Below are 101,958 nucleotides of genomic sequence, written 5' to 3'. Positions count from 1 at the left end.
AGGAGCCTCTCTTCTCCCTGGGTTCCAGGGTCAGGGCTGCTGCCTGACCGGACCGCTGGGGGCTGCTGACTGTCTCTCCGGGCAGCTGGCCCAGGTGGGTGCCACTGCTGGAGGAGGTGGCAGACTGGCTCCCAGGGGGTGCTCCACCCCAACACTGCAGCCAGGTTTCTGGAAAGGCTGGGGCAGGCCCCGCCCTCGGGTGGGGGTGGTGGCTCTCCTCAACAGCTGGGCTCGGAGGCAGGCCCGAGGGCCAGGGTCTCTGACTGGCCCAGGCAGGGGGTGGGGGCTGGCTGGAAGCGCAGGGCAGACCAGGCCGGAGTCCACATCCCTGCAGAGTGGCCGTGAGCACTGGCCCCTTGAGACTTGGTTTCCCCCTGGAAGTCCAGCCTGCCAGTCAGCCCTTCAAGGAGGAAGGCAGAGTGGGAACTGGCAGAAAACGCTGCCGATCAGGGTGAACTCGCTGCTCCTCCTTCGCGACGTGCCCCTGCGTCCCCCTCTCTGGCCCCCGTGGCAGGCCCTGTGCTGGCTGCTTTCCCAGGTTCTCTCGGGCCAACCACCCGCAGACCCCAGCTCACGTCCCCATGTTGCAGATGAGGAAACTGAGGTTCTAAGGTTTGAGCAACGTGCCGAGGGCCTTTCATTAGTAAGTGGGGAAGCATGGATTCGAGCCCAGGTCTCTGATGCCAGAGTGAGGACTCTTTCCAGCACGAGGGACTTGTTGATTGAGGAGCACCCAAATCTCCCAAACTGCGGTGCGGCCGGAGGTGGGCCCGGGGCTCAGGGTGCAAGGCGCGATTTCAGGGGATCAGCTCTGCTCCCTCCCGCCCCCTGTGTACCCCGGGGACAGGGCAGCCCCTCCCAGCAGGCTCTCTGCCCTGTGCCCTTCAGCCCGAGAGGCTGGCCTTCCTGACCACCAGGATGCCCCGTGGCCTTAGAGGGGATGGGCCAAGTCCAGCATGGGGAGGCCAGCCTGGAGGTGGCTCTGGAAGGGACAGCAGACGGGGCTTTTCAAGGGGGCCTCGCCCAGAGTGGGAGCACAGTCAGGCAGCCCCCTCCTTCTCCGGGGTGGTTATAGCCCATTCTCATGACCAAGGTGTGGGGGCGCCCTGTGGATCACAGAAGCCCCTGTCCTTGCTTTGCCAGTGGGTCACTCCCGACTCTGCAGAGAGTGAACCCCAGGTGGGCAGGGGCTCGGCCGCAGTGCCAGCAGTGTGGCTGACCTGGCTGTGGCTGAGAGGCAGGATGCTCCAGGGGCCCGGCACAGTCCACCTGCAATCTTTCTGTCCCACAGGTGAGCTGGCTGGTTTTGTTTCCCAAAAATAAATCTTCCACTCTGTACCGCTCTGTGCCTTCCTTGGTCAAAGCCCCCCATGCTGCCTGGAGACCCCCACCCTGAAGGCCCATCCACTCGGGGCTTGGGATTCACAGAAACCAGGTCTGGGTGTCCAGCCCTGCCCTCCCTCCCTCCCTTGCACGGTCACCGAGCCTCAGGCCCGCCCTCCTGCTCAGCCCTGGTTCTCAGCCCCCGCCCCAACAGCTACAGGACTTCAAATTGCTCCAATTGAAGACTCAGGAGAAAAACGTTTCCACACCTGTGCTAAGCTCGCAGGCCCCTGGAGCGAGCCCCGCCCTGCAGCCCTGCACTGGCGCCTGCCCCGGCCACACCAGCTGCCCCGTCAGCACACCCCAATCCCAGAGCAGTTTCCCAGGAAAGTCAGGCCTGGGCTCTGCAGACTGGAGGGAGGCGGGCAGGCGGGGCTGGGGCTGCTCTTCAGGAAAGAGGAGGGCCGGGCGGGGAGGTGGTGCAGTTCCCAGGCCGCTCAGGCTGCGATCCTGCTGAGGTCGCGCTGGCCTTGCAGACGGGGCCAGGCAGACCTGTTCAGCATGGGCTGCCTCACCTCTCTCCTCTCCCCACCCGCCCCACCCTGCCAATTCCCCCGAAGGAGGCGGCTGCCTGGGGTGGGCGGGGCAGCCTGGTGGTGAGGATAAAGTGCGGAGGTCACTCATGTCTGCTTGTGGGTAGTGGACAAGCAGTTTTTCCCTCTGAACTAGACACGGAGACCCCTCTGGCCTCATCTCCCACCTCCTAGGGCCCAGGTGAGTGGGGAGCAGTAGACTCTGCTGCAGAGACTGGGCATAACTTAGTAACTTACAAGCCAGCTGTATGGTAATACTAATAGACGGTACTAGCCTGCACATATTAGGCACCTACTGTATGCTGTGCAATTTACACACAGTCTAATTACAGTGCCATGTAAAGGTAGGGCCTACTTAAATAAATCCGTTTTATACTCGAGGAAACTGAGGCTCAGAGAGGTCAGGAGGCTCATCCGAGGTCACACAGGGCAGAACCCTGGTTATTCTGATTCCGATTCTGATTTTTTTTTTTTTACTATTTGTGCAGCACGTTTTCTACCAAATTAAATTGGATATCTGATAGAAACAAAGAAAAGCATGTTTTAAAGAAATTGCTTCTGCATTTTAGCCAACAAGTATTTGAATAATTTCTGCCTGTCTAACGCGAAGCGTGCGTGCGTCAACCCTTGTCGTAGAAGAGCTTGTATGAAGTGACGTTCAGGGCTGTCTGTGGCAAACCTGTGGTCCCTCAGCGGGGCAGCCCAGGGTGAGGAGGGTAGGATCTCGGGCGGCTCCTGGCTCAGATGAGATGACGGGCTGGTTAGCCTGGGCCTCACCCACTCAGATGCGGGGATCTCCTGGTCTTTCCCATCTAGACTGGGTGCTCCCGGGACTGAGCCTGGCTGCTCATCCCCGTGCCCCAGGGCCCTCCATGCACGCTGAAAGAGAGAAGGAGGGAAGCGTTCTCATTGGCTGGAGCTGGTACGTATGGGATTTGATCACTTGGGTATCAAATATTGACAAAGCCCCGTCAACCAAAACAGAACAATGGAAACTAGACAAAGATCCCCTTTGATCTTGAAAGACTCCGCTATTTGCCGCACTCCCGTGACATCAGTGCAAGCAGTGAGCCCGCTTGATCACCAATGCTTTCGTGCAAGGGCTCATCCATATACCCAACACTCATCTCTTGGGCGCACACGCTATGGGGGGTCTCATGGGTTATCTGCGTTATAACTGGCACAGATGGAGACAGCTCCCCACGCTCACAGACTGGGGGAGCGAGACAGTAGACAGACATTAAGCTGATGGGTAGATAGACAGCTATAGATACAGGTAGATACGTGCATATGCAGGTACACACGCAGACATGTGTGTTTCAGGTTGTAAGAGAAATTCCAAGGAGAAGAGCAGCTTGCAGTGAGAGAGAATAAGGGGGTGGACACAATTTAAGTGGGGGGGTGGGTGAGGGACTGCTTCCGTGGGGGAGCCATCACTGAGCTGACACCTACGGAATTAGCAGGGTCAGGCCAGGGAAGACAGGCAAGAGGTTGGGAGCAGAGGGGAGCTCGGGGTGACCCGGGACTGAAAGAGTGGGGCAGGGGGAGGTGGCAGATGAGCCAGGGAGGTGTGCTGGCTGAGTCCGCAGCTGAGGCTTAATGGGCCCCCGTCCTAAAGGCCCGCTGGCTTGTCTCTGGCTGCTTCCCTCCCCTGGGACAGGAGTCTGCAGGCCCAAGGGCCATGCGCTCCCAGACCCCGCCCGCTCTAAACCAGACCCTCACAGTGAGATGAGGCATTTGCACAGGAGATGAGTCTATGCCCTGCTTCCTCCATCAGGAAAGTCTTTCTACGAAAAAAGCCCTCAAAACCAGCGGACTCTGCAGTCACTTGGTGATGGAGCCGGTCCGCATTCTCCAAACTCCTCACATCATCCTGGGCTGGAAGCAGCGCCTCGGCTCTCAACAGTGCTGCTCTAGGCCACACTCAGGGCACCTGCGACCCCCGATTCCTGCCACATGGCTCCCGAGGCATAATCCAGGGCCCATGAGGCCTCTACCCAGGGCATCCTCCAGAGGGGAGACCACATCACCTGTGTGTGTGCTCCCACACCCCAGGGGCATCTGGGGGTGACTGCTTCTGGGTTGTGGGGGGGCCGACGGAGCTTGGCGGTGGGGCTGGGGTGGGGCTCAAGGCCCTCCTGGCGCCCCAGCAAACGTGGGGCAGGAAGAAATGGGGGCGGGCTGCTGACCAGAGCCTCGGCCGCCAAGGTTAGGGGAGGCCTGGCTTTTCCCGGAGGTGACAGAATAGGGACGGGGTTACTGTAAGTCCTGGAAAGGCTCAGAGTAACTGCCCCTCCCCTTGGGGCAGGAGGAGGCAGCTTGGGGGGCTTCACCGTGGAGATCTATAAGAGGGGCCTGGGTGTACGACGTGGGCCCTCTGGGGACAGTTTAGTGCCCTCAAGAGAGGTGGGCGCGTCACATCTGCAGGTCTGGTGAGCCTGGATGGAGACCACCGGTGCCAGAGTCTGCTCTTTGGGACTGTCCCCTCCCCGCAGGCCTCCTGAGGCCTCCTCTGACGGCCTCAGAGCTGACAGAGGGGCCTCTTCACAGGGGATGGGACACCTAGAGGAGCCTCGTGGAAAAGGGGCCTGAGAAGGGAGCCCCCCACCATCCAGGTGGAGCCCGCTGGGCACAAGGAGGGAGGGAACTGCGATCTGAAGGTGAGGCTGGAAGTTGAAGTGGACTAGATAGAGGTTTAATAACTAGAACGTGACTGCTGAAAGAAGCAAAAATGTCCGAAAATTTGGGAAGCTTTAGCAGAACCCCTGTCTAGCCGGGAAGGGCTTCCCCAGAGCAAATGAGAACGTCACTGTCCAACCTGCCCTCCGCAGGTCCTTCCTCCACCCCCTGCAGGGTGCCCTCCCCTCTCCCTGCACTTCTGGCCCCTCGGCTCCTTTATTTTTCTCCATTAGTGTTTTCACTGTCTTTTATGTTTTTATCTATCTTGTTTTTTTCTGTCTCTTTCCGCTTCACTGCAAGCTCCAGGAGGTCCAGGATCTGTCTGCTTCGTTCCCTGCTGAACCCCCAGCACCCAGAGAGGGACCGGCACACGGGGGCGCTGAATGAATGAATGAATAAATGAACGGCGTTTATCCCCAGGGAGTGGCAGTTGTGCTGGACAGTTTCTGAAAGGGCTGGAGATAATCTTGCCTCTTGGAAAGGCGAGCAGAGGGTGTGGGGGATGCTGGGCCAAGTGACTGTGCCTCAGTTTCTTCATCTGGAAAATGGGGATGATGCTCCCCTCGTTGGGCTGTGGTGAGATGAAATGGGCTTGTATAAATGCAAGTGCTCAGAACACTGGCTGCCACGCCGTGGGGTGTGTGTTTGCTGGTGTCTCCGGGATAGAGAGCTGATAGAAAGGCTCCCCTCCCAGTCTGGTCCCCTCGACCTTTTCCCTCCCCGTGATGCCGCCCTCCTCCTGCGTCCCCTCAGATTCCTTCAGTTTAGGTCCCTCTCCTCCCACGCCCGGGGCATAGGGCTGGCCCTGGCCGGGCCCCTCCTTCCCTGAGCCGAGCCTGGGACCACTGCTCATGCGAAGATGGGCCCGGCCCAGTGAGTCAGCCCACCCCGCCTCGCCCTGCAGCCGCCGGCGAGGGGAGGCCAGGGGAAAGCGCCGACGACACCCTACTCCTTCCAGGACGTCGAGGTTTCCTCTGGAGAGTGGAGCGACAAGGAGCCCCAGGTTGCCACACCACTCTTCTTCAGAACTAGGGCTCGCCCTGGGTGTGGTCCCCGGGGCCTCACCAGATTATTGTCAACCTCGCTTGTGCAGCCCGTGGGAGACTCTGCCAGCCCTCCACCTTGACGACGTCTTCCAGCTCTTCTCTGCACCTCCCATCCCGTTCCTCGTACCTGACCTTGAAATCTGGGCCCCTGACCACGCTGGCTTCCTCGTTCCCACCATCCCCCAATACCGCCTCCCCTTCCTAGTCTCTCCCCACTTTCTTATTCTTCTGCAGCCCCAGCTTGGCTCTCTCGTATCTCTTCCCTTCAGTCTCTTCTCTCTCTTGTAGGTCTGCTCTTCCAGGAAGCCTTCCCGGATTGGTGGGACCTCACTATTTGGAGAGTGTTCCACAAGTGGCAGCAACGGCACGACCTGGGAGCTTGTGGAAATGCAGGATCTTAACAAGGGGGTCCCCAGGGGTCCACACGGACACGGCACCTGAGAATTATCACGTTAGGTTACCCTTGTCATCCAGAGCCTCAAAAGATGGAGATTCTGGGTCAGCTGGTAACAGGCTGACGGGGCGCAGCAGAGAGAGCATTTCAAATTCTGTGGGTGATGAAGCAGACCCCGCTCCCGTCTTCCAACCTGATCCCCACATTCGTAACAGCCTCTCCAGCTGACGGGAGCTGGACAAGCGAGAACTCCCCCTGGAAGGCCTCACTGTGCGACTTGGTCAGCAGAGACAGTGGGCTGTCCCAGGCCACGCCGTTCTGGTCTGCCTTGTTCCAGGAGGGTCCCTGCCTGGGATTCCAGAATCTGCCTTCGAAACTAAGCTTCAACACCTGAGTGTTGCCCAGACGGGCTCTCTGCAACGCTGGGGTTCTGTGTTGGGGGGGTCTTCATGTCACCCCTCTCCCCTCTCTTCCTCTCTCTGCTGCAATGCACGTTAGCACGTTAAAGCTTCGGGAATCACGAGTCAAGAAAACCAGCTGTTTGAGATCGGCCTAGTGGCCCAGTGGTTAAGTTTGCACATTCTACTTCAGCGGCCTGGGGTTCGCTGGTTGGGATCCCGGGCGTGGACCTACACACCACTCATCAAGCCATGCTGTGGCAGGCGTCCCACATATAAAGTAGAGGAAGATGGGCATGGATGTTAGCTCAGGGCCAATCTTCCTCAAAAAAGAAAAAAAAAAAAAAAGAAAAAAGAAAACCAGCTGTTCAACCTCATTTAGCCCAGAGTTTCCAAAACTTAGACATCCTTTGTCACTTAGCACCTGTGAACATCCTGTGGGGATAACTGGGAAATGCTCATCTGATTCCCTTCTGCTGACACACTCACACACACACAGATACGTCAGCTGCTAAGACTTTTATGTGTGGCTCCCTGGTGCTAAGGAGCCCTCTTCTGAGGGGAGAAGCTGAGTGTGGTGGTGTTGGAGGGGAGGCTGCTGGAGCTGCTCTTCTCAAGCCCTTCTGGACAGTGGCTGTGTGGGGTGCCCAGCGTCACCTCACCCAGGGTCTGTGGGCAGGTGGGCCTCAGCAGCTTCCATTTTGAACCTCCAAATGGAGTCCCAGAGCTAGTGTCCCTGTGTCCTGATGGCCTTTGTAAAACAGGGTGTGATCCCCACCCGGAAAGGGATGGGTGGGGGAGAGGCACCCCAGCAGATCCAGCAGCTGTCCCGGGCGTCTGCAGGAAACCCCGTGCCTTGTCCACCTGCAGGGAGTGTGGCAGCCGCTGGAGGAGGTTTCCAGCCAAACCCTAGCCTGGGCTTGTGCTGACTCTGTGGTTAGATGGAAGGTGGAACTGGCAGGGCCGGTTCTGACAGCCTGACTCACCAGCTTCTTCAGCCCCCTGCCTCTCGCCACGGGCACAGTGTGGTGTGGGAATGCATGCAGGAATGCCAGACTGTGGGCTCCCAGCCCTGGCCGGGGTGCTGGGCGGGCTGGGGCTGAGGCTGGAGCTAATGGAGATCCGGAGAGCCTGTGGGCTTGGGAAAAGGAGACTCTGAGAGTCCTGCTGCTCGGAGAATCATCAGATGTCAGCACGGAGTGGCCGGACTCGACGGGACCCCAACACCCCATGTTAGCAGAAAGGAAACTGGTGGGAAGCCTTTCCCAAGACCAGACATCGACTCCTGGCAGAGCTGGGATTTCCTGACAATGATATTGAGACGTCATTTTTTATGGCTTCTGAGCTGCTTCCCCAGCCAAAAATGACTTACCTGAGAATGGATTCATTCCACATCTGGGTCCATCCACAGTGGAGAATTCCATTTCCAAATAACCACGCGCGTGCTCTGTTTCCTTGCTCCTACGAGACCTAGCTCCCTGAGGAGGTCGCAGAGTAGGACCCGCCACACGTCTGGGGCCCCACCCAGTCAAAAAAGACCTTTGCATAAGTTTCAAAGGAACGGGAGCTCGGAGATGCCAGAAACCCAGAGATTTCCAGGCCTGGAGGACAGGGCAGGCGAGCAAAGGATGGCCCAAGTTTGCGAGGTTCCAGTCCTTCTGTACTCGGTGCCACTCAGCCACGTCTGGTGTGAGGCCCCATTCAGAGCTCCGTTCTTAAGAGGGACGATGACAGCCTGAGACGTGGTTGCAGAAGGGTGGCCAAGGCAGTGGGAGGGGCATTGCAGCCTGCGCTGTAAGGAAAGGGAAAGACACTGAGAAGGTCTCGCCTGGATCTGAGGACACTCGGGGCCACGGGATGGCTGTGGTCAGTCCTTGGAAGGACTGTCCTGGGGAAAAGAGATTGGCCTGTTCTCCACGGCCCCAGATGGCAAAGACGAGGGCCGGGGAGTGGAGCTATAGGGACCCAGAGGTTGGAGCAGGTCAGAGATGTTAGACGTGTCTAACAGCCAGGATGGCTTCAAGTTGTCCTTCCCTGGAGGGGCTCCGAGGGCCTGCTTGGCTGGCCTGGAGGCTGTGGTCACTGGCCTTCAGAGTCAGCTGGTGGGGAGGGAGGCAGGGAAGTCTCTTAAGATTAGCTCAACACGAGATTCTGTGACTCTAGACCCAGAGTCACCTTGAATCCCACGTACACGAGTGTTGAGCACACGCTCTGTGCTGGACCCCCTGTTGGGTGTTGAGAAGGGACAGGAGAACGAGTAAGTCGCTGTTCCCGCCCACAAGGAACCCCACATCCCACAGGCGTGAGGTAGACACGCCCGCAGGTCAGGACCCGATCGTGGCCTCTGTGCGGGTGTAAGCGTGCGGGTCTCTCAGAGGGAAGGACGGATGGGGTTTGGACGGGCAGAGCTGGGGAAGGACACACCAGGCAGAGGGAACGCTGTGACACACCAGTCACAGCCGGGTTAAACGGGCACTGCGTGTTGGGGAGACGCCTAGCATGGGTGGGGTGCGCAGGAAGGGGACAGAGGGTGGACTGGGCCAGCCCGGGAGAGCCTTGGGTGACCCCTAAGGATTCTAGCTCCAGGAAATTGGGAGCCGGCAGATGGTTTAGGCCGAGGAAGGCTGCGATCAGCATTGTTTTCAGACGGCTCAGGTGGTGGCAAGCTCGGGAGGCTGGGAGGTGGCTGGGGAACAGGAGGAGGAGGGGCCAGCTGGAGACGCCTGCATCCTGCCGTGGCCGAGGCCAGGCTGGAAGGTGGCCCAGGTTAAGACAGTGAGGATGGAGGTGAGGTGACATTGCAGAGCAGTCCGCCGTGGCGCCTGGGGGGGACAGGAGGTTTTAAAGGGGAGGCCAGAGTTTCTTGCTTGGGTGACTGGCTGGGTGGCGATTTCAATAACCTTTGTTTTTTGTTTCTCAAAAGCAAACAAACCACCCTCTGTGTGGCTCAGGCTTGTTTTAAACATCACGGAGCCCTGAGCAGAAGGGAAGGCCCAGGGCCATGCTAGGAAGCCGGCGAGAAGCTCCGAGGGCAGCCACAAGAGGTCTGACGCTTGCTACGTGAGTTCTCCCCTCTTGGTGCCTCAGTTTCCCCTGAATGAGCAGCAGAGGCGCACACAAGGACCCAGACCCTCTCCTCAGCCTCCCTCTCTCACTCCCGCATCTCTCGCTCCACCCCCGACGTCTCTACCAACCTTTGCAGCTCCCCTCTCAAGATAACCCGGCGGGCCGATGGTGAGGCATGTGTGCGGGGCTGCCCGCACCGGCCTCCGCCCACAGTTCAGCCTCGCTGTGAGTCTGTGTGACCACCAGCCGGACACGTGGGTCCACAGGGCTCAGACCCCTGGACGCCAAGTGTGGAGCCCCTCTCGCTCTGATCTCCAGCAGCGGCTGGCTCTTGGGCCACATTTGGGAAATGGAGCGGAGCTTGTCCCCGTCCCCAGCAGGTGCTTGGGGCCTGCAGGAAACTACTGCAGGGGGAGGCTGGGGCTTGGGTGGGGGGTTGCGGGAAGAAAGCTTAGTGCTGCCCGGGAGCCTTACTGCAGTTCAGCTGAAGAAATGTCCCGTGTCATCACACTACGCCGTCGCCATCACTGCCCCCCAGTTGCTGCCACTTCTAGATCCCCAGGCCACCCCCTCTTTCCCGGAAGAACTTCGGCTCCAGTCTGCCGTCACCTTCTCAACGTTACTTCTGTTTTCATTCTCGGTGATTTCAACGCCCACGAGCACGATCCTTCCAATATCCTGGCCTCTTGGTTCCTTGATCTCCTCTCCTCCAACAATTTTGTCTTCTATCCTGTCTCAGCCATTCACGCCCACGGTCAGCTAAGCTTCTTGTTACCAAGAATGATATTTTCTCCGTAGTTTCAGTTTCAAACCACACACTCTCTGTGACCTCTTCCTAACTTACAGCTCAGCCCTTCAAGTGTCCTGACTCTAATAATTCAGATCCTGCAGCCCGTTCATTCCACCACCTCCATTTTAATCAGCTCTCCAGCCTCTCACCTCCTCTCTCTCCTCACCCGGGTTAAAGCCCGCGGTCCCCCTGTGATCCCTCCCTCACATGCATCCTTAACTCCCTGACTCCTCTCTGGCCTCGTTGGACCTGCCTGCACAAACCGCTGGTCACGTCCTCGTCACCTACGCTATACCTGCACCTGTGTGCCAGCGAAACCTGGGTGGAGAAGATCGTGCCCCTGCTGACTGGCTTCCCTTTACGTTCACGACCACCAACCTCAAGGGGGCCCTCAGTGCTGCCCGCACTCCTGCATCCCTAGTTCTTTAGTTTTCTTACTTTTCCTAGAAAACGACTTCACGCCTTCTCCCCTCTTCCAAGCATCTAACACGCCCTCCTCTATCCTCATTCTCGGGTGATAACTGGGCTTCCCATCTCACTGAGAATGTGGAGGAAAACAAAGGTGACCCCGACAAGCTCGCTTCACCGTGCCTGCCCACCCACCTGCCTCTGGGGCCGGAGACGAAATGTTCACACCCACCAATGCTGACATCTCCGCTTAGGCACATTCTGTCCTCTCTCATCGACGCAAGAACACCACTCCAGCAATTCTCCCCAGATCATCAGTGTCTGCTTCTCTGCTGGATTATTCTCGTCAGCATATAAAACATGCTTTCACCCTCTCCCAGTGCTACATCCACCTCCGGAAACCGCCCCATTTCTCTCTTTCCCTTTACACTAGAACTTCTCAGAAAACTGTCACTACTCACTCTCTATAATTCCATTGCTCCCATTTTCTCTTGAGCCCACTCTAGCCAAGTTTCTGCTTCTTTCTTTTTTTTAAAGATTTTATTTTTTTCCTTTTTCTCCCCAAAGCCCCCAGGTACATAGTTGTATATTCTTTGTTGTGGGTCCTTCTAGTTGTGGCATGTGGGACGCTGCCTCAGCATGGCTTGATGAGCAGTGCCATGTCCACGCCCAGGATTCGAACCAGCGAAACACTGGGCTGCCTGCAGCGGAGCGCACAAACTTAACCACTCGGCCACGGGGCCAGCCCCCAAGTTTCTGCTTCTACCGCTTCACCAAAATTACTCTTGTCAAGGCACCAATGACTTCGATGTCGCTAAATTTGATGGTCAGGAGGTTCCATTTCCAGTAGTGGTGGAATTACCCCTATCAGATCATCTTTCCTGCAGGTAATAACTATAAAGTGTCCACAAAATATGGACAGTGACCGCTTCCTGAAGGGATTGAAGAGTGGCTAAAAGCAGTCAGAAGCTGAGGGAGTTGACACTCAGAAGAATAAAACTGCATTGAGTTGGTTTTCTATTTTTATAGCTTTCCACCCGAGGGCAGGCTGCAGTTGGCTCCACGCAGACCGCCTAAGCCTCAGACAGAAACTCACAGCCTCACTGAGTTGAAGGGTCAGAGGTGAGAGGTTGAGGCAGCTGGAAAGTGCAGGAGGGGAATTTTAGAAAAGAGAGGGAGTTCTTCTAATTCTGCGTATAAGCTTTGCCCATATCTCTGACTGACTCTTGAACTGTTATGCATGGAGAAAAATTCAAGCAGACCAACTAAAACTAAATGGACTGAACAGAGATTTCACTGCTGCTCACCAAAAAGGAAGTTTGAGTTCAGCCAGCTAACTGCCTGCTCAAAAAACAAAGAAACAAACAATATTCTTCAGAGGAATGTAACAGAATCCAGAAGCTACACAATGTACATAATGTCCAGGATGCAAGCCAGATTTACCAACAAAATAGGAAATAAGAAAATGTGACCCATACTTGCAAGAAAAGGCAATAAATGGAGACTGATCATGAAATGACTTAGATGCTGCAGTTAGCAGACAAAGATTTTAAAGTGGAGATTATAACTTTGAGCAGAGATGTAAAGAAAACTATATTTATAATGAATGAATAAATGGGAAATCTTATGAAAGAAATACAGAACATTAAGTAGAACCAAATGGAAATTCTGAAACCAAAGCATACAGTATGTAAAATAAAAATTCACTGGATGAGTTCAACAGCACATTTATAACAACAGAACAAAGTGTCATGGACTGAAGACCAATCCACAGAAACGAACTAATCTGAAAAAAAGGAATAAAAATAAGCAGACACTCGATGGTCTGTGGGAAACTATCAAAATGTCTAACAAATGTGTAATTGGAGTCCCACCATGAGAGGAGACAGAAAATGCAAACATAAAAATAATTGAAGAAATAATGGCCCAAATTTCCCCAAACATGGTGAAAGATGTAATGTATAGATCCAAGAGGCTCAGCAAACACCAAGCAAGATATACACGAAGAAAATCACATTATAGTCAAACTGTCAAAGGCCAAAGATGAGAGAAAACCTGGAAAGCAGGCAGAGAAAAATGACACAAAGCACACAGGGGAACAAAGACATGAGCAACTGCTAAATTCTTATCAGACCTGATGGAGGCCAGAAGACAGTGGAACAGCATCCTTAAAGCGAAGAAAGAAAAAGACACATCGAGTAGAATTCTATATCCAGAGAAATAATCCTTGAAGAATGAAGGTGAAGACATTTAAAGATAACTGTAAAATGAGAGAATTCCTCACCATCAGACCTGCCCAAGGAGACACACTAAAGGAAGTTCTTCAGATGAAAGGGAATAATATTAGATAGAAACTTGAATCTTTGGAAGAAATGAAAAGCACCAGAAATGGTAAATATTAATGACTATTTTCCTCTTAATTTCTTCCAAATACATATGGCATTTAAAGCAAAGATCATAACATTTTATTGTGGGTTTTATAATATATAGGTATAACACATATACCAAATATAGCATAAAGGGAAGGGGCTGGCAAATGAGCCTATATGGTTGCAAGATTCTCGCATTTTACCTGAATGGCCCCATATGAACTCTAAGCAGACTGACTATTTAAGGACGTATCCCATAATCTCTAGAGCAATCACAAAAAGATGTGAAAAGGAATAGCTGAAAGCTAATTGATAAATTAAAATGGAATTCTGAGAAATATTTAATTAACCCAAAAGAAGGAAGGAAAGGAGAAACAGAGGACCAAAAAGAGATCAGCAATCAGAAAACAATAGTAAAATGGTAGATTTAAATTCAAGCCAACAATAATACCTTAAACATAAATTCATTAAACACTCCATTTAAAATGCACAGATTGCCAGAATAAATCAGAGTGAGTCCTACTTGCTATCTACAAGAGGCACGTGTTAAATATAAAGACACAGACAGGTTGAAAGCAGTAAGATGGAAAAAGATACGGAATGCAAACACGAACCATAAGAAGAGAGCTGAGCCTATGTGAATACCAAATAAAGTAGACTTTGAAGCAAAGAATATTAACAGAAACAGAGAAGGACATGTCCAAGTGACAAAAGGGTCCATTTGTCAGGAAGATATAATGAAAAATGTCTATGTACATTCAACAAATGCAGAATATACGTATTTTTCAAGTGCACATGGTAAGTCACTAAGACTGTGTGCTGGGCCATGAAACAAATTGCAATAAATTTAAAGGGATTGAAATTATACAGATATGTTCTCTGAGTGGAATGGAATTGTTAGAAATTAAAAAAAAAAAAAGAAGTATCTGGAAACTCCAAAATGTTTGAAATTAAGTAACACATGACTCAAAAGAAAATCAAGAGGGGCTGGCCCGGTGGTGTTGTGGTTAAGTTTGCACGCTCTGCTTCAGCGGCCCAGGGTTCACAGGTTAGTATCCTGGGTGCTTGTCAGCCATGCTGTGGTGTCATCCCACATACAAAATAGAGGAACATTGGCACAGATGTTAGCTCAGGGCCAATCTTCCTCACCAAAACAAACAAATAAACAAACAAACGAACGAACAAAAAATACAACAAATCACAAGAGAATATAGAAAATATTTTTAACTAGCTGATAATGAAAAGAGAGTATGTCAAAACTTAGGCAGCTGAAACAGCTCTTAACGGGAGCCTTAAATGCTTGAAAATTCTGAAACCCATGACCTAAATTTCCACTTCATGAATCTCGAAAAAAGAAAAGCAAAATAGACCCAAAGTAAGTGGAAGAAAGGAAATCAGAAGGAGCAGAGACTAACGAAATAGAAAACAAACACTAGGGAAAGTTCAAAAGGTCAAAAGTTGGTTTTCTGAACATAAACTCCTTGCTAGTCTGTTCAAGAAAACAAGAGAGAACACGGGTTATCAATCCCAGGAAGGAAAGAGGCATCTCCTTGCGGCAGCTGCCTCTCAGGGGAAGGGAGGTTGGGAAAAGCGGCGGGGGAGCATCTGCAGTGATGGTGGCCTTCTATATTTTGATGGCGGTTTGGCTCGCACAGGTGCGTGCATTTGTCAAAATGCATTCAATAGTCCACGTAAGATTTGTGCTTTTCACTGTATCTAAATTTTACTTAAAAGGAGGAGACGAAGGAGGAGGGAAGAAAAGAGCCAAGCATCCGGCCTCCAAGCCTCATTCCTCGTCCCCTGTGGCCCCATCAGCATCATTTCACACAGCGGGTCCCTCCCCGCATCCAGCCACACTTCCCTCACTTGCTTCCGGATGCCACCGTCTCCTGGGTGCCCCCCCACCCCGTTCACTGGCCGCTCTCGTTCCCTTTGGCTGATTCTCCACCGTCTTTGAGCCTCTTCTCTCTCCATCTGTGCTCACTCCCTTGGTCACCTCACCTAGTCTTACGGCTTAAAAGCTCTCCGATCTTTCCTCAAAGATGGCTGGGGTCGGGCCCCAATTAGTCTAGACTCTTTAGAATGCGGGCACTTGGCAGCAGTTTGTCCCTGCTGCGTCCTGATTGCCAATGCTGGGGCTACAAGGAGCGTCCCACGTAGTCACACAGGGACACTGACCTTTCCTGAGGCTCTGGTCTGCCCCCACGGTGCCCTGTGCTGTCACAGATCCTCCCTGTGGCCATGTGTGCACGCGTGTAGGGCTCGATCATGTGTGTGTGTGTGTCTCCCTACCTTAGAGTCTCATGTTTTGTCAAATCTTGGAAACCAATAACACAATATTCCAGACGAGAAAATATTTCCCTGTCCTCTTACTCGTTTCCCTGCCTCCCTTCTTTCCGTCCTCGTTCACTTTACAAAATCAATCTGCAGCCCCTTCTCCGGGCCTGGCACTGCCGGATCCCCGCCCTCCAGGGGCCCAGCTAGTGCAGACGGAGACGAAAGGCCCAACAGTTTCCTGGGTGGGCGAGCGTTACGTGAGGCTCCGGCGTGCGCCACGGGACACCAGAAGGCACACTCAGTCCCCTGTGGAGGGGACAGGAGCAGCTAGAAGGCCAGGGCGGAGCTGGAGAAAGGCCCGCCTGCCGTTCAGGAGGCTGAAGTCCTAGATCTGCCTTTGCCACTGGAACTGCCTGGTGACCCCGAGCAAGTGTCTTCCCCTCTCTGGGCCTTGGTTTCCTCACCTGCAAAACGAGGAGAGGGACTTGCCCAGAGGTTTTCCGCCAGCTCCTTGGAGCCTGGGGTTCTGAGAACGCGCCCCCCGCCCGGGGAGGAAGTCTCCCTCACTGGGGCTGCCTCGGTGTTACCATTGGTGTTTCAGCCTTCCGCGTTAGATGTCGTCCCTAAGGGACTCTGTGGCTGAAAAACGTGTGAAAATCACCCAACGAGGAGAATTTTGCAGACGCTCCCAACCCTGACGTCTGTGACCCTGCCGTGGGCCAGCTCCAGGGGGTGGGTCCCAGATGCTGGATGGTGAGTCCCGTTCCCTGCCAGCCCGCCTTCCAGCCCCTGGGACCACAACCCCTCTTCCCCCCGGTCCTGCCAGTCATCCCAGCCTTAAGGGAGCTCTGGTTTGTTGGGGCCGAGAATAGAGGCTGTGCCCCCAGGAGGGCCCCCGACCAGACAGACGTGGGGCCCAGCCGGGGTCAGCTCTGTGCTGGGCGGAGAGAAAGAGGGAGAGTGGGAAGAAACGACCTCTTTCAAATTCGGGACTGGCCAGGTGTCTGGAAAATCTCTCATCAGCTCAGAGGAGCCGGTGAGAGTTGGGGGTTGACCTCTATTCTTGTCTCTTGAGAGACTTCCTGGAGGACGAGAACTTTTTTTATCCAGATATTTCTTGAATTAAAAAAAAAAATGAGCAAGGGGCTGGCCCGATGGTGTAGTGGTTAGGTTTGTGCACTCCGCTTTAGTGGCTTGGGGTTCATGTGTTCGGATCCTGGGTGCGGACGTACACACAACATCAAGCCTTATTGTGGCAGCGTCCCACATACAAAACATAGAGGAAGGTGGGCATGGATTTTAGCTCAGGGCCAATCTTCCTCACCAAAAAGAAAAAAAAAAAAGTAAGCAGTACAGGACCAGGGCCCAGGGGCTGGTCCCAGTCTCAGAACCAGGTGACAGAGGGCTCAGAGGGGGCATCACCATCTGAAGATGGAGTCACTAGCAAGCAGTTTAGGAGTCAACCTAACTGTTGGCAGCTGCTGTCCAGATGGCAGCTGTAGTGAATGGGGAAGAGTAGGGCTTTGGCCTCAGACCTGGTTCAGATTCCAGGTCTGTTGCCTACCAGCTGTGTGACCCTGAACAAGTTACTCAACCTCTCTGAACCACAGTTTCCTTATCTGTGAGATGGGAGTGGTCGTACCTACTTTGTGGCATCGATATAGAGATTAAAGGTAACGAATATGCAGTCACGTCACAGGTGATGGCTCTTCTCTAAGTCTCTACCTGCGCCCCGCAGCCCAGCTGTCCTTCGGGAAAACTCTGGGCCCCAGAAAGCAGGAATGTGAGCCTGAGAGGATCCAGAATGACACACGTGGGCTCAGTGTAGACCCCTTGGCCTTGGAGACCAGCTCAAGTTTTCTTTCTGAGATGTGTGGAGAGCGGGATTGTAACAGCTTTGTGCAGAGGGGGCGGCCTTCAGGGCCAGAGATTTAGAACCACTTGACAAATGCTGAAGTGCGTTTTTTTTTTTTTTTTTTTTGCTGAGGAAGATGGGCCCTGAGCTAACATCTGTGCCAATCTTCCTCTATTTTGTATGTGGGATGCCACCATACCATGGCTGATGAGCGGTATATAGGTCCACATCCAGGATCTGAACCTGCAAACCCCGGGCTGTCTATGCAGAACGTGTGAACTTAACCACTACACCACCAGGCCGGCCCCTGAAGTGCTTTTTGACTAACTCACCAGTCGTGAAACGTCTTAGTGGTTGACTAACGGGTTTGGGACTTCGGGAGCATGAAGTCCTATGGTATATGGGCTGTCTCTACCGATCCACTGTCATGGGGGCTCGTCAGCTTGGACCCCCTTCCCCGAGAGGCTGACGCGCTCCTCGGTAACATTTGTATTCTGCTGAACTGGCAGCAGGTGTCTGCAGGGTGACCAGTTAGGGGGTGTGTGTGGGTGTCTGTGGGGTCATTGAGGCACTTTTTTGCCCTGTGACCCTGGTCTCTTTAGCCCCATATTCTAACCGACCAAACGGGTTGGCCCCACACTAGCCAATCCTCATGGCAGCTCTATGGGGTCTGATGCACATGAACCAGAACTTCCCAGTTGTGCTTGTCTGCACAGCAGCCCCGCTCACAAGATGTGTAACTTCAGGAGGTCTCAGGGTGGCACGAGCTTCTGGGTCACTAGAGATGGAGCTCTGCGCAGTGCCACCTTGGGGTCAGGCCTCTCTAACTGTGCTCTGAGGCTGGGATGTCTGAGACACTCACGGGAGTGGATCGGGGTCCCCGAGGCTGGCACAGAGGAGGCCTGGGTCCCAGTATCGGTTCTGTCACAAAGTCACTAGTGACTCTGGGCGGGTCCCTTTCTCTCTTTGCATCTCCCTTTCCTTGTCTAGAAATTGCAAGTTGATGCTCTGCCCTCTGCTGTGTCCCCAGGACAAGTAAAGATCAAATCAGAAGCTGAACGCCCTGAGGCTTTGAAAGATAGAGAGTGATTTGTAGCCCCTCCAGTGAAAAGGCTGCTGCCATTGTTAACAACCTCTGTTCCCGCTTTCTCCGCCATGCTGGGCGCCGGAGCGCACTGTGTTCCAAGAAGTGATGCCCGACCATCTCCAGAGCAGCGTGGACTCCAGGGCGGGCAATGGGCCTCTGCCACGTCACCTGCAGAGCCGACGGGAGGAAACGGCTCCGAGGCCCAGGGCAGGTAGACTCGGGCAGCCTGGGCCTGGGGTCTGGAAGACTCGGCCTCCAGGACGTGAGTCGTTGCTCTGGCCGCGGCTTCCGGCTGCTCCTGGTGCCCCCAGTTTGGCCTCACCCTCTGCTCCTGGGCCCCAGGCCCTCCCACTCTCACTGGCCCATCCTCGGAGGGGCCAGAAGGGCCTGCCGCCCTCTCGGCCAGGGATAGCTGAGCGCAGGCCTTCGTAGCCCTTTGGCAGGCCTGCACATTGAATGCACTCACATCCCAAAGAGAATCGAATTTCTTTACCATTCCTTGTAATTTCCCGGTAACCACATCACACGGGGGAACTTCCAGGAAGTGGACGACTAAGATAAACATGGTTTCCAAATGTTGTAAACACAATGTTGTAAAAGATGCAACGATGATAGGGGATGTAACAGCGTGTTCTGCCCTGCACACAGTCACTTGACGGACAGACACCCGGCAGTGACCCGGACACACAGTGGTCACGGACAAATCTCATAGACACGAGCTCAGGAAGCCAGACACAAAACAGACGCACTGACTCCACTGATAGAAAGCGCAAACCAGGCGGAATCACCCTGTGGTGTCAGAGGTCAGGATAGCGTTCCCCTGGGGAGTGGGGTGGTTACGGGCAGGTCTTCGGGGAGCTGTGGGGGCTGGCAACACTCCATTCTTGATCCGGGTCCTGGTGGCGCGACGCGTTCGGTTCGCGAAGACTCGTGGAGCTGCGTGCATTTAAGCGGTGCCGTGTGCTTTCTACACTCCGTTTTAGTGAAAGTCGAACCATGAAACCTTCACTGGTTTTGAATTCGTAATCTGATCTCACGTTTTGGAGCCAATCCATGCGTTCAGGTCTCATTCATCTTCGGAGGCCCCAGACCTGGTGTATTAACAATTTGGGCCACAGACGGCCACCTCCCTCCCCTTGGGCTGAGGCCTCCCGTCCTGCCTGCTCCCCAAGCATCACCCAGCGGAGGGAGGGCCCAGGAGGTCAGGGCGTTGGGCTCTACAGAGAGACGCCAGTCACCACCTCCCAGGCTGGGGAGAGCTCAGCTCCAGCTCCCTCCCCGAGCGTTCCCAACCTTCCCTCACCCCCAGGGAGAACACATCCTGACATCCCGATGTCCCCGTGGGCACCCTGCCTTGGGGCGTTCACGCTTGGGGTGGCTTTTCCCTCTACAAGCTGTGTGACAGTGGGCGTAGCTGCCCCCTCCCTGGGCCTCACTTATCTGTAAGATTGGGGGAGCAATGCCAGCGTCATGGAGCTACCATGAGGATCAGGGGCTTGGACGCGGAGCAGGTGTCTGCGTGGCGGCGTCTCTCTCCCGTCAGGGGGCTCCCAGTGCTTGCCTGGCACGGGGTCAGGAAGAGGGGACCCTGGAGGGAAGCAGGCAGCCCTTTGTGCCCCCAAAATAATCCACTGCTTGAAAAGGTTCAAAGAAACGCCAGCAATTTATTGATTTCCTCTATTTCCAACAAAGCGAATACACAGTGCATCACACAGGGAGACAGGCCTGGCCAGCACGTGGCTCTTACACGAACACGGCGCAGGGGGGCGGTGGGTCCGGGGCACCTCCCTGCCCATCCCATAGTCCCGATCTTGCTCATCCCAGCCACCCTATCTCTCAGCCAGGCTCCATGGTGGACAAGAGAGCATCATGGCCTCCCATGTCCCGGGAGGAAGTGTGGGGTCTGCATTGCTGGTCTGGCCCCCTCTGCCCTGGACAGGCTGCTGCTGGCCACTGATGGGATCTGCCTTAACACGGGAGATCCCGGGGTCAGGGCAGGGATGGGGAAAGACTGGGTGGTCCGTGTCCTTCCTCCTTTGGCCCCTGATTGGAGCGTATTGCTTTGGGTGTGGACTGCGGTAGTGAGAGGCCCACGTGGAAGTGAAATACTGAGACATGCCCGGACACACAGCCTGGCAAACCCCATACCCCCTTTTCTAGCGACACTCTCAGGGTCGCATCTTCCGAAGGACGGGGAACGAAAGACATTACCAAAATCAGGCCCAGCCTCACTGTCCACCTCGGACCCCCGGGGTCTGGAAAGCTGCCCGTCCCCAGGCAGAGGGCCGGGCCCTGGGTTCTGCAACCCTGCGGGGAGGGAAAGTGGGCAGAGCTGCTGTGGGACGTCAGGGCAGAGCCACTGCGGCTGGGGCCCCTCGCGGGCCGTCGCCGACTCGCTTGGAGCAGCTACGTCTCTCTCACCCTGACTGGGCTGGACAGTCCTCTCACACTGGGGAGCCCTAAAGCCAAGGACCCCCATCTTTCCTTTCCTCCAAGAAAATGTGGGCTACGTGAGGACAGTGACAGGTGCCGGCCCATCTTGGTGCTCCAGACACGTGTTTTAAAGAAATGAGTTCCTCTGCCCCGATGACCAGCAGAGGGGTCATTCTGATGCCTGCACCCAAGACAGTCTCGGGGACCAGGCTCCCTCACGGGCTGAGAGGGAGAGAGGGAGGGGTGAGCCAGGAGCAGAAGGAGGGAGCATGGCAGAGACCCACAGACACCTGGTTAAACAGTCTGTCGTCACGTCTGGCCTCCCCCAGCCTCAGCTGTTGCATCTCCTAACAGCACACTCTGAGCCCAGAGAGGTGCCTTGGGGTTCTGACGGCTGGGTAAGAAGTGGGGCCCCATTGAGGGGCGGGGCAGCGGGGGAAGGAGGCCTGGGAGGAGGACGAGGGGCCGTGCCCATGAGGAGCGAGCAGCACCGTCCATCTTCCAGAGGAGGGTATGGACCAGGCAGCTAAATCCTATCTGATACCAACAGCGTGGGCACGGCGGTGGAGGCTGAGGCCGGGGGAGCCCGGCACCCTCTGTCCTGCTCGGTCCCTCGGGACACGCGGAGGGCCCTTTAAGCCAGCTTTGCTCATGAGGCCCTTCCACTACTTCTCATCTGAAATGCACACGACTCTGGGGTCTGGGTTGCGGCTGGTGCCCCCGGCGGGGCCGGGCCTCTGTTATGGCATCCCCTGCAGCTGGGGCTCAGGGGAAGGTGGGGGCAGCCACCTGCTGGTGCCCTGACATGACAGTCCCTCTCCTGGTCTCTCCAAATCCCCTTGCTCCACGTTTCCGGGGACCCCCAGCACTCCCCAGGTGAGTCTCCCCTGACAGGCAGGGAAGCATCCTCCTGCTAACCTTGAAAAGGCGCCTGTGCCCCTGGAGGCTGGAGTGGGTCCCTGCTCAGCCCCAGCCGTCCCCCTCCAGCAGGACGATGAAGACCAGACAGCCAGGCCCTGAACAGCTCTCTCGCTCCGAGCATCATCCGCTTTCTTTCCCAAGGATGACCAGCCCCTTTGCAGGCTGAAGCTGCTCTGACGGGGACGCGGCCCGAGAGAATGGTGAGCCCCCTCTTCCGCTCCCAGCCCCCCGGGACAGACTTCCTACAGCAAAGCAAGTGTGACTGTCCCTGCCCGTCTGCAGGGCCCACACCCCGCCCGCCCCAGGCCTCACGGTGCTGGGGGAAGGGGGGCGTTCCGGGACAACCCGATTTTCCCAGGAGATACACTGCACCCCAACACCCTTGCCACCTCTCCCTTGCCACCTCGCCCCCTGGGAGACGGTCCCCCTGCAGCCTCCTTGGGGCCTGACCCCGGTGAGGGCCCTGCCCCGGGCACAATGCATTTTGGGAACTACGCACAGAGAAACAAGAAGCACGCGTCGTCCTTGCCCACGAGTGAGAAACACGAGGAGTCCTTGTCACCGCTCGTGAGCTGCAGTCGGACAGCTCACCCCGCTGTTTGCAGTTTGCGGTCACGCGTTCACACACCTGCGCACACGCACGTGCGCGCACACTCACACATTATACACATGTATATACCAGTTCTCAGCGAAAGAAGTATCAACATCAGAGACAAGCCCCTTTAACTCAAGAAAGGCCCCCCCCCACCCTCCCAACCCCCATTTTCTGCCAGTTCCCCTAAGGAAAAAAAAAAATCTAAAAATATCTCCATCATCTGCAGTGTCCAGGTTTGTTCTCCTTGCGTTTGAACTTGTCCAAACACTGCATGGTGTGGACAGAATGACCCCTCCAGCGAGGCCTGTGGTCTTCTCAGCTGGGTCATTTCATCTCTGGAAGAGGAGAAATCCCATAATCAGCACCCCCAGAAGTCTCCATCCCGCACCTGCCACCCGTCCCCCGATGTGTACGCACGGATGGGCGCTGGCCTGAGACTGGGCTCGATGCCTGGTTTGAGCGCTAAGTGTGGCCGCTGGCTTACCTGCCCCCAAAGTCACTTGGAGAGCTTGTTTATAAATGCCTTTTCCTGGACCACGCTCCAGGGCCACTGAGTCAGCACTGCTGGGGTTGGGGCCAGGAGCGTGCATTTCCGTAAGCATCCCAGGTGATTATCACGAAAGCTCAGGCCTGTGGGCCTCTGTCGTAGATGTTGGTTCTGACCTTTTGGTCCCTAGAATCATCAGCTAGAAATAAGCTTGTCTACACTAGGCATGTGCAGAAACCGGAAAGTGGATTACAAAAAGGATAAGAAGGTGAGCTGTGGATCCCAAACCCACAATGACATATGGGATAACTCTAGGGTGGCTAGTCACACCGTAGTCCATGTGAATGGCACCACCTGGGTTGTGCAGTGCACAACCCACACACATGTACCCAGCAGTTCTGCCCAGACCTCTGGCCTGCTGATGCTACCAGGATATCACATATGTCCAATGTCCTGTGGTGGGACAGCCCATGGCATGCTGGCCAAGCAGTCTACACTGCTTCCCTCACAGGCTTTGTGTTGGCCAGAGCCAGGCTGTCTGCCAGGCTGAAGGATGCTTCTGAGTCCTTGGGGCGCACGGGCCTGGCCTCTCTCCCTGAGACTGGCTGAGGCTGCTGCAGGGGCTCTGGAGGTGCCCCCACCCTGGGGGAGGGCCATTCTTACCTGCAAGCTGACTTACTTGGGCAGCCTCTCCTTAGAATCGGGAGGTGAAGTTCCTGAGGCTGTTGGCCCCAGCTAAGGCTCCCAGCATGTTTCTGTCAAAACCTTGCTGCAAGAGGAGAAACCGCAGCTGTACGAAATATCCCGGGATGGAGCAGGGTCCTGGGGCCTCCCACGGGGTCGGAAACCGTCCTCCCAGAGCATCCCCAGCTTGAACCACAGCCCTGTGGACACGCTTCGTGTGTGCGTCAGGGCTAAAGCTGGCCTGACGAAGTGGGCAGCCAGACCAAGGCCATCGGCAGCCACGCGTCAGTGAAACGTCTGCACCCCGCCCAACACATCGGAGTTTCCTTCTTGCATTTGCAGAAATCCCAATCAAGGCGCAAGGATTTAAGTATCACTCTTTAAACAGAAGCACCACCAAAATCAGACTAGAAGGGTCATTGGGAGTTCTTCCCTTTGACTCTCTGTTTTTTTTTAAATCCAGAGACGAGCTCTGGGCGGGGAGGGCTCGCCCAGCATTTCTCAAACGCCGGAGCAGGGGCTGCCACTGGTAATGAGAAGCCCCCGTGCAGGAGGCTGTCTTTTCGTCTGTTGTCCCACCTCCGGCCCCACCAGCCCCTGAGCTCCTGCGGGGTGGACATGGGTCTTGTCCCTGTTGCTTGTCCTAGCACACAGCAGGCGCTCAATGAACGCCTGGCGCAAATGAGGATAGCAGCAGGGGCCTAGCAGCTTAAGAAGAGGCCGCTGGTGTGGCCCCGAGCTCTGAGAGCCTGTCAGCTCGCACTGACCTCCGGGGATAGGAGGCACCAAGACTGTGGTGTGCGGAGCCCCCGTCCCACCCGGCCTGGGTGTGCCTCACGTGAGGTCGTTTTGCCCCGGCAGCTCTGCCTGCTCCTGCTGAGTGTGGCTACACTTGGTGGAAACAGCCTGGCCCACTCCCTTCCCCTTGGCCGCCCTGGCAGCTGCCATGTGCCCACACCTGCCCCCACCGTGGTGCTGTCAGAAAAGAGTGCTGGATGGTCTAACGGAGGAGACAGGCTGCTACTGACCTCAGCCTCAGACTTTTCCAGTCATCTCTCACCCCTCCCTCCTGGCCCTCCCTCCCGTCTCCCTGCTGGGCTGGAGGAAGAGGCGTTCCCCCTGCCCCACGTGATTGGCTTCCGTCCCCTCTTCTGCCTGACCAGGCTGCTCCTGATCCTCTGAGACCCTCGGTTCTCCGTTCCTCACACCCTTCCACCCCTTCACTTTCCCCTTCTCTCCCTCTCCTTCCCACCTGGCGACAGAGATGCCGGGATCCCCTCTGTCATTAAACAGGTGTCTTTTTACCCATCTTTCATCCCCCTCCTTTCAGGGCCAAACCCAGGTGAGCAGGGTCCCCCCTTGGCCCCATGCCCCCTTCCCCATTCACGCCCCACCCTGCTCCCCTCCACCCTTTGCTTTGCCAGCGGTGCTCTGAGAGGTGAGGGGACTTCCAAACCCCTGGACCCAGGGCCTCCTGGGTCTCTGTCCTCCTCAGCCACTCTGCAGCCCTGGGAACTGCTGCCCCCCTCCCTTAGCAAATGCTCTTCCCACGAGTCTCAGCCCCTTCCTGGGCACCCTGCACAGCTCCTCCCGATTCCCTGAGCCCCCAGGAGAGCGTCTCTCCATGCCTCCCCATCCTCCACGACTTTTCTGCAGACACGCGCCCTACGATGGCCCTGCCTGTTCTCGTGGCTTCTCCTCTCCCAACAATCTGATCAATGCTCCAGTCTATGTGGCGGCCTGGCCTCTCTCCCCGGGTCCCACACCTGGGCCCCCAGCCCGTTCCTTCAGACTCGACCTCCCCAGATCAGTTCTCCTCCCTCACGACCTCTGCCAGCCGCTGCGTCTGTTAATGGAGCCGCAGCGTCTCGGCTGGCAGCTCGAGCATCGCTGGTCCCCCTAGTCCACCTCCTGTGGTCCTGTCCTTTACTCCCAGCCTCACCGCTGCCTACACCTCAGTCTAGAACAACCGCCCAGGACGGCGGAGAAGGACTGACCTGCACTACGACTTCGTGGGGATGGGGACAGAGAGGACCCAAGGTCCCCAGTGGACACACGCAGCAGCCCAGGGTCTCTCGGTCTACACTGCCCTGCAGGCTGCTGGGAAGGGGTCTTCCTAGTGTTGCTTTCATCACGAAACCCTCCACTCAGACCCCCGCTGGATCCCCAGGGCTGGAGGCAAACTCTCAACTCTTCAGTCTGAAATGCAAGGGGCTTTGAAATCTGGCCAAACCTCCCTCTCCAGCCGGGGGGCACGTCCCGCCCTCAGACGAATTAGTGCCTTTCGTCCACTCTGCTTCTCAGTTTGCTCCTAAGGGATCCCACCCCCTGCCTCTGACTCGTCTCCTTGATTTCCCCTCCCTCCGTGCGCTCAGCACCTGCTTAGATCTCTGAGCCCAGGGATGTGTTCCGGGCCTGGATCACCTTCATGGTCACGCACGCTTGTCTCTCACGTCTGCCTCTGTCTCCAGTGGGGTTCAGGTTCCCCAGGTGAGCAGGGTAGGCCCACCAGCCTCTCTCTCCATTTTTTTTTTTTTGGTGAAGAAGATTCTCCCAGAGCTAACATCTGTTGCCAATCTTCCTCTTTTTTTGCTTGAGGAAGATGAGCCCTGAGCTAACATCTGTGCCCGTCTTCCTCCACTTTGCATATGGGACGCCTCCACAGCATGGCTGATGAGTAGAGGATGTCTGCACTGGGGATCCGGACCGGCAAACCTGTGCCACTGAAGCCGAGCGTGTGGAACTTTAACCACTGGGCCACACGGCCAGCCCCCTGCCTCGCTCTTCTTATCTGCCTGGACTTGACTCAGTACAGGGGGGATGTGGAGGGAGGGCCCTGCCAGCAGGGTCAGCAGTGGGCGCTTACCTGTCGGAGGACGCCCTGCAGCTCCTTGCTGGACCACATGTCAGACAGGAGGAGCCGGGCAGCTTCTGCAGCCTTGGGCGAGGCACTGGTGGGCGGGAAGTCCATTTGTGGGGTGAGACTCTGGGAGGCCCGAATGAGCACCCTCCTCCCCCCACCCCTCCCCTCCAGATCTTGGAGACGTGGGGCGGCCCCAGAGTGGGTGCGAGGAGCCCCCTGGGCTGGCTCCACACAGTGGGCACAACCCCACACTCTGCCCTCCTAGAGGGTTCTCTGGGCCATGACGGGGAGATGCTCTGCCCCGGGCCTTGGCCTCAGAGGACAGAATGGAATAAAGATGGAGCGGAATAAAGTCCCCACACCATTGGGCCTGTGGCCTCGTGCCTCCTGCTGGCCCTCCAAGGACTCAGTGTCCCCTGCTGACTCCCAGCCGAGGCGCGTGCTGCCTTGAGGCCTGGCTGCTGGACCCTGAGCTCATGGTGCTCCAGGCTTCTGGAACTTCTCTCCATTCAGGCCCTCCCCCCACCTCAACTCCCCTTCTGGGGTCCCTGTCCCCCCCTCCCCCTGCCCTGGCCACTGCGCCTTCTCGGGTCCCCGTCCCCTCCCGCCCACCTGCTGCGGCACAGGTTGATGACGTTGTTAATCATGCTGCTGGAGAAGTGCTGCTTGGCCACGTGCGGCTGGGAGGCCATCAGGTTCCTCACGGTGTAGCAGGCCGAGGACAGAATGTCTTCCGAGTTGTTGGTGTTGCCAGTGTGACTGGTGAGGAGCCTGATCACCTCCGGGAACACTTGGTTCCCTGGGAGAGAAGCGAGTGGAGGACATGGGGTCAGATGGCCGAGGGAAAGGGGGTGAGGGCTTCCCTCGGGGGCCACGGTCCTGGCCAGCCATCAGCCAGGCTCCCAGCCAGGAGGCCCCTTGAGGGTCTGCTCCAGCTCCAACGCGGGGCTGGGACCCCCATGGGACCTCACACTCCTGCTCCCATCCCTAGGTGGCCCGCCCTTCCCACCCCCGAGCCTGTCTCGGGCCAGCTTCCCCTCCCGGGATGCTCACCCCAGGGACTGTCAGAGGGTGACCTTCCAGCGGGCTCTGGGAAGTGGGGGTCTGCCGAGCCCTCTCTAGAGGGGCAGGCGGGTGGGGGTTCTGACGCCGTGGGGGCACTCACCCATCACTCTGTGTAGTGCAGGGTGGCGGGACATGTTGCTCAGGAGGGAGGCTCCGGACCGCACCACATCGGAGTTGCCAGATTGCAAGAGGCGAGCGATCTGAGGCAGGCCCTTCTCCTTCAGCCCGATCAAGTGGCTCATGCCACTGGACATCTGAGCAAGAAGGACGAGTGAGGACCTGGCCTGTGGCTTCCCAGGCACTGGGGCAGACAAGGGCCGGGTAATCCCAAACAATGGAGCCCCAGAACTTTTCTTCTGGGGACGTCGGGAGCACAGGCAAAGACAGACACAGATTTGCTCACACACCGACAACTACAGAACAGCCGGGCGAAAATGCACCTTCGCCTGCCCTGACCCTGGTCTCGGCTCCCGGAGCCGCCTGGAGCCCGAGTGGGCGAGGAGAGGGGAGGCTTGGTCTCCTCATTCGTGGGGGCCCAGAATCAACCTCCAGAGCGCAGTGTCAGATGCCACTGCACCCCCGTCTGTCCTGGCTCTGCCTCCCTTACACGGCTCAGCAGCATCTGCTCGCGTGAAACCACGTGGTCGAGGGCATCTGTCAACTGGAGAAGCTCTGACCATCTTGCTCCCACTTCCCTACCTCCGGAGAATTCAGTATGACTTGGGAGCACTTGCCCGAGACAAAGATGGATAAGAGAGGGTCAGTGCCACACGGACATGGGATCCAGGGTCCCCTGGGAGAAGGTCAGCCCATCTGGGCCTCTAGCAACACAGCTATCCTGGCTGTGACCTGAGCCAGGCTGGTGCGGCATTCCTAAGACCCCCAGCCCCTCCTGTCAGTCAGGAGAGTTTCTTCTTTCCCCTCAACTCCCACTCGCCCCGCTTCCACCCCGCTCCCTTTTGTCCTAAGATGAGGCCTGGCTGGCTGCCTCCCCATCCACGTGCTTCCTGATTGCAGACAGGCCTCCTCGGCTCCACCCGTCTCATCACGTCCTCCAGACCATAACTGGCCTCCACATCTCTACTGATTCTGCCACATCTTCCTCTGGACGAGACCGTTGTCCAAACCCGCTATTTATACCTCTCTCAGTTCAACAAACGGGAGAGTCCTCCTGCCACAAAAACGCCCCGGATCCCCATACCCGACCCAAGCCACGGCCAGCTCGGGGCCAGGAGTCACGAGGCAAGGGGCGTTGTGTGGGCACAGACAGAATCCAACAGGAGGGGGTTTGCCTATGACCCACCTAGCACCCGGGAGACCCCGGCAGGCAGGGCCATTTCTGCCCCGTCATCATTTCTCCAGCGCCCAGCCGGGAGCCCAGCCGGTGTCAGACCCTCTACCCGTGTTTGCAGAACCAGGCTCTGAAGCCCTCCGTGTTTGATGGACTCAGACCGGGACAGGATCAGGGGGAAGCAGGGGCCGCGCCTGGGCCGCGAGTCGGAGAGCCGGGGTCGGGGGAGCTGTGGGAGGGAAGGGGGGCCCCTCACCAGCCCCTTGCTGGCGGTCAGGTTCTGCAGGGCGCCGGCGCAGGCCTCCAGGGTGGCGTCCTTCTTGCTCTTGCCCATGAGGTTCAGGTAGGTGCGGATGGCATCCGAGTGGCACAGCCAGCTGCTGCCCTTGGGGTTGGTCTCCTCCTCGGGAAGGGGGCAGTCGTAGTTGTTGTTCTGAGGACAAATGGCAGATCAGTAGGGAGCACTCTGCCGCCCCCAAACCTCAGGGTCCTGTTCCCAGATGGGAGGGACCCAGGACGCGCCTGCCCACTGCACCCCTTCCTCCGTGCACCACGGCAGCTCCACAGAGCGAGGGAACATCCATGGTCCTCTGGGCTGTCCCCGAGGGAGGCAGAGAGCATCCCGTATCTTGGGAAGTATGCTCCAGGCCGGCCTCTGCCCAAACCCTTCAGCTGCATGAGGCTGCTTTTGGGTCTCACATCATGATGCTTCCTTCCCGCCCAGAGTCAGACCCTGGGCCTGACCCCCACAGGGCCAACAGGGGTGGTCCAGGGCCTGGAGGCTGCCCTCCCTCTCCCTGCACCCTCCTGCTTCTGGGGAAACCTGGATGTTCAGGAGGCAGTGGAACCAGGCCAGAGAGGTACAGAGTCCTGGCCACCCCCATGTCCTCAGGGGGCACAGAGAAGATGGGGACACTTTTCCAATGAGACAGGAAGAGTGGGCAGGAACTGCAGAGGGCTGAGCTTTTGACCCCAGGGGCCCCAAGGACACGGATCCCTCTGTATGCAAGATGGAGGGCCCTCCACCCGGCTCCCGGGTGCAGCGCATCCCAGGACAAGGCTTCAGCACGGGCCACCCCCTGGGGCCGGCGTCAGGCTCCGGCTGGGCAGAGAGAAAAGGGAGAAAGAGGCCGAGGGACCCAGAGGGGTGCCCGGCCGGGAGCGGGCGGCTCTGCCAGTGGAGGGATGGTGCTCACCATCGTCTTGTCGCTCTTGTTGCTGAAGCAGCCGGTGGAGGACTTCTCGGTGTAGGCGTTGCGGGCGTTGTACTCCAGCTGGCGGTAGCGGGTGGGCACCTCGGCGTCCAGGCGGTAAGAGAGGTTGTGCAGGATGCACATGCAGTTCTCCACGGACTGGGGACCGAGAGACGCACGGCCTGAGCCTCCACCCACGTCCCACGGGCTCGCTCCCTGCCCTCAGTGACGGGAGGGGGCGGAAGAGCAGAGGCACCCTCCCCGGTCTGGGAAGGTCTCGCGCTGACACCCCCAGGAGCCTGGATTTGAATCCGGTTCTACCATTTCCTGCCCTTGTGAACTCGAGTGACCTGTTTCACCATCTGGGACTCAGTGTCCTCAGCTGTAAAATGGGGCAGAAGTTGTCTATTTCGCTGGGCTATTGGGAAGATTATACATGGAAAGACCCTATCATGGGGCCTGGCACACAGTAGGACATGACAGACAGTGGCTACTGTGTGTGTTGCTATGGTCAATGTGCCAATGGTCAGACTGGGCCGTTGAGGAATCCGCCTTCCGTCCTGGCACATACTCCTTCGGGGGCAGCCCTGACAGTTTTAGGTCCAAAAGCCATGGAGTCCCAATGCCCTCACAGTTCTCTCTTTTCATGGTGAGTCCTCAGCTTTCAATGCCAAAGGTGCTAACCCATCCCAGGGAACCGGGACCTGACACTTCGCAATGGCGGCTGCTCCCAGGTCCACGCCATTGTCCTTTAGTGACCAGGCAAGGGTTTGGGGCAGCTGATTTACCCTCCTGATGAGGTCTGGCCCTCCTCGGTTTGAGGGGATCTGACTTCCAGGACCCGGGGGTACACAGGCATAGGAAGCTTTATGCCACTGGGATCTGGCTGGGCAGCCAGGTGATGGACGAGGCTCCCTCCTGAGGCCCTGTTGTCGCTTCCAATGGGGGAGCAGGAGACAAAACCCTCCACGAGGAAATCGTGTGCAGGACCCGTGTCCACGATGCCCAGCCTGCCCTGACCATCAGTGCTCCCTCACCACCGTCCGCCGTGGTGGAACCGTCTCAGCCCGCGGTTTATCTTCCCTCCGCTATGCTCCCTTTCTGCCTGTCTGGGCTAGTCTGTCCAAAAGTCCAGAGGAGCTGTGGCTCAGCCAATGGCCTTTTTGGGAAGACAGCTGTGGTCGGCTCAGGGAGGGACTGGGGCCCTGGGGCATCAGTGTGGACTCCTCAGGCTGCGGGCAGCAAGTGCTCCTGGAAAGCCTGTTCGCGCTTTTTCATGTTTTGCTTATTAACTGAGTCCTTAAAGCAACCCGAGAGGTAGACACAATTGTGATCACCCACGTCTGAGCAGAGTGTAAACTGAGGAGCAGAGAGGTCATGGCCCGTCTGCCCTCACAGCCCCAACAGGAGGGAGAGGTTGTGCCTCCAGCCCTGGGGGAAGGGTCGGAGTGCTCAGCATCCAGTGCTCCACGGGCCAGGCTCTGGGCTCCTGTCCTGTCACCAGGCCAAGCCTTAAAGGCTCCCAGAAAGTGCAGACCCACCTCGTGGAGTCTGGGAGAGAAAAACGTCAGGGCCTGGAATCCAAGATGCTGCCCTCATTGACTCGAGGAGAGGCCCTGGGCCTTGGGGCTCCAGACAGAGAGGAGGGGTGGGGGCCAGAGCACCCCCTGGGGGCCACCCTCTTACCTTGTCATCACAGCGGCTGGCTGCCACACAGTTCTGGACGTAGGCCATGAGGGAGTCAATGAGCCCCGTGTAGTTGCGCATGGTCTGGCGGCCGGCATCAGCTGAGCTCAGGTTCCTGAGGGAGAGGACAGAGATGGAGGGGGATGCGGAGAGGGAGGGAAGAGAGAGCAGAGAAGGGCAGGAAGAGTATGGTGGGGACACACGGGGAGACAGCACGGGGGGAAGAAGGGCAGGGGGGAGGGGTGGAGGTTGGAGGTTGTGGTGGGAGGAGAAGAGGAAAGGAATGAAGAGGAAAAGGAAATAGATAAAGAACTCATACAACTCAACAACAACAAAACAAACAACCCGATGAAAAAATGGGCAGAGGATGTGAACAGACATTTTTCCAAAGAAGATATACAGACGGCCAACAGGCACATGAAAAAATGTTCAATGTCACTGATTACCAGGGAAATGCAAATCAAAACTACAATGAGGTATCACCTCACACCCGTCAGAATGGCTATAAGTAACAAGACAAGAAATAATAAGTGTTGGAGAGGATGTGGAGAGAAGGGAACCCTCGTACACTGCTGGTGGGAATACAAACCGGTGCAGCCACTATGGGAAACAGTATGGAGATTTCTCAAAAATTAAAAACAGAAATACCATACAACCCAGCTATCTCACTACTGGGTATTTATCAAAGAACATGAAATCAACAATATAAAGAGACTTATTCACCCCCGAGTTCATTGCAGCATTATTCACAGTAGCCAAGATGCGGAAGTAACCCAAGTGCCCATCAACTGATGAATGGATAAAGAAGATGTGGTCTATATACACAATGGAATACTACTCAGCCTTAAAAAAGACAAAATCGTGCCATTCACAACCACATGGATGGACCTTGAGAGAGTGACGTTAAGTGAAATAAGCCAGACAGAGTAGGACAAAAACCACATGACTTCACTCATGTGTGGAAGAAAAACAAACACACGGACAAAGAGAACAGTGCAGTGGCCACCAGGGGAAGGGTGTGGGGGGCTGGGCAAAAGGGGTAAAGGGGCAAGTATATATGGTGATGGATGGAAACGACCATTGGTGGTGAGCACAATGCAGTGAAACTGATATTACACAATTACCTGAAATTACATAATGTTATAAACCAATATGGCCTCAATAAAATCATTAAAAAAAAAGAAATGAGGAAGAAGGAAGGAAAGAAAACTCATTTGGCCAATTCTGCCCAGCCCCTACCGAGGCTGGGATGGAGTCGCCTTTGAACTCAGTTCTTTTCGCCCTTCTCTCCTCTCACCTAGTCCCCAGGACAGTAAATTTTATGACTGTCAATGGCTTCACTGCACCTGACACCCTGTTGAATGGGGCCTGGATGCTCAGCTTGTCCATTGCCCAGGGAGTCTGCGGGGCCGGAAGGAGCTCTGTGGGGGCTGGGGCTGGGCGCTGGATCAGAATGGAGCCAGCAGGGGCTGGGCTGGGACCGCACGCCCCTCCTGGGGGAAGCTGTTCTGCCCCCAGTAGGGGGCTTGCTCCCAAGCAGTTGGGGCCATCTGCTGGGTGCAGGTGGGTGGCAGCCGGCAATAAGGCCTTAGTTACCCTGGCTTTTCATCTCCCCAGCCTCTCTGCCCCCCTGGGGGCTGCTACAGGGGGCTGGTAGGGAGGAGCACAGGCCGAGACATGAGCACATGTCAACTGCACCCCTCACTCTGGGGCTCCCAGGATTGGGAAGACAAACTCCATTAGAGCAAGGTCTGACCCCAAGGGGGATTTGCTCAGCTGCCTCACCTCCACCCCAGCACTGCGCCCCCCGCCAGCATGTAAACCTTCTCCCGAGTGAGTACGTCCAGGTCCCTCCCCAGGTCCCCAGGGATGCTGCCACACCCCATGCAGAAGTCAGGGACCTTGGGGGCAAAGCAGTGCCATCTTCACGCCAGTGAATATTGCACATGGTTTTCGAATCAGAGCCAGGAAGTGACTCATTGGGAGCCAATCAGTAACTTTTGCCTAAAAGAAAGCTCTTTAAGATGGCACAAGAAATGCATTTCTCAGGGCCGGAGGAGGGGCAAATGGTTGCATCAGCTTAGATATTCAGATCCAGGTGCTTCCACGGGGAGATTCCTAACCAAGTCTGTGGCGACCCCTTAAAGGAGGTCGTGGGGTCCTGCGCCTTATCCAGATCCAGGGGAGTTAGGAATGCAGCCCCTCGTCCTGGAGTCTGCCCACGAGGGCCAGGTCGGACGTTGGGTTCCCTGCCCCGACCGAATCTTGGCTGAGATGGGGCTGCCGGGGAAGGGCCCTCCTCCCTCACCTCAAGCAGCCCGTGGCGTTGAAGAAGACCTCGGGGTCCACCACTTCCCGGGACACATTGCTGTTGCCGTCACACCAGCCGGAGAAGGGGATGATGACGCGGTCGGCCAGGACCGGCAGGGCATCGGCGATGAGCTCCTCCTTCAGCTCGTCCGTGGAAGACAAGTTCCAGAGCAGGCCTGGGGTGGGGACAGTCAACCCAGCACACGCCAGGCTCAGGAGGACCCCAGGGGCCGAGGTACCACCCCACCCGCTCCAGCCCGTGAGCCCTACTGAGCTATCACGTTCTGGGTGGGCGGGTCTATCTAATCCAGTGTCTGATTGTCTCAGGAGCCCATTTCCCAGCGTCTCAACTAGACTGCAGGCTCCTGGAGGGCAGAGGGCAACTCTCTCTGAGGCCAACATTATGCACACAGAAGATGATCAAAAAACATTTGATTGATAGTGGTTTTGAATACAAATTTCAGCACTCAATCTTCTGATGTTATTTCCCACCTGAAAGGCATTCCAGAAATACATATCCTCATTCCTCTGTGCATGGTCTCATCTTCCCAGTCAAATATGAGGGCTTCACAGTGACTGCTATCTCTTGTGCCCCCACCCTGAGTATTAGGGATGTCTTTTGCATGCAGGGTAGATGCTTAAGATCTCTGAGCTCCTCATCCACCCGACTCTCTCCCTGTCACCTGCAAATCTCAGGGTCTGTGGAGTACGGATCCTGCCTGGACCCCAGCCTTCCACTCCTTGCCCTGTATCCTCAAAAGGACGTTGACCCCTTGTGGGTATGCACAACACCCAGGGTCACCATCTGGACACCACTAACCCGGCCTCTCAGGCTCCCGGGAGATTGGCCTGAGACCAGATCTGCACAGCTGTGCCTTGGCCCGGCCTGGAGGGACTGTCCCACCGCATCTTGGGGCCGCGGCTGGCAGTCTTGCTCCTGCCCCGCCACCCGGGTCCTCCGTGGCTGGGGCTCCTACCGGTCAGCTGTTTCTGGATCTCCGTGCTCCCGGTTCTCCTCAGGAGGCTGACGGCCTCGCGGATTCCATTCTGCCTCCGGGTCTCCAGCTTGTTGGTGGTGCTCCGAAACACCAGGTTACGCAGGGCGCCCGCCGCGGCCTGCTGGACGTTCTGGTTGGGGCTGCGGAGGAGGTCCACCAGCTTGCAGATGCCTCCCAGCTGATACACCTGTGGGGACAGGGGCGCACGCCGCCCGGTCAGGGAGGGGAGGCTGGTCTCCTAACTTTGCCCAAAGCGCTATTTCTCAGACCAAAAAGCCTACTTTCAGTTCAGAGACATCCACACCAACCAGAACAAATAAGCAGTGTGAAGTGATGGTAACTGACCAGACCAGGAGCCAAGACAGGGACCCAGACCCTCGTGTCCCCGCATCCCAGTGGGAGACCCTCAGAAGGTGCTCTCCTCCGTGAGCCCTGAATCCTGGACTTTCCAGAAAATGCATATACCCACTACGTCCTCGGGCTGAGCTGAGAGCCCGTGGGTGTGCTCCCTGCCAGCCAAGCTGGGAGGCACCAACAGCCCTATTTCCACCATAGATGCCTGGTGAGAGAGGGCGTCATGATTCGGGGAGAGATAGACAGACAGACAGGCAGAAAGGAGGTCAGGGAGGAAGCTGAGGAATGGGCAGTAGTCACGTTCTTCAGTGGAGCGTGAGAAAGGGGACTTCTGTGGAACCCACGAGCAATGGAGGAAACACACCCGGCTCGTGTCCCACTCCAGCAGAGGGCTCTGCTCTGCACAGAGGGTTCAGATGCCCAGCTCTGATTTGGCCAATGTCAAGCACGCCCCTCGCCCCAGGCAGAGTGAGAGGGAGCTATGCGCAAATGCCCATTCTCATCTCGAAATGTGAGGCTGGGCTGACACACTCAGCCCCTACCCAGGCCTACAGGAGAGGAAGGGGTGCCACCAGTTACCTGTTGCTTGGCAGACTCATCCTGGAAGCAGGTGTGCTGGATGTAATAGGCCCCGATGGCCTGGTACTTCTCATCCTGGGAGCACAGGTACTGCACAGCCTTGGGGATGGTCAGCCCACTGCATTCGATGTCCTCACTGCAGATCCTGCGGGGAGCGGGCAAAGGGTGTGGGTGACAAGAGCCCTGGGGCAGGGGCTCGGAACTCCCCCATGCACTCCCCAGCTTCCACAGCCTCATCTTCCCTCCGGAGAGTGCCACCAAGGCAGCCCCAGGCACACCTGGGAGAACACTCCTTGTGGAACGGCTCCTCCAGAGGAGGGAAAAGCCTCAATCCATGGTGAGCACTCGCTGTGATGAGCCCTGGTCATGGGGTAATGTCCAAGCAGGTGAGTGACCTCTATGCTGAGAAAAATTTCTGCCCTATTCCTGAGGAAAAGCTCCCCACCCACTCTGCCATCTCTCATGTCTGTGCCTGGTATTGGGAAAATGGAAGACAACGGCTGTGAACCTGTCCATGTATCCATATCCATCCATCATCCATCTGTCATCCATACTTGATCCATCCATCCATCCATCCATCATCCACCCACCCATCCACCCATCATCCATCCATCATCCATCTATCCATCCATCCATCATTCATCCATCATCCATCCGTCATCCATCCGTCAACCATCCACCATCCATCCACCCATCCATCCTTCATTCATCCATCCATCATCCATCCATCCATCATCCATCCATCCATTATCCATCCATCCATCCACCCGTCCATCCATCATTCATCCATCCATCATCCATCCATCCATCCATCATTCATCCATCATCATCCATCCATCCATCCATCCATCCATCATTCATCCATCCATCATCCATCTATCCATCCACCCATCATCCATCCATCCATCCATCCATCCATCCATCATTCATCCATCCATCATCCATCCATCCATTCATCCATCCATCCATCCATCCATCAATCCATCAACCCATCCATCCATCCCTTTCCCTTCCTCCCTTCCTCCCTCCATCTTCCCACCTTTCCTCCATTCCTCCCTCCATTCCCAAGTCTAGCTAATTCTTCTGCACAAAAATTCTCACATCTATTCCTTCTTCCCATCCTCAGGGCCACTGCCTTCCTTCGGACCATGAGTACTCTGATGGTGTCTGCAGCAAGAGATCCCTCACAACTGGTTCTCTTCTCCAAACTCCCCTATATACAATTTTACACCCTTTTACCAGATTAGCAGTCCTAAAACCCTGTTCCCTGTGTTTTTCTCATCCGCGGCTTCTCCATACTACAGGTGAAATTCAAACAGATGCACATCCAAAGGCACGTGTTAGGGTGAACCATATGAAATGCCTGATAGTCAACATTTTTTGTGCCACAAAAGCAGAAATTTCATGTTTTAACCTAATAGTCTGGCTCTGCTGTGCCTGACTGTCCAGCCCCTACCAAGAATCTGCTCCAGTAAGACTCTTCTCTCCACTATGTCCTGATCAGGGCACACCTGTGTCTCCGTCACTGCCCATGTGACCGGCTGAAGTGCCACTTCCATGAACCCTCCCAGGGATGAGAAAGCTCTCTTCTGGGAACCCCCCGGCTCCCTGCTATTGACTCACAGGCTGCCTGTCTGGCTGTCTGTGTCCTGGTTCCCCGAGGGCAGGGGGCAGCCCCTTCTGTGGCGCCCAACCCTAGGCCACTAGAATCTCCCAGTGTTTCCAGAGGGAGCCCTCGCCTCATCTGTACCGGCCTCACGTCTTGCCACAGTATGTGCTCAAGAAATATTCGTGGTTTTAGTGTGGCAATCCAATTCGACTTCTGGAAAAATCTCCCAAGGGCCAGAGCTCTCTGGTCTTATTTCAGCAGCAGCCCGCCCCACATTGAGATGTCACCCAGCATCTGCCAGTCAGACGTCATCTCTAAATGGCTTGTCACTCACCCCCCACTCCCTGTCTCACCCAGACCCTGTCCTCTCAGGGCTAGACAAGAACCTGACCAGTCTCCAAGGGAGAAAGCTTTCTTAGTTCTCCAAATCATCCTAAATATACCTTATGGCCTTTAAGTAGCTAGGAGAGGGTCAGCCTTAGAATGGGGCTCTGCTTATTGTCAAAACAGTGTGGTAAAGTAGGGAAGAGCACAGGATGGTGCATAGGCTGTGTGGCCCTGGGCAGGCCGCTTAACATCTGTTTCCTCTAGCAGGATTCTAGCACCTGCCAGGAAGGGGCTATGAGGATGAGAGATGAAGAAGGCAGTGTTCCCGGGACCTCCATGGGAAATGGTTCAGGGGTTCCTCGTGCAGCCTAGGACAGCCCTGGACTGCTCTGCTCATGGCGGTGTCCCCTGCCCTCACCACGGGTCCAGGAGCATAGTGGATGCTCAGTAATGTGTCAATCAAATGAATAAATGATCATTAGGTGGTGACACAGGGCAGTGCAGAGGTTCACGGGGCTCTGAGCCCTGGAGGGCGGGCCCAGCGTCCTCGAGACATGGTGGCCCATGCCTGTGGCTCTTTACAGGACACCCCACTTGGTCTCCCTCCTTCCCACTGGGCACTGGCCCTTCAGGGTTTACAGACAGGAGCTGCTCCCTGTTTCCCAATGCTAGATGGCATCCCTCGGTCTTTATGTCCATTTATCCTGCCTGTCTTTTGTCCGATAAGGTGGAGCACAGCCCCATTCCCATGGTCCACATCAGAATATGGATAGATTGACGTGACTAAGATCAGAGAGTCTCAAACCCCAGTGTGAATTACAGTACCCCGCAGGGCCTGGTGACACCACTGGGCCACCTCGGGCTCCTGAGTCAGCGGGCCTGGGCGTGGCCAAGGAACCAGCATTTCTCACAGGGCTGCTGGTGGGAGGACCCCACTGTGAGCACCGCTGGCCTGGCTCACCTTCTCTAACGAGCCCCTCTGCTCATAACCCCGACCCCGTAACTTCCACGCCCACGGCATCTGTTCTGGTGTGAGGGTTCCGTCCCCCCTTCACACTGAGAACTCCCCGAGGCCAGGAGCTCCCCAGGCAGCGACAGTGAACTCCCAGGGGTCAGAGGCCACATCTTTCCCATCCTCCGGAGCTCCCTTGCAGAGCACAGCCAGGCTGACCTCTGCCTCCCCCGGCCGCACTCAGCCACCCCACCCCAGCCAGCTGCACTCACTTGGAGCTGGCCCTTGAGTGGCCAAAGGACAGGTCCTTGCTGCAGGACGTGGGTGGGACGTACACCGGGTCCTGCTTGGAGGTGCAGGACGGCGGGCGCCCGGGGCACTTCTTGGTGGTCTTCTGGCCGCTGCAGGTGCTGTAGAAGCTGTAGCGGTTCTGGGTGGTCTTGTGGCCCTTGCTGGTCAGCGTGCCCTTGCGCAGGGTGCCCCGCGGGTCGCAGTAGAGGTCGGGCTCGCTGCGGCTTGTCTTGATCTTCTGCATGAAGCAGATGTCGCTGCCCGTGCCGGGGGTGTTACAGCTGCCCCGTGGGTAATGGCGGCCCCAGTTCTCCATCTGGCTGTAGGAGCTGAAGCGTCTGTTGTCCGTCTCCCGCTTGAGGGTCCCATTGTAGATCTGGCAGAGAAAGGGAGAAAGGCTCGCTCAGGGGGCCTGACCAGGGAGCCCGGATCCGGCTCCCATAGGATACAGCCCTGCCCCGGCCCCACAATGATGCTCATGCAATCCCAGATGTCTGTTCGGAAGGAACCTCAGCCATCATCGAATATATTATCATTCAAACTGCAGGTTGTGACTCATTATGGATTATGGAATCAATTTAGGAGACTGTGACTGTCATTTAAAAACATAAGATCCAGCAAAGAAGATGTGGTGTATCTATATATATAATAGAATACTACTCAGCCATAAAAAAAGACAAAATCGTCCCATTTGCAACCACAGGCATGCACCTTGAGGGCATCATGTTAAGCGAAATATGCCAGACAGAGAAAGACAAACACCATATGATTTCACTCACATGTGGTAGATAAACAAACTTATGGACAAAGAGAACAAATTTAGTGGTTACCAGGGGAATGGGGGTGGAGGGTGGGCACAAGGGGCGAAGGGCCACCCTGATACGGTGTAAGACAAATATTAATGTAACTGAAGTTTCACAATGTTATAAGCTGTTATCACCACAATAAAAAGAAAATAGGATCCAATCATCTATACTGGGATACAAAATATCAGAGCATAATGTAGCTTAGCAAGGGTGCCTGCTGTTTTGTGAAATGACGCATGGGTGCTGGCTACAATGTAGAATACACTTCCTACTGTGGGTTGCAGTCAAAAAAGTTTAGCAGCCACTGATCCTGCCCCACGTGGGCCAGACCCGGAGGGGTGTCAGGGGCCCAGAGAGCAGAGGGGCTGCCAACACCCACCCGGTGAGGTCAGAGCAACAGGGGGGACTCTCGCCCGTGTCTACAAGCCCCGTGCCTTCGCAGACGCCAGCAGCTTCCGACAGCCAGCCTTCCTTGGCCACTGTACCCAGCATGGGGACATTTCTCCTCCTCTGGTCACATCGGTTTTCCACTGACATTTCTCTGCTTATTCCTCACGTTGCCTCCCCTTGGCCGGGGCAAAAAGAAACTGTAACAGGCCCTCAAAGGCCAAACGGAGAAAACGCTCCTGCTCCTGGGCATTCTGTTCCGCGGGCACCTGCGCTCAAGGTGCCAGGGGGCTGCAGGGTGGGCTTTGCTTCAGACCGGGCAGAGGAGCAACCCATCAGGAAGACGTGAAACAATGGGCGCCCCAGGGCTCTGGGGGAGCCCACCCTGGGAGTCCACCTCCTGGGAGGAGCCTGCAAAGCTGCAGACGTGGCAGGAAGGAGCTCCAAACAGAGCTGCCCAGGGAGGACTTTCCTGGGAGCCCACAGGCTGGCGGGTCTGCCTGCTCTGACTTGTCCCGAGACTGGAGGATCAACATGGGGCCTGATGAAATGTCTCCACACAGGTGCGCACGTGGACTCACCTTTGCCGGGATGAGGCAGGGCCAAGTCCAGCAGCCTGGAGCCTGCCCGCCCCACCCCACGAGAGAGGGAGTATGTGTGTGTGAGTGTGAGTGTCTGTGTGCACGTGTAGGGGAGGTGTTAGGCAACGGACTAACTCCCGTCCACACCGGGTCTAGCCATGAAGGCTGGGGAGGGGCCTGCCCTGGGGGAGTCTTAGAGTCTTAGAGAGCAAGAACCACCGAGGGTCAAGCTGCAGTTACAAGTGGCATCTAAATCGAGAAGCCGGAAACTGCTAACGTTGGCAATGGCGCGCCCGTATCCTCCACGCACACACCCAGCTGTGCACTCAGGCGGGCACAACTTTCTTCCCCAAATGGGGTCAAAGCAACCCACTCCGAAGGGAGCTGGTGCGTGGGCACTGGGGAGGCAGAAATGGAGGACGACAGGCAGAAGGAAGAGGAGCCGGGAGGTTTCTGAGCATGTGGACGGCAATGTGCACTTTGCAGATTACATGCAAAACACGCAATTGGCCCCACGGCTTTCAGCCAGTGGCCACACCGGCTGGGCTCTGTTCTCTCAGGGGGAGGAAGGTGTCAAGGGCACTCTGGAGGGAAGGTGGGCTCAGCCTGAAGTGGAAATATGACAAGGGATGCTCTCGTTCTCAGTAAATGACACTCCTGGATGTCATCTCAGACACCTGCCGAGTCCAACGCTGATCCTGGTCCACACCCAGCAAGAACGTGATGGTGCTGATGAAGCCGGCAGAGGCTCTGGGCGTGCTCTCCTGAGCCGGGAAAGGGAGCCGCAGGCAGCCCCGCCAGGTCTCAGTAAGAGGAGGCCACCTGCTGGGAACGGGGTGCTGGCTGTGTCTGCAGGGTGCGGGCGTGGTGGAGATACCCCTATGGGACCGAGTTTTCCCATCCCCCCATCAGCCACACCCCAGTGGCGTCACCCATTGCTGGGAACCCCACCCCAGCTCTTGTGTCATGGCTGCTGGTGGGCTGTGTGTCTGAGGACTGCTGGAGATCACTCTCCAGTCATGTCACTTAGACAAGTGGGAGCAAAGCTTCCTCTGGGCCAGGACCCGTCCTCTCCTAGAGCCACACGGGGCCTGGCTCCCCTCTAAGGCTCAGCCAGGGCAGGCTGCTCCCAGCCCTCCCTGCACGGATGGCCTGTGACCTTCCCCCGTTTTTTCTATCAGGCCGGAGTGGCAGGGGCATCTTGACTTCCACAGCACGGGGACCCTGGAGCCACACTGCCTGGGCTGAGCCCTAGCAACTGCCTGAGACGTGGCCCTGAGGGAGTCACTTAAACCCAATGTGTGTCAGTTTCTTCATGCGTGAACCTTGTCTAATAATTGTGCCCAGGGTACAGGGCTGTTGGCAGAATCGATGAACGAATGTTCGTAACGCGCTGGGGACAGTGGGATGTCAGCATTGGCTCAGGGGGAACATCTGTATCCCTCTGACGCTCAGATTGGGGACAGGCTGGCCGCCTCTCTGACCTGGCTGAGGGTTTGCGAGCCTACGCCATACCTGAAGGAGTCACCGAGTCGGCATGTGCGGGGGACGGACCCAGGAAGACAGGACAGCCCACAAAAGGGGTGCAGAGTGTATTCAGAGTCCCACGCTGGTCTCCCCCGAAGGCCACAGGACAGGCCTCATAGGTTTCAGAAAAACAGAGAAGTGTGGGCCGCCTAGACGGTCACCCAGCATGAAGCCAGTCTTTATGATGGACGGTGTGGTACCTCTTCACGTGGGCGTCTGGGGCGGACAATTCTCCATTGTGCAGGCTGCCCCAAGCATTGCAGGCTGCTTAGTGCTCATGGCCCCCAGGCCCTAAACGCCAATAACGCCTCACAGTCATAGTCCTATTTGCAAACACTCCCTTCCAGGTCCCCAGCGGGCAGCTGCGGCCGGGATGGAATGCAAGGGCTGTGTGTGCGAGCCCACGTGTCCACCGCAGGTGGGGAGCCCTGTGCCAACGCCAGGTCTCCCAGGCACACCCCACGCTCAGATAGCAATCTGCTGGCAGCTCCCCCACTTCGCACACAAAGGACAGTGAGACACACACACACTCCTTGTCTGGTTGTCTCAGGCTCCCTTGGGAAACTCCAGGCTCAGGTGGAACGGTCCATGGATCAGAACATTCCGGAGGGTGGAAACTTGACTTCCTGGGAGCAGAGTTGACCACTCAACCAGACAGCAGGCTGGGCTGGACAGCTAGGGGGAAGCCCGGGCTGGTGTGTCCACAAAGACATGCTTCTCTACTGGGGAGCCCAGTGGGGCTTTTATGGGGTCCATGCTTGGAACCATCTTCCAAGGTGGGCCTGAGAGGGCTGCTCTTAGTGAGGAGCCTCTCCCAGCCAGGTTCTGCTCGGCTCCCCTCTTCTCTAAGGACTGAGGTCTCGTAACTCACTCACTTCTCTTCTCTGGTCCCCTTCCTTCTTGGAGAAGTGTGGAATTGACCCCCCACGGAACGCTCCCCGCCCCTCAACATAATCATCTCTTCTTGTTCCTCCTCAGGTCAGGAAGCTCTCAGGGGCCGTGCCCCCCCCATTTTGCAGGCAAAGAAACAGTTCTGCAGGGGCCTAAGCCCAAGTAAAGCAGCATGAGCCCAAGATCCAGGCCCTCAAGCAACTGAACGTTGTCAGTTTCCACTCCCGTGGCGAGTCCTCCTCAGTCTGAAGAGGCCCCCAAACCGGAGGAGGTCCCGTTCACCCAAGATCGCCGGACAGGACGGTGACTAACCACTCAGAAAGGGACGGCGTCCTTTTATCCTTCCATCTGAGAATCCTCTCTGATCCCACTGCACAAACGGTGGTCCCGGCCGCCATTGGTTCACCATCGGTCCACCACCATTGGTTCACCATCGGTGCCAGCCCCCCACCACCCCGGGGACCCTGCTGCCTGCCTGCTGGTGCCACCACTTTGCCCTTCCTCAGACAAAGCCTTCGTTAGCCTTGCTTGACATCTGCCAGGGTCTCTCTCCCCTTTACAAGACAAACCCAGCAGCCTGGCCCGTCTATCCAGTCAGCTCTCCCCTCCCCAACACGCTGCTTTACGCTGCCCGGTGACTGCAGCCACCGCCTGGCCCTCCTGCTTCTGCTCAGACGCGTCTCCATCTTGGACGGCCCCCTCCTCACAAATCTTGCACTTCTCCAACCTGTGATCCCCACCCAGCCTGCTCCTACCCAGCCCAAAGCCTTTCCCCAGATACCGGTGGTGCTCAGAGCTGGAGCCGCTCCTGCCCAGCCCCCCGTGGGCCCGGTGTCTCTAGTAGCTAATGTCAGGTTCCGCCATTTCCCCAGGCTCTCCAGGGCAGAGGCCCTTTACTGTGCCTGGAACAGGGCTGGGCTTGCAGCATGCGCCTAGTACAAAGGAGCGCTGGGAGTTGCCGTGGCATTTGTGCTGGGGACGGAGATCTGGGCTGCTGATTGGCAGTGGGGCTCCCACGGCCACCATGGGCACAGGCAGCCACTGCAGACCAAGTCAGCTGCTCGGAAGGTGGGGCATTCCCGATGGGGCGAGCTGTCCAGGAGGCCGCCCAGTAGGGGCTCGGGCTCGGGCTCAGGTCCAGGACTCTTCCCTTCACCCCTTGACCTGGGCGACAGCAGCCGGTTCGCTGCGTCCAGCGAGTTCTATTCCAGCCCTGGCTGACCAGAGGGAAGCTGCCTGGCTCCTTGGGAGCTGGGTATGTGCCGGGCAGGCCAAGATGAAAAGAGTGTCTGTGGCCCCAGCTATTAGCCCATTTTGAAACCAAGCTTCTGGCAGCAAGGTGGGGCTGGCCAAACCGGCTCTGGGGTGGGACACGCCCTGCCCCTCCCTGCCCAGTCACACATCTGGCCGACAGGCCACCTTCAGCTATATAACCTCTGACGCCCTTCTCCAGAGAGCGAGCACACACAATTTCACGGGGTCCCCGAGCCTCTGCTGCTCCCCACTCAGTGCCCGTGGGAGCCCCCTCTTCCTGTGATTTTGGTCAGGACCGGGCACAGCCAGGCGGCAGGTGGCCTTTACAAGCTCTGCTCCACCCCCTCCAGGGGGTCTGGAGGGCATAGGTCTTCTCCCAGCAAGGGCTGCCCAGGAGGGGCCCTCAGGGCCCCAGGGCGTGGGGGGGTTCCCCTGGGGATGGGGTGGCTGCTTACTCAGCGGTTTGAGTCAGATCCTTTAGAAAACTTGTTCTGAATTACCCACCACGTCAGGGAGCCTGAGTCACCAAAGGTGGGACTTCAGGGCGTGGGGTGCTGCTCCCGACCTCCTCCTGGGCACGGCTCCCTCTCCGGCTCGGAGCAGTGGGGTCCCACCCCAGGCTGGCCCTCCTTTCTTTCCCTGGCATGCAGCTTCGTGGGGCACATGGAGGCCAGAGCGGCCTCACCGCTCAGAAGCCGGGACGTCTGGGCAAAGAGCAAGGCCGTCGGGCTCGGAGGTGGCAGGGGTGGGCGCGCCCGCTGTGGAGCCCTTGAGGGCCAGGAGGAGCTGCCCCCATGGTTCCATCACCAGCCCCCTGAGACCAGCAGTGCCTACCCTCGTGGGACCCCCACTCTGTGAACCGAAGGACAATGGCTGGTGGACGACCAGCTCCCTGTCTGCTCAGAAGAGACACGACAGAAATCTGAAGCAGCCCGATGTCGGATGGTGGGCATCCTTTATCACCTGAATTTTTAGAATGTAAGAAAAGTTTGGACGCTCACTCGGGAGTACATATTTCGCCAGAGATCCGATTAATAACAGCGAGTGTCCCCTACAGCCTTTGAAGGCAGCAACTGTGAGCTGACATCGATCAGACCGTGGCTCTAGGGTGAAATCTTGCCCTCGTGGGCTCGGGCCCCACGTCTGCCTCTCAGGGTCAGGCCCAGAGTCCACTGCGGCTCCTGGGGCTACAGGGGACCAGGGGACAAAGGCACTGTGCACCCCAGCACCCAGCTGAGGGTGGTGCTTGATGACATCTGATTCTGAACCAGCCGTGCCAGCTCCACCATCAGCTCTGCCCACACGGCCTGCTCCCTGCTCCATCGCTAAACTGTGGGAAAAACTGATTTTCTGCAGATTTCTCTAGGACCTCTCCTCCTCCACCCCTGAGAACTGGGTTTTTTCAGCTCCTGACGCCCCTAGGAGGGGCTTGGGGATCAAGGACCTGAGGTTTCATATGCAGACATCTGCTCCATCTTAGAGAGGAGTCCCTGGTGCGTGTCTGCCCTCCAGACGGGTCTCTCACAAGCCCAAGTGGCTATGAAGCTCGGCCACGTCTCTTTCACGGACACAGATGGTCAGAGGGATGGTCATTCCGCCCTCCAGAGACCCTCGTTCTGTGGTCACAGCTCTGGCTTTCAGACCCAGAGGCCGGCTCCATGGTCCCAGCAGCAGTTCATGCCGGGGAGGGAAAAGCAAGGGGCCGCACAGGGTCCCGCCGTGACATGACTCCTGGAACCTCGGACGACGTGCCAGCTCCCTGGAAGAAAAGCAAGGGGCCGCACAGGGTCCCGCCGTGACATGACTCCTGGAATCTCGGACGACGTGCCAGCTCCCTGGAAGAGCCTATTTGAGGGAGGAGAAGATCCCACTGGGCCAGACGCCCCCAACCTGTGCTGGGAACTCTGGGGGAGGCCCACTGGCCCCTGAACCGTGCACCAGACTGGGAGGTGCTTCCAGCCATCGGAAGAAGAGGGCCAAAGGCAGGGATGTGGGAGCATCCCCAGGGGTAGACGCTTACCTGGCCCAAAAAGGAGCTCCTTGGAGACACCAACAGTGGGAGGAAATCACTCCCGAGGATGAGACACCCAAGAACGTCACACGCAAGGAGTGACCCTCCAGGGCTGGGGTGATGGCTCCCCCCCATTGGAAAATGAGGCTGTGTGCTCCCACACACACACCTGCCCATACGGGACACACGTCACCTCGCCAGGGGCGGACTCAGGTGGGGAAGGTCTTGGAAGCTCTTTGAGCATATCCCAAGAACCCCTTAGTGGGTCCGGCCCTTTACAGTTTGCACAAAGCTTCTCCTTTCATCATCCTGTTAGAACCTCACGGCTCCCCGTCTCCCGCCCGGCCTGTGAGCGTCAGGGCAGAGAGCTGCATTTTCATTCTCTCTGTGAGCAGATTAAGCTCAGAGACCTGGAGGCTGGGCTGAGGCCACACAGCTAAGATGTGGCTGACCCTGAGCCAGGACTCAGGTCTCCAACCTCCCTCCCAGCGTTGGTCCTCTAGCCCTTCTGCCCCTAGGGTCCAATGACGCGAATGACGTCTAAATGGCAAAGAGCCCCTGCTATTAGGGTGTGCTCTGGAGGAACACCGCCAGCATCTCTGGCTAGTCGAGGGCCGGAACCCTAGAAAACCCCCTCCCCCAGGGATTCCAGACATGGGACGTGCCTGTCGCTCTCTTTTGGCCAATTGTAGGAGGTCCCTGGAGACATTAAAGAAGAGTGTGGCTGCTCAGCTGTGTGACTCTCCTGCCCGAAGACCTGGGCTGGAAGGCCCTCTGTCCCAAGGGACACCTGTGGGCAAGGAGCAGTCATAACTGGTCTGTTCTGGCCAGAGCCATGAGAAGGCAGGCATGGAAAAGTGACTTCTTGGTACCCCTTCTACCAGACCTTGCTGCAAATGCACCAGTGAGCACATACACGTTGGCACAGAAAACGGGGAGTCACGTTGAGATGGTGGCTGAGGCCAAGCCTGGGGTCCCCTGGAATTAGCCAGGAAATTCTTTGGGCTCTAGAAGCTGGGCTGCCCTGCTCCAAGCCTTGGGGGCAGTCAGGAGGGAGCGGGAGGGAGGGATGGGACACTAGCCGGCCCTGAGCGCCCCAACTCTCTCCGATCTTCCACCCACAGCACCCTTCTCTTCCCCCAGCGCTGTGGGGCCTCTGAGAGCTGGTTAGGGCTGCAAGGAAATGTGGCAGAGGCCTGGGATTTCTCATGGGCCCTCTCTAGCTTGGCCTCCCGGGAGCAATCCCACAGAACTCAGCCCACTGTGGGGCCCTTGACTAGTACGGACAGCCTTAGACGCTCAGACAGAAGCCTCACGTTGAAATGCTCCATTAAGAAAAGTACGCAGCCAGGTAGGAGTCTGGTCACCCTGGTGAGGGAGGGGGCTCCACGTTGTCACTTTTCTCCTTGGCCCTCAGCTCTCCCTGCTCTCATGGATCAGCTTTGGGAAAATCATCCTGCATGACAAGCTTATAACCCAGAATCTCCCCCAAGTGTGGGACATGCACTGTTGTGGCTGTGAGGGGACAACAGTGCATTTAAGAGCACAGCAACGGCTAACACAGAAGCACATAGACCCCTCTTCCTTTCTCCGCTTTGATTCCCAAGCAGAGAAAGTCTCGGCTGGTGCCAGTATGTTTCTTTAACACTTGCAAACCTCCCTTTCTGAGTAGAAAGGGAAAAAAAAATTTATCTAGCTGGAATTAAATAATGATTTGTTTTCATTCTATTTATTATTACTGGTTATGTGATGGTTCACTTTCATTTACGGCAAAGGATACTGTTCTTTTTCTTTTGAGTTAGTGATATAAAGTTTCCTTTCAAAAGAAATTTAAAAGTGAGTCCACTAAAAGTAAGTAAATAAGGATTGGTGTGATGACTTCACAAAAATCGTGACAGCAGAATGGAAATGACCCAAGTTCCAGACGCTATCGCCATGGTGGCGAGAGTTCCATGATGTAACAGTGTGACAAGGAGGACTGGGCTCGGGGTTGGAAGACCAGGGTTCTAGTCTGGTTCTTCCCTGTCCAGCTGAGCAGGCTCGGGGAGTCACCTCACCTCTCTGAGCCTCAGTTTCCCCAACTATGGAGTGCCCTATAAGGCCTCTTTGGACTTTCGGCAGTCTACAGGTCAGCCCTGCTGGAGTTCCAGACAGCCTCCTTCCCAGCCTAGCTCAGGGCCTCGGAACAAAGCTCATGGCCCAGTCTTCAGGCCCTCCCAGGCCCGGCCCTGTGCGCTGGGGGGGTGGGAGGGGAGGCGCTCCCATCTACAGTCCTGCAGCCACTTCGCTCTCCAGCTGCGTCTCTGCACCCCGCTCCTCCACCACCCGACTCGATTCTGTTTTTCAGCTGAGTTTGCTCTCTGGGGCGGGAAGGCCTCTGCAGGGACATGCCAGGGCCCTCGGGGAGAACGCTGAGCCTCACCCAGCGAAGGGCGGGGCCGGCTCTTCCACCCACTTGGGAAATGCTGCTGCCTTTGTCTCACTGGGCCCAGCGACGAAAGGAAAACTCGCAAAGCAGAAAAGAGGCACCCGATGATCTCCCCTGGGCTTTGTGCTGACGCCCCTCCGTCGTGTGCCCACTTCCTGGCTCTGGAGCACGGGCAGCTGGGCCTGGCAGAAGAGAAGATGGTGACTCGCTCGTCTCCCAGCCCTTGGCGCCTGCTTCCTCCTCTCACTCCTCACCCCCCCGCTCCCCCCGCCCCCACGCCGCGCAAAGCCCATTGGGCTCTGGACTCAGCTCCGCCAAGCCCCACCTGTGAGGGACGGGCAAGCCCCTGCGCTTTTCTGTAGCTTGATTGCCCTGCAAATAAAATTGGAAGAACAATACCTGGTTCGCCTACGATCTCACAGAGACCAAGGATCAAGCTGGGAAATGAGAACACGAGCACTTTGTGTCAGTTCAGAATGCTGCACTAATTCCGGGGGATTGGGAAATGACGGGGTCCTGGAGACCCAAGCTCCTCCCGCGGGAGAGCAAGCGGAAGGTGAAGGCGCTGGGGCCTGAGCAGCCTTGCAAGCTGCCACTTGCCTGCTAATCCAGAACCCGAGGGCCCCGGCCCCAAACCTCTAGGACTCTGGGGACCGTGGCTAATGCTGGTCCCATCCCGCCATTTACAGACCAGGATGCTGACGAGCCTTCTGATGGCATGTGCTGCAACATTCGGCATGAATTCTATCCTCTCTGATGCTCTGCTGTTTGACCTGTTAGTTGTTTTGGACTATAGTATAAGGACTGCAAAGACTGGTTGGTTGAGTAGACTGGGTCTTATCAGGGCGAAAAAAAAAAAAAAAAAAAAAGAGGGCCGAAAACAAGGCTCTACTAATTTTCTTCTGGAGCAAAATAAAGAAGTTTGCAACCATTCTTGATTTTTCCAAACTCCCCTCTCAAGTTTCAGAGGCTCTATGTTGAGTCTATGTGTGAGGAGGAAGGAGAGAACAGTGGCCAACCCATATGGAACCCAACCCATACGGAAGCTTCCTTCTTGGGAGAAGACAGCATTCCCGCTCGTGGCCAGGGAATTACCTGCCTCACACTGCCTCAGTGGGCCCCAGGTCCACCCCAGCACTGGCTCCCAGCCCAGCCGGGAACTGAAGGGAAGGGATTGATGGAGACCCGTTAAGCTAAAGGAAGACGCCAAACCCAAGGCAGCTGCTGTCTCGTGAGGATGGTGGAACGCCTTCCTGGGGACCGTCTGAGCTGCCCACCGTGTCCGGGGCTGGCAAAGCCCATTGCTTCCCACCAACTCCACGTCTGCCACACTGAGTCCCCGGGCAGGGACATTTCTGCCTGAACGTTTTGGGTGACCATATTGCCTGGCCTCTGCCCCGCCACCCCGCCAAGGGTCCACGCAGCCAGGACAGGGACACGTGACAGTCTGCCCTCTCTGGGTCCAGTGCTCCTCACTGGGGCAGGAGGAAGCAGTGGGCCAGCGTGCTCGCTCGGCTCAGAGGGGCCTCGTGGGTTCTGTGCCCCTCCCCCCGGGAAGAGGTTGCAGAAAGCCAGCAGCTTCCGAGACCTCTGGAGCTGGCGACATGCGGCCAGCTGCCCTCCTGGTGATGCCTGATCTCTGTAAACAGAGAAGAGGACCCAGGGGCTCCTGTGAGCCCAAGCCCCATGCCCAGGAGCATCTCTCCTCTGCCCCCTGCTCTCCTTTCACTCCCATTCCAAGCTCAGCTCCCCCAGGCGCCCGCCCGGGTTTCCTCCACCTGGCCCCGCCTGTGGATACCACCTGCCTCTACTCACTGGAACCATGCCCTTTTTTGCAAGCCCGTGGGGCTGACTTGGGGGCATTCTCTGACCTCTCCCCGCACCATCAAGGACACAGCATGTGGAGGTCAGAGCTGCAAGGAGATGGTCTGAGCAACTGTCTGGTCCTGCTGATGATAAACTGAGGCCCCGCGGGGGTCGAGGTCCCAGCAACAGTCACCGGGGCAGGGGTGGAGAACCCCGCGCTCGGGCCAGCGCTTACGGCCTCAAAGGAACCCTCGCTGGCTCACCCGGACCGCAGCCGGGAGAAGGGGTCTCAGGCCTGCCTGAGGGGCTGAAGTCAGCCACGCAGAGAAAATCAGCCCAAAAGGAAGCAGCTCGCATTCGGCTCCAACCCAAGGGAGCAGGAACTTCTCTCGGGAAAAGCGGGGCCACTCCAGTGGACGGGAGGGCCCATCCCCAGGGACCCCCCAGACACCGGCATCTGCCCTGGGCCCCTCCTCTGCGGTCTGAACAATGTGTCTGAAAAGGTGCCCTACGCCGGCCGCTGCTCTCTCCAGGGAGGCGCGCCCTGGGAGCCGGCCCCAGCTCTCACTCCCTTGCCTCATTCTCTCTCAGGCACGTCCTGTCCCTCGGCAAGTAGGAGCCTTGTCTCTTCTTGTTGGGTGCAGCCTGGGGCGCTGTGGGACCCTCCTATCTCCCAGGGCTGGGTGGGAGTGAGTCACGAGCTGGCAGCAGGGACACTGCGCTGGCAAACACAACAATCGCTTCCTTCTGGAGCAGGAGCCGTGCCCGCTCGGGAGAAGGAGCCTGTGTCCACTCTATCTTTCCCTCCCCCGGACTTTTCACGGACAGACAGAGGCCCAGCAGGCACCGCCCAAAGAACCCAGCTGGGGCGTCTGGAGCACGGCATTCACAGCTGAGAAATGGGAGCAGAGGAGGAGGTCGTGCACAGGTTAAGTCAGGGTGGTGACTAGGAGGGGCCATTTCTGCCGTGCCTGTTCCCCCGCCATAAAGCTCAAGTAAACAATGTCCTACGGTCTCTCCATCCTGTGCTGAGGGTTAATTAGCTGCTGTTTTCCTGGTGCCTGGAGATGCTCAGAAGAAAGCACAGAAGAAGTGCCGCAGCCATTATCCATCATGGGCCTGAAGTGGGGGTCTCGGCGGGGGGAGCTGCCCCTGCCCCCAGGGAGACCACCATGCAGACTTTGGCTACAGAGCACTGGGGCTACTCAGAGTCAGCTCTCAAGCCACACGGAACCCCGAGACCTTGGCTGGGATCGGGTCCCCCCCTGCCTTGCTACAGGTCTGGAGGGGTGACGGCCGCGCCAGGTCCCTCAGTGCATAGCCGCCCAGCTGCCCAGCCGAGACTGGAGGCCAGGCCTCCCACTGCTGGTCTGACAGGTCACATCCACACCCCTCCATGCCCTCTGAAACAGGAATGTTCACGCCTGTCAATGATGGGCAAGCTGAGGCTCAGCGTGGCTAAGAGCCTGCCTGGGGTCACGCAGATAGTGAAGGGGCAGCGCTGGGCTGGGACCTGAGGTACCGGGCCACAGTCCAGCGCTTGTCCTGGCCCACCAGCTGCTTCTGGGAACAGACTGTGTTGACTGTGGGTTGGGAACTCTGTCTGTGGTCCCAAGGGCAGCAGTCCTGCCCTGTTCTCTCTGGCAGCCCCGGGCCCAGGGCCCTGCCCTTATGGACGCCTCATCTACACAGCTAATGGGAGACAACTGCGCTTGGGTTTCCCACCCCCGGTGGCAGGTTGATGCAACCTAGCCCTCTCATCTATAAAAGAGGCTCACCCGGGGGGTTTCGGGCCTGAGGGGTAGGACCAGTTCTCTCACGGTGAGAGTCGCTAGCACATGGTCCACAAGACCCTGCCATGGTGGGATCACCAAGTAATAAAACGCTGGCGAGTCAGTTAGCAAGTGCAACTGAGGAAGATGTGCGGGTGAGTCCTGGGTTCCGGTGGAGAGACAGGGTCTAGGAACAGACCAAAGCCAGGACAGAGGCGAGATTCTCCCTGGTTCCTCCTGAGGGGCCTCCCCCTCAGAAGCACTGGGCTGACTCGAACAGTGTGGCTGAGTGATTCAATATGGCGGCCCCATGGTATGTCCCGGCCCAGACCTCCTGCTGACGATGCCCATGTGGCTTCTACGGATCAGATCCTGGGCAGGGTGGTCTAGACCAATCCATAACCAAAGAACGTTTCGCTGGGTACGACTCCCAGAAGAACTGAACGCTCAAGACGTGCGTCTTGATTGGAAAGTAGGAAACCCTTAGAACGGAGCTGATGGAAAAGGACACTGCCATCTTAATCCAGAAACTTTCCCTGGAAATCAGACTCGTCCCACTTGCCTCAGCTTCCTCTGGGACAAACCCGTGTGATGGGAGCCCACCGACAGCCTTGGGACAGAAGGGCTGTGCCTCCCGGTGCCCCCAGCTCTCTACTCTCTGCATTCTGGCCCCAGCGGACCCAGAGGAAGGGACCCAAGGGACCCATTATGAGGAACCCTAAGAGGGGGCCAACAGCCTCCGTTTTCTCACCAGCAGCGGCTGCAGCCTGCAGCAATTCTGCTTGGTGCCCGGCCTGGGAGAGGAACCTCGGGAGCCTGGGTTTCATTACAGGGAAGATGCTGGCACCCAGGGGTGCCGGGTAAGGAAATGAAGGTACAGGATGCCCAGTTGCATTTGAATTTCAGATAAACAACTTGTTAGTACGAGCGTGTCCCAAATATTGGATTTTGCCTGGCAACTCCGGCCGACCCCCGTTAACGCTTACAGCTGAGTGAGTCCAGCTTGAATCTAGGAAGGAACAAAAAGGGCCACTCTCCTGCCCCTTCTGAGCTCGGCTGACTCCTCAAGGAAAGAACAGGAGTGGAGGGGGACAGGGGAGGGAGGAAGTCACAGGATCCAAACCTGTGGGTCTCTCGCAAGTGCCTAGAACACGGTGGTGATGTTAAAACGCCGAGATTGCATAAAACCATAAAATGACCATCAAAAACGGGCAAATATCTGGAGTAACGAAAACAGGACTCCGTTAGGTGAGGAGTCGGGAGGCCAGGGGTCTGGTCTGCTGTCCCATTAACCAGCTGTGTGACCCCTGAGGAGTAACTTAGCCTCTCTGGGCCTGAGTTTCCACGACTGTGGAATGGAAACCTCGCTGGGGCTCTAATGTTCCTCGAGTCTGGTTCTGAGAACGTGAGCAGCATGGTGGAGTCTGCCCATCTGAGGGGTCGGGCAGTGGGGCTGAATCCTGCCAGATCCTCAGCCCCTCTCCCCGCTCCTCTCTCTCCCTGCAGCCCGTGGGGCTCTGGGGCTCCACACTGTCATCCAGCAGGTATGTGTCCAGCTGGAATGTCCAGCAGAGAGTGGAGAAGTGACTGGGTCAATGGGCCAATGACTTTCTTTGGACTTTTTTTTTTTTTTTTTTTGCTGAGGAAGATTTGTTCTGAGCTAATACCTGTTGCCAATCTTCCTCTTATTGCTTGAGAAACATCATTCCTGATCTAACATCTGTGCCCATCTTCCTCGTTTTGTACGTGGGTTGCTGCCACAGCATGGCCACCAACGAGTAGTGTAGGTCTACACCTGGGAACTGAACCCGGGCCACTAAAGAGGAGCACACCAAACTTAACCATGAGGCCACGGGGCCAGCTCATCTTTGGACTAATTTTTCCTTTTCCTTATGCCCTTCATGCTTTTTGTTTGTCAGACTAACTCTGTTTTAAGTTCTACTTATTACCAGATTCTCTATATTCAACTTTCTTAATTTGTGACATAAGTGATCATAGATTATACGTGGTATGATGATCTATATGTATATTTAAAAATTAGACGGCCACTGCTCATGTAGAATATATATAAGGTTAAACCGCGAGGTAACACCACTACTTTTTAAACCTTTTCAGAACGTTGTTTCTGGCACTGCTTTTAGGCCTTTTCCATATTTAAATAAAATACACACTCAGTGGTGACAAATCTTTGTTATTTGAGGGCGATTTGATATCTGGAAGTGGGGTGAGCTGCTGGAAGTGCTTCACCTCCTTTCTGGCCAAACGCAGGTCGCGACAATCAATAAATGAGACTGATCTTCTTATACAGCCCCAAAAGTGACGCTGATGACAACTGTGCTTAAAAAAATGTTCTAGAAACATCTGAGTAAGGGCAGCACCGGTGGAATGCCACAGAGTGGCCACTAATTCCTGTGTTCGATCTGTCTGTGGCCTCTGTGAGCTCACTGAGGGCAAAGACCCTCTTCGTCTGGGGTCCTGGCCCCCAGCTGCTCAATACAGAGGGCTGACCCAGGGGAAATGGTCCTCCAGCCGCTTTTAGAAGCTCCTGAATTTTTATTTTATTTAATTTTAATTTTAATTTATTTTTTTGAGGAAGATTAGCCCTGAGCTAACATCCGCTGCCAATCCTCCTCTTTTTTTGCTGAGGAAGACTGGCCCTGAGCTAACATCCGTGCCCATCTTCCTCTACTTTATACGTGGGACGCCTACCACAGCATGGTGTGCCAAGTGGTGCCATGTCCACACCAGGGATCCTAACCGGCGAGCCCCGGGCCACCAAAGCAGAAGGTGTGCACTTAACTGCTGCGCCACCGGGCCGGCCCCTGAAACCTGCTGACCAGGGTGAGGGGAGCCACACTCTGTCCCCGCACCCCTGCCCCTGCCGCCGTCTTGGTGTCAGCAGATGGAGGCGCTAAGTAGTCCTGTGCCAGCCGCCCTGTCCCAGGAGAGCGCGGCAGATGGGTCTCTGCTCACTTTCCCCTGCCTTCCTCCCTCAGCCCCGCCCCTGCCCGGGGGGGGGGGGGGGGGGGGCGCCCGTCCTTGCTGATTACACGCCTGGCTGCCGTATCAGTTACTCCACTCCTGCCATCCCTCGCCCCCTCCCTCTGCCAAATCCTCATGTGTGCTCAGCCCTTCGCTGTTCCCAGAGCCTCTCCCGAGCCGAGAGGAGACGGGACGCGCCCCAGCAGCTCCCCCGACGTGAGTCACGTCTGAAGGCCCAGCGGAGATGAAGGGCGAGCAGGGCTGGGCCTCGGGGGGCAGGAAGGGGAAGGCATTTCACTGGTTGTCGGAAAGTCGGCCCAGGCAGGGGTGGGGGCGTTGGGAGCGGGTGAGATGGCTGAGGACTGAGTTAATTAACCCGGAGAAAGGCTCAACGTGGGCCCGATGGAGACACTTTTTTAAAGAAACACCTCTAAACGAGTGCCTTTACAGCTCTTGGTTACAGATTTCCACGAATAACAACCCCGCCCTGCCATTTGATAAGACTCCACAGCTAGTGGAACATGGTATCAACCTGTCTGTGGAGTAAACACACAGGTGTCATCATTCCCATTTTACGGATGAGAAAACTGATGCCCAGAGAGGTTGAGGGGTTTATCTAAAGTCACAGAGCCAGAGAGGGGCAGAACCAGGACTAGAAGCCAAGGCTTCCGAGCTCTGACTTGGGGGCACGCTGTGTGTAGAGCTAGTCCCATCGGCACCGTCAGCATCACTATCCATGGACTGCTGCGATGAGGCGCCAGGCAGGGACCCGCCTTCCCGGGTCTCGCCTCCTCCTTCACACTGCATCACTCAGGCGTCTTCTCTGATTCTCTCTGGCCCTCACTCTGCGTGTCAAAACCCTTGATTCGCATCTGTGCCTGACCTGCCAGCCGGTCGGGCTCCATCAACTGTGTTTAAGTGGCACTCAGGGTATCAGTGGACATCAAGAACCAGAAAGAAGGGAGGGGGGTAAATTTTCAGCAAAACTAGTTGATTCTTCCCCCACAGCCCCTAACCTGTAGCAGGCAAGAAAGAGAAATCCAACGACACAGGAATACCCGACTCATACCCACCCAGCCTCTGCCTTGCACAGGACCCCCCGTCAGGGGTGACATCTGTGAGCAACAGCTGCTGAAATCCGGGACCCCCAAGAGGACAGCACCCCCGGTTCGCAGGGAAAAGTGCAATGTCTCAAGGGCCGCCGGAAAGAATTCCCAAGAACGATCCAGGCGAACGTTGAAATCGGCAAAAGTAAAGAAAGGCATAGAATTGGGGGACTGGGAGAAACTTGGGTGTCATGGAGCCCGATCGCCCGAGATAGAGAAGACAGCTCCTGCCCGGGCTGGTGCGGGTGACGGCATCTCCCACACACTCGGTGCAGAGTGAGAGCTCAGTAAACACTTGTTCAGTGAGGATGGAGAGGTGTGGTGGCTGAGAGCACTTAGAAAGAAGGTGATGGAGCCTGGAGTAAAGGACCTGGAATATTCTCGACCATGTGAACTTAAAAAATCATCTTAAGAAGGACTATAATCAGGCTTTTTTTCATGCACATTATTTCATCGAATCCTGACAATAGCCCCACCAGGCAGACCGTGTCATGTCCCTTTTACACGTGAGGAAACTGAGGCCCAGAGGCAGACCATCTCGCCCGGGCTCACAGGCTCAGCCGAGTAGCAGAGCTAGAATCTGACCCAGGTTTGTCCAATTCCAAAACTCTAGCAACGCTCCACTCTGCATTCACCCTCTTACTCAAGAGTCACAGCAGTGACGTGCTCTCCTGGCCCCGCGGGGCCTTCTAGAGCCCCCTCCGAGGTCCTCAGCACAAACCGAAGAGAGAGGTCCCTTCAGGATTTTCCTAGAAATGTCTAAATTAATCCACAAGTGGACCTCAGGAATTCACACTTCTCTCAAATCCATGATCCAATCAGACATACTGGGAAACGGATTTTGTTGTTTGAAAGATGCTCTTTTCTTTATGCTTTTTCTAAAATGTTCTCTTCTGAGACATTCAGAAAAATCCAACCAGCCCAACAGGAGGCTGCACTCAGGGCCATCTGTGAAATGATGGCCACACAACGGACCTGGTTGGAGTTGGCGGCCTCGCCTCGTGGACCCAAGCGGCCCCTTTCCAGCTCACATCACTCCTCTCGGCGCCCGGGGCCGGTTTGCTCTCCCATAAACCCAAACCCTCCCCACGCACACCCCAGTTCTTGTAGAATGGAAGCGTTTCTTACCGGATACCCCCAGGAGCCATTCCCGGCCTGGAACTTGGAATAGTAGCTGCTGCGGCCGCTGGCCCCGTAGCTGTTGTAACCGTCGGCCAGGCCGTCGTACAGGGAGCCTGCAGGCAAAGGCACAGGGTTAGGACAGCACGGCCACGCTCTCTGCCTGCCCTCCTCCCCAGGACATCGCCTCTGCCTCCGGGTCCACTGCGCCCCGTGGAGGAGCCAGGTCTGAGCTCCCGGAGGAGGAGGATGGGGAAGACGCCATTGTTTGCCATCTCCCTCTACCCCACCTCCCCCACAGCCGGGGCTGCAGGAAGGGCCCCTGCAGATGCCGCAGGGATGGCTCGGAGAGTCTCGGCCGGCCCCTTCCTGCGGACGTGATGTCTCCCCAAGGCTCGGGGCAGGTTGACACCTACACGGCAGGAGTTGGCCCGGGGGACTTAGGAGCACGGCCGCTCCGTTCCAGGGCATCATGACTCCACGTCTCACCAGGATAAGCTTCCCACTGGGGGAAGACAGGCAGGATCTTGACATCCCAGGTCCAGAGCCCCAAGGTCAGGGCCACAGAGCGGTGGCGGCCGACCAGGGTCCAATTCGGGGCAGGACTCTGGCTGCCAAGCTCAGCCCGGCCCCTTCCAGTGACAAGGTGACCCTCTGCCCCGTCCTTCATCTCCCAGGAGCTCCAGCTGGTGAAGGGGGAGTGTCAACCTCAAAGGCCCCTGGGAGGATTAATTAATGTTTTCGGGGTGCTTGGAGACCCACAAATGACAGGCTCCGCGGGAGGGCACAGTGTCATTAGGGTTATTAGTAGACAAGTGGCTTTGAATTGCAGAAAGCAGGACTGGATTTTGGGCTCCCCGTTGGGCCACCCCTCTCCTCTCCCCTTCATCAGATGGCAGGGGGCCCTAGAAGTCACCGCATCTCCGTGAAAGCTGATCTGTCCACTGTCCTACTGTCCTTGAACGTGGCTGACAGTGACCCGCCCAAGCCTTGCTCACACGCTGCCATGTGCCGAGTCTGGCCCCTCCTCAGCCATCACCATCGAATGTCGCCCATCTTCCAAAGCCAAGCTCCAGACCGCGTCCCCTCCAGGAAGCCTTCTCTGACCAGCCCTGCCCGAGGCACTCTCCTCCTGCTGTCTATACCCCTAGTCACATCCCTCCTGGTGTTCCAGTCCCCACAGGGGGAGCCGCACAAGGGGCAAGCTGTGGCTCCACGGCCTGGCCGTCCAGGGCAAGGCTTGCCCCCCACTCTAGTCAAATGACGGCCTCCGGGAAGAAGAGAAAGTGGGCTCCCATGAGAGCCTTCGGGGGGATGAGCCCCGCTTTTCCCCTGCTGGGGGGCAGGCTCCAGCATCAGAGCCCTGTCTGGGGAAGGGTTCGGGGTGCTCCCTCCTGGCTAACTTAGCTTGTCAGCATCTCCACACCCACGCAGCCTCCCGAGCCTTCCCAGGGGACCGGAACACCCGAGACAGGAGTGGAAGGACAGCAGACAGGCAGTGTCGGAACACAGCAGGTGTCCCTGCCTGGTGCCACCTCCCTGGTCCCATGCCAGGTGACCACCCTGTAGCTCACAGGAGGGAGCACTGCCCCCGATTCCCTGTACCCCCATCACGGAGGACGAACTGGCCACTGGTCCATCGGCTGTGGCAGAGACGATTGCTGGAGGCTGGAGGGGTTCAAACGGGTCCTGGCTCTGGCATTTGGGCAACTCACTGGCTCTCTCGGGGCCTCAGTTTCCTCTTCTGTAAAAAGAGGGGGCTGGCCTCCATACACGGCCACTCCCATACAGCTCTGATGTTCTGTGGCTGTGTGATTATTGTGACACACGCCTGATGGCATTTGGAGAAGCCAGATTCCTCTTTACTAGAGATGGGGCTCAGCATACCAGGAGGAAGGGCAGACATCAAAGGCAACTCCACCACCTCTTTGCTGCCTGCCTCAGGGTCCTGCCGGGGGCGACCCCGTCCCTGACAGGCTCAGCCCCATCCCTGACTCCTGAAGGGACTCCGCCGAACCTCCCGCTTTCTCCAAGCTCCCTGTTCCAGAAGCGGCCCCTGTTGAAAGGCTGCCTCTGTCAGGAGGGACTGCGGGCCATCTCGTGGGCTCAGATGCCCAGAACTAGCTCTCCCGGGAGATGGGGCCGCAGCCTGGACCCTGGGCAGCCAACTGCCAGTTCATGTCTGCCTCCCCTCGATCCAGCCTGCTTCGTCATCCCTTCCAGGGCTCGGCCAGACTTCACTTGTCTCTTTCTCAGTGGGCAGGGATTTCTCACCAAAGGGCAGGAGTGGGTCAGCCAGCTGCTTTCACATGGAAAATACGGGGTGGTGACAGACACAGAGTTCTGGGAGCCCCAGAGAGGTCTCCTGCGAGGATGAGGCACTGAGGAGGGCAGGTTCCCACGGGGCCACCGCCCCTTCTCCAGAGGGAATCTGTCAGCAGTGATGTCACTCGCCCTCTCCGTCATCAGAAGAGGCTTCTGCTCCCTCCACGCCCCGCGTCTGCCCGCCACCCTCTCACATCCTCTTCTCCATGCGACAGGTGGGGAGCTCTCTGCCACGGAGGCAAGGAGTGGACAAGATGACCTGTGGAATGCCCTATGATTCTCAAAGCCAGTCCCCGCGTCCCAGTGGGGACTCCGATGATCACAAGCATGGGCTGTCACTCTCACTTCTGGTTGGGCCAAGCCCTCCAGACCCTTCCAGGCAGTTCCTGAAGACACCCCCTAAGATCTATCTGCAATCGGGGGTCAGACAACCCAATCCCCACCTTAAGCTGCTTTGCGTGGCTTCCTTGTGAGAATGAGGCTGCCATCACACCAGCCAGCACTGCCTCTCCGGCAGAAGGTGGCTGCACCTGGGGCCAAGGCTGCGCGGGAGGGGAGGAGTCCAGAGACGTGACACATGTGAAGGCACCCCTTGCAGTGTGCCTGGTAACCAAAGGGGTGCAAGTGGGAGGGGAGCTCTGCTCCCACAACAGAGGTAAATTTTCCCTCTCTTGACCTTGGGGTGTCCTACTGGTAAGTGCTACCCTCTGAAAGTCAAGTTCAACTGCGAGAACATGGGGCTTCTCAATGGGAGTAACGGGGAAGGACATGACGGCTTTCACCGCTCCACCTGGTCCCCGACTTCTCAGGAACTCACTTCGAGGGAGCCTTTCCTGACGGGCTGTGCTGGTTTCCAGCACCTGCCAGGCCTTCCCAGAACAAGGCCATGGCCAGCTGCAGTCGGCTCTCCATCACGCGTGTGCCAGGCTCTGCCAGTGCGGGCTTCGGGCGCTCCCTGAAGCCAGAATCACAGCTCTTCTCCCCCTGGAGTCTTGGGCACAGGCACTGTTCACATGGGGCTGGGCCTACGTGGAGTGAGCTGGCCCTTTTAGCTGACCAGTTCTTCTCCCGTGCCTGATCCTCTCGGTAAGGGTGCTCCGGGGCCTGGGGCCTTGAGGCTCAATGGCCCCATAAAAGCAGAACGGGACGAGGGTCCCTGAACTCTGCTCAGTCAGGCCCTCCTCCCACCCAGAAAGGTCCTTGGTGCACCGGGTCAACCAGGGAGAGAGGAGCTGCGTGAGGCTCCAGCACACCCAAGGCTGCCTCCTTGAGGAGGATCCTTGGTCCAGGGGTGGGAACTAGAGATGACTCCAGCACCCAGCTCCCCCACAGCCTCAACCCCACCCTCCCAGCTGAGCGTGTGCATCCTACTGTCCCCTTCAGAAGGGTCCATTGGCCATGAGCAAAGATGGCGGCTTCTCCATGAAGCTACTGCCGGCCCAACCTGTGCGGGGTCCCCAGGAGGCATGTGCCCACCTACAGGATCTCAAGGTCAAGGAACAAATGTCTCCAAGAGTACACTGCATTCTCCAGTGCATGAGCCACACCAGCTGCTCTGTCCCCACAGCCTGTCCCATCGTGTGTCAGTGTTTCACGGTGTAGAGCCATTGCAGAAACTCCACCACGCAGACGCTCAGCATCCCTGGATGCCGCTGCCCTTTGGTGCCTCAGACGATGCCTGATTGTGTCTTGTGTCATAGGGCCGCCCAAGCTTTCTCACCTACAGGAGCTGAGAAAATGGAGGAGGCAGCTCCTTTGTCAGGAGACGTGGAGTTCTCTCTCTGATGGGGAGAGGCCAACCTTCCCAGAGATGACTCATCCTCCCCCACCTCCCAGCTTTAAAGAGGTCACACCCTCGGCACCTGAAACATTCTTGCTCTTCTTCTCTGCCAAACCCTCTCCCTGCATTCAAAACCTTGCACAAAAGGCGGCTTCTACCAGAGATGACCGCACCCAGCTCCAGGCGCTCCTAACCCTCCAGCGCAACCACGTCAGCACTCTGTCCCACGGCTCGACACATTCTGTGCTGGCTGGTGTGTTCCTTGAGCGTGGCTTCTGCACACTAAGCACGGGCGTGTGTGGGTGCACAGCCATGGACCCCTCTCCCAGAGAACAGGCCCTGGGTCTCCCCAGTCAGGCCGGGAACTCCCTGAAGAAAGGAATCCTGCTTCCACTGGGCCCCCATCCCCTCCCAAGCCGGTTCCACAGGGAGAAGGCTCAGGGCTCACGGGCCTGCCTAACCAACAGGCTGCCCGCGGGGCAGAGGTCACCTGGAAGCCTTTTCCTCCATTCCGCCCTCCCCCGGACCCCTCTCCCTTGCTAGTCAGGAGGGCTTGTCACGGGGCAAGCAGCTCGAGGTCTGTCTATTGCCGACTCTTTCTCCCGGAGGTCCGTTGTCTCTTCTAGCTTCTTCTATCCTTAAGCAAAGCCCATCTGTTCTTCAGCACAAAAAGCTCGAGAAAGGAAACGCTTTATCTTCCAGCCTTGAAGATGCCTTCGCTTCACCCCCTGACATCTCTTCCCCGTGTGAGGCTAGGCCCACAGCAGGAGGAGTTCAAGTGAGAAAAGGACAAGAACTGCCAGGAGAACCTTGGAGACAGCCTCCCTCTGAGACGTCCGAGCGTGGGCCGGAGCTGTGTCTGTGGATGGTTCAGGTGGCCGGAGGGAGCATCCTCTGGTCCCCTCTGCCCAGGCTGGCTGGGAGCACCACAGGTGTGCCTCCCTGTCCTGGGGCTTCCACAAGCCCGAGTGGGCGAGGAGTTCAGCACAACCTTGCAGGGCACTTTGGGGCGATGCTGGCTTTTTTTCTGGGCACGTGCACAGAACAGAAATGCCGAAATAAACTGGGCTGCACAGCCCGCGTCCTCTCTTCTCCTTCACAGCACACGTGGCTCCCTTGGGCTCTGCTGGGACCCGTTCAAGCTTGGCTCCAAGGGAACCCTGTTCTGTTTCTGATGATCTTCTCGTGGCCACCATTAAACCTAAGGACTGGGCAGAAGCCAGGGGTCAGGGCAGTGGGTGAGTGTGGACACGGCCAGAGAGGATGCAGGCACTGGAGGGGTCCAGAGCAGAAAATCATCACCAGCAAGGACTACATCAGGTGCCTTTCCATGTGTGTGAGTGTACGTGTGAGTGCGAGTGTGCGCATGAATGCGTGTGTGTGAGAGATGTGTGCACACGACAGCGATCCTCACGCTGGGTCCACGTATGAGCGAAGGACGGGAACCAGGACGACGGCTCTGGAACTTTGCCGCGCTTCAGAAGGGCCGGCAGCTTTGCAAAGTCCCGATGCCACGCTGTCCGCTATGCTAACTCACTCAGAGTCTCTGCGGGTGGGACCCAGGCACTCGCATTTTTTAAAATTCCCAGCTGATTCCACTGGGCAGCCAGGTTTGAGACCAGTGGATCCAAAGATGTTTTGGGTGGATGGGTATGTTTACACGAGGGAAACTGGAGGACACGGCTTGAGGGATGGTGCCACATCTCTCACAGGGCAGCTGCAGGCGGTGTGGGGCGTAGTTTGCAGAGCTGGGAGCTCTATAATCTATTTCCAAACAGCATTCCCATCACAAAGCACTGGGGAGGCGGTCTAACCCACGTCTTACAGTGGCAGAGGCACAGGGAGGCAGCGACTTGCCCAGGACCACAGGCCAGTCGGCACTACATCAGATAGGATTCTAGTCTCCTCAGCAGGCTGTTCTCTGGCCGTACACAAGCTGCAAGGTGGGGTGCGTGCATGCATGTGGACATGTGTGCATGGGTGTGGACATGCATGTGTGTACATGTGCGCAGACATGCATGTGTATGTGTATGCATGGGTGTGGGCATGTGTGTGTATATGCGTGCATGGGTATGGGCATGCATGTGTGTGTACATGTGTGCCTGTAGAGAACTTCACGGGGACAGCTAACGCTGTATTTTATTTTGTTCAAACGTTACTCCCCTTCGAGGGCTCAGACCCACTGCAGAAGTAGTTCCCAAACTTTTCAACCTGGAACGACCGGCTTACTGATATTTACAGCCTGGTGTGTGGGGAGAGGCTTTTTTTTTTGGGCGGGGGGAGAGGCTTTTTTAAAATCTCTGCCAATGAGCTTCGCAAAGGAGCAGGATCCAGGCATCTGCTGTGGAACAGCCTGGAACACTCAGCATTTTTGCACGTGCTGTAACAAGCCGATGGAAATTCTAGCTAAAACCTCAGCTTCAAGCCAAGAGACATAGTAGAGAAACGAGAATCGGTTTGTTGGCAGTGTGAGTGTCTGTTTCGCTGCTGGGACGCGGTACAGCATGGGTACCTTTACCATCGCCCATCCCCGCTTCGATCCCGAGAAAACCACCCAGAAGTGGTGTTGGCTCTCCGTCTGTGGTCAGGACAGCACAGGATTTCAAGATAGCGGAGTGAGCAGAAGCTCCCTCAGGCAGAGGTTCCTGCTGAGACCAGCGCGACGCCGACACAGAGGAACCCGCAAAGGTGGGTCCCAAGAGGGGACCGTCCCCTGTGCACACGGGGCAACGCACACCAGCTGCCTGCAGGGGGCCCTTGAGCAGCAGCCCCCTCCCCCCCCGTGAGGGGCCAGACGCCCCTGCCCTGGCACAGTGTGCCCATCCGCATCTCTGACCAGGGAGAAACACGGGTTTGGCCATATTGGATGGGAAATGGTACCTCTGAGAAGAAGGGAGGAGGAAGACTTTAGGCCCAAGGCTGAGGGTGAAGATCGCAGGCAAAGCTGGCGAGCGACACTGTGCGGGATGGGTTTCCCCGGGTGAGCAGCGAGAAGAGCAAGGAGGCCGGAGTCATCAAACTTCATATATGGGGGTGGGGGAGGGGAGCGGGATCAAGCGAGGTTTAGAGGAAGCCTTGAGAAGAGAGTCCAGGCGAAGTGAGCAAGAGCCTGACCATGGAGAAGCGTTTCGCCGTAGGCTGGACACCCGCTGTGACAGCCCTGTACCCCCACAGGCAGCTCACCATCAGCCCTGCAGGGACTTGCCCACCCTTGGGGAGCCAAGAGTCCCCAGCAAAGATCTTTGGCCCAGCGGCCCATACCCCTGGGTCCCCCTTGCACCCCACACAGTCTGAGATGACACCCCAATGCACACAGGGGCCCTCTGTGAACACGGGGAGTGATCCTTAGGGGCCAGTTCAAGAAAAGATCCAGATAGGAAGGCAGGTTCAGAGCACCCTCCTTCTGTGGGGTCTCCAGGCTCCTGAGACCCCCCGCCCTCCCCGGGGACTGCCTGACCAGGGTGGGGCATCCGTCTCATCTGCTGAGTCTCGGGGAGGATACAGACAAGACGGGCATTTGGTGTCAGGCTCCTTCCACGGAGCTCCTTCCTCCAGCCCTGGGTGGCTCAATGCCCCCTTGCTGACAGCACGGAGGAGGACCCTCACGGGGAGGTCTCTGAGGACCGCGGTGGCCCGTTCCCTTCACCAGGTACATGGAGCGGCAGCTACTCTGCCAGGCAACCTGTGGGGTGTGGCTGGCCTTCTTTAGGGCAGGAGTTCCTAACTAGAGAGTCCTGGATGGGATTCAGGGCCCAGGAGAACCAAAGACTCCAGAGAATCTGACTCTTGTCTATAGGAGGAGACGGAAGGAGAGTTAGAATCTGTCCGGGGGGGCGAAGGAGATGGCCCGGGTTATGGTCCTTGCACAGCTGCCCACTCGCCCCTCCTGGGAACCAGAGCAGATGCACGGGATGTCAACCAACACCAGAAAGAGGGAGCCGAGCGAGCAGAGGAGACCAGCATCAAACAGGGAAAGCTTGGGCAGGCCCTTCTGATGAAGAGGAGGGGATCTGATGAAAACAGAGCCAGACAAACCAGAAACACCAGCTCCAAGTGCCCTAACCACCCCTCCCAGCCAGGATGCCGCCGGGGAAACTGGCCAGGTAGGCATCTCGCCAGGGCTGAGGGTAGAGGGGACACACCCACACGGTCAGTCCTGGGAGAACCCCCACTTCTGGAGAGGTCTGCAGCAGCCATCAGAGTCAGCCCTCACCTGGTGGAAGCCCCCTGAGGACCTCGGGGTGGAGAACGGGGAGGAAAGGAAGGAGACCCCTAGATGGATTTCATCCACAAAGGGCAGGGCCAGAAACAGAGCTCTCTGTGACGACGGACACTCAGCTGGTGTCCCCACAGGTCAGGGGGAGACAAAGTGTTTGGGCACTCAGGGCTGGTCTAATTTTCCAGAGCTGTGAGCCTGGAGCTCAGGCCGGGAGCGGAGATGGAGACACGTGTGTCTTGTGCAGAGAAGGGAGTGGGTTGGTTTGAGTTGTGGCCAGAAATGGGGGAACTTTGTCATCCCAAAGCTGCTTCTGAAAAATGCTAGTAGGCATCTACCAAGGCACGGAATACGAGGGAAGGAGGCGAATGCTCCGGTGGAAACCTGGCAGGAGAGGGGCGAGCGGCCGGGACCGGAGCAAAGAGCGCACAGAGCCAAAAAGGCCTCCGGGTTTGGGGTGCAGGGCAGTCCTGATCCAGCCATTTTCTCTCCCTCAGCTCTACTCAGGGGCCACTCAGGAACGAGACAGAGACAGAGAGAGACTGAAAGAGAGAGCAGAGAGACAGAGAGACAGAGTAGTGGCCAGAGGTAGACAATGTGAGCTGGTGTGCATGCATGTGGGGTGGGAGATGGGCAGGGGTCTGTCTCCCAGGTCTCCTAATTCCTCTCTCTCCCTAACTCTTTCAGGGGGCTGGACTCCATCCATAAATCTCGGTTGACCTGTACTGGTCTGCCATCTTCAGAGTCTTTCTTAGCATTTTACTAAATTTAGATAAATAAACAGAAGGTTCACTAATTTGTGTGTAATTCTTACTGGGAAGCTTTTGTATTAAAGGATTTGGTCTAAAAGTTCTCCACAAAAGCCCGTGTCGGATACGGTACCTTCCTCTTTGAATGTTGGGGTCCTGTCCCTTTCTCCTAACCTCCCCTTAAAGGACCTAATAGTGGGTGGGTGGGGGCAGGTGGCTGGTCTGCCTGGCACTGACATTGGACAAGTGCCCACAGGAGGGCTCAGCAGGGGGCCAGGTGGGATTCCCAACCCTGCCACCTCATTCCCGGTTGTCCCCTAAGACACTTAGTCCTGCTTAAGACGAGCAGAGCAGGCAAAAGCCGGTGAGAAAGAAGCCTCTGCATTAGCCACTGGGGAAAGAGGGCATCGCACAGCCCAGGGCCCCTTCCTGGTCCTCAGGGGACACACTGCCCTGGGGTGACCTTCCAGCCAGACTTGCCTCTTCCAGGCCTGAGGCTCCCGCTAAGGTGCTGCGAGTTCCAAGGGCTCTCCTTCTCCCTGTGCCACCTTCCTGTCCCACAGCGCCGCCCTGAGCCCCACCCGGGTCTCAGTAACTCCCTCCTCGGCCCGGCAGCCATGCTCTGGCCCCACCTGGACCAGGATCCCGCCGGCCTGGGCGCACGCTGCCTCCTGAAGGCGCAGTGGCACGCGAAGCCCAGGGGACGATGGGGCGGGTGAGGGTGGCCACCAGGCGAGCCCAGGGCCGCGACCCCCAGGGGAAGTGGAACACAGCATGATACGGGGGCTGTGGCCCGAGCAGGATGGGGAAGAGAGAGCCCTGGGGCGGAGAACGGCTCGGCGCGCTGGAGGGACGCTCCGGGCGGCGGTGTCCCGCGGCGAGCCGGCCGTGAGCACACCCTGAGCTCCTGGAGCCCGCGCGCCAGTCGGGGGGCCGCGGCCCCACCGGGCGGAGCCCCGCGCAGACCCTGCCTCGCGCCGGCACCCGCTCACCTCCCTGCAGCCCCGGGACGCGCGCCCCTCGGTGGCCGCCGGCGGCCGCGGCGCTCCGGAGCGGGGCGCACGGAGCGTTTACCTCGGTTGGAGTGGCTCAGGGTGGACGACTGGGAGGACTTGGACTTCTGCCGCTTGACGGTCATCATGACCTGCTCCTGCACGCGCTGCCGGCCCGACGTGCCCGTCTTCATCTTTTGGTCCGACGGCAGGGCCAGCGTCGAGTTGTCCTGGTCCTGGAAGCATTCGTAGGCCAAGGCGGTCTTGAGCGGCGAGGGGTTCATGGCGGCGGAGGCGCGCGGGCCGGCCGGGGCGAGCGGGGCGGCGCGGAGTGCGGGCGGCGGCGGAGCGGGCTCGGGGCGCTTCAGCGGCTGCCTATGGCCATAGAGCGAGGGTCCGCGCGCGGGGCCGGCTGCTGCTCCTGGCGCCTCCGCCCGGCTGTCCCTCCGCGGCACTGGCGCGGCCCGCCCTCCGTCAGGCTGGATATACCGCCCTGCCCTGCGCCACCCCCCGCGCTGGCTGCGGGCTGCAGGGCCCGCGCTCCTGGGGGCAGGGCCGCGAGGGCCGGGGGTGGGCCGGCCGGCCTCCTCCTGCCGCTCTTCCTTTCTCTCTTCCTTCCTTCTCCCCGAGACTTGCAGGAGGCGAGGCCCCGGGAGACGCCCCTCGGTCCTGTCCCTGCTCGCTCACGGGGAAAGTATGTGCTCGCCTTGGGAACCGAGACAGACTTCTCTCTAGGAAAAAAAGGAGTCTTTCTTTCTTGACGGGGCCCCAGGACAGCCAGATGCCCCGTCCCCCTCTGTCCTGGCGTCATGGAGGAGACCAGCCCTGTCGGTGGGGGCTCCTAGGATGACAGCAGGAGCACAGCCTCTGTCCAAAGGGAGCGCTTGATTTTATGGATCAACCCACTTGCTCTAAGGCAGCTTCCAATCTACAGGGAGTGGGGTGGGGGCATGAAGCCCACACCCAGGACAGACGAGATGCAAAACCACCAAGCAGGGCACCTGTCATGCGTGGGTCTGCCAGGGGAAAAGGCCATGTGAGCAGTGGGTCCTCTCTGAAACTCCAGACTTAGCCCCTAAAACAGATGCCTGGCCCATGCTTTCTTTTTGGTTAGTGCGCATGAGTTGATCTGATCCCAGCGACGCTGTGGACAGAGCGCTGCCCCGTCCTTCTGTGCTATCCTCTCCCCTCCCTTGCTCTATCAGACAGCGCTCCGCTGCCATTCACAGGGTTTTCACCGCCAATTTTTTTGGGGAGTGGGCAGCCAGGTCCTTCTTCCTAGTCTGTCTTAGTCTGGACACTGCGCTGAAGCCTGTCCACCATGGGTGACCCTGCTGGTATCCGAAATCCCTGCGGCAGAGCCTTCAGCATCACAGCCGCAAGCCGCCACCACAGTGTGACCATCAACAGACGGGGGGTGTGGTTCCCTGACCAGAAACGAACCCAGGCCACAGTGGTGAGAGCCCCAAATTTTAACCACTAGGCCACCAGGGCTGGCTCCGGCATGTATAAGGGGTTCAATAAAAAAATATTTTGAATGGATGAATGAGTGGAGGCTTGCTGCTTCCAGGAAGATCAAGTCTAACTTGAATCGTACCCAGACCCTGTGTGAAGATCTGGGATGTCGCCTAACCCGTAGGACTACCCACCACAGACTTTCTGTCTGAGGACTTGTGTGTGTGTTCTCCCATACACCAGCCCCCCCCCCCACCCTGGGACACATGTACGGTGATGCTTCATTCATGCCGCATCGTCCTCAGGCACGGAGGCAGCCCACACCGGGGAATCTGGCGTGTAACAGGAACCGAGCATTTCTAAAGCTATGTCGATGGAAAGCTTTCTAGAAGCCATCACACTCTGCCTTTCCTCCTTAAGCACAAGATCCTGAACATAGTTTGTGCACTTCTTGAGAGCTCCGGGTTCCCGTTCTGGACATCCTTTAGTGAAATGCACAATAGAGCAGTCCGGTCAGCATCTCAGTCTTCGAGTCTCCTCCAGCCGTGTTATGCTCCCACAGCTGTCACTTCTGCTGTCATCCGTAGCTGTCACTCACAGCTCACACACGTCACTGTTAGCTGCCTTTCTCATCGGCGGAGGAAGCACCATCAGGATCTACGCTTGTTGGGAATTATATAAGGAAGGATGGCGAAGCCTGAGTGACAGGCTCAGGGACCCCACGAAGGTCCCCATAATGCGGTCCTGGGAGCCACGTGCAGAGCAGAATATTAGAAAGCAGATCATAGCTTCCAATAGAAATAGTTCTATAATTGTGGGTTCTGTTCCTAAGTTTGTGTCAAATAAACCAGAGATGTGATCAACAATACGTCACAGATAGGAAAGTTTAACACCCCTAAACCTCTATCATCACTTAAAATGTTAGGATTCTGCGTCTGGCCGTAGACCGTCAGGGCTGGAGGGAGCCCTGGACGTCACCCAGCACCCAGCCCAGCCTCTGCGTTTTTCTGACGAGCAGAGGAGGCAGCTTACCCGCGGTCGCCTGGTTAATACGTGGCAAGGCCTCCATTCTAATCCGGCCAGGTGACTCCTGGGCCAGTGCTCTCCCGTCCACACTGGCTGCCTCCCCTATAAAAGTCCTATAAAGTGGGCATTAAAGTGCAGGGCACACCGATGACCTCGGGCCCCGATGTGCTGTAAAGTATTCATGACAGCACATATAAACAGGCTTCTATTGTGTCACACATCTTGCCTATCCAAAACCTAATGTGCCAGCTACAATAAATGTTAATTATGTCTTTAAATAAGGACAATTTTGCTGCCTTTAGGAGGTAGAAGGGCCTTGAAAGAGGTGATTGGAGTGGCCCGTGTTGCTGTAAAAGGCCATCCTTAGCCCCTGGAAGCTGAAACTGATTGCCTTTAAAATTGTTTCCAGAGAGGAAATTCAGTTTTTCTAGATGCTTCTCTGTTCTTTTGATATTGACAGTGTTTTGATATATTGATAGCAACAGCAAGTATTTGCTGGGATCCCGTGAGCATCACGCCTACGAACCAGGCGTGGCCCCGGGCCCTTGACACAGACCATCTCACCTGAGTCGTTACAACCATCCTGGGAGCTGGGTACCAGCAGCATCGTCTTCCTTTTTCAGATGAGTAAACTGAGGCTCAGCGGGGTTGCCAAGCTGGTAAGCGGCAGAGACAGGGAGCCCGGATCCAGAGCCGGGCACTCAGAGGCAGCCAGGCTCTCTCCTTGTGACTTCCCCATGACAGGCAGCGGCTCAAAAGCCTTCCACGGGTCGTCCTTTAACAGCATCCCTTTCCATCACATGGTGCCAAAATCAGGCCACCCGGGTCCTGCTTCCAGTTGTGTCCCCAACTAGCCTCACGATGTTAGACAAGGCCCCTCCCACGTCCCCCGCACCAAATCTGCCAGCTGAGGAGGGACCTTTGACAGCTCCCCAAACCCTCCAGAATTTGGTGTCGAGGATGGGGTTTTCAGAGCAGGCGACCTAGAAGCAAGTCCTCTGGGCAACGTTACTTCTGTGCCTCCTCCCCCGATGTCAAAGCGAAGGGAAATCTGGAGGGGACGGGGTCGGGGGCTCACCCCGCAGAGACACGCGGGCACCAGCGGCAGGCCCACTTTGCAGACGTTATTATCCAAACCCCATAACCCCACCCGAGAAGGTATTTTGCAGGTGAGGAAACACACTCAGAAAGGGTAAGTCACGGTGAAGCCCAGATCTGAGCCGAGGTCTGCTTCCTACCTGGGAAGGAAGAGCGCGGGGCCCCAGGTCCGGCCCAGGTATATTCGGGCCGGGCGGTTGGCTGGGGGTCGAGCGCTTGGTTGTAAGCAGCAGCAGCCCAGGCTTTTCCATCACTCTCTCTTCTGCCTGAGCCCCACCCTGCATGGCCCTGCCTCAGAAGCAGGCCACGAGACTCATCACGGGAGCTGAGCTCTGAAACGGCATGCTTTCTGGTGACTCTCAGAACATGGACTTAGATGGTGGAAAATTCCAATGGGTGTGGGTTAATTCGTGGGGGGTAGTCTGGGGAAAGCTTCCTGAACAAAGTTAATCTTTTCTTTCCTTCTTTCTTTCTTTCCTTTTTTTTTGGTGAGCAAGATTGGCCCTGAGCTAACGTCTGTTGCCAATCTTCCTCTTTTTGCTTGAGGAAGATTGTTGCTGAGCTAACATCTGTGCCAATTTTCCTCTATTTTGTATGTGGGATGCAGCCACAGCATGGCTTGATGAGCAGTATGTAGGTCCGTGCCTGGGATCCAAACCCATGAACCCTGGGCCACTGAAGTAGATCACGTGAACTTAACCACTAAGCCACTGAGTCGGGCCCCTGAACAAAGTTAATCTTGACTTGATTCTGAAACAAGATGAGTCCATTTTCATCCTCAAACACATTGGAAGTGAGTGGGGCTCTGATTCTCTTTGCTGCCGGCCCTACAGCATTAATTGTGACTGTCTTTCCATCCCAGTGCTCCAGGCCAGGAGTGTTCACGGGAAGTAAAACGTCCTGTGACCTCAGGGCTCACTAGAAGTGGAATGTGGATTCATTTATTCAACACGTAACTATGAGTGTCTGCTCTGAGCCAGGCCCTGTCCTAGGCAGCGAGGATGCAATGGTGAAGACAACCACATTCCTGCCCTATGGACTTGCCTCCGAGAGATGGGGGGACTGAAGGCTGGGAGGAGCCTCTGGGCTCCTGCCGCTTCCAGGAGTGATGGGGCTGAAGCCCTTCCTTGCTCAGTTTCCAACCTTCACCTGAACCCCAAAGGATACAGACTCTCCCAGGATGCTGGGAGAGGTAACCTTCCTTTATGGCCCCACCTTATTCGGTCCCGTCCTTCTTCATCGACCCCTGTTCCAGGCACCTGTGAACTTCCGGAACAGCAGCCAGGGGCCAGCTCCCTGCTGTCTGGCCTTTTCCAGCTGAGTCCCTTTGGTCAGCTGGCAGGCTCCTCCACGGCTGCCCGACTCCAGAACCTTATAACCTTCCCCAATCTTTAACTAGCCTCCCTTATCATTTTGTTCCCTATGAGCCCTCAGCCGCCCACCCCACCCTGGGCGGATGCCTGCCTCTGCGCCTCTGTGCATGTGCTGTTCCCTCTGCCTGAGCACTCTGGGTCACATAAGCCTGTACCGAACTCCTGAGTGGGCTACACGCCACACCAGTGCCTGGGGAGAGAACGGGAGAAAAGCCAGTCCTGCTCTCATGGGGCTCACCTTCCAAGGGGATGCACAGAGTACACTTATAAAGGAGCTATGATACTCAGTGCTGAGAAGGAAGCCAGCGAGAGGCTGACGGAGAATCCAGGGGGGCGACACTCACCACGGTGCTCAGAGAGGGGCAACAGCTGAGACCTGGAACTCCAGAAATAGCTGCCCAATAGGAGCGGGGGCAGGTGCCTGGGCAGAGGGGACAGTGGGCTTGAAGGCCGTGAGCCGGGCACATCCTCGGAACCGACCCACCAGCATGGCCTCCGTACAGGGTTGGAGGGTGCACAAGATGGACAGAGGCCGGCGGGCTGCGCCGTCCTGTACAACCTCCCGTGATGATGGAAATGTTACGTATCTGTGCTGGCTGTTTAAACCAGTTAAAGTTAAATGCAATAAAAAATTCAGCTCCTCGACGCACCAGCCACATATCAAATGCTCGAGAGCCACGTATCACTGGTGGCCACTATGCCGGACAGCACAGGATCCTGCTGCATCTCCAGACCCCTGTCCGGGGTCTGAATTTCATGTCGATCCTATTTATCCTTACTGAGGAACTCCCAAAGGGAACTCAGACGCTCTCCTGGGTGCCTTGTGACTGGTGCTTACCTGGGGAACAGCCCCTGCCCCACGCCACCGTGTTCATGGGTCTATCCAAACTTGAGCCTGAGGGACACGATGTGTGCTGTTTATTTCCCCATCATCCACTTTACTGGTACACACTGGGTGCTCAATTAATGTTTATTTGGTGGAAGTGAGTCCACCCTCTTGCTCCGAGGTCCCTTATCCAGGGCCGCTGTGCCTGGAAGGTGCAGAGGGCGTACAGGGAGGCTCCCAGCCATGGACAGGGAAGGGAAAATGGAGGCGATGGAAGAGCAGAGGCTACTCCCCATGCCCTTTGGAGACACCGTGATTGGAAGAGCCGAGCATATGACCTTGGCTCCCCCATCCGTGAGGGCGGGACTCGAGGGCTGGCCTGTGCCCTTGCCTTCCAACCCTGCTCTGCTCTGGAAGGAGCTGAGCGGGAAGGCCTGGCAGTGGGAGGAGAGAGCGAGGGGGCGGGTACAGAGGTCTGAGAGCAGGGTCTGGATGAGTCTGAGGTGGCTGGGCAGAGGCAGCTAAGGGGCGAGGCCAGGGTGTGTACCTGGGCTCCCCCGAAACGCCAGAGCTCTCTGAGCTGCCGTTCTGGTCTCTCTGGGTGGGGTGGGTGGGGTGGCAGCCAGGGAGGGAGCGAGGGCAAGTGGTGAATAACACCAGTGCCCCAGCCCGTCCCAGTCCCAACGGCTGCAGTCAGCACTGGCTGTGCTCTGCGCCCCGCCCCCGGCCCACCCCAGATTCCAGCTCTGTGCTCCAACGATGCTGGCGTACCCGGACCTGCCCTTCCATCTGCCCCTCCTCTGCCAGCAGTGCTGTTTGGCAAACCCCTGGTGCGACTAGGGCTGGGCCTGAGCCCCAGCTGCAGGATCCTGGGGCGCCGACAGCTCCCTGTGGGACGAGAAGCCGCTGGAGCACAGACCCCAGGGCCTTCCCCGGGACGCGGCCTGGAAAACAAGAACAGGGGCTTTGAGAGAACCAAGCAGGTTGGCTCTCCAGCTTTGCTACTGTTAGCTGTGTGCCCTTGAACATGCCCCTTAACCTCTCTGTGCCTCAGTTTCTTCCTTTGTAATATTAAGTGAGTAACACCTACCTCACAGGGTTCTTGTAACCATAAATATATTAAAAAATATACTAAGTGTCTGGCACAGTGCTGGATACACTGTGGAATCTTAATAATAAGCAGAACTCCTTGCCTCCTCCAGCAGCTGCTCCTGGCCTCCCGTCTAACCGCCATCTCCTCCACCTGCCTCTCTACACTGTCATCCAGGCCCCGTTCCCCTCCGTGTGTCTCTCCTGCATCTCAGAGCCTCAGATGTTCCTCCCGCCTCCTTCCAGGTCCTGCTCGCAGCCTCTCTCTGACGGCCTCCGCCTCTGCTCCTGTCCTGGCCCAGCACTGTTGTCACTGTTGTCTACAATGCGGCTCTGTTGATACTGCCCTTGGACGCTTCAGAACCTCAGAGGTGGAGGGGACCTTAGGGGCCATCTGGTCCAGCCCCTTGATTTGTCACAAGAGGCAACCGAGTGCAGAGTGGCACGGGGACGTGGCCCTGTGAAGGCCTGGGTGTCCGGGTCCTGCCTCCCCCACCATGGGGACATGGGCCCCTCTCCCTTTGGAGGAGATTGTGGGTGGAGGGCTGGGTGACAAGCCCAAGACTTAAAGGGAAGCCAAGGCAAGAGAGGAGCCCGGAGGCGGTCCTGGAGGGGCCACTCCCGCTGCCCCGTGCTGGAAGGATCACCAGCACCCGGGGGTGGAGCAGGGCCCAGGGAAGGGCCATGGGAGCCGAGCCGCAGAGCTGGCAGGAGCCTGGGGGGTGCGCCCAAAGAGCCGAGCGGGCCCCTGTGCTCTGTCTCACAGTCACCTGCCCAGCCCCAACCCCAGCCCTGCACGGCCTCGATGGTAATTTGATGAGTCACCCGCCCCCGCCTGCAGACAGGGCAGCCACACCCAGGGCAGCTGGCACCCCGGTGGTGTTTCTGCTCAGAGCTGCTGGGCCGGCAGCCTGCCAGGCCACGGCTGGGCACCGATGAGGAGCCAGGACGCTAAGAAACCTGCTGAGTGGCAGAACTTGCCGTCTGCGTTGCCCCATCTCCATGCCAGGGCCTCCTTCGGACAGCCCGGCCCAGGTGCCTTCTTGGCAGGCCAGTAACAAGCAGTGGGCCTGGCATCTCCCAGATCTGTGCTCTGTGGGGCTCTGGGCTTCAGGCTGCTCCCACCGGCTGGGCCTAAGCAGGGAGCCAAGACGGTCAGGTGTGACCCCCTCTGGCTGGCAGGGCTGCTGCTCCATCTCCGCCTGTCAGATCCCATCCTGGCCCAGGTCTAATGCTCCCTCCTCCTGCACAGGCCCCCAGATGCCCTGAGCTCCCCCAACCCTTAGGGTAATTGTTCCTCTCTGCCACTTAGCACATGGCGCTTCCCCCGGTGCACGGTGAGCTCTTGGCCTCACCTGCAGGCTTGCTCCAGGGCCCCGGGGAGCGCACTGACTGGGTGACTGCTCATCCTGTCCATCGACATTCCATCTGCATGTTCTCTGACAACATCCCTGAGACCAGACGCCCCCTTCGGCATCTTTCTTCTCCCACCTCCCCCCACCCGCTTTTCAGGCCCTACCATCACGCCAGAGGCCTCCACTTCAGGCCCTACTGGGCTGGGGCTGGACCTGGGCCCATTTTGACAAAGAGGCTCAAGGAATTGGGGGTTTCCATGGCACCTTGACCCTCCAGCCATCCCCTGTCTTGGCTGTCCACTGGCCGTGGCAGCTGCTGAGGGAGCAGGGCGGACAGGCCTGGGTCCTGGAGCGCTGGGGGAAACTGCTGACTTCCCTCCTTTCCAGCGGGGCCTCCAAACCCACTTTGCATCTGCTATTCCTGGCCCTTGGCAGCCCCTCCTGCTCCAAGGAAGACCCAGGTGGCCTCTATCTTAGATTCTGTCCCCCACCCCACTGTCTTGGAAACTGGTCAGCCAAGCAGGAATCACTGGCATTTGGCAGCAAGAAGGGTCAGCTCAGGACGCCCCCCGGCAACTTCTGAACCTCAGCATAAGCCAGAGATGCCTGCTGCACCGCTCTCAGCTCCAGCCCAGCTCCGGAACGCAGGCTGCGGTGAGGAGGGCGCTGGGCAGCGGGGCCACGGGACAGCAGACAGAATCTGGAGGCCTCTTAGGAACCAGGGAACTCTGGAGACCCCAGAACTGTGGAAGGCAGGGCTGTGGTCCAGGACAAAGGGCTCTGCTCTTAGTGCTGTGAAGGGAAGTCGTGCCACGACCCTCGGAAGAGTGGGTGCCCTTTGGATGGCTTGCTGGCGTGGGTGATGCCTGCCTCCACTTCCTCCTTTGTGTGCGTAGAGGCAGGACAACGTTTCACATCGACGTCGTTCTTTACAGTCTGCCAAGTAGTCTCCTGTCCTTTATCTCTTGGGTTGTGCCCATCAATTCCCCGAGGGAAGTGCTTGCCCCGTTATGACCCCTATTGTAAGGACGGGGAGACTGAGGCTCAGAGAGGCTGTGTGACTTGCCCAAAGTCACCGCTGGTTAGTGGCAGAGCTGTCTCAGAGTTTCATCCTACAAATCCGAGTCAGGTGCTTCTCCTCCACACCACGTGCACACAAGACATGTCTGGGGTGGAGAGATGCTGGAATGCACGGTCTTCGGGGTATGCTGTGGCAGGGTGAATGGTGGCCTCCCCCAAAAGAGGTATGTCCATGTTCTAACGCCCGGGACCTGTGAATGTGCCCTCGTTCGGGAAAAGGGTCCTTGCAGGTGGAATTAAGTGACAGATCTCAAGATGAGGTCATCCTGGATTTAGGGTGGGCCCTGAATCCCATGGCAAGTGTCCTTCCAGGAGACAGACAGGGGCAGATTGGGGACACAGAAGACAAGGCCATGTGAAGATGGAGGGAGAGACGATAGAGATGCTGCCTCCAGCCCAGGATGCTGGGAGCTGGAATGAGCATGGGATGGATTCTCTCGCAGAGCCTCCGGAAGGAACCGCCTTGATTCTGGATCTCTGGCCTCCGGAACTGTGAGAGCATAACTTTGTGTGGTTAAGACACCGAGTTCGTGGTCATTTGTGTGGCCACCCTGGGAAACAGAGACTGTGACTCCGAAACTCTCCCAGTCACCTGGTATGAGCTGTCAGCTGCTCAATGAACCCACTTAGCACGTGGCCGGGGTGGGGGTGTGAGAGCCGGGACGGGCCCGGGGGCCCCGGAATGACACAGCCCCTCCGCGATGGCACCACCCAAGGGCCAGCCGGCTCCCGCCTGGCCCCGGACAGCCAGCCTCTCACCCTCAGCCCCTCCTCCTTTGCCACCCTCCCTTTGGTTTGGTTTCGCTCCAGACCGAGAAAAGAATGATGCTCCAACAGCTCTGGGAAAGGTGACTCGGCCTTAGGAGACGTCACCCCTCCGGCAGGAGGCATTTATGGAGCCAGGTATGCCTCTGCCAGGAAGTCCGAGGGGCCCAGCAGCTAATAACCGCCAGGCTCTCGGCCCTGGTGGGGCATCATTCCATACTGCTCCACTTAATGGTATGTCCTCAGGCAGTCGACGCGGCACAGCCACCGTGAAACATAATAGGACCTTGTCTTTCTATGGGGCCTTTCATTCTGAAAACCAGGGCAGTTTTAGCAGCCTTGGGAGGCCCCCCCATATTCCCTTTTCAGACGGGTAAACTGAGGGACTGTCGAGGAAGGGAACCAGCCCAGGGCTCTGGTCGGGTTATCCATCAGCGCTACTGGCCTAGAACTGGATTCTGAAGGTCCATCTATCTCCCTCATTGGTCGGGTCTTCCAGGATTCAACAGGAGGCTTAGTTTTTTCTTTTTGTTTGTTTGTTGTATTTTTTTTTTTCCCCAGAAATGTCCTTTGGATTTGCCGTACCTTCTTGGAGGTGGTCAGAAGGGGGCTCAGCCAGCCTGCCCAGCTTAAGGAGCAGCGGGAGGTGAGTGGGCACAAGACCATGGGTCCTGAGGTGGAAGGAGCCCTGCCCTGGGAGACCTTGGTTCCTCACTCCACCCGGTACAGAGCAGAGCTCTGGGCCTGGCCTGGCCACCAATTTGCTGTGTGACTTTGCACAATCATTTGCCCTCTCTGGGTTTCAGCTTCCCAGAAATGTAAAATGGTGGTTGGGGGGGAGTGGAGGCTGTAAGACAGTACTTCTCAAATCTTCATGGGTATCCACTCACCCAGGAACCTCAATAAAATGCAGATTCCGATGCAGCGGGCCTGGGGCCGGGCCCACAACTCTGCCTTTGCAACCAGCAGCAAGCTGGTGCCGTTGCTGCCGGTCCTCAGCCCACACTCGGAGCAGAGAGTCACCCAACCGCCACCTGTGAAATGCCATCGTGTCATTGCCACCACCATCCCTGGGGTGCCGTTTGAAGAACAAATTCCCTTGTTTTGTATCAGGGCGCTTTGTAAGCTGTGAAGTCCTGTACAATTATGTATTTCTGTAAAAAGATGACCAAGAATATGATTGAGCGGCGGTATTTGAAGCCAAAGGACTTGGTTTAGGACCAAGTTCTAGCTCCTCTCACCAGCTAAGGATGTCTTAGGTGAACACCTCCTTTCTCGGAGCCTGTAAAGTGGGGACGATGGTGCTACCTCACGGGCTAGCTGTGAAGATAAATCAAACGCAATCATCGAGGGAAACAGCAGCGGGAAGAGCCCGCACACGGGAGACACCCGGTCGCATTCTTCCTCCTGACCATTGTCCCGTTTACAGGGTGCGAACGGTCGGGGGAGGCTGCCGCTCTTCTTTCCCCTCTCATCCTGGAGTCCAACCTGCCAGGTCGTGATGTAAGGGCCACTTGGTCCCCAAGGTCCGCCCAGGCTGCTCCATGTTCCAACTGTCCTGGAGGCTGGACCACCAGTTCCTCTGCCGCGTCCCTGAGGGCGCGTGTGCCTCCACCTGCAGCTGCCCGGGGGCCTGTGAGCGAGACCTCAGCCACCGCCTCCTGGAGCTGGGGGTTTGGGCAAGAGGGAGGCCAGCAGTTCAGCGTTTCGTTTCCCTTGGGAAACTACCTGCTGCCTGAAGGTGCTTGGGGTTTGGCGGGAGCGCGGTCAGTCTCCATGGCGATGAGGTTTGTGGGTGTAAGCCAGCGGTGAGGGCCTGGCGCCTGCTGGATGGGGGGGGCAGGCTCAGAGCTCCCACCCGCTCCCGGGCCTACACGGAGGGGTCTTCCGCCCACAGTGGCTTTTCCTCCACCCCCACCCCCAGCATCCCGCCCCCTCCACAGCAGGAGCCACGCGCAGGTGGGCACTGGGACAGCAGACACGGCCGTGTGCAGCCCTGGAGAGGCTGCCGGGCGTCAGCTCGCTCGCAGCCGTGCACTGGAGTCTGGTTACGCCTGAACAGGACAATTACCGTAATTGCTATTTGCGCTGATGACACTGTCATCATCAGTCTGACAATGGGATGGGCATTACGCACCCCAACCAGCCACAGCACAGCAGCCTGCCGCAGGCCGGGGCCCCAGCCACTGGAGAGGAGGGCCCAGGCGGACCCCGATGCCCAGCCCAGGCCTGTCGGGACCCAGGTGCACTCTGCACCACACTCCAGGCCTCCGGCGGTCTCTGACCATGAGTGGGATGTCTCTTAGCTTCTGCATATGAAGGGTAGGTCTGCAGATGGGTGATGTTTACATAGTATACTTAAATCTGCAAAAAAAAAACCAACAAAAAAAGATAAATGACCTTATTGTCTGTACCCAATCCTATGGAACTCACAGTTGCCCTTTTCTGATTCTGTTGAGGGCAGGGGATCAACAGCAGAAAATGAACCAGCCTTCCCACTTACGGTAACTGGGAGCTTATTTCTAACAGTCGCTTTTGTATTCATCACAGGTCATTGGGTGAGTGACCAGTTCAAAATTAAAACTCCTGGTCAGGGCTGTTCCTGCCTGGCTCCCGGGAGCCCTCGTGGTATTGAGGGTGGGGTCTGCATACTTCCCTCTGCCCCTATGCAGGTCCTCTGTCGTGCCTGGGCCCAGGCCCTGTGCTTGCTCCCAGTGAACGTGGCCATCTCCCCTGGTGGCCAGACCCCATCTCAGCTCTCACTGGTCCTGAAGATGCCCTGAGTCCCGGTGATGACAAAAACTCTATGCCAGCCTGCAAGGGCCACCTGTAGCCTCTGGCTGCTGTGCCCAGCCCAACGGTGGCTCCTTGGCAAACCTGCCAGTCCGCACCCTTGGCCTCCTTCCCAGCTTCCTCAGGGGCCCGCAGGACTTCAGGATGCCCCACAAGCCCCATGAAGGCCGTGGGGGCCATGGGGCACGATGGCAGGATCACCTCTCTAGAGGGTTCCCATGGTCATTCGTAATCTGCTGCTCTGTCCCTTTCTGATGTGAACCGTTGGACTTCTCTGAGGGGCTTGCAGTTTTCTAGGTCCCCGTGCTAAGAAGCTGGGAGCAAGAACCCCAGCAAACCTCTCTGGGCGTTCCCACCCCTACTTTACACTTTCCTCTCTGCCCTGTCTGGAGCCCTGTGGGGAAGGGGGTAGGCCAGGACCCTCCCATCTCCCCTGCCTTTTCTGCCCCCTCTCCCAGCCCACACAAGGGTTTTCTCCTTCCTCCTCCCGTCTGGCAGAAGCTTCCTGACATCACCCCCTTTGCTATATCCCTCCCCTGGATTAATCTAATCACATGAGAATGGCAGGGAAAGGAAGAAAGAAGCCTGGATTGCGTCAGAAGAAATTTGAAAGCCAGCAACCGCAAGGTGCAGAAAGCTCGTAGGGACCCAGGCTAGAGGAACGAGCTGGGAACCGGATCCCCAGGGCTGGTTTGTGGCCCACACTGTTCCCTCCAGTTCTGCCTCTCCTGGGCAGAAAGATCCTGTGCAGAGAGAGGCACGTGGGAGCAGTGTGGGGAGATCTGGGTGGTGGGCGAGGAGGCAGCTGGCACAGAGGTTGAACAGGTCTTAGGTGCCACACAAAGGAATGTGCACACTGGTATCCGGGAGCCATGAAAGCATATTGGGGTCTTTTTTGAGAACGACCCTTCTTTCCAGTTTACGCGGATATAGCAGCAGCGGGGCGCCAGGAGCCCCGTTCCTATGGTGTGGCCCTGCCCCAGGCCGTGGTTGACCGCTCCAGCCTTACCTCAACTGCTCAGAACATCGTGACCCTGAAAACAGAACTGGAACCACACGAGAGCAAGCCCCTCGGGGGCGGCCCCATTTTTACCCACGTTGACTGACAGACAGAGAACCCAGGGCATAGAGAGAGACACGAAAAAAGAGAGCAAAGCAGAGCCCAAGAGAGCAGAGACAGGAGAGGCCGTGAGAGTCCCCACGGATGTCCCATCCCTGATGCCAGGCTGCCCAGGGGCCTGGGGCAGCCTCCTGTTTGGGATACATGATAACTAATGAGGGTATGTTTTGAGCAGGGGAGGGGCCTGGGCCGTGGGGAAGGAAAACAATGATGACAGCACCTCCATGAGCAGGTGACGCTCTGCGCGTGGGCTCACATGATCGCGCACGGCCCTCCTGGCTGCCAGCCAGTGTCCACCCTGTCCCAGGTGCTCGCTGCAGACACTTCCCTGTGGACACGGCTCTGTGACTAATGGATCATCCTGGGAACCAGACGGGGGAGGGTCACGTACAGAGGAGTCTGACGGTGACGGGAAGAACCAGGTGGCCTGTGCACAAAGCAGAGGTGGCTTAGCTCTCCCCTGCCTGCCTGGAGCCCACGGTCAATGCAGGGAAGATGGGCATCTACCAGAGAGGGCAGGCTGCCCAGGAGAGGGCCCAGGACCAGCAGCAAGAGTGAGATGAGGCAGGCTCCCCAAGGCTCCTGGGCACAGCCCCCCGACCTCGGGAGGATGGTCGTTTCCACACACTCCTCCAGCCGGGTCTCCTGCCACCCGTCAGGCCTCTTCTTTAGCCGAGGGTTCTTCAATTGCAGAGCGTAAGGATCGCCTGGTGCTACTGCTTTGAAAAGGTGCATTTTAGGAACCCACTCAAGTCTGGGGTGAATCCTAGGAATCAGAATTTTCAAAGAAACTCCAGATCTAGCAAACTTTCCTTGTGTGGCCTAAAAATTGTGATAAAATACGCCAAACATAAAATTTACCATTTTAACCATTTTTGAGTGCACACTTCCATGGCATCAAGTGCATCGAATCACTGTGCCACCATCACCACCATCCACCTCCAGGACTGTTTCATCTTCCCAAAGAGAAACCCTGTACCTATTAAAAACATAAGTCCCTGTTCCCCCTCCCTCTGTCCCCTGACAACCACATTCTACCTTCTGTCTCTACGAATTGGACTACTCTGGGTCTTATAAGCAGAGTCACATGCTGTTTGTCCTTTTGTGTCTGGCTTACTTCACCGAGCACGTCTTCCCGGTTCATCCATCTGTAGCACGTGTCAGAATTTCCTTCCTTTTCAAGGCTGAATACTATTCCACTGTAGGTCTAGACCACATTGTGTTTGTCTATTTTTCCATCAGCAGACCCTGGGGGTCACTTCTGCTTTTCGGCTGCTGTGAACACAGGAGTGCAAACGTCTGCTCAGGCCCCTGCTCTCAGGCCTCCCGGGCGTGCACCCAGACCCTTCTCTCCCTCCTAACTCCGTCCTCTCATCCTTTTTGCTCCCATTACCTCCAGCACTGTCTGGGCTGCTGTCTTCCGAGCGCATCCTATTTCCCTCGCCTCTTCCGACCCCACCCACGCTTCCTGAAGGCCGACCTGGCAGGCGGGTGGGGGCTGTGCATAGGCCTGGGGGCCGGGTGGGGAGGGCTGGTGTCCCTATTTCTGAAATTCCCTTGTGCTAGGCTAGTCACCTACCTCTTCTCAACTTCCGTTTCCTCGTCTACAAGAGGAGATGCGTGAGAACTGCCTTGTAGGATGGTTTTGAGAGGACCAGTGTGAAGAGCCGGGCACTGAGTAGGTTTGCAAGAAACAGTGGTGTTTGTTGGAGTTATTCAAGATCGCTTTTCCCGACAGGGCGGATGTGAGGTGTGCAGCTCTGAACCCCGAGAGGATGGGATAAACCAAACCCCCTCCCCCACTGAAATTACCCCAAGGTTTTTGCTCCTTTAAAACTAGTTAGTGGCAGGCAAACTCTTGGAATTTCGCAAGTGATATTTTTTGAGTGAGCTCAGTTTCTCTAGTAATTTAAACACATCTTCTCTTGTTTTGTCCTCACGAAGCTCCCAGAACTGCTGTGGAGAATCCTCTGTAATTATAAAAAAAAAAAAAGTGTTTCAGGACTTGAAAGCTTAAAACAGCCCCAACTCCGCATCCTTCTGGTCAGACTCAGGCGTCCAGCTGTGTCCAGCAGCGTCCCAGGGACTGGAGAAGAAGGAAGCGTGGTCCTTGTCTCTGGGATGCTGCAGGCACGAGGGCAAGATTTCCATGCATGAGGCAACCCAGGGAACACTACGAGATGGAAGTGATTCATCGGCGTTATATCGGAGCTAACAGAGGGTGTGGACAGCTGCTCACATTAGCATGAGCAACACAAAAAAGAAATAGCACAGCAACTATGAGAATCTGCTCTGGGGGCAGGGAGACGGGAAGGAAGGGCCACGGCATGAAAAATCGTGGTGAAGAATCCAGTCTGGAAGAAAAGCTAAAGTGGAAACAGAAACAAAGTCCTCACTGGTGTTTCTTGTTTGAGAGAGTATGTTGATACAATGTGAACTCAACGACCAGACATAACAACACGGAAGGAGATGGAAAGAGATTGCAGGTTAGGAAAACAAATTGAGAACTAAATACAGTTCCTTATCTAACAAATAATTTAGGAGCAACAACAAACAAGAATAAAAATAGAACGCCACCAAGAAAAGGCTTGAAATCATCCTGATGCTGAGAAAAAGAGAGAGAAAAGCAATTAGAGAGAAGATAATGGGTTTGGAGGACAAAACGAAAATAAGCAAAGATCAGCGAATACAAGAATGATTAACATCCCTAAAGTAGAGAACCACACAAAGGAAGCAGAAAAGATATTTATGGATTCTGCACAGAAGCATTTTCCCTTAAATAAAGGAAGGGCTGAATTTACTGATGGGAAGGGCATGTGGCAAACCAGCAAGACACAGACAGAGAGAGCATCTCTGAAACGCAGCCTGTTTAAGTTACTGAACTTCAAAGCATAGAGCAATTTTCAGGCTTCCAGGCAGAGGAAAGAAGTCCTTCCAGGAGGAAGAACTCAGGTTCTCCTCAGACTTCTGCCCGTTCTCTCGAGGGCTCAGCCGTCCGTCTACGACAAATGTCACCTCTGATTTTCAAAAATAATTAATCTTCTTATCTGTAGGGGGATCTTAGAGGTACAGCTGCCTCTGTGGTTGAGAAAAATTTATCCAAGGTAGAATAACGCCTTCAGTTTTTTCTGTTATATGTAAGTACAAACAAACTTAACTTTTTCATGTTTTAAAAGCATGTGACATATGATCCCATTCTTTTACAGCTATTTCTGTTTATCTATCGTCCGCCTACCAGTCCATCTGTATTTATGCTTACAGACAGGTCAGGGCCAACGGTCAACCCGTATCTAGGTTGCTTATTTCTGGGTGGTGGGAGCTGGGGTGATTCATCGCTTTCTACTTTGCAGACTTCTGTGCTGTCTGAATTTTTGTAATAATCATGTACCATTTTGATAAAAAATCGTCAAAATCGCTACTTGGAAAGGTTAAAGGGAGTGTGGCCAAAAATCAGTCCTAGAGCGGAAGGGTGGGCCCATGGGCTGTTGGGGGATGGATACGCTGCCCCCTCCCCAGTGAGCGCAGGCTACCTCTCTGAGGATGGGGGTGGGGGGCTCTCCCGGAGGAGAAGATGGGGTGGGAGCTGACCTTGGAGAACCGGCAGGTGTGGAGAGCACCGGCTTGCCCGGCATTTCATGGATGACCTTACTTAACCTTCCTCAGTCCGTGGAGCGGGAAGGACCATCTCCATCCTGTGGATGACGACACTGAGCCCAGAGACGGAAAGTGGGGGAGGACACCGCAGACCAGGCACAAAGCAAGGGCAGAGCTCAAGTGCAGCTTGGAAGCTGACCAGCTGTGCCTGGACCCGGCCTCTGGGGCAGGCCCCCGAGGGGAGTGTGTCCCAGGAAGGACCTTGTGACTGTGCGTGAACCCAGCAGGGAGGGCCCTCAGAGCCGGGGTGTAATGGCCTTCAGGCTGGACAGGAGGGACCTAGGATCGGTGCCATCCCTCGCCACGGCAGACAGCATCCTGAGTGCCAGCGCCAGCCCCAGCTGCAGCGGGAGGTGTCTGCTTTCGGCCACAGGTCCCCCATGGTGATCCCCAGGCCCAAGAGAGGAGGAGCCACGAAGATGGGAGAGCAGAGCAGGTCCTGGCAGTGAGTACGCCCACCCGAGTCCACAGGGCACGCAGACTCAGCTCTCCTCGGGGTCATGCCCTGAGAGGCTGTCAAGGGCTCCTTTTGCCTCTCAAAAGGTCGTTAAGTCATTAATTACAGAGCAGGTGGCAATAAAATGGTCTGTCCTCCTCATCGGCCCCAGAGCCCAGGGCCTTGGGACCCACAGCTCGAGGGCCCAGTTTCGAGCGGCTGCCCTGGGAATCCAGGCTTCTCCAGCCCCGTTGAAACAGGTCATCACCTGAATGGCGGAAGTGTCACGGTCCGGGAGTCCTGGCCTCAAAGCGCAGCCGCACTGTGCACCCCTGGGCGGCCTTGGCGAACCCGGGTGGCCCTTCCCGCCGTAGATGGCAGGGAGTGACGCGTGGACCAGACACGTGGAGGGACTCAGAATGCCTTCTGAGAATGTGGGTCCTGTCCCCCGTTTGAAACGCATCCCTTCCCTCCCTATGGAAGGAGTTCCTGAACCCCACCCCTGCCTCCAGGCTGAAGCCTCCTCATGGACAAGCTGGAGGTGAAAAGGAGAGGTTTTGAAGTCCAATAAATTTTATTTAAATCACGGCTCTGACACTGAGGAGCCCTGTGACCCGGGCTGAGCTCCTCAATCTCCAAGAGCCTCAGTTTCCCCAGACATAGAGCTGATGCTGTCCGCCCCACACATCTACCGCTCGGATCACATGGGTTTGCGCAGAGGTCGTGCCTGACCCACGGCGGGTGCCTGACAAGGTCAGCCCTGCCTGTGTGTCGTGTTTGCCGAGTTCCTTCGCTGATCCCGACTCAGATCTGGGCTCAGGCCGGGGCCCTCGGGCGGTCAGGGGTCCTCCCTGGGCCGTTCCTTCACTTGCATTGAGGGGCTGCGAGTCGAGCACAACCCCCAGGCCTCTGACCACCTGACCCCACGCACAGGCCCAGAGGTCAGCCAGTCCCGGTGGCAGGGCTGGGCTGCGCAATAGGCAGAGCCTGGGATCCAGAGCGGGCAGAGAACCAACCAGAGACTCACTCAGATCATGGTGCCCAGCCAACGTCCCGTGAACCGCGCATGTCATTTAAATTTTCTAGCCATAGTACTTAAGAAAGTAAAAAGAAACGGGTGAAATTAACTTTAATAACGTATTTTACTTAACCTAATATATCCAAAATATTGTCATTTCAATACGTAATAAATGTAAACATGACTGAGACGTTTTAAATTATTTCTGATATGAGGTGTTTGAAACCTGTGCTCTGAGGCCGCGGGTGGTATCGAACGGCACAGCTTGTCAAGACAGAGACACCAAGGGTCTCACGGCGGGAGACTGGTGTGGACAGGAAACAATAACATATGCTTTCCTTCCCTCTTTCCTTCCTTCCCACCTTCCCTCCCTCTCTCCTTCCTCCCTTCCTTCCACACCCGTGAGCTCCTCCTCTGACCTCCACCAGGTTTCCTGCAGGCGACCCCCTCCCGCCCCCTCGGGCCCCCAGCCCATCACCATCCCCGCCATGTTCCTCCCACCCCAGCGCCCCGGGCCGGTTCCCCACCGCAGGGGCAGCTCTAGGCTACCTGTGAGGCCTCCAGCCCGTTGCTGCTGGCTCTGCTCTCAGCAGGTCCCCCACCGGGGGCAAGGGACAGAGAAAAGGCCTCTCTGGATCTTGGGCTCTGGGGGGAATTTGGGGACACGGGACACAAATCTCCTCCCCACATCTTCACTGAGCGCGTATTTACTGGGACAGCCTAGCGACAGGTGCAGGGGAGCGTGGTAAGCGGGCTGGATCAGCCCCTGCCCTCCCCAGGCTCCCGCCTCAGAGAGCAGCACACTTTCTTGGTGGTCGTGAGGGTTCCTGCTGGTCTGCAAAGAGCTGGAGAACCAGCCCCCCAGGAAGCCTGAGCAGCCCCTCTCCTCCTGACCTGTCCTGCCCGGGCTGCCCCTGGGCTCAGAATCCAGCACTCTGCTTCCCACCTGCCCCTCACGAGGTCCTGGGTCCACCAGCGCCGGGCCCCACCCCTCCACAGCCACCCTCAGGCCAGCCCAGGGGAGCAGGTCTGCTTGGTCACAGAGGCCTGAAAGACACTGAGTTCCCACCTCCTGCTGTCCTAAGGAAAGGTCAGGCTTCCTGGTGACAGCAGTCTCTGGGCAAAGACTACCCCTTTCCTGCCATGACACAGACTCTCTGCTTCATGCCTGGGGTGTTTGTTGAGTGACTATTGGATGACATAAATCTCCCAACACAGCAGAGGCACCCGTCTGGTTGGAGATTCTCCCACATGCTGGACTCCTCACTGTGACCTGCCGTTCCTGGAGGGAGCCAGGGGTGTGATCCTGGGCAGAGTCCTCTCAACTCTCTGAGCCAAATTGTCATCTGTATGAGGGAGTTGTAACAACCCACTTGTGGGATAGTCTTGGGGATAAAGGCTTCCAGTATATCAGTGAGTGCTCAGTCAATAGCTGGTCACTTCCTCTCCTTCTTTTCTGCTAGGAGATCCCCCCGCAAGGGACAGCCTGCCTACCCTCACCTCCCCCGTCACGGTCAGGGGGTATCTCGGGGTGACTGGAGGAGTCTGGGGGCCACACACCTCTCTCTGGAGCAGGCCCCATCACCAGGGACTTCGGAGCACGTGTCATGGAAGCCAAGCATCTTGCTGGGGCCCCTGGAGCTCCTGGGGGAAGGGGAGAGCATTGGTCCTGGTGGGTGGGGCTCTGGGCCCCTCATGCCTCATTCTGCCTGAGTGGCTCCACTTTTCTCTATTTTAAGTATTAAGGTTTCAAATATCATTGTTTGTAAAGACATTTCTGGTGCACGCCCCCCAAATTTGAAGGCCCTTCTTTATCGCCCCCTCATGTGGTAGAGAAACGGAGGCCTCGCCCCAGGCATAGCGAGAAGGAGGTGCAGGGCCCAGCCCTGAAGACAGAGCGCTCGTGGCTGCCCGTGGGCGAGCCCCAGCCCTGGACGGGAGGCTGTGACAGGCGGGGTCAGACCCCCAGAGCCGCTCCCAGGCCAGAGCAGGCTGGCCTCCCGGGGCAGCGCTCAAACCGAGCCTCAGCTCTCAGCACCCCGGGGATGGCCAGGACCCTCGGCTCCCCGCCTCCCTGGGTCAGGGGCCCAGGAAGCCTCTGTGCCAGTGGAGAGGGGAGCTGGGAGCTGCGGGCAGAGCTCAGGGGCAGGACCACAGAGCGGATTCAGCCTGGACCCGACGACTCAGTGGGGCTGTCTCTGGACACACCCTGGGCATCCAAGGCCCCCTCCACGGGGGAGAGAGTGTGAGGGACCCTGCGTCCGGGGAAGGCAGGTTAGTCAAGAAAAAGCTTCCCACGTACGAACTGGCACCTAGTGCTGAGTGCTAGAGGGACACAGGTGACTAGGACACAGGTGGCGCCCGCAGGTGACCGTTCACAGCGCAGATCAGTGGGGGTGGGGAGGGCTGCACTGTGTCTTGATGTGTACACATTGTACAGGCACTTGAGGTCTGCGTTTGACTGTATGTAAAACAGACTCAACAGCTAAAAGGAAAAAAATCGTCGCTGTGACAGACTCAGACGGAGGACGCTGTGAGCTGGGCCAGCAGACAGGTGCGACAGCAGCCTGAGAGTCAGGACAGCACTGGGAAGTGGGTGCTACTCCTCCTCAGAGCAGGGCCCTGAGAGGCCAATTCTCTGTCCAGAAGCCGAGGCCCTACACACCCATCTGTGCACACATTTTTACCAGAATCTGCCCCGCACAGGCCGCGCTCCCATTCACAGGCCACACCGAGACCTGCACCCGGCCAGGTCGAGGCTCACCCACTCTTGGTCCTTTTCCGCTCCTCAGCCCCTTACAGAGCCCGGGTGAGGCTGGGAGAATCGGTCCCTGAGTTGGAGAAGGAGGATTTGTCCACTGCAGCTCCGTTTTCCTACAGGCCACCAGCTGGTCTCCCTTCTCCAGAGGGCTGGGTCCCAGGCCCACCGCCCACTGGGGTAGTTGGGGGCCGTCAGGGGCGCCTTGCTGAGAGGGGCTCTGGGGAACACCCCAGGATGCTGCGGCCACCCCAGATGACAGGGTGTGAGCCGCCAGCGGCGTGGGGAGGCAGGCCGGGAGCCGTGTCTCATAGCTTGGGAAGCCAGGTGCAAGCGCAGACAGCTCCGATGACGTAGCTGGGGGGTTGGGGGGCAGGGCCGCTGCCACGGAGCTGCAGGCTGTCCCCAGGGTTGCTGCGCCCCCCAGGCAGGGGGTTGGGGGATGTCCCGCAGTGAGGGTTCCATGCACCTAGTGCACTCTTCCAGGGGGTCCAGAGCCTAGATCCTGGGCCTGGCCCTGGTGGGGAAGGGGCAGGCTTTCCTGACTCTGGAATAGGAGGGCTCCTGGGGGACAGCTCCCAGGGCGAGGCCAGGCCTGGGGGAGGGTTGATCCACTGGCCGCAGCCTCCAAGAAACAACAAAGCCACACCTTTTGCACCTGTAGCAGGTGAGAGCTCCCGTACCCCAGCTCCCTGGGCCGAACCCATCCCCTGACCTCCCTGACCTCTCGTAACTCCCAGGAGGCGGCCTGACTGGCCCCTGCCATCTGGGAACGTGAACAAGCCCGGCCTCCCCCAGCTCCAGGAGGAAGGCCAGCATTGTCGGACCCACCAGAGGAGGAGCAGAGCGCCCCAGGCAGGCCCCAGCCCCACGGGCGGTTCCGAGAGTTTGGCAATGCCTGTGATGCTGCCAGGATGAGCCAACGTGGACCAACTCCCTAATCATTAAAAAAAAAAACCTCAGGAAGGAGTTTGAAAGTGGTAAGCTCAGCAGAACTGGGGGCCTTTCCTCTCGCCCGGCAAGCCAAGCAGCAGAGGGAGGGGCCCGCCTGGGCCTCCGGGGGCCGTCTTAGTGCCGTCCAGGGTCCTGCTGCCCCAGGAGCTGCAGCCCGGCCTCCGCCCAGTTCTGCCGGTGGCTGCTCTGCCTGGTGCATCCTGCTCCCCACATGCGCTTATTCCGGGTTTTAGGCTACAAGTGAGCTGTCCTGGCTGAGGATGCCCGCAGAGATGGGACAGGAGAGCAGAGCTGCGCTGGGCACGAAGTGCTAGCTGGAAGCTCCCCAAGGCCACCACCCTGTGGATGGGAGACATGCTCCCCAGCCACACCACGAGACCCCCTCTGAGCAGGGATGCAGCTCGAGGCATGGTGGGGTGGGGGGTGCCTCCTGCTTCACTACGCATTTACTTGTGCATCTCCTCCGCAGTCCAGCCGTGAGCAGTGAGGCGCCCACGAGCTCCTAACCCTGGATGTGGGAACTGTTTAAGGAGTGGGGAAGAGGGGGTGAGGGGCACAGACGACAGGGCTGGGTTTCCTGGGCCGGGGGAGGGGGCACACAGGGAGGAGAGCCCCCCATAGAGAACTGTGGGGAGGGGGTGGAGACTGGCAGGGCTGGGACTGGCTCTAGGGTCTGGGGCTTTGTGGGGAGGACGGAGCAGGCAGGCGCAGCCCAGGGCGGTGAGGAGACCACTACGCTGGACCAGCCCTCCCCAAGCTGCGTGCATGCTGGTGGCTTCTAGCCAGGCTGCTCCTGCAGCATCAGAGCCAACGACCGACCGGCGAGAAGTACCTGCTTCTGCCCTCGGGGACCCCACCCTCCCTGAGCCCGTGCCCAGCCTGCGCCCCACGTCCCAGCCACCTCACCCAGGACACCCTGTCCTCGGAGAACCACAGAGCTTTCAGCAGCGAGGCCGCGCCCCTGAGGTGCCTCCCTCCTGGCCCCCCCACCAGCTCCATGGGCTAGGGTGGGCCAGGATGGAGGGAGAGGACCCCCAATCCATCCTCCGGGGAGGACGCTCGTCAGGCAGCCCCACGCCGGCTCCACGCCTGTGCTGCTGGTTAGGCCCGGCCCGGCCTCGGTTTCCTCTGTCGCCAGCTCTGTGCGCTCTTCCTTAGCCAAGGCTGAGCCCTGTCCCTTGCAGTCCTCTCCAGGACATCTGGCCGTGCCCCTGGCACCACTCCTTGACCCTCAAGGAGACCCCCAGCTTCGGACCAGGGAAGAAGAGAGGAGGGTCTGTAGCCTTGGCCTCGCCTCTGCTCCACCCTGTCCTCCCCGGTGTCCAGCACAGGGAGAAGAGGAAGTCCAGATTCTGCCCAGGATCCAGGATGGAAGGTGCCAGAGAGAGGTGCTGAGGACGGGCCGTAAGGAGGCCCTGCGGGCCCAGGGAGCAGCAGGAGAGGGAAGACGGCGCCAGGCTGGCCCCGCTGGTCTTGCCCACTGAGCCCACCCAGGGACCATGCAGCTGCTTCCTCACCCACAGGCCCTGCAGGACACCCAGACCCTCAGGGGTGTCCCCCCAACCTCCACCATGAGGGTCCTCCCAGTGAAACCCACAGCCTGACCCCTGACCTCCAGAAGATCATAGGCTGAGAGTCCACCCAGGCTGAGGGTCCACCCAGGCTGAGGGTCCACCCAGGCTGAGGGTCCCAGGCTGAGGGTCCATCCAGGCTGAGGGTCCATCCAGGCTGAGAGTCCACCCAGGCTGAAGGTCCCAGGCTGAGGGTCTATCCAGACTGAGGACCACAGGGCGGCGAGGGGTGGGGCCTGGAGAAGGAGACATCCTCTCCCAGGTCCGGGAACTGGGCTTCTGGGTCCAGCATTTGTCCCGAGAGACCTGGGGGAGGGCCAAGGGGGAGGGAGAACCTGCCGGTGTCCAAGACCAGAACCCAGCTCCAGCCCATCTTCCATCTCCTCCCCTGCTCCCCTAGCCCCAGGCTGTCCCCAGATGTCACAAAGGGCCCCTTTCTCCTTCCTCCACCTGCCAGCTCCCCCAGCTCCTCTGCAAAGCCTGTGCTGCCACCTGGTGGTCAGTCTGGGATGGCCTGCAGGTTGATCCGGGACTCGGAGGAGGGGCTGGGCCTCTCCTGTCCCCTCCCCCAGCCCTGCCCTTGCCTTCTACCCTGCAGCTTTCCAGGGCTCCTGGCGCTTCCGCTGCTGGCCCCCACTGCCCACCAGCTTCCCCTGCTCCAGCCGCCGCCCAGTGGTGTTGGAGAGCTGGGCCACACTGGCCTCCACCTGGGGGTGGGGAGATATTTAGGAATGACAGCAGCCCAGGAAAACAGTAGCAGGGGCCCCTCAGCCCAGCGCTCTGTCCGTGGTTATCTCCACGTGCAGACGAGGGACTGGGGTCGGGGTATTAAATAGAGTCCCCAAAGCCACACAACCAGCAGATGTTGGCTGGGGTCAACCCTCACTCCGGGACACCCAGAGCTTCCCCCTGTGGGGACACCCAGAGCAGTCGGTGGGGTACCCAGGGGTCCGCAGCCTCAGTCCCAGGACAGGCTTGAGCCTGGAGGGGAGAGCGGAAAGAACACTGAACTGAGAAGTTGATTTTAATTCCAGCTCTGCCACTAGCTCGCTGTGGGGCACTGGGCAAGACGCTTCCCCTCTCTGGGCGTCATACCAGACAATCTCCGTGGGCTTGGGGTCCAGGCTGCAGGCCCAGGGCTGGGCTGGGCTGGCTGCAGCACACCTCGGCTTCCATAGGTCACAGGCGTACCCACTGAGGTGCTGACTGAGGTCCCAGGGTTCTGCGGGGTGGTACTGAAATGGGCCTCAGGCTGCGTGCGGGGCGTCTTCAGCGACACCTCCTTACTGCCTCCACTCCTCACTTCCAGGAAGCACTTCTGGCAATTCCCTCAAAACCCTGGGCTTCCTCGTGCTGTGGCCTTCCACGTTTCTCTTCCTCCCACAGACCACAAATCCTGACTCCAGCCTGACCTGCTGGCCCCCAGGAGTCCACATCACAGGGAGCCGGAGGAAGATGCCTGTCATATGTCTGCCAGCCCCTGCTGTACCCTCCTCTGTGTGGGAGGGAGGGAGGGAGGCCCCAACAGAGCCAGAGAGCATCAGAAACACAGACGGGGCGGGAAGGGACCCTGGGGTACAGACAGGAGGGGACTTGCCCAGTCTCTCCCAGCTGGGTCCGAGGCCAGAGGTCCTGGCCCAGCGATCTTCTGAGGTCTGTGGTCCTGGGTGGTGCAGGAGCCATCTCCACGGAGATCAGAGTCCCTGGCCCACCTCTCAGCAGAGTCATCTTCCGTGACCCAGTGGCTGGGAGTGGGAGGTGGGAGGAGCGGCTGGAGGAGATGTGGAGACAGGGCCGCTCCCCAAGCTCTCTTCTCCTGGGCCAGCCTCCGGCTCCCTGGGAGATTCAGACCCCCAGCCCCCAGGCGGGTGGAGGCGCTCATCGCTGCCTTAGGGAGAGGCGTCAGGATGAGTTCTCATACCAGCTGGGCACCTGCCACACGGGCAGCAAATCTACACACATTTCCCCACTGAGCTCCAACAACCCAAAGCCTGGGTGTTCTTACCCCCATTTGACAAACGAGGACAAGGTGGCTTGGGGAGACCAAGTGGGGGGACCCCTCCCTGCAGTCCAATCCATAACCAATCTATAAATGGAAATTGGGGGGAGTCTATTCTGAGCCAAATGTGAGGACCATATAGCCTGGGGCCTTCCTTCCCCAAGGAAGAAAGGGCACCAAAGAAGTGGGGTTCACAGAGTGGTTATATCCCCTCAGAAAGCATGGTCCACATGGGATTGAAATGTCCTTTTACAATGGTCATGAGACTGCTCTGTCGGTACAGTGATTGATGGACACAACAGGTAGGTCTCCTGTCTTGGTGGACACAGCAGGTGGCAGGTCTGTTGTCTGGAGCCGGGTGGTCACAAGTGAGCCGGGTGGTCACAGGTGAACTGGGTTGTCCCAGGTGAGCGCAGCCATCAGTTCCTAGCCTCGGGAGAGATGCTTATCCTTAAGGAAATGCCATGTTGGGGGGAAGTTGCACCTTTATCTTAAGGGCCTTTGTTTTTGTCATAGCAAATGCTTGAGGCAGATATACAATGTGTGCTCAACGGCCATGTCAGACCCCTTTGGAAAAACAAAGTCAGGCCAAATTAGGTTTATACCAAATGGCTTCCTCATTTACTCCAATAGATCCTGTTGCTTACCATTTGTTTGTCAGACAATTCTCCCCCTGCTCTGCTTCCACCAGCTTCTCCCGCAGCATGAACGGCTGGCCCTGCCACTGACTGGTTGCCCTGAGGAACCCAAGGGTGGCTTTGGAAGCATTTAACCCTTTTTCCAAATTGTTTTTTCCCTTTTGTTATGTTAAGGAGATGCAGTCACCAACCTCCCTGAACCAGACCAGCCCTCACCACAAGAGCAATGGCCGACTTTTGCCTTATTATATATTTTTTTTAAACATTGGCACCTGAGCTAAGAACTGTTGCCAATCTTCTTTTTGTTTTTTTCCTGCTTTTTCCTCCCCAAATCCCCCCAGTACATAGTTGTATATTTTAGTTGTGGGTCCTTCTAGTTGTGGCCTGTGGGACGCCGCCTCACTGTGGCCTGATGAGCGGTGCCATGTCTGTGCCCAGAATCCGAACTGGCGAAACCCTGGGTCACTGAAGCCAAGCGCGAGAACTTAACCACTCGGCCACGGGGCCGGCCCCTGCCTTATTTTTAATGCTAAGATCTCTCCAGGAGGAGCTTAGGCCTTATTGCCCTAACCTGCAGTGTATGTGGGAGCATGTTTTCCAGCTGAGCCTGTGCAAGAGGATACCCACCTCTCCCTTCTGGATATTCATCCTCCAGACGAAATAAAAGGTCCCTGCTTTCCTCTGTTCTGGGAGCCATGACTCTGGAGATGATTCCTCATGGTCTCCTATTTGCCGCAAATACACTTTACTTTGTGAGGCAACTGCTTCTGGTGGAGAGTCTGACTTCACTCGCCAGGAGGGAACCCTCTTCCATTTGGGAACAGCCCTGCAGCCCCTCTCTGGCCCGGGCACCAGGGCCAGTCTCTCTGGGGGCCCTTTGGCCAGCACCTGTTTGGCCACCCCTGTGGCTTCTTGCAGCTTCCTCCCCAGCTGGGCCTGAGCCATCTGAAGCTCAGCCAGCTCTTGCTCCAGGACCCCTGGGCTGCAGCTCCGTAACCCACAAAGCAGGGGGTCACTTGCCTATTTGGAAAATGTCCCACACCATTGCTGTACCCCTAATTATTCACAGCTACAAAAGCCGCCCGTCACATTCTCATGTCAGCCCAGCGGGACGCTTTTATGCCTTTTTAATTCACACAATTCTTTGAAAGAAGTACTGTCTGTGCCCAATTTATTGATTAGGAAGCTGAGGTTCAGAGAGGTTAAGTAACTTGGCCAACAGCACACAGCTGGCCAGTTTTTTGAGTCGAGACAACAGTCTGACTCCAAAGCCCATACTCCATCCGTTACTGCACGAATACTTGAGTACCTGTCGTGTGCCGGGCGCTACCTTAGGCCTGGGGATGGAGCAAGGAACACGACAGCCAACGCCATCTGCCCTCATGCCCACTGGAGGAAACAGGTGCAAGGCAAATCGGTAAATGAGTGTCAGATGGTAATGAACATTTCTGGGAAACAGGGGACAAGGAACAGGGACAGACGTTGCTGGCAGAGAGGGAGTCGCCATTTTAAAAGGGTGGCCGTGGAGGACCTCACAGAGAAGGCCCCATCTGAGCACCAACCTGGAGGGGTGTGGTGGGGCCTGGCGGTGTCTGCAGTTGGCTCCCAGGGGGCACAGTGAGACCAGGGGGCTGGAGCCGGGCCCCAGGTAACAAGAAGGACGAGTGCTCTGACATCCCAGAAGAAGGTACCCACCGTGGACGGCCACAGCCCTGTTTCTCATTCCCTCCACGTCCATCAAGTGATTCCCCGGGGCCAGCCGCGCAAGATAGGAAAGGGGGGGCCCCCGTCTTATAGGAGGAGGAAACCGAGGCCCAGGGATGTTAGACAACTTGTCCACGGCCCTTGAGCGGGTTGCAGGAAGGACCAGGGCTAAACGCAGCCCCTCATTCTCCGGGAACCGGATGCCTTCCTATTTCTGGATCCCTCTCCCCATCTCAGCCCGTGACGTCCCCGCCTCCAGGTGGCTCCTTGGCCACAGCCAGAAGGAGGATCTGTTCCTCTGCCTCTTTAGGGTTTGGGGGGTGGGAGAGGACAGAGGAGGGGTTGATCCCCTTTCTTACTCGCATAGGGCAGGGGTACACGCGAGTCAGCACCCAGAAGCTCCATCCTCCCCAATGGATGCCCCCATCCTGGGAGAAGCCTAACTCGTGAAGAAGTGCCAATGGGCGGCAGGACGAGGCGCCACAACCCAACGCCTGGGCAGCAGGCAGGGAGGCTCCTGGGGGAGGGGGCAGCCCCTCTTCCAGGCCCAGTGAGGGGCTCAGGGCCCAGAGGGGAGGATAACTGTCCGTGGTGGCTGTGTCTCTGACGGCTGTGACGGTGAGAACCACACCTGATTTTCTTCGACGCTGCAAGCCAGCCAGTGTCTATTTAGGGAGGCCGGGCCGAGTCTGGTCCGAGGAGAGATATCAACCAGGGCCTGTTGTCCTTGCTCCCGTGTGCATGCGGATTTGTCAGGAGCCCTTGGGAAGGGTCCAGGACCCAGGTTCTAGGCTCAGCTCTGCCACTAATCGAGCTGTGTGATGGGAAGGGTGGGGCCTTTGCCATCTCTGGGCCTCAGTTTCCCGCTCTGTGAAATCAGCGTTATGGGCTCCTTAAGGAGGTGGCTTCTGCACGATGGTTCTGGCTCTTTCAGAATCAGCTTGGGAGGGAGGGGTGTTTCCTTGTTAAAATTAGATTCTCAAGCCTCACTCCAGAGCTCATAAGTATTTTCCAGGGGATTTTTATTATTATTATCAGTGGTAATGTTAGTGAGATGCAGCCAGAGTGATTTTGACAGGCATAAAGTTTGGAAACTACTGCTCCTTGGCTTCCGCGCCCCTGCCCAGGACCAGCGACATAATTTGTAGGTCCAGTGGAAATGAAAACGCGAGGCCCCCTTTTCAAAAATGATTAAGAATTTCGAGATAGCGACCGCAGAGCATGGAACCAAGTGAGGGGCCCTTCTAAGGGGGCCCTGTGCCCACGCTGCCCCCACCTGCTCTAAGATGCTCCCAGACACCGTCTTCTCCCCAGCACGCTCCTCCCGCAGCCTCACCTTCGTTCTCTGCTGGCGGTCTTCAAGGACCCGGTGAAGGCAGGGGTCCCACGTCACGTGATAACAGGCTGTGTGTGCACAGCCCCAGCCGAGGCTCCTGGAGAGCGTCCAGCAGGGAGCTGAACAGAGGGGCAGCTGGAGGGAGGCGGGCAGAAGACAGACGCTGCCCCACGTTCCGGCTCCAGGCACGAATGGGATGACATAACAGCCGCCTGGCTCCCCGACTTTCACGACAACCCCCGCCTCCCGGTTTTTGGAAGAAGAAAATCATTGTTAATGCCTCTCCCACACTCAGCTGCAGGTGAAGCTTTCATCTCCCCAAGTGACCCCATTCCCAAACCCTCCCCAGAGCTGCAGTGGTGGTGGCCCAGCCTGGACACCCCCTCCCAAGGATGGGGGCGGAGGATGCAAGTTGAGGAGGGGCCTAGAGAGAGGGACCTAGGGGAAGCAGGCCCACGACCCCACACAAGCACACGCCCGTGCCTGGGGTGCAGCCCCCCGTCACCAGCCGCTGCAGGACCCTTGGCCCCACACTCATCCCACATGCTCCCTGAGACCGGCCAGACCTCCCCACAGCCCCGGTGACTTTTAACTGGAGAACTGACCTACATTCGTTATGATTACTGATCTATTTCTACTTATTTATATTCGTCCCAGGATTTCTGCTCCCCCCCCACCCTTCTTCTTCTTTCTTACTTGCCATCTTGTGGATCGACTGCAATTATTTTTCTCATTCCGTATTTTGTCTGGAAGTCAAAGACTCTGAGTCTACTGTTTTAGGCATTACTCGGGTTACTCTTAGAATGCACGAAAGTTTGAAGATAATAAACATCTCTCCCACAGTTTACCTCTGACCCCACCCCTCCCCAATTACCTCTAGTTTCTGTCCACTATTCTAGTCTATCCTATTAGATATGATTATTGTTATTATTTGCAGCCAGTACTTTTTATTGACCCAAATGTTTAAAAAATATCTTTGCGATCATCCTTTCTGGCATCTCGGAACTTATGTCTAGAATTGTTTTCCTTCCGTCTGAAGCATAGCATGGAAATTGCTCAGAGTTTCTTGGTGGTAAACTCTCTCAGTTTCCGGTTTTCTGAAAAAGTCTCTATTTTGCCCTCCTAACAATAAATGCAGAGATGTAAAATTACTACACCTCCCGGAGATTTACGCATGTTAAGGCTTTTGACACCTGTGAACTCACTTCTCTGCAGAGATACAATATCGAGTTACAGACCAGACTGTATGAAAGTTCATATTCTTTGCCGCACTGGAAAAGCTACATATTGCTATTCTTGTTAACTCTTGCCGAACTGACTAGTAACAAGTCATGCATAATTGTAATAATTCGCCCCATATTTTTTGGTAAACTACACTCTTTGTGCAATGGCCTATCACAGTGTTTGGCCTTTTCTTACTGATTTATCAGAACTCTATTTATTATTAAAATTTTGACCGTCATAAATGTTGTGAATTTTTTAAACTAATTTATCCTTTGCCTTTTAACTTTGCTTATGGTCTTTTTAAAATTCAAAAGTTGTTTTGTTATATAATCACCTCTAAAAAAAGCTTTTATCTTTGATGTAAAAGGCTTACGTCTTTTTCCAGCCCCAAGATAAATTGAATAATAACTCATATTTTTTCCATTACTTTTACGTGCGTGTTCTATTATCAGCTCTTTAACCCACCTGAAATGGACTTTGGTGCCTGGTACGAGGGAAGCATCTAACTTAATTTTTTCCCCCATAGTTTATCAATTACCCAAGCACCATCACCTCTTACCTATAGAGCCAGAATTTGTTGTATTTTCACATTAAGAATTTCATTTTTCCTTTCTTTAAATACAGTCTCTCTCCTTATCCCCGTGGAATCAGGTAGGGCGCCTCAGCCCAATATGACTGAAGGTTGCATTCAAATCAAACTTTACTTCAATTTCTGTACCTTTGCCTTCTATTCCCGCTTTAAACCTCCTTGCATTTTACTAAGTAGAGTCCAGAGAGGAAAAGATACATGTGTGGTTGACTCTCTGAGAAATGGGAAGGGACACTAACGCCTTGAGGAATTATCAAGCAATATTTGAGCCCGCTGTGTGCCCGGGACTGAGCAAGAAGCTGAAGCCAAGGATGAACGGGGGTCGCTACCCACAGTCATGGGGTTAACGTGGCAGCTGGAGAGGAAACAGACGCATCTAGACAGGAACAAGACAAGGATGACAGCAGAGCTCCACAAAACTGCAAGGCAAGAGATAATGGAGTGGCCTCTTTGAAGTATTGAAAATTTTTTTAAAAACAGCCTAGAATTCTATACCCGATGACAATACCGTTCAGACGTGAAGGAGTGGGGGCAAGATGAAGGCTTATGTGATTCTCGAGTCTCGTCTGGAAACCGTGGCCCCCCGTGCACGGGGGCAGCCCCGCTCAAGGACAAGCAACTGGGCTCATGTTTTCTGTTAAGGCTCCTTTTTGTAAATAGTAATAATAATGACAATAAGAACTTCTTAGAGAAATCCTCAAGATTTCTTCATGTGTTTGGAAAAAAGTTACAATTTAGATTTTTTTCCCCCCCCCCGTTTGAAATGTAGCGGTATCTATGATATTATGTAGCTGTTTTGAGTCCTGTTACCTTCAAAAGCAGGCTAATTGTCGTAACTTTGATTAGTAATGACATTAAACGTGTGAAGACCATATTCGGATGGAGCACTTGACTTCACTCCTTCCCTAAGTGTTTATGGAGCACTGACATGGGCCTGGCCGAGTCTATCTATACGGCCTGCTGGGGATGCCTGGGGATGTGATCTACTCAGCCCGCCCTCACGGAAGTGGCAATCGACAAATGGGCACATGTTTAAGCCTGGTTATCATCCAAATAACATCCTGACTTCGTCAGGTTTCTGGAGACCGATCTGAAGAATTGTTCCCTTCAACAGCGCAAAGCGTTGGAAGGAAGGAGGAGTCAAGGTTGCATTTTCTCTTTTATAACGAAAGTGGCTGTAAAAAGAGGAAGACGGTCTGAGGGCGCTGATCAAACGGTTACAACCTTCTCGCTGGATCGCAGGGTGATTCTCTCCTTTTCATTGATGCCATTTGCACTCTGGAATGTCCCCAGGATGTGACACTTTAGGACATTACTTTCTAGTGCTCTTTATGGCACCTGGAAGCCCTCTAGTGGCCAAACCCTATACCGGAAAAAAAATCTTTTGTTATGCTGAAGAGCTTAAGGGTGAAGCGTACTCCAGTTGGCAACCTGCTTTGGAAGGTATCCCAAAATAAGACGGTTGGTGGGTGAACAGAGAGATGCATCGATGGCTGGATGCGTGATAGAGCAAACCCACCAACGTCCACCGTAGAACCCAACATATGGGTCACTTATAATTCTTTCAACTTTTCTGTGAACGTTTATATGACAAAATATGGAATAAAAATCTCTTTGCTAGACTCTGGAGGAAAAAACGAAGGAGAAATAAAGACTTTTCAGACCAAGGATAGCTGAGAGGCTGCATGGCTCAGAGAACTGCCAGATGAGAAATGGTAAAGACGTTCTTTAGGCAGAAGGAAAATAACACCAAGTGGAAGCTGTGATCTACACAAAGGGATGAGGAGCATTGCTAAAGTCTACCAGACATTTAAGGAAGATGCTATATCAATTCTGTACAAGAAAAAAAGTAGCGGGGCCAGAATCCAAAAATAGACCCACACATGTCTGGTCAATGATTTTCAAAGAAGGCTCCGAGGTAATTCACCTGGGGAAAGGAAGATCTTTATTTATTTATTTTTTAAATGGCACTAGACCAACTAGATAACCAAAAAAGAAAAAAAGAAAGCCTGACCTGCTCACACCTCGTATAAATCTTAACTCAAAATGGATAGGTCTAAATGTAAGAATTAAAATCACGAAACTTCTAGGAGCAAACCTTTGTGACCTGGGGTTGGGCAACTATTATTCTTAGTTTACCAATGAAGAATGGGGCACAGACAGTTAAAGAACTTGCTGAGGTCACACAACTAGTTAGTAGCAGAACTAGTCCGCAAACCCTTAAATTCATGCTCAGATTCGATGATGGCGAGGGCAGCGGGGTTCATGCAGGAATGAAGGAGAATGCCCGGGACTGCTCCCTTCTCCTTCACATTGTACCCCAGTTACAGAAGAACCACGGAGCCCTCTCCCGGGGACACGTGGCCTTGCTTGCACCGGGATGGAGCACTCTGCGGTCCCCAAAACAGGTCACTGCTTGCCACTGTCCTGGGCCCAGGTGTC

General features: G+C 56.8%; 1 protein-coding gene and 2 long non-coding RNA genes across 4 annotated transcripts; 1 reads left to right on the top strand and 2 right to left on the bottom strand.

The window, feature by feature from the left end:
- Positions 1-2,437: 2,437 nt before the first annotated feature.
- LOC138921592 (uncharacterized) lies at positions 2,438-8,225 on the bottom strand. Its single transcript, XR_011434287.1, has 2 exons — positions 7,806-8,225; positions 2,438-2,795 (listed from the first exon to the last, which is right to left on the bottom strand). It is a non-coding gene; the product is annotated as an uncharacterized lncRNA (long non-coding RNA).
- Positions 8,226-19,929: 11,704 nt separating this feature from the next.
- Positions 19,930-68,227, bottom strand: PKP1 (plakophilin 1). Of its 2 annotated transcripts, none has more exons than XM_023632807.2 (14): positions 67,738-68,227; positions 57,603-57,709; positions 38,905-39,299; positions 35,745-35,889; positions 34,791-34,998; positions 33,812-33,989; positions 31,504-31,618; positions 29,821-29,976; positions 28,881-29,057; positions 27,434-27,587; positions 26,881-27,067; positions 26,272-26,356; positions 23,385-23,490; positions 19,930-22,569 (listed from the first exon to the last, which is right to left on the bottom strand). In XM_023632807.2, the coding sequence occupies exons 1-13, from the start codon at positions 67,937-67,939 to the stop codon at positions 23,416-23,418; spliced, it is 2,184 nt and encodes a 727-aa protein (XP_023488575.2). In that variant the 5' UTR covers positions 67,940-68,227; the 3' UTR covers positions 19,930-22,569; positions 23,385-23,415. The 2 variants fall into 2 exon arrangements, with proteins under 2 accessions (XP_023488575.2, XP_023488576.2); XM_023632808.2 differs by having other exon boundaries at positions 23,401-23,490; positions 67,738-68,194.
- A 6,020-nt stretch (positions 68,228-74,247) lies between these two features.
- On the top strand, positions 74,248-80,118 carry LOC138921568 (uncharacterized). Its single transcript, XR_011434228.1, has 5 exons — positions 74,248-74,416; positions 74,769-77,552; positions 77,768-77,860; positions 78,284-78,368; positions 78,617-80,118. It is a non-coding gene; the product is annotated as an uncharacterized lncRNA (long non-coding RNA).
- The last annotated feature ends 21,840 nt before the right edge of the window (positions 80,119-101,958 follow it).

Source organism: Equus caballus, chromosome 30 (assembly GCF_041296265.1).
Source record: "Equus caballus isolate H_3958 breed thoroughbred chromosome 30, TB-T2T, whole genome shotgun sequence".
Lineage (NCBI taxonomy): Eukaryota > Metazoa > Chordata > Mammalia > Perissodactyla > Equidae > Equus > Equus caballus.
The sequence above is the reverse complement of the archived record's forward strand: the minus strand, read 5'-3'. Positions and strand labels throughout refer to the sequence as shown.

Excerpts from the sequence above, each read along its gene's own strand:
- PKP1 (XM_023632807.2), bottom strand. The coding sequence starts at position 67,939 with ATGAACCCCTCGCCGCTCAAGACCGCCTTGGCCTACGAATGCTTCCAG. Across the intron at positions 35,890-38,904 it reads CACTCAAGGGCCAGCTCCAA|GATCTGCAGTGAGGACATCG; the intron begins GTGAGTGCAGCT and ends CGCTCCCCGCAG. Across the intron at positions 27,068-27,433 it reads TGCACTACACAGAGTGATGG|GGAACCAAGTGTTCCCGGAG; the intron begins GTGAGTGCCCCC and ends CTTCTCTCCCAG.